This window comes from Bos mutus, chromosome 12, assembly GCF_027580195.1.
Source record: "Bos mutus isolate GX-2022 chromosome 12, NWIPB_WYAK_1.1, whole genome shotgun sequence".
NCBI lineage: Eukaryota > Metazoa > Chordata > Mammalia > Artiodactyla > Bovidae > Bos > Bos mutus.
In genome coordinates, this window is record NC_091628.1 from 83,435,598 (window position 1) to 83,579,776 (window position 144,179).

A 144,179-nucleotide genomic window follows, 5' to 3' on the forward strand; every position below is an offset into this window, starting at 1 on the left:
TTTGTATGGAAATACAAAAACCTCGAATAGCCAAAGCGATCTTGAGAAAGAAGAATGGAACTGGAGGAATCAACCTACCTGACTTCAGGCTCTACTACAAAGCCACAGTTATCAAGACAGTATGGTACTGGCACAAAGACAGAAATATTGATCAATGGAATAAAATAGAAAGCCCAGAGATAAATCCACGCACATATGGACACCTTATCTTTGACAAAGGAGGCAAGAATATACAATGGATTAAAGACAATCTCTTTAACAAGTGGTGCTGGGAAATCTGGTCAACCACTTGTAAAAAGAATGAAACTGGAACACTTTCTAACACCATACACAAAAATAAACTCAAAATGGATTAAAGATCTCAACATAAGACCAGAAACTATAAAACTCCTAGAGGAGAACATAGGCAAAACACTCTCTGACATACATCACAGCAGGATCCTCTATGACCCACCTCCCAGAATATTGGAAATAAAAGCAAAAATAAACAAATGGGACCTAATTAACCTTAAAAGCTTCTGCACATCAAAGGAAACTATTAGCAAGGTGAAAAGACAGCCTTCAGAATGGGAGAAAATAATAGCAAATGAAGCAAACCGACAAACAACTAATCTCAAAAATATACAAGCAACTCCTACAGCTCAACTCCAGAAAAATAAACGACCCAATCAAAAAATGGGCCAAAGAACTAAATAGACATTTCTCCAAAGAAGACATACAGATGGCTAACAAACACATGAAAAGATGCTCAACATCACTCATTATCAGAGAAATGCAAATCAAAACCACTATGAGGTACCATTTCACACCAGTCAGAATGGCTGCGATCCAAAAGTCTACAAATAATAAATGCTGGAGAGGGTGTGGAGAAAAGGGAACCCTCTTACACTGTTGGTGGGAATGCAACCTAGTACAGCCACTATGGAGAACAGTGTGGAGATTCCTTAAAAACTGGAAATAGAACTGCCTTATGATCCAGCAATCCCACTGCTGGGCATACACACTGAGGAAACCAGAAGGGAAAGAGACACGTGTACCCCAATGTTCATCGCAGCACTGTTTATAATAGCCAGGACATGGAAGCAACCTAGATGTCCATCAGCAGATGAATGGATAAGAAAGCTGTGGTACATATACACAATGGAGTATTACTCAGCCATTAAAAAGAATACATTTGAATCAGTTCTAATGAGGTGGATGAAACTGGAGCCTATTATACAGAGTGAAGTAAGCCAGAAGGAAAAACATAAATACAGTATACTAACGCATATATATGGAATTTAGAAAGATGGTAACAATAACTCTGTATACGAGACAGCAAAAGAGACACTGATGTATAGAACAGTCTTATGGACTCTGTGGGAGAGGGAGAGGGTGGGAAGATTTGGGAGAATGGCATTGAAACATGTAAAATACCATGTAGGAAATGAGTTGCCAGTCCAGGTTCGATGCACGATGCTGGATGCTTGGGGCTGGTGCACTGGACGGCCCAGAGGGTTGGTATGGGGAGGGAGGAGGGAGGAGGGTTCGGGATGGGGAACACATGTATACCTGTGGTGGATTCATTTTGATATTTGGCAAAACTAATACAATTATGTAAAGATTAAAAATAAAATAAAATTAGAAAAAAAAAAAAAAGAAATAGAATTAATATAACTATCCAGTAAGTCATCTCAGAGAAAGAAACATAATTTGAACTTTGGGTTAATGGGATTTTTCTTCTGATAGGTGTGCAACCTAAAGGAATACATGGTCAGAGATCCATAGTTTTCCCACACAGTGATCTTTATATTGGGGGGGAAAAAAAGACTAATTTCTAAGAAAGAATGTGAATATGGGCCCATCGTTATAATATTTTCTGCTTCTAAAGCAAGGTTCTTGGGCAGGGTTTGTGTGCATTGGTGTTCACATAGGAATTGTTTAAAGAGTAGCAATGAGTGACAAGGCTTAGAATGAGAGGAAATTAAGCTTTTCCAAATAGGATCACAGATTTTCAGGAAAAGAACCAATGATTTTCTGGGGAACTGGTAATAAAATTTAGCCTTTGATCTAAAATGATATAAAAGAAAGTTCTGCCTTGTTTTAGAAAATGTACCACCACTGGCAATAAATCTTAGCTCTGACCTCCTGTCAATTATGTAGTTTATGGATCAGTGTACAAGAAAACAATGAATTCCCAACAATTATTATGGGATACAGATACCTTCACATACAAGAGCTTTCCTAAGAAAATAAATATATGTTCTATAATATCAACATTTAATACCACTCTTCTTTTCTAGAAATGACTTCTATAAATTTATTTTTCCGTCTACCTTTCATAGGCAGATGGTTTAAAAAATACACTTTAGCAAAATAATAATAAAAAAAACAACCTCAGAACAAAAAAGTCACTTTTTCTCACCAGTATCAACTGTATTTCCATTAATCTACACTATCTGAAAATAATCCTCTCCTAACACTGTTAGCAGAAAAGCTCTGTAGTAAAATTAGGGAAATAAAAATTCCTATTAGAAGCAGATCGCTTGAACAATATGACTGCTTTACCAAGTAAAATTCAGGGCACATATATCAAAAGGTGCCAAGGCCAATAGGAAACCAGTTTCCAGTACATTCTATCTGAAGAGGTGCTGCCCATTTGCAGGATGCCTAAGACGACATGTCCAAACGCACTTCACAGGTGTCACAAGGTCTTAAGACCTTCATGCTTCACCAAAATCTTGTAACCGATTCCTCTAATGGTTGTGTTTATTCTGCTTCTTTTACTTTCAGGTTCACAGCAAGTCTCCACACTCTAAACTAGGAGAAGACCTCGGACATGATTTAGTCCCTTCGCTTGCAAAACATCTTCAGGTGTGATTAACGGAGACCCAGGAAAGTCTCCTGCCGTGTCCAGTGTCTACATGCGGCTGATGAAAGAGCCCAGCTTGATTGAAACCCTCATCACGTGACTCTCTGGCCACCGACATGGCTCTCACTGTGGCACTTGATCAATGATCCTCACGGAGCCCTGACACCTTCTTTGGAATTACATGCTCTCAACAGCGATTTGAGTGCACTGCATTTTGAAGAGCCAGTAAAAAGAGAAGCAGGAATTTGTACATGGAATTCTGAACCAGCTACCCTTTATCTAACCCACAGAACAGAACTAGGATCAACTAATATAACAGAGGTAAAGTGATAAAGTAACAGGCTTTGTTCACCATAAAGCATGATACAAATACGATAAGGAATTTTCAAGATCATAAAACCTAAGATATTGTTCTGAGAAAGTTTTGTACAGGAAAACATAGATGTCTAGCCAAAGATGTAGGGGGTACCACAACATATCTGTGACAAATTGTCCCCCCAAATAAAATGATTGGATGCATTTTAAAGATATATTATAAACAAATGTTAAGAATAATCTTATTATAAAAATGTATCTGAGATGGAAACAAACCCGAAACTCTGCAAAAATTTAACCAGTATTTCTAAAAATTTGATTGCTTTGTAAAACTGTAAAAAACTGTCAGTTCTAAGGGGAAGAAGTTAAAATAAAACCATTAATTCCAGATTTTCATAATTAAAAGGAAATACATTTTCAACTGCCTATAAAATGATAACATTATTTCCTGTCAGCAACTTTCATATATAACACAGTTCTGAGCCTGCAGTAGTCTTAAAACTATTTATAGAGCTCATAAGAAATTGGATTCTCACAAATTAAGAGACTTTTTCCCCGTGAAAGACCAACTTGAACAAAGATTCATAACATAGAAAGTTTCTACTCTTCATGCTGCTTTTTTACTGCTTAGAAAGCAGAAACTCTGGGAGTTGGTGATGGACAGGGAGGCCTGGCGTGCTGCAGTCCATGGGGTTGCGAAGAGTCGGACACGACTGAGCAAATGAACTGAACTGAACTGAAGAAAGCCTGTAACCCACCGCCACCGCCAAAAGCCCCTTCCAGCTTGACTCCCAGCCCCAAGTCAGCCTTGCAAATACTCACTAACCTCTTAAGACACCTAACTGCCTCTCCTCTATCAAGCCTTTCCTGTCATCTCTCTGGCTTTACCCAGTTCTCCAAACACATAGCTCTATGTTCCTGCTGCCCCCCTGGTAATAATCTTTGTACTTACTAGTCTATCTTCGCCTCCTAGACTTTGAACTCCAAAGACGTAGGGGTGCCTTACAGGGCTGTGTACTTGCAGTAAGCATCGTGAATGGCACTTCTGATGATCAAATAATCTCACTCAGTTTGATAAAGCTAAGCTTTCTCATCAAATATCTTTTTATCGGTTACTTCCCGCAGCGCAATTAAAAAGAGGAAGTTTTTGACACAAGCACTCTTTTGATTAATTTGCTCAACTCAGCACATGACCATAAAAAAATCAGTCAAGTATTTAATATTTAGTATTTACTGCTGAGTTTACACTAACAGTGTTTTAATAGAAAATGGCATCATGCAGGCAGATAAAAAAAATTAGAAAGCACAAAGAAGGAAAGCTACGTGATATTGTCAAAAGAAATAGTACGTGGTGATTGAATACAAACAAACTTCCAAAGTAACATGGTCCAAGTTTATTTCTTCACTAAATACTGAACCAGGTCACATCCGAGGGCTGGGGAAGCAACCCAACAATGAACAAAAGTCCCCTGCTTTCAAAAGACAGCACGACTTAGTAGTGGTGAGGAAGACAACCTGGGTTTAGGTTCAAGCTCTACCACATACAAACTGTGACATCTTTTGTAAATTACTTAATCTCTCCGGGTTGCAATTTCCTAGTCTATAAAATGGGAATAATATTACCTATGTCATGGGTTGTTATGAGTATTCACTGAGTCAATACTTGCAAAGTTCTTTAAAGAACACCTGGAACGTATGATATAAATAAATGCTTGATGACATTTCAAGGTGCTTAATTCTACCAAAAAGAGACAGACACAAAACACATCCATAGGTAATTGGTTGTGTGGTGATGACTGCTATCAAGATATTAAGAGCGGCGAGGGAAGAGAGGCTGCTGGGGGTGGTCTTTCTTTCACACAAGGTGGTCTCCCCCAGAATGCCTCTCTGATAATGTGACTTCTGAACAGAAACCTTAATAAGTGAGGAAGGAACTCTGGAAATCTTGGGAGACTGTCACAGGCAGAGGAACCAGGTGAACAGGCTCTGAGGAGGGAGATAGCTTGGCGCGTTGACAGAACCACACGGAGATTAAGGCGAGGTGCTGAAGCAAAGCCAGGGAGGAGGAGAATGGCCAGGGGCCAGGTCAGAGCAGGAACGGAGAGAGGGGTCCCGCAGGGCCTTGCAGCTCACAGGAAGGACTGTGCATTTTAATGAGAAACCACAGGAAGATTTAGAACAGAAGGGTCATGTTACTGGATTTTTGTGATAAAAGAATCACCATGGCTGCTTGTGTGGAGAAGACTCTAAGGGGTGAGCCAAGAGTGAGAATAGGAAGATCAGTGAGGAAACAACAGTCTAGGTGAGAGATGATGTATCTTTGATGAAGACGGAGGGAACACGAGATGTGGCCTAGGTTAGTCCTCAGTTTCCTGACCAAGGGATGGAAGGTGGGCGAGAGGCGTCCAGGATGACTCCAGAGCTTTGGGTCCAAGGTTCTGCAGTGATAAAGCTGCCATCAGTTGAGATGTGCAAACCAAGAGAAAGTTTTATTCATCATAGATCAGGTCATCTTCCTCTCCAGAAACCCTCAGTGAGCCCTGCTTACTTTGCAAAGTAAGTCCAGCCCCTGGGTCTTCCATTCAAGGTCCTATTGACACCACACCCACTTGGTCCAAGCTGTCTCTGCTCCAGCCAAGCCTGACCCTATTGCTGGTCCCCAAGCCTTCACGACTGGATGACTTTTTCATGATGTTCTTTGCCCTGGATGCCTTTCTTCCTCTTGTGTGCTTAGGAAAAGACCACTGAATCCAAGTGATTAACTTGGACTTCCACTTCTCTGATGCAGCCTCTCTGATACTTCTTGGCAGGAGACTTCAGGCTTTGAACTTTTTTCACACATACTCCATTTTACCTTAAATTATTTTACATAGTTGTCTCATCAAACAGACTGAAAGCTCTTAGCAGGTAGAGATCATATCTTATTTATGTCAGTAGTCTATAGTTCTTAACACACTACTTGCATTAAACAAACACATTTCCATCAAAATAAAACTAACATATCTTTTCAAATACCTTTGATATAAAACAACCAAGTGCTCCCTTTAAAACATGTTCATTTTGTTATTTTTCATTCCTTCAAATAAAGGTCTATTTAAAATGTTTCTTCATTTATAAAACGTTGACAGATAAATTGAAACAGAAAAGAAAGTTATAATGAAAGGGAGAATCCCTATATGTAAGATAGCAAAAGAGACAGATGTAAAGAACAGACTTTTGGACTATGTGGGAGAAGGCAGGGATGGGAAGATATGAGAGAACAGCATTGAAACATGTATGTTACCATATGTAAAACAGATGTCCAGTGCAAGTTCGATACATGAAGCAGGGCACTCAAAGTTGGTTCTCTGGAACAATCCAGAGGGATGGGATGGGCTGGGGAGGGAGGTGGGTGGGGGTTCAGGATGAGGGGCCACATGTACATCCCTGGCTGATTCATGCTGATGTATGGCAAAAACCAGCACAATATTGTAAAGTAATTAACCTCCAATTAAAATAAATAAACTAATGTAAAAAAAAGAAAGGGAGAATTGATGTGTCTCAGGTTCTTTGCTTTGTTTTTAAAGCTGACACATTTCTTTGGCTGATTATGAGGGTAATACCCTTGAGTTCTACATGATAAGGTTAAAAATGTCTCTATGATATCTAAGTATATAGTTCAGTCAATATGCCTTAAGATTTTATTTTTTCTTTCTTTCTTTTTTTTTCTTTTTAGCACAGCTACAAGCTTCTCTGGGGAACCGGCTATAACACAAAGATTTGGTACTGTCTGCCTCTTCCATTTCAAAAAACCACAAATTATGCGCTTTGAGACATGAGGAAGGAAAACATTGATTGTGTAGGACATTTCAGTAGAGTAGAAGGTATTCTAATTAACATGATAATCAACACAGGCTTTTTCATTGGAACAGATTGCATAATCGAACATTTTTATGGATTTTGATAAACATACTTTACTCTCAGAGGGATTTCAAGTTTCTGGTGTGATTCTCCTTTCTGGACACCTTGGTACACAATTAAGGCAAAGGAAGAACCCAACATTAACTTAAAAAGCAGCTATTAGTGATTGACTTCATAAGGGAATAATGTCAGTCCCTGATAGTTCTGAGAACTGAATACACTAAATCCTATTGAGGGCACTGGAAACCACTAATGGCCTGAGATTCTCTAGCATTTTTATATTCATGCATGCGCATCATTATCCATCCCCAATTTATGCTTAAAAATAAATAATTCTAGCTGGGGCAGGAAGAGCAGACAATTATCTTTTTTTTTTTTTTTTTTAACCACAAACTCTGCCACACGTGGAACCAAATATTTTATATACAAAAATCTTAATTTTCATAATAACCTGGGAGGTTGTTCATTTTATCCCCAAAAGCACAGATTGAAGCTTGGAGAGACTAAGTCACTTCCCCAAGGCTGCAGATGCCATTAATTGTAGGAGCTGGGGTTTGAACCCAGGGTATCAGATGCCAGCATCCATGCCCAGAGTTACTTCTGTACGTTACTGTCTGTGTCCTGAGATCCACCTTGTGCCTGTGCGGCCTGCACTGTGCTGTCACTACAGATGTGTTGGTGAAGGCGAGCATAAAATCTGCTGTCATGTGGCTTACCTTACAGCTCTGTAACAGGGAAAGGAAAAGGGCTTCTATGCTTTCCTGAAGATGTAAGGAGAAGGCCCTATTTTCCGTGCTAGAATATTTTCCATCAGTGTATTTTATTAGAAACATTGAAGTACTGTCTATTTCAAAGTAAAGTATGTTTGAATGGAATTATTTCTATTAAATTTACGGGAAATTTTCATAGAATATAATGATTTTTCCCGTTCTAGTCCCACTTTTGTTAATTGAAGAACATGTCCCTATGATCTTGAAAATGTAGAACAGTGTCTGACAGGGCCTTCAGAAGAATCTACGAACACACATTGGGAGGCAGTGTCAGCTGAGTGCTGGTCCAGGCAATCACCGTGTGCACTCAGTTCCCAGCTAGCTCTCAGATGCACATCACAGGCATTTGTATTCTAATGGATTGTTGTCAATAAACACCCATCTATTATTTATGCTTTGCAGCTCATAGAAACGTTTTGCGCTGTCATCTCTGTGACCACAGGTTCTCAAATATTCCTATTTTGAAACTAAATTTTACAAGGATGTAGAAAATGAAAAAATAATCCTCCAAGGTATAACCCACAGAGAAATCCTCTCTTTGCAGTTTGGTGCAGTTGAGACATTTTTATGTTCATAGTCATCCAAACAGAAATTTTCTTCTCATTTTGGGCCATTTAAATATTGACTCATTTTATTTTTGCTTCATTTTTGCCCAGTCTTCAAATTTTAATGGAAACTTCTTTTGAATAAAATGTATAATATATATCATTCAGTTTATGCATTGGGGTAGAATCGTTTCAATTTTACTAGATACTCTGGTTAGTATTGGTTGTGGGAGATAACATGAACAATTTATGAGGCTCAAGAGACTTAAGAAAATATAAGTAGGTAATATCTCTTAGACAAACCCTAAGGAGTAAATAAAAAGCTATCACTTTAATTCATTCTGTCCAACAGAAAGAAGTTATAAGTGAAATATGATGGGATCAAAATGTGTGCTTCTAAGATGGTTCATCTACTTCAGACCTGATGATTAGTGAATTGTTATATTTTTCAGAATTTAGTCATTATTTCAAAATAAGATTAATGTAGAAGAGGCTCCTATAATCCACAGGGACATTGTTAACTAATTATTTTCCATTTCTTCTGTACAACATATTCCTTATCTTTAAAGGGAATAATAGATCTCCACTGATAGGAAAGATTACTCCCAGGTCCCAAAACATATAAGAACTGGAGTGGAGGCTTTTAAAAAAATCTGTTGATAAATTATTTAAAACTGAATGAGTTAGGAAACCACCAGAAGAGAAAATATTTACTAAATGAGGTAGAAGTCTTAAAACCCATCAATGCTGGAATACTTTAAAGCCCCTTCCCTGCTCTTCCCACCTCTCCCCTTATCCATCAGTTCTCCAAATGTCAGCTTGAACCCTCTGGCCAAATCCTGTTTCAGGGAATATACTTGTGGGCTTGGCACAGCAGGCATTAAAGATGCCATTAAGCTGACATCTGCTCCTGGACACGTGAACCTTAAATGGCCTGAAAGATAATGTGCCATGCCAACTAAAAAGAAATAAAAAGCCAAAAAAAAAAGAAAGAAAAGAAATGAATTTAAAGTATACTTAAATGAAATTTGAATTTAAAGGTGTGCACTGGTGTGTGCTCATACACACGTATATACACACTCATATGTTCCACTTGCTTTAGATTCATAGCACTGGTACAGAATTGGAATGCCATAAGAGCTGCTCTGATAGTGACATATGTTTCACATTATTTTTAAAGAACTCATCCTTATACTCTTTTTGCCAAAGTGTTATATTATCATTGGTGCCATTTATATCTTTGTGACCTTTGCCCGTACAGAGAAAAGTTCTCTTCATATTCTTTTCAAATAAGCCCAAACATACATAGCTAATACAACAAAGGTATACGTCACCCAACATGATTTGTCATCCCAAAGCACTGAAATTGTTTCCCCAGAACCCTGACTCCAAAGATGCTCTCAGTAGCTCCATCTCTAAAACGCATTGGAAATTAATGGAAAGTTGATTACACCCACTGCCTCTATTTTTAAAAATATTTTTACAAAGCGGCAAATTGTTTCCACTCAGTAAAAATGATGGATTATTGTATAGTTTGAAAAAATTAATGAACAGATGGAATATCAACCCATTATTCATTAAAATATTTCACTGGGTTAATTCAGCAAATAAAAATGGAGAAGAACAGATGGCCATTTATAGTTCTCTTGATTTCTTAAACTACTTCTTTACAGCCAGAACTGCTCCTATATTTAACTTGAAATGCACAGCTCTCACCATATGCACAGTAAGCAAGCATTCATGTGACCTCATAAACTTTTCATATAAGACAGCCATGATTTTTACAATTTACTTAAAGCAATGCTATACACTTACAAAGTAAGTTCTTCCCATAGCCTCAGTATTCTGGGGATAATCTGAATTTCCTGGACTCAGTAGATCCTTGCCATGATTATCTGGTTTGAAGTAGGTTCAAGTAGGCCCACGGGTAAAATTTCACAAAAGGAAGTGATCATCTTTGTTATAAATGCTGAAGTATGCCAAGCATGCATAAAATTATTACAGAGTAGGCAGTGTTTCTCTTAAGGCGATACTTTATTTTTTCATTATATCCTAATCCTATAAGTTACTGCTTTTGAAAAAATTTTATCCTCATGTTGAGCATATGGGACTCTCATATAAGTAAATGGAATTAACCACTTTGGAAAACTGCTTGACTGCATCTATTACAGCGGAACATATACATACTCTATGACCAACAATTCCACTCCGAGGTATAAACCCAACAGAAACGCATACATAGACCCACAAAGACACTGCCATAAACATTCATAGATGCACTATTTGTAACAAGAAAACAACAGATAAAATCAGCAAACAAATTGTGACATATTTATACAATGGCATAATAGACTATGGAAATCAACAAACTTCTGCTATAAAACAACAGGAGTGAATGCTAAAAGCATAAAGCTGAGTGAAAGAAGGCAGACACAAGAGCGGGTACCATGCAGCTCCACTTATGGGAATGTCAAAAGTTGACAAAAATCATTGTGATGACAGAAATCAGCAGAGTGGCTGCATTGGAGGAAATCCCGTTATAGAGGATGGATATGTTTCTCACAAATGCTGAACCTTCCTCCTTCTGAGGAGCATCCTTTCATTTGTGAAAATCCTTTCCCCAGTTCTCCTCCACGTGGCCTGTGTCCCATGACACTCTCCCCAGTTCTACTGGTGAGCCATGGATGGCTCAAGCCAGAGTCTCTCTCATGTACAATGTTCTCAGTGGAGCAGGACAATTCTTTGCTGTGTGGGGCTCACTGATTGACCCAGGCACTCTCACATAGTTAGCTTCCTTGAACCTGAATCCCAGATGCCCATAGCCTGTAGGGTCTATAGTTTTTATAGCATGGAGTTCACGACTGGGCTTCTGAGACAAGAGACCAGGAATAATGTCCTGTTCACTGCTATTCTACCTAACAGTGCCTGTGCATGTTTCCTTTTCGGTAAAGGTCATTTGAAGTTATTAGGCATGTATTCGACAAATGTTCATGAGCACCTTCACGTGTGAGGCATGGTTCTCAACAATAGGGATGGAGTGATGGATAAAGCAAACCAAATCTTGCACACGTTGATTCCCTTCTAGTGAGACAGAAAGAGATGATTAACAAGTAATAAACACAAAGAGAAAAAATAACATAGTGATAAGTGCTAAGAAGTTAGGAAAAATAAGATAATATAGAAACCAATTGAAAGGGGACTGGTTACTTCAGGGGGTCTCAGCCAGGGGTGGTTTTGCCTCTGGGGACATTGGATAAGGTATTTGTAATTGTCACAGCAGAGGAGCTTTAGTGGGCAGAGCTAAGGATGCTACTGAACATCTTATAATACACAGGGCAACCCCTCTCCACAAAGAATTATCCAACCCTAAATGTCAATGGTACCAAGATTGAGAAACTCTACTAGATGGAGATGAGGGAGGTGTCCCTGAGGAGGTCCCATTGGAGTCACTACCTGAATGATGATAGAGAAATCCAGGTAAGCAAAACTTTGAAGAAAAGGCTTTCAAATCAAGGGAACAGTGAGTGCAAAAGCCAGTTGGGGTGTCTTGAAGAAAATAAGGAGTAAAGGGGCTAGCTCAGTTGGTAAAGAATCTGCATGCAATGCAAGAGACCCCGGTTCAATTCCTGGGTCGGAAAGATCTGCTGGAGAAGGGATAGACTACCCACTCCAGTATTCTTGGGCTTCCCTTGTGGCTCAGCTGGCAAAGAATCCACCTGCAATGTGAGAGATCTGGGTTCGATCCCTGGGTTGGGAAGATCCCCTGGAGAAGGGAAAGGCTACCTACTCCAGTATTCTGGACTAGAGAATTCCATGGGCTGTATAGCCCACAGGGTCGCAAAGAGTTGGACACAACTGGGCGACTTTCATTTTCACTTTCCAAGGGTCTCAAATTAGCCCGTGGGAAGAACAGTACCATCAAAAAGAGTTTGGGTAGGTCATGGTACATTCAAAATAACACTGGACAGGAGGCAAGGGCCAAATCATTTAGGGCCTTACGAGTCATGGTAAGGAGTTTGAATTTATTCTAAGTACAAAGGGAAACTCCTAAAATGTTTAAAAGAAGGCCCTGACATAATCAGATTTTAAGAAAATGTCCTGCCTACTGTGTGTAGAATGAACTGTAGAAGGCCAAAGTGAGACGAATGGGATGAGTAAGAAGACTATAGCCCTCATCCAACAGAAATAAGATGACCTGGATGTATGCATGGGGAGAGTTGTCAAATAAAATACAGGCAATCATACTAAATTTGGCTTTCAAATAAACAAAGATTCAATTTTTTTATAAGTACCATGCAATATTTGGGACATAGTTAATCAAAAAAGTATTTATTGTTCATCTGAAATCCAAATTTAACTCAGCATCCTTTATTTTTATTTGTAAAATCTGGAAACTCTATGCATGCATGAAAGGACAAATATCTGCATAGGTAAACACAGAATAATACATACTCAGGAAATGAGCCAACTGGGTATTTTTCTCAAATGGAAAACTACAAGGTTGTGCATGAATGATTTCTGTATGTGAAAGAGGCATGTGTTCAAATATATATTGCTTATACAGGAGATCAATTAAGTGCCTAATCAATCTTGACATTTATATCTCCCATTCATTAGTTTAAAATCTCCAACTAACTTCAGGTTATCCCTCTAGTATCTTACTGAAAGTGAAACCATATGTAATAAATTGATTCTCATTGTTCCCTAAGCTGTTTTCCATCCCCATCAACTGGGAACCCCAAACTTAAAACCCTGGCATAGGATTCTTGCATGACTTTTATTTTCAAATGTGAATTAATAGAATGTATAAGTCCTGTCAATTCTTTTGCATTTCTCTTAAGCTAGACTCCCCTTGTTGTTGTTCAGTCACTCAGTGCTGTCTTACTCTTTGTAACCCCATGGGCTGTAGCACTCCAGGCTTCCCTGTCCTTTACCATCTCCCAGAGCTTGCTCAAACTCACGTCCTTTGGGTAAATGATGCCATCCAATCATCTAATCCTTTGTCTCCTTAGAAGCATCAAAGAAAAGAATGGATTGGAACTGGGCAGAACCCTGTAGGCACCCCGCAAGTATGAAGTCCCCTCCTTCTACCTGCCTTTTGCTTATAGAAAAGCTGAAGTCTCCCAAGCCTCCCTGGATCACAAAAAAGCAAGCTCAAGCAGCTAATGCTTAGATCAATAGAGCCACAGACTCACGCAACAACCTGATTCCCAGTGGCTCAGCAGGAAAAGAACATGCCTGCAATACAGGAGATACAGGTTCAATCCCTGGCTCGGGAAGATCCCCTGGAGAAGGAAATAGCAATCCACTCCAGTATTCTTGCCTAAAAAATCCCACAGACAAAAGAGCCCAGTGGGCTATAGCCCAAAGGGTCACAAAGAGTGGGACATGACTGAGCGACTGAGCAGCAGGCATGCCACAGACTCAGGGTCTGATGCACATTCCTGAGTTGTTTTATAAATACTGTAACTGCCACCAGAGGGAAAATGCTAACTGCATGATGACCAGACTGCAACCATGACATAAGCCGCTCCATCTTGAGCAGTGCTATGGTTAGCACAACTCTAAGAACTGGCCTTAAGAGAATGGGATCAACATGATTACTATTAATCTATATCATTGTGGATATCAAAGTAATTGTGGCTTGCTCATATATGTAAACAGGCAACTACAACTGTCAGCAAAGAAATACAACAGACCCATGTTGTCATCGTCCTTTCTAAGAATACGGTGCACGATGTCAGCATGAAGATGGACCCTTGCCCATTATCCCACAGAAACAGAATGATATTCTGACAAGTGGGGACTTGTAGTATAAGCAGCTTTTGGCAGGAAAGAGCTCTCCTCAGGGGGCCCCTTTTGTCTTGTCAGTAACCTTAAACCAACCCCCACCCCACCCATGATCTCCTCATCTCCAGCCCAGCACACCTTTCACATCCTTTGATCGCACAATACTTTGCCTAACCTGTTGGTTCTTTCCATAGATCAAAGAAGTAGAAATGAAGAATAAGTAATTAATAGAGAACAGATCTCTTCCCCAGACTCCTCTTCTGTAATCTCGCTAACAAACTGTGTGAAGAAGAGAGCATCTAAGGAAAGATCACGGGAAGTCAAGAAGTCCAAACACCATGGAGTAAGGCAGCAACTCTAACCCCCTCTCTCAATGACTAACTGAGATTATTCCCCCTTTTCCCTTTAAAACCTTTCATGGCCAAACAGAATCTTCCTGAGGTGGTTTTGGGGGGATGATGAGTCCACCATCTCTCCAGATTGCTGGCACTCTGATTAAAAGCAACCTACTTTTTCATTAATACCTAAAACTGCCTCTTGGGTATTGATTTTCTACAGGACCTGAGTTCGCTAGCACTCTCAGGTTTAAACCTTCCAGGGTTCTTTATCATTGCAAAGAATTGCAGACTGGTAATTCTTAGGCTGTGTCAGACTAACAGGTATCTTTAATTTGGCTCACACAGTAGTAAAAAAGAGTCAATATTTAAGGTTAAGAGCATTTTCTTTCGATTCTGGATGTCTAAGCTGCATTTGAAGGAGAAGGCAATGGCATCCCACTCCAGTACTCTTGCCTGGAAACTCCCATGGATGGAGGAGCCTGGTAGGCTGCAGTCCCTGGGGTCACTGAGAGTCGGACACGACTGAGCGGTTTTACTTTCACTTTTCACTTTCATGCATTGGAGAAGGAAATGGCAACCCACTCCAGTGTTCTTGCCTGGAGAATCCTAGGGACGGGGGAGCCTGGTGGGCTGCCGTCTATGCAGTTGCACAGAGTCGGACACGACTGAAGTGACTTAGCAGCAGCAGCAGCAAGCTGCATTTGAAAGATCTAAAGATCTGGCCAACTGGATCTGCATTTACTAGGCTGTAACAGTTGGAGTTGAAAAGAAACTTTCTTCTTTACATAGAGTATTTAAGTCCTCACCTGCTTAGGTGACTTGATTGACATCTGATGCTGTGACCAAAACTGGATTATACCCATACGCCTCTATCGCAAGTAGGAGATCTCTCAAAGCTCTTCCCCTGTTCCCCACTTCAGTCCGATAGCCCCAAAATCTCATTTTGTTTCCTGCTCCTTCAGCTCCAATAGCTTTTGTTTCATGCTCCTTCACCACATTTTCTCTTCTTTAATCCAGATTGTTTTTCCTTTGGCTTAACATTTTATTGAAATCACCAACATTGTTCGTCACCTTGATTTCCCCCCTGATAATTGACACACAGATATTCTGTTGGTGTTGTTTAGTTGCGCAGTCCTGTCTGATTCTTTGAAGCCTGCCATAGCTCCTCTGTCCATGGGATTCTCCAGGCAAGAATACTGGAGTGAGTTGCCATTTCCTTCTCCAGGGGATCTTCCCTACCCAGGGATTGAAATCACATCTCCTGCATTGCAGGCAGATTCTTTACTGCTAAGCCCCCGGGGAAGCCCCATGCATATATTGCCTAGGTATTTGTAGGTGCTTGTCTTATCTCATCAAGACTACTCTGTTAGCTCCCTTGATACGTATTTTAGCAGTTCCGGGCATCTCAAAAGCATTAAAACATTAGGGGTTGCACGAAATGACTACTGCCGTCTAATCAATATATATGAAGAAAAATGTACCTGAATACATTCCTTTATTTTGGAGGGTACACCAGTATGCTTTGAAACTGGTTATTTTTTCTAAAATCTACTATTTAAAAAAAATAGCAGGTAAGAAATAGAAACTAAGCAAGAACTTTAAAATTCTCTTTAAAGTAATTTAATAAAGTTCCTTTATTAGACCACACTATCTCATTTTATTCCATAGATATATTTGATTCTATGACCAATAAAAACTAAAAATTTCACTCATTTTGTTCTTACTTCTTATGAGATTATTAAAACTCAAAGACCTAATTTTCCATCGTTTTAAGAAGGCTGATTACTTAAATGTTAAAGGCTTGAAATGAAGGAATAAATTATTCTCTGGGTTTGCATGGATCTATTAAGACTTAAGGAAATAGATGGGAAGCCTGAATTCTAAGAAAAAATTTCTAGTTATATGAGCAGATACCAAAACCTATTTAAATGTCTTTGCAAAAAACAGTGAGTTTTAAATAATTTACTTTAGTCACATACCTTAAAAAGAATAAGACTTAAAGTGAGCCCAAAACCTAATATTTCCTGAATTTAAAAAATTCTTTCCACATGATAATTACCTTTAAAGAAAATTTTAGGAAGGTTAAAAGGAAAAAAAAATAATTAGTAAGAAATCCACTCACAGTAGGAATTAGCAAACAATCTATGTTTTCCTAAATCAGCTCCTCTTGATGTTTTGTCAGGATCACAAGGCATGACAAATTTAAATGGGCTTACTGCCGAGAACTAATCCATAAGGTACAACCATTTCATATGCACACACACACACACTCACACACACATAGACACAGACACAATTTAAAGTGATGAATAAAGTAGCAAACATGGATTAACTGCTTCCATTATAGCCAGTTAATGAAGATGAAAATAATAACATTATAGACAAATCTCTTAGAAAAGGCTCATAGGTTAATATACTTTGTGAAATATGGGTTGCCTTATTCATAAACATATATATAGAGAGAGAGCTTGGAAGATGCTTATGCATTAACAAATAAGAAAAAAAATTCCCAATCAAATTGAATCTTTGGAGGCAGTAAAGAAGAATTTAGAAAGAAAAAATACATTAAGGACATTAATTTCTAATTCTGTTATACCGTATAGTGAATCAAAGTTGGAAAAAAAAAACATGAAAAATCACAAGACAGGGAAAATTCATTATCAACTCAAATGTAAGATAGCAGTCTTCAATTATCCAAAAAAGATTATATTGTTCCTTACCCAGCACCTGACTTACTGACATCAGAATATTTGTATAGCATCATATCACTTTAGCACTTGCAATCTTAATGAGTGTCTAAGACCTGTAGTTAGAAATACCACCAGGGAATCTCCTTATAGTGATTTGTGCAAGGTTGATCAATTTGCTAGTGACAGAGGAAGGGCTAAAATGTGGGCTTCTTGCTTTCGAAAAAATATTAATATTTTTTGAATTAGCTGAGTTAATTATTTGCCTTCCTGAGATCTTGCTTGTTGTTAGACTGTTGGTTTCTTTATTTGTTTATACGAGAGCCTATTCTATCTATTGTAAGAAAGTTCGAGAAAGGTGTAAAAGGCTCTTTGATCAGGGATATGGTCGCTCAGATGGTAAAGAATCTGCCTGCAATGCAGGAGACCCAGGTTCAATCCCTGGGTCAGAAAGATCTCCTGGAGAAGGGAACAGCTACTTGCCTGGAGAATTCCATGGACCTCTAGAGGAGCCTGGTGGGCTACAGTCCATGGAGTCGCAAAGAGTCGGACAGGACTGAGTGACTAACACTTTCACTTTCACCAAGAATAGTCTGGGAGATAAGCCTGGAAAGCGAATCTATGAGAGTCTCACTTTCAACCTTATCTATGAGCAGAGCAAGGTCCAGAGAGGTTATGAGGCTTGCTCTGTGTTATACAGCTAGCTGATGGCATGAAGGGGACGGAACTCAGTACCCACATAGTCTAGGGTTCTTTTCTCTGCAACTTGTCTTTGAGTTGTGTCTTCAGGGTGAGTCTTCACTATAACATTGAAAAGGAATTCTTCTTCAAGCAAGATAATCGTTTTACATGTAAATGCGAACACCACACTCCAAAAGCCATATAAATGACTTTTTGATTATTTGGTGTTGTTCAACATATCTATTATGCTCCTTGTAAATAGAATGGCTAAACAGTTACTGCCTTGGGGTATTACTCACGTGTCTATAATGTTCACCACAGGCAAACAGGACCCAGGCACTACCAACAACTCACAGATTTTAGAATTCAGGGTTGTATCAGGCACTGGCTGAATTAGTGCCTTAAAACTTCATTAAGTCATCCATTTTGTGGGGAGTGGCATACACGGTAGGGGCAAGCAAATCAATAAAAAAACAAAGTCAGAAATTAAATATTTTTGGAGAAGTCCATGACAATTATTTTGAAGTAAGTAAAAGTAACGACTTAAATACTGCCAAATATAAGTCCTGTAAGGCTTATTTTAATAACTGCATAACTTATCTGTAATTAGCAGATAAACTGTCTACATGCAAATGGCATCAGAAAGCATTTGAAAAATATAGCTCATCAAAAAATGTGCCATCAAATCTCATTTATCCCAAATTTCACATAGAAAACGTTTCCCTACAGAGTAGAGAGGTAAATTTTAGTTCAATTCTAGTTAAATGATCAAGAATATTCATAGTGGGATTTTCCTGACAGTCCTGTGGTTAAGACTCCAAGCTTTCAATGCAGGGGGCATGGGTTCAGTCCCTGGTCAGGGAACTAAGATCCTGCAACACACATCATACAGCCCCCTCCCCCCGCAAAAAAAATACTGTGAGTAGCTCATAGTAAATACTATGAAAGAAAAGAAAGTGAAAGTGAAGTCGCTCAGTCGTGTCCGACTCTTTGCGACCCCATGGACTGTAGCCTACCAGGCTCCTCTGTCCATGGGATTTTCCAGGCAGTATTACTGGAGTGGATTGCCATTTCCTTCTCCAGGGGATCTTCCCGACCCAGGGATCGAACCCGGGTCTCCCGCATTGTAGACAGGCACTTTACCGTCTGAGCCACCAGGAAGTAAATACTATAAGTAGCTCTTACTACTATCAGAAGTGATAGTGATAATAATTTATCTCCAGGCCTCAAAGGGAGCCTATATGTAATTTTCTACTTTGTGCTCTGAGGGTGAATAGAGGTGAAGGAACTTTCTCAAGGTAGCATCCAAGTCCTACATCCTGTACCAGCTTCCAGGGGCCCTCTGACCCTGATATGTACTTTTCACTCTTCCACTTGCTCTCCACGAAGAGCACAGAGCTCTGGGTTAAACTCAATGGGCTCTGATGTCATTTTTCTTTCACTCTCTAGGTCTCTATTTCTATGGTTTTATGTGCGCTGTGACCTCAAAGAGAAAGATACACATTACACATATGTGCAATTGGGGCTTCAACTCACTGGGTTCCAGGGATTCTGGAATTCTCTTGCATGGCTTATTTCAGTATTTCATGGATCAGTACCTGAATTCAATAAATCCTTAAATCCTTAATCCTTGATATGAGATGAGCAAAAATATTCAAACTATTTTTGATTCTTCTGATTCTTTCTCCTGAACACTAGGTTTAATTTATAAATGAAACTGAGTCAAATATCTCTAGTCATTCTAATGGCAAAGAAAAATGATAGCTTCTTATCTATCTACCATTAACATTACCAAGACCTAAACTCATGGACAATCTCTTCTCAGGCAACAATTTCTGTGAACCCCACTTTGGCGGGGAAAAAAGAGATGCCAAAAGAAAGAATCTTGGAGATTATTTTGTTAAATAGAGAAATAACATGCATGGTAAATGCTTTTATGCTGCTAAGTTATTAATAAAGAGGAAGCTGAAATAAACATACACGTATGTTCAACTGTAGATTCTTTCACCTTATCCTACATGTATGCCAAAATCATGTCTATTATTGAGTTTGCTAATATTGCTATAAATACTGAGCTGTGTTGACAGCTCAGTTTGGAGATTCTTACTGGTGGATTGTCACCTCTTAGTCTTTGTGTGTGATAAAGGAGAGATAGTGTTTGATTGATGTGTGTGCACACATATAATTGCCCAGTGACAACAGATTAGAATGACCAGTTGACTTGTAACTGATCAACATATAGAGTTGAGCAACATACACGGAGAAGAGGAAAGAAGCCTTGAGATTTAAATAACTCTGTGAACAGATTAAGTGAGCATTCCTGACATCACTCTATCAGTAATTTAGCATCTAGAATATTCAGGTTGATTTCTCACCATGCATATGCTCCGCCCCCAGGCCTCCTAAACTACTTACTCACGGTTGCTTCAACAACAATTTTCTTGCCAGTATTCCTTCGCAAATCCTGTTTTCTTGCCTGAAATAGTCCCTTTCTCCTTTCTCTTCTCCACCTACAGAATTCTACTCATCTTTAAATACCCAGTTTATTTTTCACTTTCTCAGAGAAGCTCTAATTAAGCATACGGTGGTCTCTTGGTATCTGCAGGGACCCCTGAGGAGACCAAAATCCACAGATGCACGAATTCCTTATATAAAACAGCATAGTATTTGCATATTATCTCTGCACATCCTCCTGTATTCTTTAAATTGTCTCTAGATTATTTATAATACCTAATATAATGTAAATGCTCTGTAAATACAATATAAATGCTGTGTAAACAGTTTTCAGCTTGCGGTAAACTTAAATTTTGCTTTTTGGAACTTTCTGAAATTTTTTTCAAATATTTTCAATCTGTAGTTGGTTGAATCCACAGATACAGAACTCATGGATACAGAAAGTCTACTGTATACTCATCTATACCCAAAAGTACTTTGGTCAAGTCATTCCTGTATCACTGACCATAATGTGCCATAATTACTTGATTAGTTATTACCTTACCCATTAGATTGCACATTCTTCAAGGCCAGGATTGTCATATTTCTGCTACTCCTTGGTCACATGCCCCTTACACCTGCCAACAGGCTCCCCAGTGTCTTGCAGGCTGACGGGCATAGAGTAAGTTCTATAAATGTTTATTGTCTGAACTAGAGTGGGAGTAGCCAGTGGATAGTTGGGATCTAATGGGTCGTTAGATTTGTGTGTGATGAAACCCTCCTAAACATAATGTGTTGACCCAAAGTCTCAACTCCTTGACCTTTCATTTAGGTTGTGAACCAGAGTGTATGAATCTTTGTTCATCCTTTTAATGTGCTATCCACTTAGATTTCAGGCTTACATTAATCTGGGATATTAATTCCACCAGCACTTTTGATGGATGTTATAATTTATATCACAGAAAAACCTTTCTGTAGCTTAATATCCAGAGATGTAAGAATGCAAATGACATTAACATTAACTAGGCAAAGAGGTATGAGTGAAGAAACTGTGTTCCGTGAAAGCTCAGGGCCAAAATGAAGGCTACAATATCTCACAATTAAAACAGGATGAAATGAACAAGTGCCACAGGTTCTCCTGCGTTAATCAGAAAGGACATAAACCAAACCAGAGGCACATTTATTGCTTAAAAAATCCTTAAATCCCTGAAGTGCCTATAATTATTAATTATGTATAAACAACACTGGAAGTGTTGACACTGTATATTCCTATAAAATGAAACATAAAATAATAATGCCTCAATTTTATACAGTCCCTTCAACTTGATGGAAAATCAAAAAGGGACTCTGAAGTTTTAGGTGGGCAAGCACTGATGACCACCCAGAAATGGAATCTGTTGTGTTAATACCTCCCTTGTTTACACACACACACACACACTCTCTCTCTCTCTGACACTAACACCATATAGAGACAGTATGAAGTGGTCAATCCAATCCTATAATTGCTGAGTGACCCTGAACAAGGCTTGTATTTCTTTAGGCCTAACACTCTCTATTTAAAGAATGGGCCTAGAATACTGTTTCTTTGTCCTTTCAATTTGAATATTCAATCATTCCTATTTCTAAGGTTTATTTATTGCTGCTCTTACTTTTCTCTTAGAGGAAAATGTTGGTAGTATGATAAAACATATGCAATTTTTAAGCATATTTGGTAGCTGCAGTTTAGCGTATTTTAAAATGTTATCCATTGTGATGCTTCCAGTCTCAAATAATAGAAAGTCTAACTTCACACAAGAGTATTATCTCAAAAGGAAGATATTCAGAGAGTGAATGGGCTCAGGGCAGAGTGAAAGATATTATCAGGGAACCAGGTTCTTCCCCATCTTTCTGCTCCAACTTCCTGGGTGTCAGCTTCCTCTTCAGACTTATAGCAAGGTGCTTGTCCTAGGGTACAGTGGAGAATATGCAGACCAAACTCATAAAGTCAAATCTCCTGGGAAGATGTTGTCATTCTCCTCTAAGCTAAAAACCAAAAGCTCAGCAAAGCATCTTCTTTCTGCCATACTATGAGTTTGAGAAGTAGCTACTGAACATCAGTATGATGCCAGGAGGCTTCCCTGGTGACTTAGATGGGAAAGAATCTGCCTGCAATGCAGAAGACCCAGGTTCGATCTCTGGGTTGGGAAGATCCCCTGGAGAAGGGAATAGCAACCCATTCCAGTACTCTTGCCTGGAGAATTCCATGGATAGAGGAGCCTGGTGGGCTACAGCCCATAGGGTCACAAAGAGTTCGACATGACTAAGTGACTAACACAGACAGATGATGCCAGGATTGTTTATGATACGATTTTAAAAAGTATAAAGGAAAAGCCATTCAGTCTTTCATTGTGGGATCATGACTAGTTCAGATAATGAAGTACAGTTTCTCCTCAGTATCTGTGGGGATTGGTTCTAGGACCCCTACTTGGGTACCAAAATCTGATGATGATCAAGTCCCTTATATAAAATAGCATAGCATTTATGTGCAACCTTTGCACATCCTCCATATACTTTAAATTACTCCTAGATTACTTACAATACCTAATATAACTGATATGTATATAGCTGGCAGCATAGAAAATTCAAATTTTGCTTTTTGGAACTTTCTGGATTTTTTTGTGTGTGTGTGTGCATATTTTCCATCTGAGTTTGGTTGAATTTATGGATGCAGAATCCATGGATACAGCGAATCAACTGTAAATCTGTTTTAGAAATTTAAAGCAGGACAGAGATATTCTTGCCATGAGGTTAACCCTGCCCTAGGTGATGCTCCATATATGGTTAGACAGTGTGACCCAATTCTTACTTTTGAAGAGAATGAATTCCATACTTGTAAACTCTGTACTCAAGGATGATTTTTCAAAAGAATTTATTATCATAGACTACATTGGCGTTACTTTTGAAGTGACCAAAGTTGAGAAATGCAGAACGCACTTCAGATTGCAACCAAGGGTGATGTGAGATGTTTAGAATAAGATTTCAGCAAGAGTAAGCATAGTCAGGTCGTGCTAGTGGTAAAGAACCCACCTGTCAATGAAGGAGAGGTAAGAGACGTGGGTTCAGTCCCCGGGTTGGAAAGATCCCCTGGAGGAGGGCAAGGCAACCCATTTCAGTATGCTTGCCTGGAGAATCCCCAGGAACAGAAGAGCCTGCTTGGTTACAGTCCATGGGGTCATAAAGAGTCAGATATGACTGAAGTGACTTAGTACCCGTGCAAGCATGATCATAGCTGCTCTAGATGAAAATATATGACATATGGTATGTATAGTGCATTTCCAAACCCATTGTCCTCAGCTATATGCTGTTTTGTATTGGTAAATATTATACTATGGTCTAAAGCTGGACTGTGTAATGGAATAGTAATCATAATATCCAGGTCTTAAACGTAGAGATTTGCAGAGTCAAATGGTAGTGTGTGTTTAAAGCACTGTAGTGTGAATATATTATAGAATATCTAATCATGTCCCTATTTTATATTTCCAACAACAGTGTAGCACTGCCTTCTGGAGCATAGGAGTGACAGTTTCCCTGCACTGGAGACCCGGTAGGAGAACTCCTGGGCCATAGAGTATGCACATTTTTCATTTTCATGAATGCTGCCGAATGACTTCCGCAATGGTTGTACTAATTCCCACCAGCTGTATATGAGAGCTTTTGCTTCACTAAATTCTCATAAACACACAATATAAGACACTTTAATTTTTACCAATCTGGTGGGCGAGAAATGGCATCTCATTTTTTTTCCTCATTTGCACTTCTCAGATTCCCAATGAGATTAAACTTAAACATTTTCTTCCATGTTCATTAGCTATGATAAGCCTTTCTTCTTCTGAAAAGTGCCTATTTGTTCTGTTTGCTCATTTTTCTACTGGAATGCTTTCTATTTCATATCGACATTAAGTTTTTCCTATATGTGTTGGTGCTTGTGTGTTAATGCTTCTTTTATTCCTTTGTTTTTATAGTTCATTTACCAAGTCCTGTCCAAGTCCAGTGACCCCATGGACTGCATCACACCAGGCTTCCCTGTCCTTCACTATCTTCTGAAGTTTGCTTAAACTCATGTTCATTGGGTTGAGTCGGTGATGCTATCCAACCATCTCATCCTCTGTCACCCCCTTGTCCTCTGGTCTTCAATCATTCCCAGCATTTTTTCTTTTACTCTCTTTTTATTTGTTTATTCTTGATATGTTTGAGCACTATCCCAGAGGCTAATTGTGTAATTATTTAGGTCCATGAACAATAGCTGTGCATGGGTGATCAGTCACTTCAGTTGTATCTGACTCTTTGCAACCCCATGGACTGTAGCCCATCAGACTCCTCTCTCCATGGAATTCTCCAGGCAAGAATACTGGAGTGGGTTGCCATGCCGTCCTCCAAGAGATCTTCCTGACCTAGGGATCAAACCTGTGTCTCCTGTGTCTAACGCATTGAAGGTGAATACTTTTCCCACTGAGCCAGGAGGGAAGCTCCAAGGAATAGCTAGCTTATTTGAAAACTAAGGATGGGGATGGGGGAAGATTCAGTGTAATGAGATAGTCTTTCATTTCTGTGAATTTAATTAAGAGCTTTTTATTTTAGATTTGCCCAGATCTTCTCATGGAGAGTACATCTCCGCACAAATTCTCCTGGCCTTGTGCTTTCTTTTCCTGTTACTTCCATGTTTATTTGTTATGGTGTTAAAGAGGCCCTCCTAGTTTAATAGGGAATCTGCTCTGGTTTCATGATGCTTAAGCAGTATGCCAATGAGACATTCATTATGCAAGGTGCTAAAGCAAAGCACTCAATGATCTGTGAAGGAAACAGAACTTCATCTTCAGTTTTTTGAAAGGACTATCTAAGACAGATTATGGCAGTTCATCATAAAGGGGGAAAAATAATCTCAAGTAATTTTGTAAGACAAAAGAATAGCAAGGATGTACTTTCTTCACTTAAAAACACATAAACTACATGCAGTCTGAGTTTTTCCCAAACAAAGAATTCCTGAATAGGTAGAAGAAAAGTTCTACAAAATGCATCAACCAGAAGCACTGTGCTAAATTGCCCAATTACTCATGCTGTAAAGAAATTTTCACAATGCAGTTCACACCACTCGCCGAACTTGCTAGTTTATTTTCAACTGCAAGAAACAACAGAGTAGTTTCTTTTCCCTATTTCTGGATGGTGAAAAATGAGAAAGGTCATAAACCAGATATGTATCATTACCATTTATATCTGAAGAGGCCACAGCCAATTAGATTAGTTTTTTGTGTGTTATCTGCAGGGCAATAAATAGAGGTAGGAGAAAAGTCAAGATGTTGCTTGTACACAGGCTGGCCTGTGGAGATGGCACAGACCTCACACTTGGGAACTGAGTGGGTGAGGGGTGCACGCGAAAGATTACTTGCACTTGGGTTTACTTCTCTTACAAAAGCCCAGCCTCTCAGAAGGAGGCTGTATCATAAAGGACAGGGATGAATTTGGGCATCAGGCATGGAGAAGGAAATGGCAACCTACTCCCGTATTCTTGCTTGGGAAATCCCACGGACAGAGGAGCCTGGTGGCTACAGTCCATGGGGTCACAAAGAGTCAGGCACAGGTGCACACATATGCATGCAAGGCTGTCCAAAGCACAACATTAGCAAGTCACTTAAACTTATACGAGAAAAAGGTACAATAATACATACTTGGGAGGGACTCCATGAAGTCTAAGAGATACGATCCATGAACCACGAGCAGCAAAATGTGTTGCACTTAATAGAGGCACAAGAGTTCTTTCAAATCCCTCCTTTCGTATTCTGTAATGGGATGCCGTGCTAAAGATCGGGGCACACTGAGCGACTACATACAGTGACGTGATTCTGTGGGACAGTCAGAGGCCCCTACACTCTACACCCTCCAGCGCAGGGCCCCCACCCTCTGGGACCTAATGTCCAATGATCTCAGGTGGAGCTGATGTAATAACAGTAGAAATAAAGTGCACAATAAATGTAACACACTTGAATCATCCCCAAACCATCCCTCCACCCCTGGTTCATGGAAAAATGGTCTTCCTTAAAGCCGATCCCTGCTGACAGAGGTTGGGGGCCACAGTCCTGGAGCATCTCCCAGTGAGGTCTGTTGATTGTGACCTGCCCTCCTTTCCCTCTCTTAAATACTTCTGATTCCTTCTCCCAAATGTAACTTGAAGTGTTTCTTCCCAGTCTTTTAAGACTTCTTCAAGGATAAAAGTAAATATCTGAAAATGGGACAGCTCAAAAAAAAATTTTTTTTCTAAGACTAATGGGTGTTCATTCTAAAAGAGTAGGGATCAAATATAATACTAATTTTCAAAGCCAAACAAATGCTGTTGGCTCTGTCACCATCTAAGACACCTGGGGTTTGATTTCTTGTTAAGGTTTTTTTTTTCAGTCCTTTATAATACCTGTATGTGTGATAGGTTCAACCTTTCATCAGGAACGGGTCTGAAACAATGTGACAGAAAGAAATGTCTTTGCTAAACCACTGCCAGACCTGTGTCATGGGATCATTTTTTTTTCAAATTAAAATCTCTGTAGATCATTACAAGTTTGATTTATTAGAAAAATTAAACTGAGATCAAAATAAAACATTTTATCGGTTGAGTGGCTGACTAGCTTTCCATCCTGAGGCTCCTTTTTTATTTCTTCTAGTTGAATCCATTGCTCAGCCTAGCTCCTGCTTTCACTTTCTTAACCAGGAAACCTGAGAGTTTCTATCTGGATCCCAGAGCACTGCTTTTGTGGATTTCTCCATGTGCTCCCCTCTTGACCATTTGTGAACCCCAAACAAGGCACTTCTTGGAGCTTCCAGAACACTAAGATCTCTGAAGCCTTCTACCTAATACCTTATACTACATGGAGGGCGTCTAGTTCCTTCCCTCTGGGTGGAAGTCATGCTGTCCTTCTGCCTGTGGCAGGTATGTAATGCAACACAACCCACAAAAGCCCTTGCCTGTAAAACATGTATTTGGAATAACACTGGGAAGAAAGTATATCATTTTTCCAAAATGAATAAAAATTATTTTATTGAAATTCATTCGCAAGGCAAGTTTTTGTTTTTGTTTTTTCTGTTGTAATTCTGAAAGAAAGAAATTCAACTCGCTCGGTCAGATCTTTGACTCTGTATTTTAAAGAATCTGAATGTCAAGAATAATTTGGTTTTCCCAGTGGTCATGTATGGATGTGAGAGTTGGACTATAAAGAAAGCTGAGCACAGAAGAACTGATGCTTTTTAACTGTGGTGTTGGAGAAGACTCTTAGAATCCCTTGGACTGCAAGGAGATCCAACCAGTCCATCCTAAAGGAGATCAGTCCTGGGTGTTCATTGGAAGGACTGATGTTGAAGCTAAAACTCCAATATTTTGGCCACCTGATGCGAAGAGCTGACTCATTGGAAAAGACCCTGATGCTGGCAAAGATAGAGGGCAGGAGAAGGGGACAACAGCGGATGAGATGGTTGGATGGCATTGCCGACTCAATGGACATGGGTTTGGGTGGACTCCAGGAGTTGGTGGTGGACAGGGAGGCCTGGCGTGCTGTGGTTTATGGGGTTGCAAAGAGTTGGACACGACTGAGCAACTGAACTGAACTGAACTGATTTAGAAATTGTGTGGGAAACAAATCTAAATTTACTAGTTACATATGATCTCTAGTGTTCAGCATCTTTTTTAAAGAGATACAATTTATTAGGCACTAGTGAAGAGCTCAATGCTAAGGGTTTACTTAATACAAATCATCGTATTTTATTTTCACAAGGTAACATTATCCTCAGAGGTGATTAAATAACATGTCTAACAGGTAGCCACTAATAAGTTCATTGTACATCTTTGAATTCAACCAAGAACACTCAGCAGCCCACACTCAAACCTCTCACTTCGCCTTCTACAGTGAACAGTGTACCTGTCCTTCATTTAGTAGGTCAGATAAGCTTCAGGGTTGTTTCCAACTATAAGCCTGTGGAGGGCCTGAGCTGAAACTCTCACAGATCTCAACCCGAGAGCATGCACAAAGGCATCTTGAATACATGTTTTTGATTAGGATGATAATAATTAAGAATAAAATTATATGAATGATCATAGGGAATACTGATTAGACCAATTTAATAAAATCTGCATCACCACTCCACTAAAGATACATTTTAGCATCTTGATGATTTAATAGAAAATTGCTATACTGCAATTCCCAGCTGCACAAAACCTATTCTCAAGCATGATCATTATAATCTCGTGCTTTATTAAACATCTGAAAGAAATGGCATAATGGTCCTTCAAGGACAGCTCCATTAGGGGGAAAAAATAGAATAATCTACAGTATAATGTGTTTAAAATGCTTTTTAAAATAGTGTTGTCATTAAGGTGATCAGCACCTGGGTTATTCTCATTGAAACAGCCTAAGGTCTGCTGATTAAAGAGAGAACTACATACCCTTTGCCTGGCCCATTAAATGAACCAAAGATATAATCTATACACGTCTTCCTATGTCTAGTTTCATTAAGATGAAAGTCTTCAAAAACCAGTTAGATATCAGTGCAATAAACTAGGCTGGGGAAAGAGGAACAGAGAGACACATAGCTTTATTGACCAATAAAATTTAATTGACTATCTATATTCTCACTTAGAAATTGGTCAAAATGCCCCTCAAATTCAGTTTGATGCTAATAGAGCTTCCTTTCAAGGTCACAACGTGCTTCTCAAACTGGAGAAGGAAAAGGTTACCCATTCCGATATTCTCGCCTGGAGAATTCCATGGACAGAGGAGCCTGGAGGTCTGGGGTCACAAAAAGTCAGACACAAGTGACGAATAACATTTTCATTTTCAAGCTTTTCAAAAGGCATAAGCCTACCATTGTTCATCTGCTCTTGGCTAAAAGTATATCAGGTGTTCAGAAGGCATCTTGTCCAAGAGTTATACATTATTCCCCAATCTACCTCTTCAGTTACAGGTGGAACCTACTGGTCTGAAAAACGATAATAAGATTAATAAAACTTAACATTTCTATCATGACATAAAATCTACAATTTTCATGTCTGTTTCCATTTATAAATTCTCACATTAACAATAGTGATTTCCATTTTCCAGATGAGGAAATTGAGGCTCCAAAAGATGACATGACTGGCCTGAGATGACATTGATCTTAAATGGCTAAAAGAGAATTCCGAGCCAGAACTTCCAACTGGCCCTGGGCTCTTCATAGGATGTGATCTTTTTTCAGTGAAAAATTTCCCCTTACCTTGCACTTGCCATACAGCCCAAATTCTCCAGAACATTATTACATGCTTTGTAAATGAATCTATAAATGGTTTGTGAAAAATGAACCTCTTTTGCTCAGCAGGCAGCAGGCACTGATAACCGTTATCTGCCTGCTGTGAGGCTTAAGGCAAGTTAGTAAATCTCTCTGAAACTTAACTTTCTGTTCTTAATATCAAAATAATAACATACTTGCCTTTGAGAGAAATCAACAAAATAGCATGTCAGAGGAAGTCTCATAGAACTTGGCACATGGTGAGTTCGCAAAGCCTATTTAATATGCATCTCAGTTTGAGCATTATCAGAACCTACATGATAATTAAAGCTGTGAATGCAGTTTTTTTCCTTTTCAAAAATGGAGCTGTTGTGGGTTAAATAAGTGCAGAGTGGACTGGATGGTTTGCTCATCTGTAAAACAGGAAATAAAAGAGCGTTGGGAAGAGATAGGACAAGAGCGAAAAGATTAAAAAGCTGAGAGAATAAAAAGGATTTCAAGAAAAATGATACCTACACACATGTACATATCAGCCTATGGATGATAACTGCATGACCCAAAGCAGACAGAGTACTTAGATACTTATTACATCCTCCCGTTAACTCTATGAGATAACTGTTATAATTATTGTCCCCATTTTACAGAAGAGTAAATTGAGGAACAGAGAGGTTAGGTATCTTAACCAAGGTCACACAGCTGAGATTCAAACCCTAGTTCTTTGACTCCAAAGACTGTGCTCTTATTCCACGCTGTTCTGCTCCTGGCCTATACGAGGAATCAAAAGCAGCAGAGGGGTAGATTGGATACTGAAAACATTCAAGTAGTCAACCACAGGACATCTGGGTCAACGGCAGAAACCACCTGGGTGTGCCATGGTTTAGACAGACCTGGCCCAAAGCAGCAGGTGCCTAGGAACTTGGGATGATGAGACAAAGCCGACAGTGTTCTTCAAACACTTTCCAAGGTTGTTGAGGGATCACCTACATCGAGTGGATGTGGCTGAAAAATGCTAAATTCTCCCAGCAATCCAATGTTGAGCTTGTGAGGGCTGCCCTTGCACTGAAAGCTCAGGGAGATCTGCACAGTTGGCCAGGCTTCTACCTTGGCGTAACATCCTCAGGGCTGCTCTGAGGCCATTCCCTGCCCTCCTTACTCATAAACACATCAACTTCAGCTCACCTGTCAGCTGCTGCCTATGAGTCCCACTACCTGCCTTTGCCACACAGACCCTCTCAGCTGAAGCCCTTCAGTACCATCTCTGCAGTCAGAACCAGCTCAGGCCAGGCTGCACCATTGCTGGTACAACAGGACATTTAACCTCTTTGACATCTGTGTGACATTTAACCTCCTTGACATTTAACCCCCAGAAGGACATCTCCATCTCCAAAAAGATGTACAACAGGATCTAACACCCAGGGAAGGTGCAAAGGTACAATGAGATGACACCTGTGAAAGCAATCTGGTGTTCCATAAATATTGATTAAATCTGGATGTCAGTAGCAAATATTACTTATGAATGGCTGAACTGTTTCTAGACTCTCACTGTTGGTGAATCCATCTCAACTTTAAAGATGATCTATAAATCACCTGGATTAAGTAGTTTAAGGAATTGGATGTGACATCAGAGACAGGGCACCTCTTTTCCACACACCCCACAGTGGTGCTTTGCTGTGGCCGCTGCTACAGACATAAATGTGTGCAGCTTAAATATCTTGAGCCATGATTATATATCATTAATATCACTTTTAGCATTGGAAAACTGCTCTTCTGTCATTTTATGAGTAGTGACTCACCCATGCCTGGGATGCAGTTACTACTGTTAGCTCTTCTCATAGAAGTGGATGGTTTGGAACACACAAAAGAGTTGGTATCAGAATCAGGATAAAAGCTGCACTTGTATTGCATAGCCCAATCCTCTTAAAATATGCTCATAGTTTCAAAGCAAATAATTTTCTCAATTAGCCCAGAAGGACACCTGAGTAGAATTTTTTTGTTTTTAAACTGGGGTAATTCCAGTTGACAAATTTAGGGACAATGAGTTCTGGCCAAATCTGAGGGTGATATGGAAATTTGAAGATGCCCATTTAGATTTCAATTTCTAGGAATAGATAAGTAAAAATGGCAAAATTTAAATAAAATATTCTTACACTGGAAAGGAACTTTATTTTAAAGCTAACGAAATGGAGGCCATAACTCAAACGACCTAGTTACATACCTAGTTAGTAGAAAAACTGGCATTAAAACCAAAATCTCTTTCCTCCAAGTCCAGTGTCATTTTTAAAAGCATTATAAATATAGGGACATGAAAATCTAAAGCATTCCTATTACTTTATGAGCAACCAGGTCACACCTAGTCTAATATTTGAAATCCCAGATATCTCTCGAAATTTAAGAACAGTCTAGGGAGGGCACATGGTCAGTAGTGATTGATCAAAAATCCATTTCCATTGTACTATTAATAAGAATGGCCTAGATTCAAGGGATAAAGGCATAGAGCCACCTTGACTTTCAGACCCTTCCTGAAATTTTCTACTTCTCTTCAATTTGTATATACAGGAGATCAAAATATAATAATCTATGGTACTAGATTAAGGTGGCTGAGATACTGGGCAAATAAATTGTATGAAGCAATTTTCCTGCTTAAAAATTGAGAATTTATTGTCTCTGTCTGGCATTTATTGCCATTGACATCTGTGAAGATTTTCAGACAAGAATGTATTGTCTCCACATCTCGCTTCAGTTCAGTGCACTGTATTCCATTCAGGACTTTTTTTTTTTTAAGAACCATCTGTTTAAAATTACTTTATTAATTCCTTTTGGTGTATTTTTTGACATGTCTACAAATTAGAGATCATAAATTTTCTAATAACAAATCGTTCATAGAGCTCTAGGCAGAACCTAACATGAGAATCTAAATATATAGAGGTGGTATTTACATATGCACCCAAGTAACTCATACATCATGGAAGCCATGCTTGTTAACACCGAGATCACCGGTGGGCAAGCTCTGATATCAGGGATCACAGTTCAGCTGGACTTTCCCTCAGGTCTAATGAACCCTGCAGAAAGGCTGCAATTTGACTCTCATTCTACATCTCCATCTTATCTCATCGTTTTCTTTAAAAATAACATATTTGAGTTGAAGCTTAAGGCACACGTTTCCCAGGAAGTTTGCTCTCTGACCATTATCTCTTCATTGTCAACCAATGGAACGCTGGCCTGGCTTCTGGTGGTGTTCAGAAGAGCAAAAGGAGAATTAGGTGTAATACTGTTTGTTTACAAATATGCACACAGCATCTCAGTTTATTCTGCAGATCGTAAAACTTTGCAACCGCTATGCACCATCAAATTCCACAGTGCCTTCTCCTAGCTCATGACTGGAAATACCCAAGGGAGGCTGGGGCTTCGATCCCCGGCCACATGCCTGCAGGGGGACATTGGCTGTTGAAAGATGGAGGGCTCATATGCCTAGCAGCAGGTGAGAAAGGGCTTTGCGGCCACCCTACATGGTTCCTTCCTTGACCTGGGGTCCACGTATAAGGAGACTGTGTCCAGACTCTTCCCCAGAGAACCCAAACAAAGAGTAATTTGTGCAGTGAATGCTGGTTTTGTTGTCGCAGAGACAGGGGACTCTGGTCGGATTTTTTTTTTTTTTTAGCTATTTACATCTGAAAGTGGATATTAATGGATATATGTACTTGTTTGGCTACAATACTCTTATTCATCTTAATTGTTGACTTTTACTGTTCTGTCTGTACTCGCACTGTAGTTAATGTACCCAAACATATTTTACAATTCTTTCTATGGAGAGCGAGTTATGATACCTTCTCCATGAAACTCTTTATTTCTTGGCTTCGTGACACTGACATGCTCTTGTTCTCATCCATTCTGAATGTTCCTTTCTCTGTTTCTTTCTCTTCTCCCTCATTTTTCCTCTGTCTTTTAAATGAGTATGAGACGCCAAGGTTCTGACCTCTCCTCTCTCTTAATCCCTAACACATCCCCCGAGTGGTGGTGCTGCATTCTAATTACTGAATGTGATCACATGTATTTCCAGCTAACTGCCTAATCAGGATATTTGTATTTCAGTTCTCAGCATTCATTCCCTAGCCTAGTCAAGTGCACACCACACACACACACACACACGTACACACACAGGACCAACTCCTCCTCCTAATTTCCCTAATGCTATTTATTGCACCAATATTCTGAGCCAGTCAGATTCAGACCTGCACCATTCCTGATTCTTTTCTCTCCATCATGAAATTGCTATCACTGGCACTTCATGACGTGACCACAGTAGCACAAGCTTTCTGACATGGCTTTCTTCTTTGAGTTGCCATTTAATTTACTCTGGATAAAACCAAACACCTCTTTGATTGTATTAATCTTATGCATAAAATACTCTGGGATGACTGCATGAAGCTTCAATGTAATTTAGTGGAATTACATGCAGAATTCACTTTATTGAATCTACTTTATGGCGCTTCACACATACTGAGGTTTACACAAGTTGAAGTTTTGTGGTAACCCTGTGTTGAGAAAGTATATTGGCATTACTTTTCAAATGGTATTTGCTCACTTCCTGTCTCTGAGTCACATTTTCGTAATTCTCATAAGATTTCAAACTTTTTCATTATTATTTGTAATAGTGACCTCTGACTTTACTATTGTAACTGGGGAGAGTATAAGATGGCACACTTAATGTGTGTTTTCTGACTGCTCCACAGATTGGCCACTCACCTGTCTCTCTCCCTCTCCTGGAGCCTCTCTATTCTCTGAGACACAACAATATTGAAATTAGGCCAATTAATAGCCCTACAATGACTTCCACATGTTCCAGTGAAAGGAAGAATCAATCAATCCAGCAAACTTGAATGCCATCTTATTTTAATAAACTGTCACAGCCACCCCAATCTTCAGCAACCACCACCCTGATTAGTCAGCCGCCATCAGGGTTGAGGTCAGACCCTCTGACAACCAAAAGACTACCTCTTGCTGAAGGCTCAGATGATGGTTACCATTTTTTAGCAATATTTTAAATTAAGATATATACATTTTTTAGACATAATGTTACTGTACACTTAACAGACTGTTCAGTTCAGTCATTCAGTTGTGTCTGATTCTTTGTGACCCTATGAATCACAGCATGCCAGGCCTCCCTGTCCATCACCAACTCCCAGAGTTCACTCAAACTCATGTCCATTGAGTCGGTGATGCCATCCAGCCATCTCATCCTCTGTCGTCCCCTTCTCCTCTTGCCTCCAATCCCTCCCAGCATCAGAGTCTTTTCCAATGAGTCAACTCTTCACATGAGGTGGCCAAAGAATTGGAGTTTCAGCTTTAGCATCAGTCCTTCCAATGAATACCCAGGACTGATCTCCTTTAGAATGGACTGGTTGGATGTCCTTGCAGTCCAAGGGACTCTCAAGAGTCTTCTCCAACACCACAGTTCAAAAGCATCAATTCTTCGGTGCTCAGCCTTCTTCACAGTCCAGTTCTCACATCCATACATAACCACTGGAAAAACCATAGCCTTGACTAGATGGACCTTTGTTGGCAAAGTAATGTCTCTGCTTTTCAATATGCTATCTAGGTTGGTCATAACTTTCCTTCTAAGGAGTAAGAGTCTTTTAATTTCATGGCTGCAGTCACCATCTGCAGTGATTTTAGAGCCCCCAAAAATCAAGTCTGACACTGTTTCCACTGTTTCCTCATCTATTTCCCATGAAGTGATGGGACCGGATGCCATGATCTTAGTTTTCTGAATGTTGAGCTTTAAGCCAACTTTTTCACTCCCCTCTTTCACTTTCATCAGAAGGCTTTTTAGTTCTTCTTCACTTTCTGCCATAAGGGTGGTGTCATCTGCATATCTGAGGTTATTGATATTTCTCTCAGCAATCTTGATTCCAGCTTTAGTATAGTATAAATATAACTTTCCAATGCACTAGAAAACCCCAAGATTCCTATTATTCACTTTATGGTCATATTCCCTTCATTGCAATGGTCTGGAACCCACAGTATCTAGTAGATCTGTCTATAATCTGCCATTTAAGACCCTACCAAGGGTAGCCCTGAGACATGTCTGTGCAAGGGTATGTTTCCACTCTAACCTTTCATGTCCTGTTCTAAACACCAACAAGTCTACAGGATGTCTACCTATCAGAACATCCACTCTTTTCTCAGTCTTATTTCCTTCACCTATAGCTACTGAGATGTTACCCTCTTCCTTAGCTCAAAAGAAAGTTCCTCTGAGAAGCCTTCTGCACCTACTCTTGGGCACATCTTTCTCTGTCCCTGAACTGCCGTACTGCAGACCACTCTGACCACATCTACAAGTGGCGCCTTGACTTGTCCTCGTGTGCTTCCTTGTCCTAACTCACCACTGGAATGTCAGCTTCTTGACACTGTGCCTTATTAACCACAGCAGCTCCCAGGGCATCCAACACATGGACTTGATCACAGTAGGGAAGAAAATGTTGAATTTTGAACAAGGGATTTTGAGCTCCCAGGTAGAGGAAAGAGGCGCTATAAACCAAGAAACAGAAGCGTCACTACATAGAAATGACTGGAAATAAGGAAAATAAACCGCATGTGTGGGAGCTGCATGGATCCTTTTGAATGTGCTTTGAGTTTTATGAAGTCTGATACCTTCAGTGACCCCAGTGTCCACATCCATCACTGATCCCTAATGTCAGGAGGTCCTTTCCCAGCCCCTCCCTCACTCCTGTCCTTGTAGCTGAACAACACAAACATCTACCAGACTCCACGGGCCTTCCTTGGAAATTCTGCTCTAAATCTTTTTTCCGGCCATTAAAACTGGGCTTACTGCTCCTTCCACCTAATATGCCAGTCGGGCAGCTGGATTGCTTTGCTTTATGCTATGGCTGTTAAAGTGTTAGTCGATCAGTTGTGTCCGACTCTGCAATCCCATGGACTATAGCTCACCAGGTTTCTCTGTCCATGGGATTCTCCAGGCAAGAACACTGGAGTGGGTAGCCATTCCCTTCTCCAGGGAATCTTCCTGACCCAAGATTGAACCCGAGTCTCCTGCGTTGCAGGCAGATTCTTTACCATCTGAGCCACCAGGGAAGCCCCATGCTATGGCTATCCCTTGCTAATCTTCCTGGTGCCCTGAGTTTTGGATTCTGGTTTGTGTTTCTCAGTACCATCTTCACATCTCCTCCAGCACAAACTCCTAACACTTGAACCTCACCCAGGTGCCACCTATCTGCTTCAAAGAGCTCTTAATACCCAGTGCTTGCCTCCTCCAAGGCCACTGCCACACTCCAGGTACTGGTCCACTTGCCCCCCTGGTCCTTAGTCTGCCCTCTCCCCCTGGCGCTGGCTCTTGCTGGCTTAGATATTTCCCTTTTAGCTCCCCTAGATATGCTCTAAGAACAGGCAACTTGATATTACATCCAGAGGGCCTATAGCACCCAAGTGAGAAGGTCTGAGTTATGTCCCTGGACCCTTGCTCTCAGGGACTTCCAGCTCTAGTTGACCTGGCTCTGACCTCAGATGTGACAGGATGACAGGAGCCAGCAGCAGAGAACCTAGAAACATACAGCAGAAACCCCATGCCACCTTTAGGGCACTTGGGATCAGCTATTGCCTCTAGCTGCGTCTGCTTTTAGGTGACCCTGTAAGGCTGTGGTCAGAAAAACACAAAGGAACCTATTTCAGAAAAGGGAGACATTTTTAACAGGAAAGACATTGAAAATATCATCGCAAGCCGCTCTATTTCCGCAATAGGTATATAGCATGTATTGAAGCAATAAATACAAGCACTTTGAATTACTCCAAAACCCTTGAAATAAACCAAATTTCATTTTTAATGCATGCAATAAACTTTTCCCCTAGGATATCAGTTAAGATGGCTCTAACTTAAAAAAAAATAACTGACTTGTTCTGTATTCCTATGGCTAAGAATAAATAGACCAACTAACTTTAAAGTTGGCAGGTTTACAGTTCTCAAAGAGAAGAGAAATTAAAGCCAAACTGAAGATAAAAAGTAAGTATTTTTTTATATTTATGAAGTCTTAAAATTACAGAGCTGAACATACAAGGTCAATACAGAGCTGGCAGAGAGCTGCAGTTAGACATCTCCTACATTAGCTTTTTTTCCCTAAAGTGAGAAAATGTGATTGAGGGGGTGGAGTTGTGGGCTGAGCCAGAGAGTAGGGATGGGCCTTGGCTCTGGGGCTCTGAGCAAACTCTTCATCCTGAATAAACATTTGCAGGTAAATCCCCAACTTTAGGCTCTGCTAAATCTCTTCCCAAAGATAAGTCAAAATATGAATTGTGAAATATAATGCTCTCTGGAGTATTTGCAAATTATCTTGTCTTTATTTTGCAATTATTTTGTGTTTTTTCTTTAGATATTTGCATTCCGTCACCCACTAGCAGTAAGCTGCACAGGACAAGATTTCTGTGCAGAGAATAAAGCCTGACACGTTTGTTTCTTTATAAAAATCTGTTGAATGGATATATTTTTATTCTTACTGTGGTGGTTTAGTCGCTAAGTTGTGTCCGACTCTTGAAACCCCATGGACTATAGCCCACCAGGCTCCTCTGTCCATGGGATTTCCCAGGCAAGAATACTGGAGGGGGTTGCCATTTCCTTCTACAGGGGATCTTCTGATCCAGGGATCGAAATCACATCTCCTGCATCTCACCAACCTCAGCACCTATTCAATGCCTCCTCAAAAAAAAAAAAAAATTTGCTTGTTCACTAAATATATAAGGACCATACAAGCACTATAATTTAAGGTGTCACTTTCAAAGGTAACATTATATTTTATCACTTTGAGAGCCTGTCACTGAAGCTGAGAAAGAATATTAATCTTCCTTGTATTTATCGCTCTGATCACTAGAAACTTATTAACATTTAATTGTCTTGAATTTGAATTTGGTTTCCAGGAAGCTTCAAAGAATTAGCACACTCTGAGTAAATCCTTGTAAGATATTAGTTTTTGATCTAAAGGATAGTTAATTTAGCTTGTTTACATGACAGACTTGGACAGAGTTAAAGGTTAAATTCTACCTTGGAAGTCTAAATATAACTGACAGTTGATATTAATAATTTTATAATTATGGAAACTATGATTAAAATTGTCTAAATACCTTGTGCTAGTAAAAAGTGTCGTATGATTCTGATTCATCCTCCTGAGAGATGACCTGACTTTTGGGTTTCCATTACCCTTTGAATTATCAGCTTCAAAACAGCATTTATGAAAAGAAATTAACATAAACCTTTAAATGAGTTTTTTTCTGAAAAGCTACTTGCTCATATAAAGTTGAAAGTCAAAAACGAAATTACCTAAATTAATCATTCCTTCACTAACTCAACACATAATTACTGAATGCTTGGTTTGTGTTGTTTACTATGCTAAGTTTTGGCAAATGCAAAACAAACAAAAACAAATCCATAAGACACTGTCCTTATTCTTGAGGAGTCTAGTGGGGGGGTCCGTTTTTATTTGTTGATTTCATAAGCATTGGTATTTACAAAGACAATACGGCTTAAGTTTACATGAGGCTGGAAGCTCCATGAGGGCAGGAGCTAGTCTGTGCTGCTCACCACTGAATCTCTAATGCCAGGAGTATACAAAAGTATGTGCCTCTGTGTGATGTTTTCCAAGGTGTTGGTGCAAACAGAAAGACAGATGTGAAAACAGAACAACATACAATGTGACAAGTGAGATAATAAAAGAATGCACAGGGAGCTTTATTGCCTCAAAATTCTTCCTTAGTTGGCTTGCAGAAGGCAGAGAAATAGACACCGTTGAGCTGAAGCCCAGTTGGCACGCCAAGCATGAGAGGATGCTCCAGGCAGAAAGAACGGCATGGGAACAGGAAAAAAAAAAAAAAACAACACAGCATACTCTAAACCCACAAAGTTTTATTACAGCTAACAAAGAAATGTCAAGAGTGCTATGGACATTATCAGGATTTTTCTCAGGTTTCCTTATAAACTGTTATCTAAGTAAAAACAATGCCTCTGCAAGTAATTGACATGAAAAATTATAAATGGACTAAAGTTGATTTCTTGTAATTATTTAATCAAAGGATAAAGAACCTTTCAGTATACCATTTGCAAAGTTTGAGTTTTCTTTTCAAATATTAGTTTTTTTGATGACTTTCAGAAACATAGTTCAATGGTTTTCATAATGCTTGGAATCAGCTCAGAGCTGTTGTTCCTGATACAACGAGGATTTAATATTCTAGTCTTCTATACTCTGAACAAGCCAGCAGTGAAACCCCAAGCCCCACACTGCCATTTCCCCTAGTCTGATAAACTATCTCAAGTGTGTATTGAAAAACACAAATAAATTAATACATGCATTCAACCAATAATATCACAAATAAATGGTGATTCTTGGAGGCTGAAGGAGTTCTTCATTTTGTGTGCACACCCAGGAATAACTTCTCCTGAGTGCCTTAGGAGAATAAAGCTGAAAAGGTAAGTGAGGTCTGGTCATCCTTGGAGAAATGGAGAAGGAAAAATAGCTCTGTCCTTTGGGATAGGACTGTGGGGATGAGGGAGGGTGGGGCAAGGCATAGCGCAAGTCACAGGAGGGTAACCTGGGAGCTAGTGTATCTGACACTCAGTTGTAAGAGGAATAACTGGAGGTCTAGGGTATTCAGGTTGAAGAATTATACATTGACAGGAATAATGAATGGTCTTCAAATGATGTAGGGGAAGTGTGATGGTTAATTTTAGGTGTTAGCTTCACTGGGCCAGGGAGTGCTCAGAAATTTATTTGCTCAAACATTATTCTGGGTGTTTTTATAAATGTGTTTTGGATGAGATTAGCATTTAAATCAGTAGCATGAGTAAAGCAGATTGCTCTTCCTTGTTTGGGTGGGTCTCATCCAATCAGTTGAAGGTCTGAATAGAACACAATACTGACCATCACCCAATTAAGACAGACTTTGCTGTCTGATATCCTCCCTACTGAATATATGTTATTCCTGAATCTATAACATCTTTCAGCTTTGGACTTAAGCTGATATATCAACTCTGCAGATTTTAGACATGACAGTATCCATAATCATGTGAGCCAATTGCTTATAAATAAATCTACGTAGGTAGATAGATACAGAGAAATAAGGGACTTCCCAGGTGGCACAGCGGTACCTCCTTCCAATGCAGGAGACATAAGAGACACAGGTTCAACTCCTGGGTCAGGAAGATGCCCTGAGAGAAGGAAATAACAACCCACTCCAGTATTTTTTCCTGGAAAATTCCATGGACAGAGGAGCCTGGCTGGCTATAGTCCATGCAGTTGCAAAGAGTCGGACATGACCAAGTGACTAAGCACTTACAGAGAGACAGACATATCTCCCACTGGTTCTGCTTCTCTGGAGAACCCTGACCAGTGTAGGAAGTAGTAGTGAAGGGGGGCTAGCATGAGAAAACAGAAGTTAAGAAAGAATAAGACATTTGCAGGTGACAGTGGATAGGTCAGTTTATGTGAGCAGAGTTCTCATAAAGGCATTGTGGACAAGAAGATGGAACAGTTAAATTGGAGCCATAGGCTTGATTCCTGCAAGTGTCCACATCACTGGATATCTTTTGAGTGGGACAGGGATATAATTAGCACAATGTTTCAGGAAGATGTGTCTGGATACAGGGCATAACCTCCTGAAGGAGGACAAGTCCAGAGGCCTTGTGTCTAGTTACACACTGAGGAAGAGAGAGCTCCTCTACAGAAACCTAGCTTTCAACCAAAAGAACTGAAAAATACTTTCAGTTAAAAATTAGGTTGGTTAGACTGAGAAGGGGAAGCCACCATGCAATTAAAACAAAATCATTGAACAAAATGTAAGAAGTCTGGGTTTGACCTTCTCTAAAAATTACATTTTTGCAACGTTTGCACTTTTCTGCCATTTTTCCTAAATAAAGCTTCACAGTGGAAGAGACTTGTCATGACTTCCTTGGGTGCCTCTGTGACAGCTTCATCTTTCAAACAAATCAATAGGATAAAAAAGGATTCATAGGCCTTAAAGCACCCCCAATCACACTGTAAGTCTTTTAAACCAAAAGTTAACTTTAGACCAAGCAACGTTAAGACCGAAAACTGGAACTGTCCCCGTTGCAACAGGTAAACATAAGTACTCAACTACTCACAGGAAACACTGGACAATTCCCAAACAACCCAAACTACAGAAGAAGATGAGGCAGAAACAATCATGCTGGCAGACCACATGCTGAGGCGCACTAAAGGGTGTGTGCTAAGTCACTTCAGTTGTGTTTGACTCTCTGTGAGCCTATGAACTGCAGCCCGCCAGGCTCCTCTGTCCATGGGATTCTCCAGGCAAGAATACTAGAGTGGGTTGCCATGCCCTCCTCCAGGGGATCTTCCCTACCCAGACATAGAACCGCTTCTCCTGTATTGGCAGGCAGGTTTTTTACCATGAGTGCCATGTGGGAAGCCCATATAAAGGGTAGAATTGATTAAAATTGCCTAAGTTGCATTCTTTCTCCCTCTTCTCTCTTTTTCTCTTTCTCTCTCTGCCTTTCACTTTTTCGACAACAAGGGAGCAACTAAGGTTAATCTTAAGGAAAACTGCTCTACTATATTTAAGTTACAAAAGCAATTCTAAAGAAGTAATAAACATCTCGTTAATATAATACCTTTAGTTTGTCTCAAATGAAAGGTTTCTACTGATGGTACAGCTCTCCCTCCAGTGGCTTTTAAGGAATGAAAAATACTAGACGGATGGGTTGGGCAAACCCCAAAAGGAGGACAGAGACCCTAGAATTGCTGGTGGATTTACTATGAGCTAATTTGGGCATCAAGTTGACATCCTGATGTAAATAGCTTCCTGAATCATACCAGGGGCTTCCCTGGTGACTCAGATGGTAAAGAATCCACCTGCAAAGTGGGAGACCTGGGTTTGATCCCTGGATTGGGAAGATCCCCTGGAGAAGGGAATGGCTACCCACTCCAGTATTCCTTCCTGGAGAATCCCATGGACAGAGGAGCCTGGTGGGCCCCAGTCCATAGGGTCACAAAGAGTTGGACACAACTGAGCAGCTAACACACAGCCTGAAACTTCGTCCATGCTCTGTACCCCCAGTGATTCTCTCCAGGGTTAATTTCTTCTAGAGGATATTTATAGAACCCCTACTGATAGGAGCTCTCCCTAGTATCTCCTCAGTTCTACTCAGCTCCCACTGAGCTTGTTAGTAACAGCAAGCTTTCATCCACCTTACTCCCATCAAGTAGCCCAACTCTTGCCAGAGACAACAATGCAAATCCAGACCATCATACCTTTTCACTCCAGAACTTACCATTTTCCCTCTGGCATCAGCAATGGGATATCCAGATCATATGTTCCTCCTGCTATTACCTATAAATGAATAGGCTGGAATAACTGTGGACATTGCTGGCCCTCTAGGAATTTTCCCTCCCTGGTCCCAGGCCGATGCTGAAATATGTATTCTAGGGTAAATGCCCGTTGTGACTTGGGAGTTTATTTTAAATTGAATCCTTAATATGCAAATGTAAGATTCACCTGGGGCACCATAAGAATGAAATCTATCTTCCATCCTGTCTCGCGCTTTTACATTTAAAGGAAAGAAGAGTAATTTTTAACACACCCCTACGATGGTTTTATGCAAATTCTTCAAGCTAGGCAAATTATTTTTGTGTTAAAATTTTTCAACCCCATAAAAACAGGAGTGAATTTATGTGGCATTTTAAAACGATGTTAGGCACATTGTAAAGCTATTTCATCTCATTTATAAAGAAGAGTGAACATAAAAACAGGCCATGGCATAATTAATAGTGAAATGATTTATGGCACCAACTCTTTCTCCATACATATTTATATATTTTCTGTAGATGGTACAAGTTCCTCCCCTCCAGACCCCAATCCCTGCCCTTGCCATATGAGAGAAATAGTATCAGGCAAAATTCACAATATGATGCTTAAACTCTCTAACATACCTGTACACATGCACACGCATACACACATACACACACATCTGCATGTGCACCATACTCCCATAATGATTTTTCAAACTTGGCTGCATGCTAGAATTTTCCGGTGAGCCCTAAAAAGTACTGAAACCTGGGCTCCACCCCCAAAGGGTCTGCTTTAATTGGCTTGGTGTGTAGCCTGGGGCATCAAGATTTTTAAAAGGTCCCAGGTGAGGCTAATATATAGTCCAGATTGAGATTTACTACATTCAAAAATTTTAAGAATATGAGGCAAAGCTACTACATGGAATTTAAAGCCCCCTGTGAAATGACTTGAGTTAATTTAGAGGCCACACTGTAAGGTTGCTCTATTTCTAATTCACCCTGCAATTGATTATAGTAAGCTCACCAAATATTTCCTGGGCACCTACTATGAGCCAGGCACTGTGGAAGGTCCTGGAGATACAAGAATAAACAAGACAGATGTGCCCTGTCTTCACAGAGCATAGAGTTCAGCAGATGTCTGTGGGCAGCATTTTCTACTTCCTGTATTCCAGCTAATGTTTTACCTGTTATTGCTATTTAAAGTGTATCAGATGATTCTTGAAGTGGGTATTGGATTTTTCCTTACAAAACTTCTGTTTTTAAATTTCTAATGAATACACATGAAAGCTAGTGAACTCGTATATGTTTATAACAGCAATAAGAACACATAAAATAACCTTGAAACTAATCATCTTTTCAGAAATCACCAAAAGACAAATAGGAAACATTATCTCTTTATGATATTTGATCCTCTGTTGTGACATTTATCAGAGAAGCACAAGTGAACTTCCCGCTCTTGATAAGAAGACTGGTTCCCATCAGAAGTCCGGTATTGAACTATATCACTTTTTCTTCCTGTGATTACTGATGTGGGCTTGAACATAATTTTAAATAAATTCTAAAATATTTGCTAAGCTTTTCAAAAGAGTTTTTGAGCTATAAAGGGATCACTGGACAGTAAATATGCCAGCAGCATTAACGGAATGTCATTCAATTTCTCTTGACTATGTTCATCTGAGAATTCTGCTCACAAATGGTTAGATGAGGTGAACTGAAATTATTTCTTCATTTTTAATGGGAGAACAGGAGCACAACGAGGTGAGTTACCAAACTCACAATCCCACAGTCCAACATGGAACAGAATTTTCAGCAGGAATGGATTCAAAAGTAAGACATATTTCAGTCCTGCCTAGAGTCCACTACAAGTATCTACATGTCCGACTCTTAGCGACCCCATGGACTGCCCCCCACCAGGCTCCTCCATCCATGGGATTTTCCAGGCAAGAGTATTGGAGTGGGGTGCCACTGCCTTCTCCGATCAATAATGCTAGCGAGACTGCAACAGCAGTATCCAGAGATATTCTAAAACATTTTTATTACATATTCACCAGGCAAGGAAAGCATTTCCCATTATTTATTTATTTTATAATTTCGTTTATTTTTTATTTATCTGTTTATTTTTATTTTTGGCTGTGCCGCACCTTCGTTGCTGCTCGAGCTTTCCCTGGTTTCAGAGAGCGGAACTCCTCTCCGCTTGCAGCGTGCGGACTTCTCACCGCGGTGGGTTCTCTTGCTGCCAACCACGGGCCCTAGGCACGTGGGCTTCAGCAGTTGCAGCTCATGGACTCAAGATTGTGTCTCCCGGGCTCTAGAGCACAGGCTCAGTAGGTGTGGTGCGCGGGCTTAGCTGCTCCGTGGCATGTGGGATCTTCCTGGATCAGGGATCGAACCGTGTCCCCTGCACTGGCAGGCGGATCCTTCACCACTGAGCCACCAGGGATGCCCCCATTTTTTACTTATCAGAGATTCATTTGACTTTCTCTAAAATACCAATTTTGAAAGAAGTTTCTTCATTGTTATAATTTCCAGATATTCCTCCCAGTACAAGCTTCATTTCAAAGCAATACATGTGTGAATTTTTAACAAGGTTCATTTTTAAATAGTACAATGAGCCCAAGTCGCTCCCTGGTAGATTGCTGAGCCTTTCAGGCCAGTAGGGGCCCACTCATCTATCAGACACCCACGAGCTAAGACTGCACCGCAGAATTTGATATAAACATCATGCATGCACAAAAAGGCAGAGATATGAGGGACTCAAAGCTAGAAAATATTCATATTTTAGATTTTCCCATCTTGTGGGTCAAGGAAAACTAACAGAACATAGTCTTGAAGGTGGAAACCGGAACAAAACAGAGATAACTAAAAGGGACTTACATCTGCTTAAGCCCCTGTTTGAACATTTTCAGGGACAAAGAGCTCACCACTTCCTTAGGGAGCTTGTTCCACTGTTAGACTATTTCAGTGAAGAATTCCATCTATCCATCATCAGGACTCTAGTGCAACACAGTTTCTATCTATTTGTTCTGCCATAAGCCAGCCATGTAAGTATTTAAAGGCACTTGCCATTTTTACTATAAGCCTTTTCTTTCTGAGTTCAATTCCTCAGTTCCCAAAACAGCTCACTACATTATACAGCTTCAGATGTCCTTCCATTGGATTTACACCATTTTGAATGCTCTGTGGTCTGTAATTATTCCTGTCCAGGAGCTGTTGTTCATTGTTCACTTGCTAAGTTGTGTCTGACTCTTTGTGACCCCATGAGCTGCAGCGCAAGTCTTCCTTGTCCTTCACTATCTTCTGGAGTTTGCTCAAACTCACTTCCTTTGAGTTGGTGATGCCATCCACCATCTCATCCTTTGTCGTTCCCTTCTTCTCTTGCCTTCAGTCTTTCCCAGCATCAGAGTCTTTTCTTCACATCAGGTGGCCAAAGTATTGGAGCTTCAGCTTCAGCCTCAGTCCTTCCAATGCATATTCAGGGTTGAGTTCCTTTAGGATTTGATAGGTTTGATCTCCTTACTGTCCAAGGAACTTTCAAGAGTCTTCTCCAACACCACAATTCAAAAGCATCAGTTCTTTGGTGCTCAGGCTTCCTTATGCTCCAATTCTCACATCTGTACATAACTACTGGAAAAATCATAGCTCTGACTATATGGACCTTTGTTGGCAAACTGATGCCCCTGCTTTTTAATACCTTATCTAGTTTGATCATGGTTTTTCTTCCAAGGACCAAGCACCTTGGAAGTGCTTGCTTCTGAGCATTTTTAATTTTGTGGCTACAGTCACTGTCCACAGTGACTTTGGAACCCAACAAAGTAAAATCTGTCATTGTTTTCACTTTTTCTCCATCTATTTGCCATGAAGTGGTGGGGCTGGATGACATGATCTTTGTTTTTTGAATGTTGAGTTTTTTTTTTTAATTTAATTTTATTTTTAAACTTTACAAATTGTATTAGTTTTGCCAAATATCAAAATGAATCCGCCACAGGTATACATGTGTTCCCCATCCTGAACCCTCCTCCCTCCTCCCTCCCCATACCATCCCTCTGGGTCGTCCCAGTGTACTAGCCCCAAGCATCCAGTATCGTGCATGGAACCTGGACTAGCAACTCATTTCATACATGATATTATACATGTTTCAATTAAGCCAGCTTTTTCACCCTCACAAGAGGCTCTTTAGTTCCTCCTCACTTTCTGCCATTAAAGTGGTATCATCTGCATATCAGAGGTTATCAATATTTCTCCCAACAGTCTTAATTACAGCTTGTGACTGGCCATGAGTTACTCTCTGAATTAGGCATAATATTTCAGATTTGAGTTTACCGGGGCTGATGTCTATGGGAATACATCCTCCCCTGTTCTAAACATTTGCCCTTTTGTTGCAATGCCATGCTGTGGGCATCGGGTAAGTTCACAGTCTCCTGAAGCCCTCAGCGTCTATGGTCATGTCCCACCCACCCTGAACTTCTGCAGATAAGGTTTAAAATTGAGTGTTTTATATTTATTCCTGTCATATTTCATATCCAGGTTGAAACACATCATTCCATCCTGTTAAGAAAGCAGTTTGATTCTGTCATCTATTCTTGGCCTTGGCCTGTTCAATGTGTTTTTCTAAATAACTACTATGAACATATGTTTTAAAATGTATTTGCCATCCTTCATATTTTGTGTCTTATACAAAATTCAGAAGTGTGTTTTCTATGTGTAACTGAAGCACAATTTATCCACACTTGTCTGAAATGCTACTTAGAAAAAGAATAGATTCTGAAATTGATTCCTTTTATACAATGATTATAGGAAATGTCCCGGTCAAGAAATTGGCTTGGATCTAGATTTAAGGGAAGCTACATTAATTACAAAGTTTTTGCTCAATGTTTATGTAACTAAGAGTTAAGAGTTGGCCCATAGGGAATAGGTGGGCCGTTCTTTTTAATATCACTACAGATTTCAGTGTAAAGAACAAATATCTGCAAATCAATAATGATCTCTCATGGGCAGAGGCACCTGTGAAAGTTATGCTTCTGTTTTTCAACATGTGTTTTTTCTCATCTCTGAGAACAGTTCTTGAGGTTGGGTGCCATTACGCAATGAATGACTACCAAGATGAGTGGACCATGTGCTGACAAGGAGACCTTAAACCAACCAGACCCAGAGAGGAGAGTAGCTGAAGTCTCCCAGGGAGTTACTCTATCCTGAATAAATCAGATATTGAGTAATGCACTGCTAAGTATGCCAACCCCAGACAGTCTGAAGGGAAGATGGGCAGAGAGAGAGAATCCTGTCTCTCAGTAAGGGTTGCATTCCCCATAAGGAGCCAAATTATGGATGTGTGAAGATATGAACAGGCCATGTAAAGAATTAAAAACCATACTGTCTTTTTTTCATAGTGCTACTTCCTAACTGAAAGCATCTTGTTTATATGATATTTTTTGAGGAGGGTTATCCACCACATTTTTGCACTTGTGTCTGAGCATCTGGAACAGTAACTAGAGAGACTCTCAATGACTATATGAGGCTACAGGGAGGGATATTTTGAAAGACAGACTGCGACCGAGTGGGACCTGAAATTAGCAGAGCAAGGACCTAGACTGTGTCCCTACGTGAAAATCCCCATTAAAGTTTAACCTCATTAGTCCTTTTCCCCTTAGTGCACACCTGAAAAGGTCACGTGAACAGTGAAGGGATAGACTGGCAGAGGTGAATGCATCACCTCTATGTTTACCATTCTGCTAAATTCATGGGAAGATACAGCAAATACAGGGAACTGTGGTCAGGAGGTCAGAAAGGGACCAGGAATGAAGTGAATGCTCTGACTGCATTAGGAATATGAGACCAAGCTCCTCTTTCCCAAATATGCCAAAAGTGGACCCTTGAACGTGTGGGAAGCACTTTGCTTAATTATATGTCTACATAATCATGAATAAAAAGCACCAAATGGGACTAAGATCACCTTGCAGGTGACATGTACCTAATATTTACATACAGGTGTTCAATCAGATTCCATTTGACTCTGTTATCATGATATCCAGTTTATCCCTACTCATCACGAGCATATCCATACCAGTAGAAAAGCAGCTGGATATCACAATAAAAAATGAAGATATACTGTATCTATGGTTTATACTTTTTTCTTCTTTCTGCCCAGTCCAGTAATCCTACCCACAAATGTGAAAAAGTAACTTTGTTGTGTCCTGTTCTTCATGAGCCAGGAACTATCTTTTCCTTATGTAATTATTCAAACGTTATTTGTTAAGTATTTGTCCCAGGGAGTTTTGTGTCCCTGGGGATCCAAATCAAAAAGGTTTTAGATCTATAAATATGCATAACTAATCCACGGGAGGCAAAAATATTTCCATCCAATAAACTGAGAGAAAAAGTGAAAACAAAAAACTCTCAGGAAATGCACACTACATCAAATTGTATTCCTATAGTGTTATACTGGATCTCAATTGACAGAAGAACACTTGGACAACTGTGGAAACACATCTAAATCAAAGAATACAATGAGTTATAGTTTACCAAGAAAATCATTCTCATGGATAATTTAGCAGTGACAACGATACCTTATATGTGGGGCTCTTGGGTGACTATTTTGGGCATCACAGTTACAAGCCATGACTAACAGGCAAACATCCCCAGAGGTTCAATGAGGTCACAGAGCATCAGTTGATTTGAAGAGGCTCCTCCCAGCTGGCCCTGGGCAAACATCATATCATCCCATTTTCAGAGTTTTCTCAGTAAAGTTATCATTCCCATTACATTTTGCATTTTCAGAGCCCCTGTAATCATAGCTCCCAGGCACTATACATTGTTAATTTATTATAGTCATTTCAATTTTGCTAGTTAACTCTCAGGTCTCCTTATGTGCAAAGCCCTAGAATCAGTGAAAAGAACTGAAACTCCTAAGCACTCAAACCAGTGTATGTTCTTAGCAATCAGGAGACCTGGGTTCTAATACCATATTTTCTACTAATCATCTCTGTGACTAAGCAAAGTCACTTCTGATTTCCAGATCTCAGTCTTCCCATGGATAAACTAGAAGGATTGGACTAAATAGCTTCTGATATCCTCTTCAGCTCTAAGATTTTCTGGTTTTGTATATCAGCACTCTAAGGAAGATGTATCTGACATACATCTGTGCATAGATATGGATTAATCTGTTCCTGGGGTCACTCTTACTCGGCACTCTTTAAGTGCATCATCCATCCTGGTACTTGCCAGCTGACAGCTCCCTGTGGAGGACTCTATGTCAAATCTAATTCCTTAAGGCCCTCAGAACCAGAAATAAATAGGAATGCCTAGGGCTAATTTAGATGTCCCAAGCTAAGCAAAGAGAAGTGATTTCTTCACGAGATTTATTTTAGAACAAAAATGGTTTGCAGAACGAAGTGAGGGAATGGCATTTAGTTACAAGAGCATGTTAGTAACTAATGGCATAGCTTAAAATGTCAATTTAAGGGATTATTCTCAGAGAGGAATCCATTAACCAAATTTAAACAATGTTGACGAGGCCCCTTTTGCTGAGGAAGCACTGGAGACACTGGGTTAGATAGTGAGGGTCAGATAATGTCCTTAATGCTGCTTGCCCTTCACATGCTTCGAATTTAGCAGATAAAATTACTCAAACACGTAAGTGAAGGGACACATTATAAAAAAGAAAAAGAGAAATGTAGAGCTGACAGCACATGATAAATAGTTGGGAAATCGTGAACAAGCTTTATACCCAAGTACTGTGACAACCTTAGGATGAGCATTCAGAGAAAGTTAGAATTTGTTTTGGAAAGTGTTTTGAAAGAATACATGGGCTTCCCCAGTGGCTCAGCTGGTAAAGAACCCACCTGCCAATGCAGAAGACACAAGAGTTGTGAGTTTGATCCCTAAGCTGAGAAGATCCCCGGGATAAAGACATGGCTACCCACTCCAGTATTCTTGCCTGGAAAACCGCATGGACAGAGGAGCTGGTGGGCTATAGTCCATGGGGTTGCAAAGTGTTGGAGATGACTGAACATGCACACACATGCTTTTCTGAAGGAATAAATACAAATCATACATTGGAAAGTATCTGCAAAGCAATACAATCAGGTTGAACTCATCAGAGTCCATTGTATTAATTGTACTAAGGTCTACAGCAGTGCTCACCACATAGCAAGACCCAACCTGACGGCAGATTTAACAACTCTGCCTGGATGTCCCAAAGTTAGTTTTCAATGTTATGTCTCCATAAAGGAATTCTGCACAGCCATTGGGTCTGACCCAACAGCCATGGCCCCCTCATCTGGCTCATCAATGACCTATAGTCAATACTCTGCTCTTTTTATCCATGAGAGAATCCTTGGGAGGGAAGGAATAAACAAGATTCTCATATGGAGAAGTTTCAGTGCCTGGAGTATAGGAAAATATCAAGCACATTTATGGTATAAGCCACAAAGGAGAGGTCCTTTGGATGGGTGGGGGATTGGGCAGTGCAAACTCAGAGCACTAGTTAAGGATATTACCCAGGGAACCTGGACAACAAGCAGATGTGTTACGATACAACAGGGAGCCACTGTGGCTTTCTGAACCTCAGAGCAGTTACATGAGGGAACTCAACATCTCTTATTAATCAGACAATGAGCTGAGGGTTTCCCTTTACAATTTCAGTGACATATTAAACTGTGAGGATAACAATGAAGAACCACCAGAAAACAGACTTTCAAATGAGCACTCAAGCCAAGTTGGGCAAATGCCTTCTTCCTTGGACTGCCTTTTCCAGTCTTTATAGTCATGAGACAGATACAAATGTGGTCTCAGATTAAAGTTTGTAGAGAAAACTAGTAAACCAATACAATGAATACTAGGACAGGACATAAACTGATAGGGACGTTTTGAAGTGTATAATTTCCCTATTTCCCAACCCCTTTGCCCAACGTATAAAGCATCTGTGTTGTGTCAACCACTTTTTTTTCCCTAGATGTCCTGGATCATTCTCTGTTGAGAAAGACCTATTGAGAAACCTCAAAGGAAGAAGCCGCTCTCATCCCTTGATGATATTATTACAACATGCTTCCCAGGTGGTGCTAGTGGTAAAGAACCTGGCTGCCAACGCAGGAGACATGAGACCCAGGTTCGATCCCTGGCCCTGGGAGATCCCTTGGAGGAGGGCATGGCCACCCACTCCGGTTTTTTTGCCTGGAGAATCCCGTGGACAGAGGAGCATGGTGGGCTATAGTCTATAGGGTAGCTAAGTGTCGGACACAACTGAAGCGCTTGGCACACACGCAGAGACACTGGTGAAGGCAAGATGTTAAGATCATGCAAAAAACACAGAACAAGAGAACTTCCCAAATGGAATTTATACACCAGCTAAAGATGGAATATCTCCTCTGTCCCAACTTCTCTGTAAGCCACCTTAACCGAGAAACAGTTAACTGGGTTTTAAAAAGTCTACTGAAAATACAGAACTGATAAAACTTAGAGATTTTTTGATAATTTGTCTTCAGCTTTTAAATGCTCCCAACACTGCTGAAATCAATTTCCATACACTCAACTATTTCCCTAGGACATCTCATAATGTTTTAAACCAAAACTATTTTCCTCTCGAATTGTTAATAAACTTATAATGCAAACGATCTCTGTAATTAATATATAAGGCATGGAGAAAGGCATGGCCATTGTGTGTTTTTTTTTCTTTTCCTTCAAAGTGTGATTAGAATTACCTCATAAATTATTCACATGCTGTACTAGAATAATAAAACAGCATCTCTTTCTACATAAATCACCTCACTTATTTGGAGTATGTAGTAAAATTCCCTCAAAATGTTGTTTTGACAGCACGTAAGTCAAGGCACCTCGAGCGATGATTAGTGCTTGGTTCTTCCTATTTTGAAGTCCAGAGTGTGAGCTTCACACTTGAATTAGCATCTGTTTCATCTGCACCTGTTATACCCGGAGCATAAGCTGTTAGGTATGCCAAGCCTTCGGCAGAATTGTGAGGTTGAGGGGAAGAGTCTGTTTATCTCATTCCCTCCCCTTGCTTCTGGTACCCTCTTTCCCATCTGAAAACATCACTACTCCCCCACTCCTCCCACCATGTCATACACGGATCTTAAACTTCTACAATGGAAACAAACCTCTTTCTCTTGCTCCTTTATAAAGTAGATATCTAACATCCAACATCCTATACTATAAAAGGCCTCAGTTTTACCTAGAGATTATCATATTAAGTAAGTCAGAAAGAGAAAGACAAATACCATATGATATCACTTACATGTGGAATCTAAAATATGACAAATTAACTATGAAACATAAAGAAACTCACAGACATAGAGAATAAACTTGTGGTTGCCAAGTGGGTGGGGTAAAGAGGGATAGATTGGGAGTCTGGGATTAGCAAAGGCAAACTATTATATGTAGGATGGATAAACAACTATCCTATATATAGGATAAGTAAACATCCTATATATAATATCAAACTGTTATGTATAAGATGGATAGGACCTATAAATGTTCTACTGCATTATATAGGACTTTTGGGACATACATATTATATATGTCACTGAATCACTTTGCTGTACAGCAGAAACTAATACAACATTATAAATCAACTATACTTCAATGAAATAAATGTTTAAACATGTATCAGTCTTAGCATTGGTTTATTTACTAGTATCCTGGCTTGAGACATATTAATGAAATTAACTGAATCAGGCTAAAATGATTTTTTTTCTGTTGTATTATAGTTAACATTTAATGATGTGAATAGCATCCTACGGGTCATTAGATAAGTTAGGTGCATGAAACACGTCCCCTGTCCTAAGAAAAGCTTATGAACTTATGTCTATAGGGAAAGAAACACATGTGTATAAACAATGGAATGAATGGTTTGAGTGAGGGACCAACACAGAGAGAAATAAATATTCAATACAGGATGAAGATGGAACCGGGGATGGGGGCCTCTTTTCATCATGGTCTTGATAAAGTCTTACTCAAGTCTTGGAGGCAAGAGAGAAGTACTTTAGTCCTACTTCCAGGGTATAAACTTCTCAAAAGAGTCTCACATTATATACAGAGCAAAGGGACTATAAATATTTAGAGAATAATTCTTTAAGTGAGAAGAGGCTACAATGGAGGGACCATCAGGTATAGGTAACTGGAAGAGTCTCTCCCCAAAAGTAGGCTATTGGCATTCTTCTGAAACCACATAACTTAGGTGGCATCCATGTGGGATGGATGTTTTTGCATAAATCATTCATGGAGAAAGTATTGCTCATCACAGAATCTTTTTTTTTTTTTAACTTTTTATTTTGTATTAGAGTATAGCTGCTTCCCCGGTGGTTCAGTGGTAAAGAATCCGCCTGCCAATGCAGGCGATGCAGATTTGATCCCTGGGTCTGGAAGATTCCCTGGAGGAGGAAATGACAACCCTCTCTAGCATTCTTTGACTGGAGAATCGCCTGGCAGGCTACAGTCCATGGGGTCGCAAGAGTCGGACACAACTGAGTGACTGAACGCACACATAGACGATCAGCAATGTTGTGAAAGTTTCAGGTGAACAGCAAAGGGACTCAGACATACATATACACGTGCCATTCTCCCCCAGACTCCCCTCCCATCCACGCTGCCACATAACATTGAGCAGCGTTCCCTGTGTTATACAGGAGGTCTTGTTGGTTATCCATTTTAAATGTAGCAGTCATCACAGACTCTCTGAGAGCCCCAAGGACCATATTTTACCTAGCTGTTTCAGATTTTCCTAAAGGAGGATAGCAAGTACCAATCTGTCCCTTGGAAACCATAGTTTTCCATCTTGTTCGGCCAACCAAAGACAGCACTGCTGCCTTTCCTCCCCCCAAGGACAGATGGAGAAGAGCCACAATTTCCAGCTGTCTAGAAAGAAACTAATGCCCTCAGCTAAGAATGCCCTTTATATTTGATCATTCAAGATATGTCCTGATTTTTTTTCTCAATGCATCCCTGTGTGTATTATGCATGTAGAGAGGGAGCATCTTGTTTTCACGTTGTCTATAATAAATTATAAGTGTAACAGCAGGAGCTTTTTCAATACTATTTGTAAATGCAGCCAGAGGCTATTAAGTGATTGGGGTATCAAATAAATATAATTAGTAAATAGCAAAATAACATGTTTGTAAACTGCCTTTGGAAATATGTGATTAGACCAAAGACAACAATTTCTGCCAAAGCTTCTAAGTGTTTCCAAGAGATACCAGAAAAAATGCTTTAACAATTTCATAACAACTTTGAAAAATTTCTATGTAAATCTGCTAAGAAGGTAGACGGTACATTTACTTAGTCCAAATGCTTTTTGAATGCCTGATGCTGAAAATTTAAGTGCAGGGGTATACTTAAGTGCACCATAATTTTTTCAGGGGAGTTAAGATGTGCTTGATTATTGACTATAAGTCTTTAAATTGGCATTTGATGAGGTTAAAAAGAGTTATAAATATACCTCCATGTGCAAAGTGCTCTCAGGCTCTGAAGTTATTCTCAATTACTAACACTTCAAATTATTCCAGCAAGTCAATCAATTTGGAGTGAGGGGAACTCATCTTGCCCTTCTCTCTTACTGGCTTCATGAAAGGGAGTTTGCTCTGGCAATAGAAAGAGTCACCCAAACCCATCGATTCTTCCTCGAGAACTGCAGAGAGAGGCTCACATTTGTCCCTCACTTGTCTTCTTTTATCTCAACTCTGGTTTCTGCTGCAAACACTACCTCTTGCTCCCAATCCATAGGCATTACTCTTTCCAGAACCTCATTTTTCTAAATGATCTCTGGTAAAGAACCTAAAACAGATCTCTATGCACACCTATTAGGCCACAAGTTTGATCCTATCTCACTCTCAAGGTTCTCCAAAATTTAGCTCCACCCACATCTATATAATTTAACTTTCTACTAATCCCCAGTCAAACCATCTACTCAAGTTAGTCTGGCCTCCTTAATATCCTCCTGGGCCCACCCAGTTCCAGGCACACCCCTGTTCTCCATGTCATTCAGGACTCTCTGCTGCAATGACTTAGCCTCTACGACCTAGATTCTCTCCCACTAATGCAGAGTTCCCCATACCTACACACCTGAGCAGGCCCAACAATGAAATTCTGTGCCTTTTGAGGGTTGTTCTGCATTTCCTTGGTATGTTGTTCTTGTATGTGTTTGTTTTTTTTTTTTTTTTTATTTTTTGTCTTCTCAGACAGTTAGAAATTCCTTCTAAGAAAAGAGAGAATTTAGTAAGTTTCTTACCTCCTCTACAACACAAACACTGGTGCTGAGCAAAGAGCATGTAACTAATTATAAGTGAGGACGACTTTGACTATGATGGCAACTAATATATATTGATTCTTTGTTTACATGGCAGGCCATGTGCTACTCAACCTCAATACATTATTGTATTTAAATCTCATAATAAACACATGGAATAGATATGGTTAAACACACCATTTAAACATGAGCAAACAGAGGCATACAAAGGTCAGCTAGACCTTTAAACAATTAGCTAGATTAGCTAGACAGTTAAACAATTTCAAAGAGATAGGTATACATAATTATTCTTGAGACATTTAACAATACAGTCAATGTATACATCTCCATCAAACTCAGAAATATATGGCTCTTAGAGCCCTCAGCTGACTTCCATAAGCATTTATTTACTATTTACTCATTCATGCAATAGACATTAATCAAGCTACCTCCATGTGCCATATGCTAACTTCTAAATTCTAAGGATAAAAAAACGAAATATAGTCCCTGCCCTCAAACAGCTCACAGTTTTGGGCATTCCACAAAACAACATTTCTAGTCTTATTTTCCATGAGTTGGAGCTGGGGCAAGAATACTGTGAAATGTGGGAGAAGTAACAGTTTAAAAGCAATCAAGGTACAATAGTCATTCTAGGGCTTGGATGATCAATGTCTCATAAGGTAAAGAACAAAGAGAAAGGAAAGAGATGTATAAGGAAAAGACAGACAGAATATGTGGGAGGGAGAGCTGTGATAGTGATTCTGGAAAAGCAAAGGCCAAGCAAAGATTTCTAGAAAAATCATCTCTGGCCCCCTGGGGCTATGCGCTTAAGCCCATATTTATCTGTCCCTTGCAAGGGTGTGAATGTGTGCCAAGACCTCAAGGCCAGATCAAATGAGACTGTGCTTCTTTCTAGTTTGGGGGCCTCTGGGGATTACTTTAATACTGAGCACTTAGTCATCATGTTTGATGGCTTTGGTGGCCTCATTTATCAAGGATCTATAGTTAAATTTAATTTTCCTATGAGTGGAGGACAGACATGGCAGCCAGGCTCCTTGTCGCTGATCTGTCCCGGGTGATGTCTTCTGAAGTGGAAATGATGGATGCCACATGTTCTGGCTGTGATTAAATTTGCTTTGACAAAGCAGCATGGAAATCTGATTTTCAATAGACTTCTGCATTTCACCTAGTGCTGAGTAAACAGATACAGAACATAATGCTTACATGGCTGTCAGACCGACAGCTAATTCATTGTGCCCATCTAATCAGGCTGCCCATTAAATTATTATTTGTCAATAACATGCAGGATCATTTTGGAAACTCTTGAGGAATGGGAAATTTGTTTTTAAGTAAATAAACATGGAGGGCTTGACAGTGTCCAGGGTTTTTTCTGCGTGCGTGCATGCTAAGTAGCTTTAGTCATGTCCAACTCTGTGCGACCCTATGGACTGTAGCCCACCAGGCTCCTCTGGCCATGGGATTCTCCAGGCAAGAATACTGGAGTGGGTTGCCATTTCCTTCTCCAGGGGACTTTCCTAGGAAAGGCCAAATAGCTCATCAGTCTCCGTGGCCCCTCTTCTCTGAAGAATCACAGCACCATTTAAGAAGTTTTTAGTTTCACTTCACTTGGCTCCCATTTCAAATGCAAACAACATCATCCAATTACAATAGAGAATGAAGCTACAAACATTGACACTTTAGCTCCCCAGTTTATCTTTAAAGGAGAATGAAGCAGAAAATCACATTAAGTGTGCATCTTATGTTAGAGCTTTTAACCTCCTGCCTAGCAGCACTGAGTTCAGACCACCTCCTGGAAGAAGCTTCCACTTTAGGGGGTTGTGGGGAGCAGAATGCTGGAGAGGGCTGTCTCATCAGGCCAGCAGAAGTGGCAGAAAGCATGATTAATAATGTTTTTTTTTTCCCAATCAGTGGGGTAAGTATAAAACCTGGGTTCCATGGAATACTCAGGAAGGTCCTCTTAGTTATCCTTCCCCCTCCAGCCTATTTTCATACAGACCTCTGCACTTTCATGGCTTCCCTGGTGGCTCAGATGGTAAAGAATCTGCCTGCAATGTGAGAAGCCTGGGTTCGATCCCTGGTTCAGGAAGATCCCATGGAAAAGAGAATGGCTACCCACTCCAGTATTCTCGCCTGGAGAATCCCATGGCTGAGGAGCTTGGTGGGCTACAGCCCATGGGGTCGCAAAGAGTCAGACATGACTGGGTGACTAACACTTAGAGAATCCTTGTACTTAATCTGCATTTTTGGTACTTTTTAACTTACTGAAATTCCAACCAAGCATTTTCTCACACTTCTGTGAGCCCTTCTTGAACATCTGGGCCTCCATCAACACTCTGCGTTTAAACTGACTCCTTGCTAACCACCCTTCTCCTGAAATACAACCATGTCCTGAAATACATTTGCCGCCAGAACCCAAGGACCTCATACTTTTCATATTACTAAAGCGTTGAAAGCGTGCAGTACACTTGCGGATCCATACTAGCTGAAAGGACTTGGGCAAGTTTCTTAAGCTCTATAACCGTTGCATCTCTCATTGGAAAAATAATATGCATATTAAAGTGCAGTGGCAATAACTGCAGTGCAATTATTAGATGGAATACCGTATGTGTAGAAGAAATCATTTTTTCCCTTGTTAGTTAACCCTTGTGACACATCAAATAGGAATAGGACTTCTCTCTCAGAAGTTCCGGGGAGCCAGCTATCAGCTTTCCCATCATTGTCGCCCTTCCACAGAGACGAGGTGACTGAGTGAGAAGGCTGACTGTTCTTTCAATCCAGCTGGGGCGGGTCCTGTCTCATAGGACTGGGGTTTCTGGAACAGACTGCAGTCACTTTTCTGGCTCATTGGGAGGCTGATATGTTTAATTCAGGAGAGAAGCAGAAAGGATGAAACCTTGGCCTCCTGTCCAAGTTGTATTTTTCCACCCCACTCCACTGCTGATGCTTAGTCACTAAGTCGAGTCCATCTCTTTTTGACACCATGGACTGCAGCCTGCCAGGGTCCTCTGTTCATGGGATTTCCCAGGCAAGAATACTGGAGTGGGTTGCCATTTCCTCCTCCTGGGGAACTTCCTGAGCCAGTAATCAAACCCATGTCTCCTGAATTGTCAGGAGGATTCTCTACCACTGTGCCACCTGGGAAGCCCAAATTCTTGTATGCTGCTAAGCTGCTAAGTCACTTCAGTCGTGTCTGACTCTGTGCGACCCCATAGACGGCAGCCCACTAGGTTCCTCTGTCCCTGGGATTCTCCAGGCAAGAATACTGGAGTGGGTTGAAAATTCATGTATACATAGGATTAAAAAGTAGTAAGGCACATGGGTAAATAAGGATGAGGTGGAGTATTATAAATATCTGAATCATCACTAAATGTCATAGGCTCTAGCTTCAAAATATACTCTGAATTCAATGTTTTCTTACCACATCTACCATCACTACTCTAGTCCAAGAGTTCATCTCTCCCAGTTAGCCTCTATACTCTCTCTTGCAATCTATTCTGATCTCCAGTAGCTACATTAATATTTTACATTAGATCTTGTTATAGTGAAAGTCACTAGGTCATGTTCAACTCTTTGCAACCCCATGGACTATACAGTCCATGGAACTCTCCAGGCCATGGAACTCTCCAAGCCCGAATACTGGAGTGGGTAGCATTTCCCTTCTCCAGGGGATCTTCCCAACCCAGGAATCGAACTTAGGTTTCCCGCACTGCAGATGGATTCTTTACCAGCTGAGCCACCAGGGAAGCCCAAGAATACTGGAGTAGGTAATCTGTCCCTTCTCCAGGGGATCTTCCCGACCCAGGAATTGAACCGGGATCTCCTGCATTGCAGGTGGATTCTTCACCAACTGAGCTATCAGGGAAGCCTTTATCTTACACCTAAATTCTACCTATGATGTTCCATCACACTTTGGATATAATCCAAATTTCTAACTCTGGATCAGCTCTTCTCAAATAAGCCTCAGGAGCTCAAAATATATCACTGCTGCTGCTGCTGCTGCTGCTGCTAAGTTGCTTCAGTCGTGTCCGACTCTGTGCGACCCCAAAGACAGCAGCCCATCAGGCTCCACCGTCCCTGGGATTCTCCAGGCAACAACACTGGATTGGGTTGCCATTTCCTTCTCCAAACATATATATATATATATATATAGCATCAATTAAATTCTTAAAAATTATTCAGTACTTCAAAGAGCTTTTGTTTATGTGGGTTATACCTATTTATCTCTGCTATATTTTATATTAAAACTAAAAATATTAAAATCTTAATATACTAATTTGTTTATAAATATCAATAACAAATCCATTGCATGTTTACATAAATAATGTATTTTTACATAAAAAAGTGATAATAACACCCTCACAAAAAAAATCAGTGAGAAGAAAGCGATTGTTTTCTATTTTGCAAATCTTTTAAATGTCTGGCTTAAAAGATGACAGTTAGACTCATATCTGCTTCTGGATTTTATCTGTTTTGATATCTGATTTTCGTTGAAAGATATGAGAAAATCTGGCTTTCAAAAAATACATAGTTGGACAAGGGAGGAATATTTTAATGTCATTTTCAGATGACTGTGGACATTTATCTTTGGTGCAAACTTGATGAGTGGTAGTGTCTTCAAGTTAGTTACAATGTGGAATCTGAAGCTTTATCAATGAAGATATCATTGTAAAATACATGTGTCTGTCTTGCACTTTGAATGAATCTTACTCAGGCATGTTTTTTGTCATTATGCATTGGTCACTGTAAACTATCAGTTCATCGAGTTATGGAGAACTTCCAAATCTTAATATAATTCATTACATGGTATTTTAAAAAATCACACTTGTTAAAATTATTACTACCAATCTCACCAGTGAAGTCTTGAAAGTCTTTGGAATATTGGGTACCTGCCTTGGAAACTGATACAGATTTTCCAAAACATCTAATTTTCTCTTGAGAGCTCAAAGTTTATCATTAACACCATATAAAGATTTTATTTCTTTTCAAATGATAGCCTCACTTTCAAAGTGATAGGTTCATTCTTGAGAAAATGTCTGCCAGATACCCATGTCAGCATAATTGTTAAGTTGTATGACATTATTTCAAGTAAAAAATGATGATCAGGTCTTTAATGTGATCACTTTCAAATTTAAAAGATCCAGGTGGAAATATTTTAACTATGCTGGTAATAATTGTACAGAATACCTGAATTCTTAACACTGTTGTGTTTCAGTATAAGTGGTGACTTTTTCTTTTTATGTCTTTGATCTGGTTTTGTTCCTGTAATACAGCCACCCGATTTTGTGAGGGGGGGAATAATACGTGGTTTTTGTACCAAAAAAAAAAAAAATTATGTTCCATGAAAAACCTTGCCAGTTCAGCTCACCATCAACAGCACCAGCGCTTTTTCTTGGGACAATCATCATCATTTGGATCCATGGCAGAAGTGTTTAAAGTGTACTTCCCATCTCATGATAAAGAATGTTAAAGAGATGTGTATTCACAGCTCAATGCAATTAATAATTGCACTGCTTTAACAAGGTCATTCTTAAGTGAACTTGACATCATGTGTACTGGTCTTGAATGGCAATGAAGAATACAGTGACTGGTACAGTTTAGTGCTCCTGCCTTGATAGATACTAGGGCATCGCCACTGCCTTTCCATCAGGAGTACAAATATTAACACAGTAAATAGTTTTGACCTTACAGAAGCCCCTGAATGGTCCTTGGATCCCCAGGGGTCTATGAATCACACTTTGAGAACAACCCAGCCTACTTCTCCAAGGTATCTCTTTGTCACTCTCCCACCTCACTCAGCCCCAGCTGCACAGGCTTTCTTACTCTTTCTTGAACACTCAGAGCTTGTTTCTGTCTCAGGGCTTCTACATTTGCTATTTTCTCTGCTGGCGATGCGCCTACCTGTGGTTTATCCAGCTGGTTCCTCCTTCACTTACGGTTTCTGTTTAAGTGACAGTTCCTTCCAAGATGCTTTTCTTGATTTTCCTATCCATGAGCAGCTCCATCTTCCTCAACAGAGCCTCAAGAAGTTATCTTAGCCCCTCACCCTGCTCAAGTTCTTCATATCACTCATCATTAGTTAGAATTCCATCATGCACCTACTTGCTTACTTACTGCTTGTCTGCCTCCCCAACTAAATTATAAGCTCCATGAGAGCAAGGACTTTGTATTATTCACTACAGCCATAATGCCTAGAAAAATGTTGAACATGTCACAAGCAACAAACACTTGCTTGATGAACAAACTAATTTACACTTTAAAAGATCCCTTAAATGTTCTCCCTACATTATTTTTCAGTGAATAAAAGACAGTCTTATAAGTCAATGCTGCCTAACAAAAATATAAGTCACAGATATAATTTTGCACTTTCTGGAAGCCACATTAAAGAGGTAAAAAGAAACAGATGGAAATAATTTAATAATTTTATTTAACCTAATACATTAAAATCTTATGATATAAACATGTAATCAATATAAAATTATTAATATGTTCTACTTTCTTATTTTTCTCACTAAAACTTTGAACTCTGGTGTATGTTGTACATTTACAGAATGTTTCCATTCAGATTAGTTATATTTTAAGAGATAATTAGCCACTTGTCACTACTGACTCTTGTAGAAGAAAGCACTGTCTAAGGAAAGATGGGGAAAAACTAAACAAAAGTATTTTTTTTTCTTCCAAACCTAATGGAATAAAGAAAAGTCAACAGTAGCAGCTAATAATAATAATAATTAGAGAAGCAATCAGGTAAAGGAAGAGTCCTTCATACCATGAATTTTACAAAAATTGTGGCTATGGTTGAGACAAACATTTGGCTAGCTTCCACACTTCTATCCATCCCCACCTCAACTCCCAGAAATGGAGCCAGGCAGAAAAGATGAATTACCAATTTGTTAAGAATTTTCACTAAAACCTCCTGTTTAGGAGAGAATTAGAAGGAAGAGGTGAACAGGCAGCCCAGCCCTTAACTGTCCCTTCCAGATCTCAGCAGAAATAAAATACATTCTCCACAGCACCACACTGATTCGAGGGCAGAATTCTAAGGCTCCACACAGCATCCAGAGTGACCTTTCTAAAATGCAGTCCTGATCACGACACTCACCAATTTTAAATCCTTCAGTTGCACACCTCATCCTCTGGAGAGGTTCCAAGCTTGTCAATGCATCTCACAAGCTCACTCGGCTTGAGCTCCTGTGTCCTCCCCAGCCCTTCATCCCCTTTCATCTTGACCTTCGCATCTGCATCACACACTTTCACTACATCAAACAAATGGCAGGTCTTCAAATCAGGATCCTCTGTGTCTTTTGCTGAGCTACTCTGCTTGCCCAGATTATATTCTGTCTTCCCTTTTCTTGGCGAACTCTAAAACTCCTTCTAATTCAGCTCAACAATTTACCAAAAACCTTTTGTCATCCCCCAGGTTCTCTAATCACGGGTCCCTGTGTTTACATGGTGTCCTGGGAACCCTCGGCATCAGCACACACACAGCGCTATAACTGTGGATCTGCTTGAACACCTTGCTGACTGAAGCACAAAATCCTTGAGCTGAAGAGTGGTACCTTTCATGGCTTTGTCACCGGAGCCTAATACAGAGCCTGATTCATCACTTACACAACACAGAGTTGTAGAACAAGTGAATTAACATGTTTAGACTTGCTGTCATCTACTGGTTCTCACCACACTTATAATAGGTACATGACAGAAGAAAATTGATAATGAAACAAAAAAGTAGGCAGAATAATAATTCCGACTGAAGTTCTTTCAAAGTCACAGATTATATGAAATCATTGACAGTAAAACAGATCATTAAAGATCCAAAATTGAGTTTGGGATGTGTGTGTGTGTGTGTGTGTCTGTGTATGTGTGTGTGTGTGTGTGAGTATATGTGTTTTAGTACTGACACATTAGAAATATGTTTCAAGCTTTTGCACTAGAGTATTTTCAGTAGCTGGTGTGCCCCATTGGCTGTAGAGGCAAGAGCCAACCTTCCTGGTGAAACCCCAGGTTCAGAGTCCACTGATGACCAGGAGGGGTGGGGAGTGAAACAGAAAATGATACACATAATTAACAAAATACATTAATCTCTAATCTCCCATCTCCACCCACACAGGTGCTGACAGTGGGCAGCTCAGAATTCACCTCAAAGCAAAACAATAAAGACCTTATTTTTGGCTGAAAGTAAATAATTTTCCTGTGGAAAACAAGTATGGGTTGAGAAAGGGATTGAGGTTCAATTTGCTTGCCTATTTCACACCCAAACACTCTCTAATTAATGCTCAAGAAACACAATTCAGAAAACAAAAGACATCTTTAAAAAAATGAATATGATTCTCTCATATATTTAAGGAGATGTTGTTATCATAAAATAAAAACAGGATGCTATAAGAATTATATGTGAAAATAAATAGAATATAATTATCTTATTTTATAATTTAATAATTATCACAAAATCCAAATAAAGAGTTAAAAAAATTTTTTAGGAAATCTTCTAGAACAAAGAAGAAATATAACACTTAAGAGAGAAAAAGATTCAATCTAGGAGAGTCAACATTGAGCCCGTGGGAATTCCAAAAAGAGAGAACACATAAAAACAGAGAGAAGGGTACAATCAAACAAATGACAGAAGAAAATATTTAAGACCAGAATAAAAATAAAAAGATTCTTCACCCCAGCACATCCTTATGAAATTTCAGAACAGTCAAAATCAGCAGAAAATCCTGAGTGTCCAGAGGAAAATGCAACATGAAGATGATGTCCAAAGTATTCAGTGTATTTATTCAAAGTATTCAGTGTATTCAAAGTATTTAGACTTCCCACTATCAACACTCGATGCTAAAAGGCAATGGAACAGGGCAACAGAAACACTAGGGGGACATTCCATTATCCAAGAGAGCTAGGCCAACCCAAATCGTCTGTTACAGATGGGGATAAAACCTTCACATTCTTGGGTACTCAAGAACTCAGAAAGCCTCTCTCTCAGGGACCATTTCATAGGAAGTTATTAGTGTACATGCTCCAATAAAGTGACCTGCATTGCATGCTTGATTACAAATTGCAAACTTCCATAAACATAAATGAGTCATCAGTCTACAAAAAGACATAGAGGAACCTTAAATGCATAGTTCTGATGGAAAGGCTACATACTGCATGATTCCAACTATAGAACATTCTAGAAAAGGCAAAACTTCAGAGATGGTAGTCTCTGTGGATTTGGGACAAGCAAGGGAGGATAAATAGGGGAGCACAGGGAATTTTTTACGTAGTGAAACCACATGATACTTGAATGATGAACACAGAACACCATATGTTTATCAAAACCAACTGAATGAAGAGGGAACCTTAATGTAAACTAAGGACTTTAGTTAATAATAATATATAAATACTCATTCATCAACTTAACACTAGTTAATGCAAGATAATAGTAATTAGGGAAACCATAGTGGGAGATGGTATATGGGAACTCTCTCTACTTTCTGCTCAGTTTTTCTACAAACCTAAAAATAAAGTCTGCTAATTAAAACAATAAATGACAAGGCTGCTCTTCACCCACCCTTCTAGTCTCCTTTACCTTGATTTATACTTCCTATTTTCTTTCTATCACACTCATCACCTTTTGCTGTTCTTCAGTTACTCAGTCGAGTCCAACTCTTTGAGACCCTGTGGACTGCAGCACACAGGGCTTCCCTATTCTTCACCATCTCCCAGAGTATGTTCAAACTCACATCCATTGAGTCAGTGATGCCATCCAACCATTTCATCCTCTGTCGTCCCCTTCTCATCCCGCCTTCAATCCTTCCCAGCATCAGGGTCTTTTCCAATGAGGTGGCTCTTCACATCAGGTGGTCAAAGTATTGGAGCTTCAGCTTCAGCATCAGTCCTTCCAATGAATATTCAGGGTTGATTTCCTTTAGGATTGACTGGTTTGATCTCCTTGCAGTCCAAGGGACTCTCAAGTGTCTTCTCCAACACCATACACAGTTCAAAAGCATCAGTTCTTCTGTGCTCAGCCTTTTTCATGGTCCAACTCTCACATCCGTACATGACTACTGAAAAAACCATAGCTTTGATTATATGCACCTTTGTCAGCAATGTAATGTCTCTGTTTAATATGCTGTCTATGAAATTAAAAGACGATTACTCCTTGGAAGGAAAGTTATGACCAACCTAGATAGCATATTCAATAGCAGAGACCTTACTTTGCCAACAAAGGTTTGTCTAGTCAAGGCTATGGTTTTTCCTGTGGTCATGTATGGATATGAGAGTTGGACTGTGAAGAAGGCTGAGCGCCGAAGAATTGATGCTTTGGAACTGTGGTGTTGGAGAAGACTCATGAGAGTCCCTTGGACTGCAAGGAGGTCCAACCAGTCCATTCTGAAGGAGATCAGCCCTGGGATTTCTTTGGAAGGAATGATGCTAAAGCTGAAACTCCAGTACTTTGGCCACCTCATGCGAAGAGTTGACTCATTGGAAAAGACTCTGATGCTGGGAGGGATTGGGGGCAGGAGGAGAAGGGGACGACAGAGGATGAGATGGCTGGATGACATCACTGACTCGATGGACATGAATCTCAGTGAACTCCGGGAGTTGGTGATGGACAGGCAGGCCTGGTGTGCTGTGATTCATGGGGTCGCAAAGAGTCGGACACGACTGAGCGACTGATCTGATCTGATCTGATCTGAGGTTTGCTATAGCAATTCTTCCAAGGATCGTCTTTTAACTTCATGGCTACAGTCACCGTTGGCAGTGATTCTAACATATCTATATAATTTACCTTTTTTAATTGTTTATTTTCCATTTTCCTGGCTACAGTGGATGTTCCACAAAGATAGGGATTTTGTCTATTTACTATACCTGTGCTCAAAAGTACTGTTGAATAAATATAAAAACAAAGTAAAACTCTCAAAAAATGTGAAGTAAAATAATAACAGGGATTCCTGAAAACAGGAGACATTACCCAGCATATCAGTGAAAGAGGCTCTCTGCATGACCCCAGACTGCTGACCTGGAGAGAAGCCCATTCACATGAGTGGGGGTGCAGGGGGCGGGTAGATAGACCTTAGGCGACTGTCTTGAGATATAAAGTAGATTTAGGAAGAGGTTTAAAGTTTCACGGCTAATAACACATAAGTGGGATATAAACTCATTTGGCCAGATTCCAAAGCTATGCCTGTGTCCATTATACCATACTGCCTGCCTCCTAAGCTATATCTTGACAAATCAATGTTGTCTCCCCAAGTTAAGTGTACACTGCCCAAGGGCAGAACTATTTGCTACTCATTTTTATACACCCTTCTGTGGCCAGCTCACTATCGAACCCATTGCTGGAACCCAATAAACCTCCACCTTTCAGACCCTGTCCAGAAATATCCATTCCTTTGCTCCTCTGTCCCCACTGGTAGGTCAGCACAGGTAAGAGTTCAATCTAGACACAATCATTCAAAGCACAGGCACAGGAGCTATCTCAAAACAGCCAATTTCTGTCCTACAATTTATGTGGAGTATATAGGTCACTGAGGGAAGCCACAGTTCTTATCTAGCAAGCAGACTATCAAACATTACCAATTTCCTACCAGCCCACTAGGCATAGTCATTAACACCAACAGTTCAAGGAGAACTGAGGCCACCAGCCATTAACAAAGCAATTCAAATGCAGCATTAAGCACACTTAAGCCCTGGAAGAGTTTCCAGGTTTTCTCTGCCCTGTCCACTAAGATCACATCTTCTAAAAGCCAGGGAGAATGAACTCCATTACCTTGTGCTAAGTAAATAGCTTTTAAACAAGTGTTTTATTACTGTAGACAACTTACCAATAAAAAATAAAACAATGCACGTATTGGGATCATAAACCCTCTATTCTAAAGTCATTTTCAGTCAAGATGTGAAAATAAATGTTTTCTAAAGGCTTGTACATAGGAAGGATAGGAATAATGTTCCAGAACTCAGAAGCCTGTCCTTTTTAGAAATAAGTGAAATGATTTGAGCAGGACTGCCGCTTCATAAAACAACCTGAAAACTGTAAGATGACTTTGAATGAAGGATAGGCATTATAAAATGCAGCCTAATAAGTAAGTTCAAAAATGCTATTAGACATTTCCTTTTCAAAGACAGTTTCTTTTAATAGGAATACAATATAGGTAAATAATTATATTATGCTGCCTTAATGGAGACATTCCAATTTTAACAACTTAAATATCTAGTTAACTCCTCATTTAAGATAAATAGCTACTTACACCAAGAAGTAATAGAAAAGAACATTTGCAGAGTTTACTTTTACCATGTGAGGGGGAGGAGAGGTAGTGGTGACATACACAGGATAAAATTCTTCTGTAATACTTTTTATAAACAATTTCCAAAATTGCTATATAACATACCCAATATATACTACATAGATTAAATAAACAGTACTGCTTTTCTCAATATACTCCAAGCAATTGAGTTAACTAGTAGTATGCTAATTTCTTACCATAAAAGAGGAAATAAGAATTAATTTGCAGTCATGCCCACTGCCTCATATAAGACATTTAATTAATATTTGAATAGTCTTAATCAGAAAGAAATTCATGATGGTCTAGGTCTTATTGCTTTTCCTTCAATAAAAATCTGTTTAGGTGATGGTGTCTCCATTATGGAAAACAAAGCATTTCAAGGAAACCCAAAATGAGCAGAGAAAGCAGAGGCTTTAATAAGGGTGAATGGGTCACACCAATTGTCTAAATTTCTGGAACTTCCCTGGTGGCCCAGTGGTTAAAAATCTGTCTTCCAATTGCAAAGACACAGGTTAGGGGACTAACATCCCACATGCTGTGGGGCAACTAAGCCCATGCATTGCAACCACTGAACCCATGTTTCGAGAGCCTGTGCTCCACAGTAAGAAAATCCTGCACACCACAACTAGAGACAGTCTATGCACTACAATGAAGAGCCCACACACTGCAACAAAACCCCAGTGCAGCCATTTTTTAATATTTAAAAACTAATAAATTTCTACATTAAGGAAAATTTACAAGTCCAATATGGTAGATTTGATTATGGCCCCTCTGTTCGGGTCTGCAACCCCAGCCCCAACTATATACTTCTCTGCCCCCCTGTTGTTGGGCTGGCCATAAGATTGGTTTGATCAGTGGAATGTAGGAGGAAGTGATGATATGCCAGTTCAGAGCAAGACTTCTTGCCCTTCTGGAAAGACTGCTTGCTGCTGCTGCTAAGTCGCTTCAGTTGTGTCCGACTCTGTGCGACCCCATAGACAGCAGCCCACCAGGCTCTGCCGTCCCTGGGATTCTCTAGGCAAGAACACTGGAGTGGGTTGCCATTTCCTTCTCCAATGCATGAAGTGAAAAGTGAAAGTGAAGTCGCTCAGTCATGTCCGACTCTTTGCTAGACTAGAATAAATGCAATTGTTTTCAATGTGTTCATTGAGGTCCTAATACAAATGATTGTACTGAACAAAATAAGGGTTTTTTGATATTTTCCTGGGCATAGAAAAAAATACAAATTAAACCTTTATTCCAAAATATGCAAATTAGAGAATATTTACATTTCATCAAAATATATTAGGGATGGAAAATATTTTGCTATTGGTTAGGTATTATTGAGCGTCTATTAAGTGCTCAACAGACATGAATATACAGGTGAGAAATACAGGTTAAGTAAATACATTATTGACAGTCACATAGTAAGTATGTCATAAATATTAATGCTGTTACTATCTTCATCATCACCATCTAGACAAACAACAGCATATGTTATAATTACAATGCAATACAATAACTGCTAAATAGAACTCTGCACAGCTGAAATACAAGTATAGTGCACAAACAGCTTCTACTGCTTTAAGGGATTTGATAGTCTTGGAGGAGGCAGCACTTAAGGTGAAAGTAGGAAGATGCCTGAGAGTCTGCAAATTCAAAAGCAGTAAAAGGCATTTTAGAACATACAAAGGCACAAAAGAGGGATGTACTCAGCATATGTAGAATGCATAAGGCAGAAGTGACTCTACTATTAAAAGGTAAACAAGGCCATTCCTTCAGGGCTACCATTAGCAAGGACATCACAAGCTCAACGCCTCAGTGATAGTCTGAACCCCACAGTTTGGACTAATGGAACCTTCCTCCTGGGCTGCATACTCATTCAATGAATAGAAATGCCTTTTTCAATTCTTATAGAGGAATAAGAAATTCTACAGATCTTCTTTTTTATTAGAGCTGCATGTTAGTCATTTATTCAAGTTTACCAATATTTGGTATTCATAAACAAACACTCTATTATTTCTAGTTAATAGGAACCCAAGTCAAGAAGTACAGCAAGGAGGCCAGCCGCCACACCAGCTACGGAGCTTCTTCCTCGAAGACTGAAGTGCACATAAAAATAGATAGAATTCTTACTAATTTCAGAAAGAATTCTTTGTTTTTTGTGCACAATCTGTGTTGCCTTGAGGTAGCTCTTTCAATCGCTGTTCTCAGTGTTTTTTTGCTATAAATTACTGTTAGTTTACCTTCATCATTATTAACACTTTTCCCCTGAACTGCTTGCTACTAGACAACATCACTTGCATGTCTAATAGAATCTCAAATTTAACCTGCCAAAATCGAATATTTTGATTAACAACACTACTGCAAAAATGCCTAAGTAAATTAATAAAAAGGACGTCATTCAGAGTTACCTCATTAGTCTACTCTGGCTGCCAAAACAAAAACATCACAGACAGGGTGGCTTAAAAAGCAGAAATTTACTTCTCACATATCTGGGGCCTGAGAGTTCAAAATCTAGGTGTTGCCAGGGTTGATTTCTTCCTGAGGCCTCTTTTCTTGGCTTATCAGTGGCCACCATGTGCTCCTGTGCTCACATGACTTCTTATCTTATGCTCCAGTAGAGTGAGTGAGAGAGACAGAGATCGCTTTCTCTTCCTCCTCTTCTAAAACCACCAATTTTTTCATATTAGGGCCCCACCTTTAAGACTTCCCTTAAGTTTGATAGATCCTAAAGGCCCCAGCTGCAAATACAGTTTGTTGGGGTTAGGGTTTCAACAGATAAATTTTGGGAAGACATAATCTGTCCATTGGGGCAGGAAATGGCAACCCACTCCTGTACTCTTGCCTAGAGAATTTCATGGACAGAGTAGCCTGGAGGGCTACAGTCCACAGGAGTCCAAACAGTCAGACAGGACTGAGCAACTAACATACAGTCTGTCCATAGCAGTCGCTTGTGTGAGTGCCAAGTCACTTTCAGTCATGTCTGACTCTTTGTGACCCTATGGACTGTGGCCTCCCAGGCTGCTCTGTCCATGGGATTCTCCAGGTAAGAATACTAGAGTGGGTTGCCATGCCCTCCTCCAGGAGATCTTCCTGACCCAGGGATTAAACCTGTGTTTCTTACCTCTCCTGCATTGGCAGGCGGGTTCTTTACCACTAGCGCCACTTGGAAAGCCCATAGCAGTTACCTATGGTGGTAAACTGCATCACCCTTCACTCCAGTAACCAGGCCAAGAGAGACCTTGAAAGCGGACTCCTTTCACACTTTTTATATCTCACACTGAATTTATCACCAAATCCTCTGGCTCTACCTTCAATATAAAGCCCAAATCCAGTAAATTCTACCCTGCTCCAGTCTTGTCAATATAGTGAACTAGGTGTCTTCTAGTCTCAAAATTATTACAATTGCTTCTTATATGTGCCCCCCTCCCTTCATTCCACCCCTGCCCTCTCCAAATCTATTCTCTTCACAGCAGCCAGAGTGACCCACTGAAAAACAAGTTATGTCCTATCACCCCTCTATTCAGATGCACACTGGCTTTCCATCCCACTGAAAATAAAATCCAAATCCTAACCAAATCCCATAGGCTTATGAGCAAACTCCTGATCACCATGCCAACCGCATCTCCTCCCCTTGTCTATTTACTCACCTAAATACAAACACACTGTTCTCCTTTCTCTCCCCTGCACACTTTAAGAACATTCCTGTCTCATGGTCTTTGTACTTGCTTGTCCCTCTGCTTGGCAATCTTACCCCTAGATAGTCACGTGGCCCTGTTTCTCATTTTATCTCACTCATTTCAGGTCTCTGCTCAAAGACATTCCTTTAAGAGATCACGTACCTCTTCACCATGTTGAAAATATCTGCATGCCTTAGTTTGCACCACAGTACTTTTTCCATAGTAACTTGATATATATATATATATGTTCATGTATGTGTTTATTATTTATCTAGCCCCATGAGAATGAAAGCTTTATAAGGCCTGAAGTTTCTCCTTCCTCTTTCCCTCTATCCCTATCTCTACTTCCTTCTTTTCCCCACTGTATTCCCTCTACCTAGAAGAGGACTTAGACTATACTATCGATTTAAGTAATATATATTGGATAAGCTAATGGATTTGGTTGTTATGGTTTATTGGTTCATCTTATAATACGTGATGATACATACTGCATCAACATTATTTTAACCTATAATTTTCCAGTGACTAGACTTGAAGATATTTGTGGGCTATGATACAAATGTAAACCATCCACTTCCTCAAACCTACGCTAAAGATGCCAGCTTAACACTACAAACTTGCTTATACCTTATCATTGTATTTTTGTTATGTTGCCACTGGAAAATAAAACCTTGGAGCATGGACCACAGATAAACTGTTTGAGAACCACTGTGTTCACCAGTAATGAACAAACTCTCAGCAAAAATGAATAATCCTTAATAGCTGCACACAAAAATATCCTTATTTACATGTCATTCACGTAAAGTATGCAAGTATTTACATATTTTATGAACACAGCAATAATGTGAAACCCTACCCAAGACGCAGATGCATACCTACCTCCTCAAACCACAGGCAGGACACAGATGTTCTCCAATATGCCTGTACAGTCTTGAAAGGAATATTCAGGGATCCTTGGATTAACGTCATGAGTGAGATTTAGAGTCACAGCCATACACATGAAAGGTGGGTGAAGATTCTTAAATCACCATTGAAGACTTTGCAAAATCAGGGAAAGATTGCTAAAGGAGAAACCATGACATGCATTTGTTTCTATTGTTCATCATCTAGCTTTTCTTCAGAGAGACACTGGTCTACAAAGCAGAGGAGATGAAGAAGAGAAACATGCAAAAGCCACATGACAATAGTAAGACATCGTGACCTTTATAAAGAGTGTTGCTCTGAGCCATGGCGGCCTCTTGAACACCACATCTAAGAGGAGTGCCTAGTGAGACTGAGTGACAAGAGTTTTCAGATTATTTCATCTCCTTAAAACATCCGGCTTTCATGGTCCACATGTGCTTTATACAGTAAATATCAGTCCCTGTTACTACAGAAGCAACCAGTTGAAAGGCTCCAGTAACACAATTACGCATAAAACCTGGGAGAACAGAGGAATAAAGAAACAGGCGTATACATAACAAGAGGCAGTACCCAAGGAAACACAAGCAAAGTTCAGATAGCTCTCTGCTGCCTCAAAGAAAGTATTGACAGTGTGATGGCTCTAAAGAAAAGAGCTCAAGAAAGCGATACAAGAGTTCAAAGAATATTTAAGACAACATAAGAAAATAAAATAAGCTGGCAGAGCTCAGACAAGAAGTGGAAGGGAAAGAAACATAAAAATTCAAACACAAAAATGAGGGTTCCTACACATAAAGTCAGGATCATGGTGAAAACCACAGAAAACAAAATAGACATTAGCAATGATATTTAAATGTTGATAGACATGAAAACAAACTCCAAATGAGTATTCTTAATATTTAGAAAGAACAGAACAGGGCAAAAATAAATGAAAACTGAAGTGTTCTGTGATACATTAGGAAAATAAATTGCTAAAATAAAAACTTGAATATTTAGATCTTATCCAAGAAAAAAAATACAGAAATATCAAGTCCAATATATATTGTGAAAAGTCTTTGTACTTCAAGAATAAGGAGAGATATTATTATATCCAATAAACCATGTTGGGGGGAGAATATATTTGACAGGGGAAAAATACAATTTGATCTTAGATTTATCCAAAGCAACAGGCACTGCTGTGTGATAGCAGTCCACAGAAATTTCAAGGGGAAAAAAGGTTTTACCATAATGTTAGAATCATTCAACTGGAGTAGGAGGTAGATAGTCCAAGCTTACCAGAACAAAGGAAAAACAATTTCCATGAAGCTTTTCCTAAAACCACTGAGTAGTACTATCACTGTTTCTGGTGGAAGATCTACCCACACTCTAAGAAACCAAAAAAAGAAAAGAAATAAAAAGTTAAAGATCAGAAAAATGAGATCAAGAGAAAATGATACATTATTTATAGAGGATGTGATTGCCGATATAGAGCAATCAAACTGCTAGAAGTAATAAGAGGGTTCTGTGAGGTTGACAGAAACAAGATCAGCTTTACAAAATCTGTAGCATTTTTTACAACAACAGTGAACTACTAGAAAATATAGTTAAGAATCAAGATATTCATAATAAAAATAAACTTATGAAGTGTCTAGGAATTTTAAAAGAATTCATAAGTCCTTTATATAGAAAAATGTTAAATATACTGAAGAACTTAGAGAAGGCATAACAGCTAGACAGTTCATACTCTTGAATGGAAAAAGTTAATATTAACAAGGAGTCAGGGACTTTCCTGGTGGCCCAGTGGTTAAAACCTCACCTTCCAATAGAGGGGGTATGAAGTGAGTTCGATCCCTGTTGGGGAAATAAAATCCCACATGCCTCACAGCCAAAAAGGCAAAGAAAAAAAAAAAAAGGAAGCAATATTGTAGCAAATTGAATAAAAACTTTAAAAATTGTCCACATTAAAAAAAACTTTAAAAAAAAAATTTAAAGAAGTCAATCTTTTCTTAATCAATCTAAAATTCAGTGCAATTAAAATAAAAATTTCAGCTGATCTTTTGGAGGATTTTGATAAACTCAATCTAAAATTTTTTTTTGAAAATTTCAATGAAAGGTCCAAGAACTTTCAAGTCAGTTTAACATTGCAAAAGAAAATCAGAGATGGGGACTTGCCATAAGGAGTATTTTTTAAACACACAAAAGTCATAGTAATAAATACAATATGATACTGAGGCAAGAAAAAGAGACTAACTGTATATTCATATATCTTTGTATGAGATAAAGTTGGTGAATGTTAGTCTGCAAAGTCAGTAATGTCGAGAAAATTGAGTCACTATATGAAAAAAAAATTATATTCTCATCTAACAGTGTTTTCAAACCAAAATGTGGGAATTAAAGCAATAAAGTTAATAGTCAATGAAGTGGAAGAGAACTGTTTTAACCTAGGGATGCAGAAAGAATCCTTAAGAAAAAGCCCCAAAGCACTGACATAAAGAAACAGTGATGGGCTTGATTAAATAAAAACTGAGAATTTCTGTTCAACTAAGGACATTGTGTACAAAGTTAACGACAACGAAATGATATACTGGGAGATGAGTGCAATCAAACATCAGTAAGGGAATCATATTGAGAACACCAAACGAATCAAAATCAAACAAAAAAAAACACAATAAAAAATGGGCTGTGCAGATGTGTAGGCAATTCAATGGAGGAAGAAATTCAAAGGCTGAGAAGCTCAAACTCATCTGTATTTAGAGAAATTCAACATAAAGTAACATTGAGCCATTACCTTAAAGCCATCAGATCGATAAAAAGCAGGAAGCTTCGGGATGTCAGCTGTTGGACAGATGTAGGAATCTGAGAATGCTGCACCACTGATAGCTTACACAGCTGCAGTCATTCTGGAGCACACACTGGTGAGTCAGCAACAGCAGTCATACGTAAACCTCTCACCCAGCCACCCTTAGGTGTAATTTCTAAGAAATTCTCATACGGTTGCATGAGGAACGTACATAAGCATATTCATCTCAGCATGGTTTGTGGCGGCAGAAAGCTGGATGGACACAATCTAAGTTTCCATGGACACAACTCTGAAAGTTTAAAATGTGCAGAAGGTCCACTGAGGATAAAGTGACCACGCCTCTCAGGAGCCTGGATCAATCCCACTGTGTGTCTGTTGTCTTGAATAGGGCCCTTTCTCACCTCAGAAGTGTCCCGTTTTGAAAAATAAATTATTCCTAATACTATGCAGAGATGAAAGCAACTAACTGGATTATGCTCACAGAAACATGGATAGAACCTAAAAATATCACAAGTGATGAAGGTAATTCAGTGAGGTTAGCACAATATATGTAAAACACATATATGTAAAATATAAAATACATAAAAGTTAAGTAAAATACATAAAATGTGTAAAATACACATAAAATCGCAAAATATACATAAATAACGAAAAATACAACAGTAAAAGGGGCTTCCCTGATTGCTCAAACAGTAAAGAATCTGCTCACAATGTGGGAAATCTCAGTTTGATCCCTGGGTCAGGAAGATCCTCTGGAGGAGGGCATGGCAACCCACTCCAGTGTTCTTGCCTGGAGAATTCCATGGGTAGAGGAGCCTGGTGGGCTACAGTCCATGGGGTTGCAGAGTTGGACGCTTCTGAGCAACTAACACTATTTTAGTTACTACTACAACAGTGCCTGTTTGATAAGGAAGTAAAAACTTCTATGCATCAGACACATGGGGTATTTATCAAACATATCAGAATGATTATCTATGCGGTAGGGTGAACAGAATGAAATTATCGAATAAAAGAGAATAAATAATAGTGACAACAATAATAAAATAACGATAATAATTTTGAAAAAGAGGGATTGTGTCCCATGAACTTAAAAATGCCGTTAACTCAACCTCAAAATAAAATCCAAAATAACAGCAGTGGGAGGGTGGCTACAGCTTAACAGATTCAGCCAGTTATGGAATGAATCAAAGCAAAAGATTAAAACTCAGTAGTAGAAAGGCTCAAGGTAAGCATTCTATTAATTTAAATATCCCCTTAAAATTATGAAACCATGGGGATTACTATTACCCAGCAAAAGGTAAATGTTACAAACTTCGATAACATAAAACCTAATCATGTAACTAATAAAAATAGTGGGTGGTGGGGATAAAAGGGCAAAAGCAGGCTAATTTCCTTATCGTTCATAGCAGGGAGTATACAGATAAAGTCCAAATTTCACACATGGTCTAATAATCATTGTAATTTCAACTTTAAAAGTTATTCAGTTCTTCATTAACTCTTCTTCTTAACTTTGGATGCCTTCAGGTTCCAATGTTCCTTTCAAAGGATTTGCCTGAATTTCAATTCCTGTAGGTTAATTTAGCTTCTTTTGTTAACTTCACATAAAATTCAACTTCAGAGTTAATATTAAACTTGTATATATGGTAAAATACATTCTAAAGTTATTTCAGTTTTATTCTTTTCAGTCTATCTGCTTAGGAGAGGATCTGCGATGATGCTCATCAAATGTTGGTAATTATTAATTATATCTGAATGTTTATGTTCATTTCGTTGACTTCATTTTTACAGGAATAATAGTTATTATTAATAAAATAGAAAAAAATAGTGAGCAAGTGGTGATAATGACTAGAACCCTTCTTAAAGTGTTGGTTGCTCGGTCATGTCTGACTCTTTGCAACCCCATGGATTACAGCCTGCCAGGCTATTCTGTTCACAGACTTCTCCAGGCAAGAATACTGGAGTGGGTTGCCCTTCCCTTCTCCAAGGGATCTTCCCAACCCAGGGATCGAACCTGAGTCTCCTGCATTGAAGGCAGATTCTTTCACCATCTGAGCCACCAGGAAAGCCCTCTTATTAGCTGTTAGATTATAAAATTATTATATAGATGGAAAGAGAATCACACACTATGTGTCAAGATTTTTTCACCCCATGTATTAATTGCAGAGAATTGAAAGCAAGAATGTTATTTTGCGTGAGATCTTAGTTGTTAAATTCTACTCCCCTTCCAGAGATAAGATCCATCTTAGGATTGCAGAAAGGCATATTATCCCAAACAGAGTCTGATCTTACTCTACTGTTCATGACTAGAGAGGCACAACCACAAAGGAGAGTGAACAGAAATGATGTCAAATTTGTCACTGACAACCAACCACTTTCTATTCTTCTCAGGATACACACCATCACATTTTACATTAGAAGGTTAACCAAAGGATCTCCCAGGACTGGTGCACCAAATTGCCACACAGAATTCTCCAACACAGGCTGCCCTGTAGTCATCCTTAATATCCACAGTTATTTGAGTTAAATGAAGTCTGACATATTCCCACATGGAAATAGTAAGGAGAAACATTTTTTTTTTCAGTCTATTAAATTTAATTCATTGCGTATGTTTTCCTTCCTTATCAGCAGTTCAAATTAATTTTTCTCATTGTCAACTGGCTGACAGTCTCCCACATCTTTAAATCCGAGCACACAATATTTGCTAAGACTATCTGTACCCACGGGTGTGGAAAACAACATGTTCATTCCATTAGGTCTTTGCAAGGCTCTAACAATTACACAAAATAATTTATCCCTCGATGATCAGGTACAGCTGTATCTAACTCCTCCTGTCAATTTCCATTTCAGCAGCAGAAACGGTGATGTTCTCGGGAGAGGAGTGATTGGTTTTTGGTTACACATGGCTACAGGTGAAAACCATCTGAAAATCATAATGCCTGCATGTGGATAAGTTATGTAGCAAGATAATGACATTTGTAAGTCCTTTACAAAGGCTTATCCAGGGCTATAACTATCTGATCAGTTGCACAGGCGGCAGAAATAATATGGATTACTCTATTCACTGACTGCATTGAGCACTGAAAAAATGAACACCATCTAAATGAAAGGGCAGAATTTAACAGGAAAATAAGTGATAAATGCAATGAAAGATACTGATCCTATTGAAATGAATTAATGAAAGACACCACTTGTAGAGACAATCTTTACGGGAAATTTCCCGACTCCTCTAGAGTTTGAGTTGGAAGAGGGTTGGCCATTACAGTACATCCCCTACATAAGAACAAGTCCTGTTCCTAGAGCACATTTGTAAATCCAATTTGTTTCTAAGTTCAACAGAGCTAGCCGAGGTGGGGCTTCTCCAATGGCTCAGTGGCAAATAATCAGCTTGCGATGCAGGAGCTGCAGGAGACATGGGTTCGATCCCTGGGTTGGGAAGATCCCCTGGAGGAGGGCATGGCAACCTGCTCCAGTATCCTTGCCTGGAGAATCCCATGGACAAAGGAGGCTGATGGGCTCCAATGGTCCACAGAGTTGCAAAGAGTTGGACACGACTGAAGCAAGTTAGCATGCAGGAGTGCACACAACTAACACGATTGGCTATATAGTACAGTACGGTAATAAGTTCACAAACACTACATAAAAAAACAAACAAAAAGATCAAAAAAACACATTTTTAATCTTACAGTGCATACGCGCTAAGCCGCTTCAGTCTTGGCTGACTCTTTGTGACCCTATGGACTGTAGCCATAGGTACTGTATACAGTCTATACAGCACAGTGTAGTAAAGTACACAAAAGCACAGCCACTTGCAGAGGGCGATGACTGTGACATTGTATGCCAGACACAAGAACTCACTTACATGATTGGATGTGAGAACGCCTGTTCGCATCTTTGAAAGTTCACAACTTGAGGGTTCACAGGTTGGGGACTTACTGTATACAATCAAGAAAAACTCTTGGAATCAGAAATACTGTTTTTGAAAATTAATACTCATTCCAACATGTCTCTGCTTCATTTTTGCACCTGCAAAGTGTGAAAGCCAGCACTTTTTCATTCTTACCTCTAACGGGTATTTTGAGGACAAATGGAAAAATAATTTCAAAGTGGTTAGAACTTTTGGAAGAAAAGTTCTCTGTTAATCTAAGCTATTACTATTATTATCACCGCCAACTGCAGAGTGGTTTCAAATCCTAAATCTAAAAGCTTTTTCAGACATCTATTATTCAAATCTTATTTTAAAATCCTGCATTATTTATTAATAGCTCCTTATTAGAGGTGGGTAAACTGAGGCCTGAAAAGACTAAGAAACATCCTCAAGGTCACATAATGACAGAGCAGGTAAAGAAAGAAATATTGATTCTGTGCACAACATTGCAAACACAGCGACAAAGGAAACAGAACCATTAATATCAGAAAGAGTTTGAACCAGCAGCTTTTAAATTAAAAAAAAAAAAAATCCAATTAAAAGCACTAGTCCAGCAAAAACCTTATACCTTTGCAAAAGGAATATGCAAAACCACTTTTTTCGGCCTTTCCCAGGTCATATTTCTTGAAGTGACAGATGTTTTACTGAGAGTAAACAAAAGAGGCGTACTTCTATGTATGCAATTTTTCTGTGTCCTTAGGAAAGGATTTTTAAAAGAGTTCCCAAATTTTCTTCACTGAATATACTGGAGGTCTAATCAGGCAAAGTTGTCTTGATTTTGCAATGTATATTTAGAACAGATGAACCCAAGTAAATATTTTCCTGAAAATACATTTTCGTCAATTCATTAAAACCCAATAGTTTCCAGAGAAATCTACATATGCCAGTATTCTCTGGGTGATGGAGAGGGTTGTTGGACAAAAGGCATGTTTAGGCTGACAGCTCCATTTGTTGCTGTTCAGTCCCTAAGTCATGTCCAACTCTTTACAACTCCACTGACTTCAGCACACCATGCTTCCCTGTCCTTCACTATCTGCTGGAGTTTGCTTAAAACTCATGCCCATTGAGTCTCTTATGTTATCCAACCATCTCACCCTCTATTGCCCCCTTCTCCTCCTGATCTCCATCTTTCCAAGCATCAGAGATTTTTCCAGTGAGCAGGCTCTTCACATCAGGTGGCCAAAATATCAGAGCTTCAGCTTCAGCATCAGTCCTTACAATGAATATTCAGGGTTGATTTCCTTTAGGATTGACTGGGTTGATTTCCTTGCAGTCCAAGGGACTCTCAAGAGTCTTCTCCAACACCACAGTTCAAAAGCATCAAATCTTCAGTGCTCAGCCTTCTTTATAGTCCAACTCTCATATCCGTACGTAACTACTGGAAAAACCATACCTTTGATTATATGAACCTTTGTTGGCAAAGTGATGTCTCTGCTTTTTAATATGTCGTCTAGGTTTGTCATAGCTCTTCTTCCAAGGAGCAAACGTCTTTTAATTTCAAGGCTGCAGTCAGCATCTGCAGTGATTTTGGAGCCCAAGAAAATAAAATCTGTCACTGTTTCCACTTTTTCCCCTTTTACTTGCCATAAAGTGATGGCATTGGATGCCATGATCCTAATTTTTGAACCCTGAGCTTTTTTACTCTCCTCTTTCACCCTCATCTAGAGGCTCTTTAGTTCTGCTTCACTTTCTGCCATTAGAGTGGTATCACCAGCATATCTGAGGTTGTTGATATTTCTACTGGTAATCTTGATTCCTGGCTGTGATTCATCCAGCCTGGCATTTCGCATGATGTATTCTGCATATAAGTTAAATAAGCAGGACAGCTCCATGGCACAAACTAAACAACATTCAGTCCTATGCCATGGAACATTGTAACTAGCCTGAGCCACACTGTGAAAAGTCTTAGAAATGTCTTTCAAATACAAAGTTCCACCTGAAAAGGCTTTTTACTGGGAAGAGCAGTCCTACAAAGGGGCCCCCTTTCTTGGTGCACTTGCTGTTCTGACTGTGTTTTTCATTCTAATGGGAGTCAGCCTGCTCATATTTTCTCACATTGTTTTGATAGTTCTAAACTGTAGATTCCCATCTTTGGGGAATTCTCCCACATGATTACATGGGATATAAAGTAGCAGTTACAAAGGAATAAACTTGTCCCATAGTAAAGATATTTTCAGCTGCTTGGAGAAATCATTTAGAAAGTTTTGGAAACGTTTCTATCATGTTGGATAAGCATTATTTACACCCTTATAAGGAGGATGTCACCAAAATTTAGTACTTGAGTATATATTATAATATTTTGTGTCAGAACTTTCTCTTTTGGGGATATATTTTCCCAAAGCATCAGGCAGAGAAGCTAGACTTTCGGTCATTTGTTATTTTGAATTTTATCTGTACATTTCAAAGTTTCAGCTTGAAGTTCTAGTATTATTTTATTGAATTTTCTAGTACTATTTTCACCTTGATATTCTAGTATTACTGTTGCATAAGAGTTAGACTACAGAATTTACACATTCTATACATTTTTGTAAGCCATTCTATCGTAACTGAACTTTGACGTTTTGGTCTGACATTACAACATTCTCCTAAGAAACACATTGAAAGCAAAAACTAAAAATGAACCCCATTTTCTTTTTTTCTCATTTAAGTATAATTGCTGTACAATATTGTATAACTTACAGGTGTACAATAAAGTAATTCAAAGCTTTGAAACTTATATTCCATTTATATCTGTGTGCATGCTCAGTATGTCCAACTCTTTGCAGCCCCATGGACTGTAGCCTGCGAGGTCCTGTCCATAGAATTCTGTCCATGGAATTTTCCAGGCAAGAATACTAGAGTGGGTTGCCATTTCCACCTCCAGGAGATCTTCCCAACCTAGGAATCATACCTGAGTCTCCTGCATTGGCAGGCGATTCTTTATCGTTATTATAAAATATTGTCTATATTTTCCATGTTGTACAACATAGCCTTGTAGCTTATCTTATACCTAATAGTTTGTACCTGTTACTCTGCTACCCCTATAATTGCCCCTCCCTCTATCCCTCTCCCCACTGATAACCACAAGTTTGTTTTCTATATCTGGGAGTCTGTTTCCTTTTTGTTATATTCACTGGTTTGTTGTATTTTTTTTTTATATCCCACCTATAAGTGGAATCATGTAGTATTTGTCTTTCTCTGTCTGACTTATTTCACTTAATACCATTCAAGTCCATCCATGCTGTTGCAAATTGAGCCAATTTTCTAAGGGGGAAAGGTCCTATTTAATTATGTTAGATACTTTTTGACGATGTCAAAGCCACAGAGAACAAGGATGCCACTGACTGTCATTGCGGTGAAGGTGTGCTCCACCCTGTCACTCTGTAGCGTAACCACCCTTTCCCCTCTTTTTCTCTCTGTTGCCGTATTTTCTTTGTGTGCCTCCTTATTTCTGCCTCTGTCTCCTTCTGCCCCTGGGTGTCTCCTTTTCCTGTTTACCTCCTAAGACTTGCTGAACTGTGCTGGCAACATGCATTGCTAAGCAGCTGCTAACACGTGTTCAGAATCCACTTCAGATATCTGAAGTTTCCAAGACTCCCTACAAGTATACCAGTTGTCAACAGCCACTGGCCACCAGAGGGGCAAAATGGGGTGGCCATCACAGGTCTGTTCAGAGTCATGCTGCTTGGGTTCCAAACCCACCTCCACCACTTAGCAGTGATGCGACCTTTGGGCAAGTTACTGAACTTTTCCAGGCCTTAGTTCATGTTCCGTTAAGTGGAAATAACGGTAGCGACTACTTCATAAAGTTTTGGAATCATTAAATGTACTCAGAGATACAGTACTCAGCATGTGGCAGGACACATGAGTGCTCAAGAAATGTGAGCTATTATCATTAGTCCAAACCACCCTACAACCCCTTCCATTTACTTGTTATTGTAGAACACACCATGTTCACATACATGATCACGTCTTCCCCAAGAGTGGACACTCATCTCACAGGGCTGGAATGCCTTCCCACACCTTTCCAATTACAAATGCTACCTTTCCTGATAGGCTCACCTCTGCCATGAGCTGATCTTAGATATCTCAGCGATCTCCACATGCACCTTCTGTATCATTTACACTCAGACCCTTTCATTGTGAATTAGAAACTTTTGCGCATAGTTTCATAGTGTTTTCCATGTATTCTTATTCTCGTCATAACTACGTGCCTACAAAGGCACTGCCCTGACCTGTGTGTGTGTGTGTGTGTGTGTGTGTGCGCGCGTGCGTGCGCGCTTAGTCAATCAGTCATGTCCGACTCTTTGCAACCCCATGGACTGTAGCTTGTCAGGCTCCTCTGTCCATGGAATTCTCCAGGCAAGAACACTGGAGTGGGTAGCCATTCCCTTCTCCAGGGGATCTTCCTAACCCAGGGATTGAACCTGGCTCTCCTGCATTGCAGGCAGATTCTTTACTGTCTGAGCCACCAGGGAAACCAACCCTTACCTAAAGGTAGTTCCGAACAGGTGTCGCTTTGCTCCTTTGTGAACATTCTAGATGAGTTTGCTGTGCATGTAACCACAAAAAAGAAGCTTTCCAAATTTTCTCTTTCATTTCATTCAGTCTTAGCATTTAGAAAACAACCTGTCCATGCAGGAGGAGTTCTAATCATCACACAAAATGAACCTCACTGAAAGCCCATTTACTATAAAAAGCTCTCTTCTCACAGCATAAATAGTAGCTGGATAGAATGGATGCCATCTAGTTACGTCACACTCAGTTGTAACCAACTGCCCTAATCAGGAATTCTCAGCCCGGGGATGATAGCTCACATACTAGTCTCACCACCCTATACAGGAGATTCTGTTATCAGAGCCTGAGTCAATAGCAGAAACTTTGCTAGTTAGTATGACTGTCAGAAATAAGTTTTCACTGGTGAAATTCATGGTTTGGTCATCCACGTTAAGGACGTTAGAACTGTTCTCCTTGGTGTTTAAGATATGGGTTTGTTTAAAATATTTTAGAAATACACTTAACAGCTTGGGGGTTAATCCTCATATAATTTACAGTTAGACCTCCAGTTCCTCCACATTTACAGATTCAATTAAATGTGGACTGTGAAGCATTGTAACATTTTACTGTTGAAAAATATCCATGTATAATTGGACCCACTGGCTTCCCAGGTGGTACAGTGGTAACGAATCCACATGTCAATGCAGAAGATGCCAGTTCGATCCCTGGGTTGGGAAGATCCCCTGGAGAAGGAAATGGCAACCCTTTCCAGTATTCTTGCCTGAAGAAGCCCATGGACACAGGAGGCTGATGGGCTACAGTCCATGGGGTGGCAAAGAGTTGAAAATGACTGAGCATGCATGCCTATTACCTACTGATAAGTGGATCCAGGCAGTTTAAACCCATGTTGTTCAAGGGTGCTCCATGAACCAGAATACGAACCAAGTTCTGCCTAGGACCCTGGGTTCTTTCCACCCAGCTCACATGCTTCCTCTTCCCACACATCAAAGAACAACACATTATGTATGATTTATTGTTTTCCTAATTCATCCGTTACACTCCTGATATGCTAAGAAATCCTGATGAAGGTAGGAATATACAGTCAACAAAACATCAAATAAGTCTCATTGGGTTTGTTGCTTGATGAGCCAGTTTGTGAACTTGACCTTTGACATATACCACAAAACTTTTGTTTTGAACAACATCCTTGACTGAATAAGGTATAAAAAGTATCACAGTATCATTATCTCCGCTGTGAGGACTGGTGTCTGCTCCTGTTTCCAGACCTGGCATCAGAAGACCTCCAGCTGCAAAAAGCCACCTACAGAAATTTCCATGGTATCCTGACTTCAGAACACTGTATATCTGACTCCAGTGACTATTTCTGGCAGGGTCAGAATGTGTATCTGCTTTGTCCCTGTTTGCTAATAAATAGGTTCTTTAATAATATTTAAAAGCTCATTTGTGAGAATATGTAAGGAAGAAATCAGTACTTTGAACTGCTTGCCTGTACATGTTGAAACTTATTCTGACCCATTCCCTCTGAGAGTGTCCAACACTGTCAAATAAAAAAAAGAATGTGATATAAATGTTGACCAACATGGACAATGTAAGATACTCTGGCACTTTCCTAACCAGAAAGGTGTGAAAATCAAATCAATCAATCAATCAACCAATATTTACTGAATGTCTGCTAGGTGCCCAGAACCGTGAAACTGCAAGATATCAGAGACTGGCATTTCAGATCTCTCCTAAAATAAATCTCCAATCTGGTCAGGAATAGGAAGTGAACTGAAGACAGCAGTCTACACAGTGAGGTTAGGGTACCTGAGGGCTGCTAGAACATTGTTATTTATGAGTCCAGCTTTCCTTGAGGGGGAGAAGTTAGGTATCTGTCATGCAGAACCTGAACAAACAGTCCTGATTTACTGCCCATGTGTTTGGTTATAGGTCTAAGGAGAGAAGGGAAGGATTGGACAAATATAAGCAAGAGGATAAGGAGTAGCAAGAATTAAGTCTCATTTTCCTTGAAATGTTGCTTCATTCACCATCACAATTTTATACTAGATTATAAAAGTTTTGTGGAATATGTCAAAGGTCAAGTTCACAAACTGGCTCATCAAGCAACAAATCCAACGAGGCTTATTTGATGCTTTGTAGACTATATATTCCTACCTTCATCAGGACTTCTTAGCAAATCAGGAGTGTAACGGATGAATTAGGAAAGCAATAAATCATACATAATGTGTTGTTCTTCAATGTGTGGGAAGAGGAAGCATGAGAGCTGGGTGGAAAGAACCTAGGCTCCTAGGCAGAACTTGGTTCATATTCTGGTTCATGGAGCACTCACTATGAGCCAGGTCCTACTTTAAGTTTTTTGATCATATTAATCCTCAAAACTGCCCTGTGTGGTAGGTTGTTAGTATTACCAAAAAAGTAGTGGGGCTTCCCTGGTGGCTCAGAGAGTATAGAATCTGCCTGCAATATGGGAGACCCAGGTTCAATCCCTGGGTCAGGAAGAGCCCCTGGAAAAGGAAACGGCTACCCACTCTGGTATTCTCTCCTGGAGAATTTCATGGACAGAGGAGCCTGGTGGGCTATATTCCATGGGGTTGCAAAGAGTCAGGCACAACTGAGTGACTGACACTTTCACTTTCAATAAAGTAGTAAATAAGGAAACAGAGGACAACACAGTTATATAATGTGCCCAAGGACAGCAGCTATTAAGTTGAATTTCAAACTGGGCAGTTTGGCCCCAGAATCCTTTCTCTTAACCACAGCATCTGCTCAGAGGATGCAACGAATGCTAGTGTGGGAAAAGCATATAAATTAGTAGGCACTCAATACATTTTACTCCACTTTACTTATGTAGAAGCCAACTGTATACACTGTGCATGCTCAAAGAATAGACATGCTTCTGCAAAGCAGGTAATTAGGTTGTAAACAGCAGCATGTGCTGTGCTTCATTGCTCAGTCACGTCTGACTCTTTGTGACCCCATGGGCTGCAGCCCACCAGGCTTCTCTGTCCATGATAGCTCTCCAGGCAAGAATACTGGAGTGGGTTGCCATGCCCTCCTTCTGGGGATCTTCCCAATCCAGGAATCGAACCCAGATCTACCACACTGCAGGATCTCCCACGTTGTAGGTGGATTCTTTATCCATTTAGCCATGAGGGAAGCCCAAGAATACTGTGGTGGGTAGCCTATCCCTTCTCCAGGGGATCTTCTCCACCAAGGAATCAAACTAGAGTCTCTTGCATTGCAGGCAGATTATTTACCAGCTGAATACAGCAGCATAGCATACTAAAAACAGCAATATAGCATACTAAAGATCCACCGGGCTCAGGCATCGGAACTCAAGAGATGTGGGTTGTGATCTCTCTCCCCCCTTCTCTCTAATCACCTTCAGAAGACATTTTATCATCAGAAAGATGTGTCAATTTTATTATTTTCCTATATCTCTCTATCTCCTCTCATAATTCCTTCCACTCAAACTTTCAGTTTACTAAAGAAAAATAGACATTGCCCATATGTGTCATAGCTATAATGCATTTCATAGCTGAAGAAGACTACAATTGGCAAAAGCATATAAAAACAGCCAGAAATTTATTCTTTGCAAGCCAACTACAGTTACATTTTATGGTTCTAGTCTTACTGCACAATTGTATTTTAATACATTTCATGTTGGTTCAGTACAGTATCATTGAACAACAACAACAAAAAATCTCTCTAGAAAGCTACAGAGTGTTAGTCCATTAACTATGGGCCTTTTCATGCCATTTCCAGGATGGCAGGCAGACTTGTTGATGTGCTGGGATGACATTCATCCTGAGCAGTGGCTGTCACTAGATGTCCATGGATCACCCTTATCCTAGGACTTGTGGTTTGTTAACAAGTTTATCCTGCAGTCACCATCCTCTTTCATCTGATTACTATGACAACCTTTACCTTTGAATCCCTTTAGTCTATTCTCAACAAAGTAGATACAGTGATATTTTTAAAAGAGAAGTCATTAGGCTCACAGGTGTGTATCGAAGAAAACGAAACATACTTTCATTCAAAAACTTGTACATGGATGTTCACAGAATTATTCATAATAACCAAAAGGTTAACACAACCCAAATATTCATCAACTGATGAATGGTTAAACAAACTACAGTATACCCTTACAATGAAATTACTGTTGCCATTTAGTTGCAAAGTCATGTCTGACTCTTTGTGACCCATAGACTTTGCCCACGAGGCTCCTCTGTCCATGGGTTTGACAATAAAAGAAATGAAGTACTGATATACGCTAAAATGTGGATGGACCCTGAAACTCTGCAACACAGATGCTAAGTGAAAGAATCCAGACACACAGGACTATATGATGTATGATTCCATTTGTTTGGAACATCCAGAATGGCACCCCACTCCAGTACTCTTGCCTGGAAAATCCCATGGACGGAGGAGCCTGGTGGGCTGCAGTCCATGGGGTCGCTAAGAGTCGGACACAACTGAGCAACTTCACTTTTCACTTTCATGCATTGGAGAAGGAAATGGCAACCCACTCCAATGTTCTTGCCTAGAGAATCCCAGGGACAGGGGAGCATGGTGGGCTGCCGTCTATGGGGTCACACAGAGTCAGACAAGACTGAAGCAACTTAGCAGCAGCAGCAGCAGCATTAACACATTCAACACCAGAAGACACCTCATGGAACAGGAAATGCACAACCCAGTTGAGTCCATGCTGGGTTTTTATTCATGTGTCTGGTATCTCACCTGGGAAGTTTAGAAAAGTTGGAGAAGGCTGTGGGAGTTGGCAGAAGAAGAAGAAGTTGGCTGTTGGAGAAGGCATATCTCTTCCTCCATGGCTTTTCCATGAGACTCATTTGAGCATCACAGTCTCAAGTAATCAGATTTCTTACCTGACAGCTAGCTTCCAAGAAGAAAAATACCCAGACTGTCACATCTGCCGTATTCTAGTGGTCAATCAAAGGCCGGCCCTTTCCAGGAAAGGGAGTACAGACCTGCCCCCGACTTTCTGAGGGTAAAGCAGTGTAAGTGTTCAAGGGGGAAGGAGTTGATGGCAGCATCTTCGGACAGAAGCTCCCGAAGCTTCAGGGTAATTTCTAGGAATTTCAAAGGTTCTCTCCCCACAGTCTTCAACTCCATTCCCAGGAAGAATGAAATCTGCCTATAGTCAAAGGTGAAATGAACCACCCAGGGATAAAATGGGGATGATGGAATCCGGGGTCTTACATCTAGGAATAGGATAAAATGGATTTTAGGTGAAATGAGGTTGGAGCCTAACCCTGGCACCTGTCTTTGCAACTTTCTTCAGAAAATTTCCTTCGAACTCATTGTCCTTTCTTGTCACCCTCTTCTTAACCTGGGAGCTTAAGCCAAGGATGTCTTGGACCAGATCAGCCAGCTCACATGTAACCTGTGTCCAGCCTCATGCTGAAGGGAAGAAAGGAACCACTGATGGTTCATGAGAGTAGCAGGAATATGAGAAGTCCAAACTTTAATGAGATTTTTAAATAAAAGTATGCTTTGTTCTGTATGTATATTTTCTACTAATGTAGTATTAGAAATATACAAAGGGTGATATTCAAAATTACTAAGAATTCAGATCTTTACCACAATGTACACAACTAACAATGTGTGACCCTATGAATTCATATAAATAACGCTTCCCCTGCCCTTGGCTGGAGTGATATTCGAGTCTTCCTTAAATGGCTCTTTAAGCAAAGAGGCAATATGTTCTTTTCATTAAGCTATTAATAATGTTAGCTTGAACAGGACTAAAGAAATCACTAGAAGAAGCCATCAACAAAACAAAAATAATCTCTGCACATATTCTCTGACTATTTTCCTCACCCATGGTTCTACCTAAGATGGAAAACCCCAAGTTTTCAGGGTTGAAGGCGCTGTTAAAATTCTAAGCAGGTAATGGTAAAGCCATTTTCTCTTAATAAAGCCTAGTATAAAATATGGGCAATATGGGAACTGCTAACTAGCCAAAAAATAAAAATAAAAACAAGAAGGGATGGGTATTTCTTAGAGGTAGCTATAGCTCTCAAAATGAAAATCCTCATGGTATAGCATCCTCCATGCTAGTACTGAAAGAGAAGGAATGAGAAATGAGAGAATTAACACACTCTGCACCAATAAATTCTTGAATCCATGGAAAACAAGCACTGAGTGTCATAAATGGGATATGGAAAAACATATCCCCCCAAGGTGATTGTGGAAAAGAAAACAATATAACATCAGTAAGGAGGAGAGAAAGAAAGATAAAAACAGAAAAAGAAGAAAAGCAGGAGACTCCCCTGGTGGTCCAGTGGCTAAGACTCTGCACTCCCAATGCAGGGGCACAAGTTCGATCCCTGGCCATGGAACTAGATCCCACATGCAGCAACTAAAGATTCCCTGTGCCACAGCTAAGGCCCAACAGGAGGCCAGCTGGGAAAAGCCAAGAAGGAGAGTGAAAACGTAAGAAGAGGAAAGAAAGAAAGAAAGTGAAGTTGCTCAGTCTGTTCAACTCTTTGCGACCCCATGAACTGCAGATAACCACGCTCTTTCATCAATGGGACTTTCCAGCAGAACACTGGAGTGGGTTGCCATTTCCTTCTCCAGGAGATCTTCCTGATCCAGGGATTGAACCTGGGTCTCCTGCATTGTAGGCAGACGATTTACCATCTGAGCCACCAGAGAAAAGGAAAGGTTAGAGTAAAATAAGATGGAGAAGCTCTATACAGTCAGCAAAAACGACACCTGGAGCTGACTGTGGCTCAGATCATGAACTCCTTATTGACAAATTCAGACTTAAATTGAAGAAAGTAGGGAAAACCACTAGACCATTCAGGTATGACCTAAATAAATTCCCTTATGATTATACAGTAGAAGTGAGAAATAAAGATTCAAGGGATTATATCTGATAGACAAAGTGCCTGAAGAATTATGGACAGAGGTTCAAGACATTCTACAGGAGGCAGGGATCAAGACCATCCTCAAGAAAAAGAAAAGCAAAAAGGCAAAATGGTTGTCTAAGTTCAGTTCAGTTCAGTTCAGTCGCTCAGTCGTGTCTGACTCTGAAACCCCATGACCGCAGCACACCAGGCCTCCCTGTCCATCACCAACTCCCGGAGTCCACCCAACCCCACGTCCACCGAGTCAGTGATGCCATCCAACCATCTCATCCTCTATTGTCCCCTTTTCCTCCTGCCCTCAATCTTTCCCAGCATCAGGGTCTTTTCAAATGAGTCAGCTCGTCACATCAGGTGGCCAAAGTATTGGGGTTTCAGCTTCAACATCAGTCCTTCCAATGAACACTCAGGACTGATTTCTTTTAGGGTGGACTGGTTGGATCTCCTTGCAGTCCAAGGGACTCTCAACAGTCTTCTCCAACACCACAGTTCAAAAGCATCAATTCTTCGGTGCTCAGCTTTCTTTATAGTCCAACTCTCACAGCCATACATGACCACTGGAAAAACCATAGCCTTGACTAGATGGACCTTTGTTGTCTAAGGAGGCCTTACAAATAACTGTGAAAAGAAGAGAAGCAAAAGACAAAGAAGAAAAGGAAAGATGTACCCATTTGAATGCAGAGTTCCAAAGAATAGCAAGGAGAGATAAGAAAGCCTTCCTCAGTGATCAGTGCAAAGAAAGAAGAAAACAATAGAATGGGAAAGACTAGAGATCTCTTCAGGAAAATTAGAGATACCAAGGGGACATTTCATGCAAAGATGGGCACAAAAAGGAAAGAAATGGCATGGATCTAACAGAAGCAGAAGATATTAAGAAGAGGTGGCAAGAATACACAGAAGAACTACACAAAAAAGATCTTCACAACCCAGGTAATCATGATGGTGTGACCACCTAGAGCCAGATATCCTGGAATGTGAAGTCAAGTGGGCCTTAGGAAGCAACACAATGAACAAAGCTAGTGGAGGTGATGGAATTTCAGTTGAGCTATTTCAAATCCTAAAAGATGATGCTGTGAAAGTGATGCACTCGATATGTCAGCAAATTGGGAAAACTCAGCAGTGGCCACAGGACTAGAAAAGGCCAATTTTCATTCCAATCCCAAAGAAAAGCAATGCCAAAGCATGTTCAAATGACCGCACAATTGCACTCATCTCACACACTAGCAAAGTAATGCTCAAAATTCTCCAAGCCAGGCTTCAACAGTACATGAACTGTGAACTTCCAGATGTTCAAGTTGGATTTAGAAAAGGCAGAGGAACCAGAGATCAAATTGCCAACATCCACTGGATCATTGAAAAAGCAAGAGAGTTCCAGAAAAACATCTATTTCTCCTTTATTGACTATGCCAAAGCCTTTGTGTGGATCACAATAAACTGTGGAAAATTCTTTGAGATGGGAATACCAGACCACCTGACCTGCCTCCTGAGAAATCTGTATGCAGGTCAGAAAGCAACAGTTAGAAGAACAATTAGAACTGGACATGGTACAACAGACTGGTTCCAAATTGGGAAAGGAGTACATCAAGGCTGTATACTGTCACCCTTATTATTGAACTTCTATGCAGAGTACATCATGAGAAATGCTGGACTGCATGAAGCACAAGCTGGAATCAAGATTGCTTGGAGAAATATCAATAATCTGAGATATGCAGTTGACACCACAGAAAGTGAAGAACTAAAGAGCTTCTTGATGATAATGAAAGAGGAGAGCAAAAAAGTTGGTTTAAAACTCAATATTCAGAAAACTAAGATAATGGCATCCGGTCCCATCACTTCATGGCAAATAGATGGGGAAACAATGGAAACAGTGAAAGACTTTATTTTGGAGGGCTCCAAAATGACTGCAGATGGTGACCGCAGCCATGAAATTAAAAGACACTTGCTCCTTGGAAGAGAAGTTATAACCAACCTAGACAGCATATTAAAAAGCAGAAACATTACTTTGCCAACAAAGGCCTGTGTAGTCAAGGCTATGGTTTTTCTAGTAGCCATGTATGGATGTGAGAGTTGGATGATAAAGAAATCTGAGTGCTGAAGAATTGATGCTTTTGAACTGTGGTGTTGGAGAAGACTTTTGTGAGTTCCTTGGACTGCAAGATCTAACCAGTCCATCCTAAAAGCAAATCAGTCCTGAATATTCATTGGAAGGACTGATGCTAAAGCTGAAACTCTAATACTTTGGCCACCTGATGCGAAGAACTGACTCATTTGAAGAGACCCTGATGCTGGGAAAAATTGAAGGTGGGAGGAGAAGGGGACGACAGAGGATGAGATGGTTAGATGGCATCACTGACTCAATGGACATGAGCTTGAGTAAACTCCAGGAGTTGGTGATGGACAGGGAGGCCTGGTGTGCTGCGGTCCATGGGGTCGCAAATAGTCAGACATGACTGAGCAGCTGAACTGAAGCAACTTTATCACTAATCCAACAAGACTGGTGCCATAAGAGGAAAATGCCACGTGGGCACAGAGACACAAGAAGCAAAGACAGCCATGAGACAATGAGGCAGAGAATGGAGCGATGCCTTTACAAGACAGGAGGCCTGGCGTGCTGCAGTTCATGGGGTCGCAAGGAGTCGGATACGACTGAGCAACTGCACGGAACTGAGAGTAAAATAACTGGGCCCATTACTGTAAGCAGTCAAACTCTATTTGTTCTTACAGCAAAAATATTCCTAATTATTCTTCATATTGCTACATTCTTTAGCATGCATCAAAGAGAGGGCTCAAAGCAAGGTGTCTGGACAACACTAGTCACAAGGAAGCGTAGGTTACTTGCAGGACCAGTAACAATATAGAAATCAGTCACGTCATTACCCCTTTGTTAAAACCCCACACTAATGGGTTCCTCCAGTATTTGTGCTCAAAGGCACACTTCTCTTCTTCTTAGCCTTTTCTTAGTGGGTGTGTATGTGTTTTGGTGATTTGAAATTTGATACTGCAAAACTTCCAATTGAGTTTGATAACAGTACTAATTCCTAGACTCCACCTTCAGAGATAGTAATTTACTAAATATGTGGCAATTCCTGGCATTTCTAATCATAATAAGCTCCAGAGGTTGTTCTGACACATCAGACTAAAACTTACCAGCATGGTAGAAAGACTTGAACAGAGATTAAGGATATTCTACTTGAGTCCTGACTTTGAACTAACAACTTTTAAGAAACTACCTAAGACCATGAGTTCTTAGGTAATCAATTACTATGCAAGATTTATAATAATATTTAGTCCTTATGTTAAATATATGAGATATTGACATTTCAATAAATCATGCTATTTATCTCATAATTTTTTATGAAAGTGAAAGTGAAAATTGCTCAGTCTCTTTGAGACCCCATGGACTATACAGTCCATAGAATTCTCCATGCCGGAATACTGGAGTGGGTAGCCTTCCCCTTCTCCAGGAGTTCTTCCCAATCCAGGGATCAAACCCAGGTCTCCCGCATTATACATAAATTCTTTACCAGCTGAGCCACAGAGGAAGCCCAAGAACACTGGAGTGGGTAGCCTTTCCCTTCTCCAAGGGATCTTCCCAACCCAGGAATCGAACAGGAGTCTCCTGCATTGCAGGTGGATTCTTAACCAACTGATCTATCAGGGAAGCCCTAATTTTGAATACCTATCTCTTTTTATCATTCTACTTCTCTGTAATTTCTAGCACATGGCATTTGAAGTTTAAAAGACACGACCATAAGAAAAAATAAGCAACAACAACAAAGAGAAAACTCACCCTTTTGTCAGAGGTTTTGACAAAGCAAATCCAGGACGCATGTCATATTTTGCTACTGAGGAAACAATGTTCATATGCTGGCATGCTAACTTTTCCCCCATGATATATAAAAGTCAAGAGGGTAACAATTTTATGTAAACTATAGGCCAAGAGAGAAAAATTACTCCATACTGTGCCACCACCATCACAAAGAAACACCGTAACATTGATTTTGAGAATGGTTATGAAGAATAAAATAACGAGTCATTAATTAATAATGGTAAACCCTGTAAAACATTCTAAAATTTAAGTGATGATCATTATTAGGTATATATGTAGCGAAGTGCTCTACTGTGATTCTTACATATGTATTCTACCAAGAAAATGAATCAAAGAATAATTCTGAATTCTTTGAGGAAAACCTTGAGGAGAGTGACTACAGGGAAATACAGAGTCCTGTACGCAACCTCCCTCAGAATAGTGAACCGACTGGAAAATGGGTATAGACAGACCTTTTGTGTTTTAAGAACAGAAAGAGAAAAGCTGCCCAACTTCCAGGTAGAGGTCTCCAGGGGCAGTAAGAAAATAATCAGTTCTAGTTCTGAAAAGGGATGAAATTAACCGAATAGCAAGAACCATGACCTTGGGAAGCCAAGTAAAGGGCAACCTTGTTGAGTGTGGCTCTGAGAAATTAAAGTTGTCCTCGCTCAAAAGTCAACACTGGCAGAGTGCCCTTGGCCAGTGTAGAGATGTGAATTAGCAGCATCTGTCAGAGCAGGGAGCAGGGTTTTGTCAACAGCCACCCAACTTGGCAGCCGCAAGCAATAGCATTAGCAAACTGAAGAGGATTCAATCTCTCCACTCTTACATTGGAAATTGAGCTGAACTTTCAGTCCCTATTTGAATTGGAAAAGCCCTCAGGTTTCATGGAAATTTTAAGAGAGAGAGGCTCCCCCAATGGGTAACTATTGCACTTCTGATCAATATATCAGAAGACTCAGATTAATTTTAATTTGTGTTGAAAAGTCATGGAGGAGTACTCAGTTATCTACTCACACACACACACACACACACACACACACACACACACACATATATACACATTGGGTCTCAGTAAAGGCCATTCTTCTTTTTTAAAAAAGGAAACGTTAGAAATGGTGCTGATATCTTAGGATTGACCTGTAGATGCTAAGACTAAGACCCTACAAGGAAGAAAAGAGGTACAGAATGCTCAGCAAGGCAAAGTACTCAAGTTACTAAGGAGAATTTGAAGGATATTCCCCCCCAGCGTCAGAGCAGGTCAGGACCAGGGAAGAGATGAACCTCAGACTGAGTAGTCTCACGCAATAGCCCTATGCCCAGCCCCTGGACAGCTGGTGGAGGTTCCATGATAGAACAAGTTTTGAAATAAAACGAGAAGCTAGCCTCTCTAAAGTTGGCCAAGAGAACTGAGATCTTGCCCAGTTACTGTAGAAAGAGTGTCACTGCCTGGGAATGTGTGGATTTAGCAGCAAAGGCAGTGAAAATGAGCCAAGTCCCTGGAGAATGTGGACTAAATAACAAAATGGTAGCATCTGCGATGCAGCAGTTTGGGTGTCATGGTGGGAGTGGGCAGAACACCACCATCAAAAGCAACCTGACCCATGCACGATTCACAGGAGGAGAAAAAACAGGTGGTTTATCCTCTAGAATATAGATACCCCCTTGAAGAGGATAAATGTATAGGATTGGCCAAAAACTTTGGGTTTATAACATCTTACAGCAAACCCAAATGAAATTTCTTGCCAATCCAAATAGAAGCCCCAGAGTTATTAAGGAAAACACTCTCATAATGGGAGCCAGAACTGAAGTACTAGTAACAAAATATGGGTTGAGATTAGATCTTCCCACTCATTCTTCCACCAGCTTTTAATTTTTATTTGATATTTGTTGTTCCTCAGTCACTAAGCCGTGTCCGACTCTTTCCGACCCCATGGACTGTATCACAGCACGCTTCTCTGTCCTTCACTATCTCCAGGAGTTTGCGCAAACTCATGTCCATTGAGTCAGTGATTCCATCCAACCATTTTATTCTCTGTCGCCCCCTTCTCCTTCTGCCTTCAATCTTTCCCAGCATCAGGGTCTTTTCCAAAGCAGTCCATTTGGTATAGACTTAGGAAATCAGAGTTTCATAATAAAGGTGCCTTACCTGAGAGAGATAAATCACTGGTGATGATAACATCTACTGAGCTATTGTGAAGATTAACATAAATGGACCCGACGAGACAGTACCCTTCATTTCCAAGGCCAGGCCTTCACAGTATCAGGTAGCCAGACTGATATAACAAGATACATACTAAATATAGCAATGGACAGTCAAGTCTCTATGGATTACACACAAACTCACAAACTATCAAGAAAGTAGAAGAGTAGTACAAGCGTATCTAATTACAGTTATCAAGAGGGGTGAGATTTCTAGTGCTGGACAAGAAAATGTGTGAGATTTTTCAATTCAGTTGAACACCTTCGGGAGTCAATTCATTTTTATGTGCCAGGCATACAAAACTAATCATGGACCACGTACTTCCACAGGAGGCATAGACAAGGAAGAAAGTCAAGGGGAGACTGTAACTCAGGTGAATGTTGAACCAAATAGCCAATTATTGGGTAGAAGTTAGAATGAGGCATGATTAAGGAAATGTAAGATGTGTATTTGTTTATATTGATTACCTGGGTAAGGAGGCTAGTTGGGGGAGTGGCATGGAAGGGTTTATTAACAAACATTAATTATGACTCATATTGTACAATAAATTAATTCTCTGGGCGTGGGGAAATGATAAACAAATGATAACAAAGTGGTCTTTGAGACACATCTACCAGCAAAAGTGGCTGGCTGGAACTGAAAGATCTGAAAGTGAGGGCAAAAGTGAGCACAGGCTCCATGACCGTGGTCTCACTGAAGGGTTTATGATGAGTCCAGAAGAGACCGTATGTGTATAGGTTGGCTAATAGGAAATAACACTGACAGCCAAGGTATAACATTGTCAGAACAGCCCCAGATGGGCTCACATACATACTAGTATCCAAGCAGACAGTGGCAGAGTATCCATTTACAAATGATGTCACATTCCAGGGCAGACAGCTGGGAACTCCTAGTTTCACTACATTCTTTTCAGAGTCTCATAACCACACAGCTGCACTGTTCTGGGGGTCTTATGCACAAGAACACTACAATTACACAGTTAGTGATAACTCTATACTAGGACAATTCCCTTCCTCCCTTTGAAAACACAGTGTTTCTCTATGTTTCCTGATCTTTCATTAATTATATTGAGAAATGCATCCCTGAGTCCCTCCAGCCCGCACAGAGTACTGAAGCAATAACCATGAGAAGAAATACCAAATGTTATGCATATGGCTTTGGGAACAAATTTCAGCATAGTTACTTTGGTTTCTTTTTTGTTTTGATTTTTGTTTTAGCTTTTCAAAATGTGTTTAGCAAAAAATAATAATTCCCTCAAATAAATGAAATCTCTCCCTTGAACTTCACTAGTTACAGCATAACACTCCAATTAATGTGGGTCTTCTTCAGAACTGGCCCAAGAAAGTAAATTACGCTAAGAACTGGCTGATACCTTATGGTCCCCTAGCCTGATTATGAAGAAAGTCCTTATGGAAGTACTCAGGATGGCTAGCAGTCACCAGTTACACACTCGTGTCCTAAGTACATAGTAGCAACAAGAGCCCTTGTGTGGCTCAGCATATGTGGATCCCCCCGGCTGTCCAGATGTGACTCAACACTGGCTGCTAGGACAACAAATAGCACAACATGCTGTAAGACTGGAAGCAGCACAGCCGGGCTGTGCAGTACAATAATAGAAACGGAGCGTGGGGCGATCAACGAGCTTGCCTACCAACTCTGCGGATGCTCTGAGAAGATCTATATTTAATAATTTACCACTCCGTAGACATTCTGGGGAGTTCTATTTATAGACCAGATGATTCAGAAGAGCCAATAAAATATGTCTCTCAAGTGACATCATGACCATGAAATGCAATTGTTTGGTATTTGAAAAGACCATGTCATTTAAATATCCTCAGCACTTTCAGCTGTATTACATGTATTAATATTTTAGATGAGTTTGTAGTCTGGTCAATGCAAACTAGTCCTTTCATAAATCTTTCAGCATTATAAGACTGCTTTCATTTGAATCATGCTAATACCCTTAAAATTCTGCCCTGCATTTTTGTTTTTACTTATGACCCTCAAAAATACATTAAACATATTTGTTCATGGTTGAACAACTTATGACAATTCTGACTTCAGTTCATTCTCTGAGATTTACACTCATGTACACACGTTTCTACTTTCCTTTTTAGGATGCTACCATGCAAAGATGCCCTTCTTCTGTTGTATACCATAAACATGCAACAGTTCTAGAATTAGGATTCTGGGTCTAAACTAATTATGGATGTTTTCCTCTTGAATTAAGCTCAGCTGCAGCTAAATCCAAATATGTTTTAAAGGCTCTAATTCCATGAAATTGTACGATTGATTATAATTATTGCCTATATAACTAAAAGACCTACTTCTAGAAATTTAATATATTTGCCCCTATATGAAACGATTGAATGCATCACTAGGTTTCTTTAACATGCAAAGGAAGGCTCAGAGCTGAGAGTGAGGGGAAGAACAGGATGGAATCAATTTGCTGTATACAAGAAAACATAATGAAATGTATTTCTGTTTATGTGAAGAAAGGAGCAGAAGGGAGAAGACAGAAAAATGACTGGTCGAGCTGCATGGAGGATGCAATTTTAAGTAAAGTATTATTTGACATTCCATGATATAAATGTATTCTTCCTCCTAAACATTAACAGAATCTGCTCCAAACATATAAGAAGTATTGGAGTATGTGCGTGTAGGTACAATTTAAACAAGTTGACACATGTCTGGCACTTGGGAAACTCTTAAAGAACATTAGTTCTTATGATTCATATTAAAGTCATCTACCACTTACAATGTTGCCTAAAGATAGCAACACAAATACTACAGTACACATAAGCAGTGCTGTTGAAGAATGATTTTTTTTTTTTTAGAAAACATGGGAAAATATTCGGGATTAAAAAAAAAAAATCTCACCAGCAACTGCAATCAGCTAGTTACTATAATTAAGAATAAAATTTAATTCTATGTTTCTTAGTTGGTAGTTGAAAATAGAAACACAATGTTTTGTTTGTATCTTTTACTAATTTGAGAAATAATATATATGTTTATATATTCAGAAAAAAAATTCCTGGCACAAAATCTTGTGAGTTTATTGTGTGTCTTGATGAATTAAGAGTCATTGAGTAATACGAAGTGCTATTTACTAACTTTAGCTTGTTCTCTAAGTAGTCATTTTGCAACACACACACAAAAAATCTGGCTGGATAAAGGCTGAAAGTGTAACATTAAATCATAACTTCAAAGGCAGTTCTTTGGGGACAAAAAGCTAATAGAGGCTAGAAACACTATTTCCTTTACATTGATAATATAAAGATATATCTTAAAGCACGTAAAGGAATGGTTTGGTTAACATACCTACTGTAATATAATTTACTATTTTTCATGAATGTTTCTGAGTATCATAAACTTTGTTAAGTATGTGCCTCCTTAGTAAATAAACCACACGCCCCTCAGAGAGCACACATACTGTATTACACATATGTCCATTACACATATTCTCTTGAAATCTTTTTGTATGTATTTTCCCCAAGAAGTAAAGAAAAACATGCTTTTTTAATATTCCAAAATTTAGGGGGGAGTGGTGTGAAATATATTCACATGTATCTAAAGTAAGACTGATATGGAAGCATTCAAAATAACCAAGAATATTATTTTAATAACATGTGTGTTCTACTTGAAAAAGGAAAGCAACTATACAGATGGTGGGGATTATTCACTGTATCAAAGATGATCTGATGAACACAACTTTTTATGGTCACATTCTTACTCACCAAATGCCCTTTTTCTGCTGTTTATAAGTAGCCATTACTTGATGAAGATAAAGCTAGAGAACAAAGAAGCTCAGCTTTGAAAACATAAGTAAGCATGGCCAATGGGCATTCAGTCAGACACGACAGTAGAAGTCAAAGGGAATGATGAATCAACTCCCAGTCTAATTTTCAGGAATCCATCCCTCTTACTAAAAACACCTTAATGTACAAATACCAACATATGACCTAATAACACTGGATAGTATATAGCATCAATAATTGAAAGATTTCATCTTAGAGGCATCCTCAGAGTCATCAGCTTTCAAGCGTAGGAAGATATTCTCACCACATTAAAATACAGCAAATGGAAGGGATACATCATCTTTTGCACTAAAATTAACTGAAGCACAGAAGAAAATATAAGCAGACAAATTGTCCTTCTTACCTGTTACAGGACAGAAGAAGTCAAGTTTGTAGGGTCCATCCAGATGTGTACATCCAGAGAGAAAGTCGAAGAGGGAAGAAAAAAAGAGAAAAGAAGAAAAAGATCATTTGGGGTAACATTAAAGTGTGGGGTAACAATAAAAATGAAACATTTTGCAAAGAAAACCATTCTCCTTCAATGGCATCTGATTGCATGGATTTGTCCAGTTAAATTATTTTTTTCTGCCAAGTAATTTGTCTGTAATGTGGCTGATCTCTTACTCCAGACACTCCCAGCTGTGCCTACTCACAGGGAGAAAAGTACAGGGCCGGTGTCACATTTGGAACATCATTCTACAATACAGAAAAGTCTAGCAAAAACACTAATGATATCAATGTCATATATCAGCTGCAGAAACTCTGCAGTCATGTTCAAAATCACAATGAAAATGGATTCTGAATCTGATGTGAATACAGCCATACATCAGAGACCTGGCATGTTAGGTTCCAGACCACAGCATAAAGCAAATATCGCAATAAAGTGAGTCAAACATTTTTTGTTTATTTGTTTCCCAGTGCATAGAAAAGCCATGTTTATTTCCATGGACAGAGGAGCCTGGCTGCTACAGTCCATAAGGTCGCAAAGAGTCAGACACGACTGAAGCGACTTAGCACACACACAGTCTATTAAGTGTGCAATAACACTACGTCTAAAAAACAATGTGCTTATCTTAATTAAAAATACCTTATTGATTAAAAACACTAACCATCATCTGAGCCATCAGTGAGCCATGATCATTTTGCAACAGTACCATCCAAGATCACTGATCATAAATCATAACAAATACGATAATTAAAAAGTTAGAAATATTGGGAGAATTACCAAAATCTGACACAGGCAAAATGAGCCAATGCTGTTGGGAAATTTGGTGCTTTGATTCACCTAATATTCTACATGAACATGACTTTCATATCATATAAATAGTAGTAACTGGAGACCATCCATGAGTTCTGGATTTGACATCACTGAAAAGGTTCCCTGATACCAGCCCTGCCAATAAGCATTAGTCCCTGTTAAGATTCATTTTTCACCTTGCAAGGATAGCATATTTGGAACTGAAATTTAAGCATGGAGATATTCCAAGATTATTTAGTGGTCACTGATCAACCTCTTAGGCACTGAGGCACCACTCACAATCCCAAACCAACATCATCTCAACAGTGCTCAAGGAAATCTCAAGCATCCCATCAGTTTTACCTTTAAACATAGTTCTACTAGAATTTTCTACTTTTGTCCTTAACTATTTTATGTTATTTGGGAAGGGTCAAAAAGGAAAATCCACATGAAAAAAGTCAGCTCTTCCTTTAAGAACAAACTGGATGCAACTCCATTGGGTTTAAAATACTTCACAACAAACTGATCTTAATCAACAGGGTTCAAACGTATCCATCTTATCCTTATCCATCTTGTATGGAACCTTTCCAAGTAATGTTTCACCTCTTAAGTTCCCCGTCACCCTGTCCCTTTACTCAACTTTTGCCAGAATTTGCATTCCCTAAACTAGAAATTCTGTCTACCTGTGGAGTCTGATCCAGTGGCATCTTTGCTACTGAAAAACACCAGCTATCCCAGTTTATTGCCTGTATATTTGCAATGTCATTTATCAGGTGAGGGCTGCTCTAAGTCCAGGCTCGCAGTCACTGATTTCAATCACTCTGTATATCTAATGTATCTATTCAAGGGCTCCTACTAAATAATAGAGAATTCACAAGGAAGTTCATATACTTCTGAAAGGAATTTGAGAGCTATAAAGTATCTTAGACTATCTGATCTGGCCAAACAATTCCATACCTGTTCATAACACTAAGGTTCATTCATTCATTCAAATCTCTCCCTCATCCATTCAAATCTCTCCCTCATCCATTCATGTACTCAACAATTTAATAATCCCCCAATGTGTTCTAGGCATTGTGTGTTAAGTGCTAATGTATAAAAAGATGTGAAGATAAAAAATCCTTCTCTCTCGATGTTCATCTGTTGAGTGAAAGTCACAAAGATACATGATAACATAATGTGATAAACGATTAAGAATGGTGAGCCAAAGAACCATATGCTGCAAATTTCTCAAAATGAATATAATTCCTAATTCTGAGAGCATACTCTATACTTCTTTCACTATGAATGTTTCTTTTAAAATTAAAAATCGGATTGTGTCATAGTCCTATTTAAAGTGCTTTAGACAATTCCCATGATCCCTCTCCATGGATAGTCCACCTGTCCTCAGATTCCTAGCTTTATCCATCTCTCTCACCTCATCCCAAACCACTGCCTGCCTTGTTCTCTGAGCTCTAATCACAATGTCCTGCTTTCAGTTCCTCAAAGATGCACCTCAAAGGCTCACCACTGGGCCTTTGCACTTGCTGTCCTCTCTCAGAGGAATTCTCTCCTCACAAGCTACAGCTTCCATCTGGGTAATTCTTATTCACCTTTCACATCTCTAGGATCACTTCTGTGATTGCCATACCCTCAAAAATCTGGTCATTGCCATGGTTAAATGCGTTCATAAAACCAGATTCCTTTCCTTCAGATCTCTGTTTGCTTTCATAGTTTCATGAGCACGATTAACTCCTTAATGACTGTAAGGTCTGTAAAATGGAGATTACATCTGCTTTGGCTCATTAATCTTATCTTCAATGCTAGTATCTGGCACAATATAAGTGCTCAGAAAACACTCCTTATTATCAAATCTGTTGATAAATTAAGACATTAATTAGTCTATGGCATACTTAAAGTAGACTTCCCAGGTGGCTCAGTGGTAAAGAACCTGCCTGCAACGTAAGAGACACCAAAAACGCAGGTTCGATCCTGGGTCAGGATGATTCCCTGCAGGAGAAAACAGCAATCCATTCCAGTATTCGTGCCTGGAGAATCACATAGGTACAGGACCCTGGTGGGCTACAGTCCATAGGGTCATAAAGAGTCAGACACGACTGAGCACACACACATACTTAAAGCAAAACTACAGGGAAAAAACAACATTTGTTGGGACACATAGAAGTCAGGAAAAAAAAAAAACAACTCAGCATTTAAGGCATGGCCATATCTGTAAATTATCTTTTCTATTTAACAATTTTGCTTAGGGTCTCCTTTTTTTTTTTTTTTTTAATTTTATTTTATTTTTAAACTTTACGTAATTGTATTAGTTTTGCCAAACATCAAAATGAATCCATCACAGGTATACATGTGCTCCCCCTCCTGAACCCTCCTCCCTCCTCCCTCCCCATACCATCCCTCCAGGTCGTCCCAGTGCACCAGCCCCAAGCATCCAGTATCGTGCATTGAACCTGGACTGGCATCTCGTTTCATACGTGATATTTTACATGTTTCAATGCCATTCTCCCAAATCTTCCCACCCTCTCCCTCTCCCACAGAGTCCATAAGACTGTTCCATACATCAGCGTCACTTTTGCTGTCTCGTACACAGGGTTATTGTTATCATCTTTCTAAATTCCATATATATGCGTTAGTATACTGTATTGGTGTTTTTCCTTCTGGCTTACTTCACTCTGTATAATAGGCTCCAGTTTCATCCACCTCATTAGAACTGATTCAAATGTATTCTTTTTAATGGCTGAGTAATACTCCATTGTGTATATGTACCACAGCTTTCTTATCCATTCATCTGCTGATGGTCATCTAGGTTGCTTCCATGTCCTGGCTATTAGGTATCAACAACCAAAAGGAACATGTGCATGTGGACTAATCTGTCTAGTTTTATACTTTCCTACAGATTTCTATTTCAGCTACTTCCATATATGCAATGTCTGATTGCACTTGAAGTGGGGCAAGACAAGTGCTATCTAGGATTGAAGGAAAGTCATTTTGAAAGCTGCTCAGGATCTAGACAGCCTAAGCTGTCTCAGCCCAGGAAATGACCTTAATCAAGTCACTGGATGTTACTGGCTTCTAACAGTGCCAGCGAGGAGACCAAATAAAAAGTTAGTCTCCATAGGATAGACAGTATTATATCCAAGCTGAGCTTTATGGAAAATAAAAAAAAAAAGCAGGAATGTGAATCTTATGATATTGAAAAATATTGTCGCAAGAGCAGAAAATACATTCTGTTTGGTTTCAAGGAGTCAGATTTGAAAGCTAATGACTCAGTATCATAACCTCCCAAGCAACCTCAGCCTCCAATCAGTCTCCACTGGGAAGTACAGGAAAGAAAGCAGATTAACAGAGCACCATAATGAGCTTGCATTTGCCCCAGGAGAAAAGCCCCTGAAGATCAGTGATATAGGTAACTAGTAAATACCATCGCTGATACAGAAATAGATCACTCTCTGGGTTATTATGAATAGGAATATTTATAAAGCCTCTACAGTGTATGAGAAGCCCTGTGAATAATATACTTGAGGACAAGAAGGAGAAAATAGGAAAGAGCATTGTGCTGAAACTTTCAACAGTAGTAACAGATCTTTTCCCCCATTCGTATTCTTTCAGTTGGGGAGTTGATGAAGCACACAGGGTGAGGATCTAAGAGCAAGGAAGTGAGCTTGTTGTGAAGAGAACAGAGGTGAGTAGGACACAGAACAGAGAAAGGAAGGAAGAAACAAAGGTGAGCAGGGTGAGAGCACAGGCAGAGAAAGAGAAATTTGACAAATAATTAGTTTCTCTTTAGAGCTTGTTGCAGAGTGCTTTCCAGTTTCCAAAGCACTTCATACACACCACTTTATCCTGCCTCATGTTAAGTCTGTGAGACAGACTGGGCAGGGATCACCACCCCGGTTCTTTTTCAGCTGATTACCTGAGGCTCGGAGAGGATGTAAGTTACCTGAAGTCTCAGAACCAGCGAGTGGAGGAGTGGGATGGATCTGCTCTGTTTCTGACAGTAGAACTCATCTCTGAGGGTGGGGGGACAAAGAAACTCCACATTTTGAGGTTGTCAGAGCATGAACCTGGGCTTCCCTGGTGGCTTAATAGTAAAGAATCTGCCTGCAATACAGGAGACCAGGGTCCAATCCCTGGGTCAGGAACCTGAAGGGCTACAGTCCATGGGGTCACAAAGAGTCAGACATGACTGAGCAACTAACACTTTCAGAGGAGGAGCCTGGGTAACTGCTGGTACTATACTAGTCTGGGGGTTAAGCAAAGATGCCTCTAGAAAAGAAGAAATCCTTTAAATCTCATTTTTCTACCTTTAACTGATTCTACCAACGTTTACTCCAAACCTACTCTAGAGAAAAATGGATCCTGAATCTTCCCTGAAAGGAACACACCACTTTCTTCTCTGCTTACACAAGAGGAAAAGCAAGAAACACAGTTCTTGTCATGATTGCCTTTTGTAATCAACAGACACATTTAGATTCTCGCTTTCCATCCTCAGCTTTTCTTCAGAGCCTTGACAAGAATCCTAGATCATGTGCTCTCGGATTTCAGAAAGTTCATCTGACTTCAACTTAACCAGTATCTAAGCATAGGACTGAGATGTGCGTGATATATTTGGATGACGCAGATCTTGAAATGCTTTATGCAAAGGAAATAAAGAAATTCTAATTCCTACTAAAACCCTAAATCATGTTTTAAAGTAGAAAATGAGAGTTTTTAGGTGGAGAAGATATTGGTATGATTAATCGATCTTCTTTATGGTTTAGAATGAATCTAAACAAAAAAGTGTCTAAATCATTTAGTTTTTCTACAGTACGATGCCCTTTTCAAGTGCAATTAAACATTTCTCAAGCATAGGGCACTGCGGGCTCCTAAGCAGACTGTGACCACACTCGAATCCACAGTCTGGGGTAGTTCACACAAAGGCTGAGAAGCGAAGATGATCCAGTATTACATTAAACTTCCCCATAAATCATTTTTAAGGAACACTTACACCAAGATGGCAGCTGGGCGGGAGTGGATTTGTGGAGTAGCGAGGTGGAGACCAGAGCCCCCGAAGCCTCAAGGATACAGTAATGGGCCCTCAAATAAATATCAATCATCATCAAAACAAAGCAGCCAAATTTGTGAAAGCTGCCAAAATCTACACGCTGGATCACTGGGTATGTGTGACAACTACCTGAATAGTCGCCTAGACCTACAACGGACTCTGTATGAAAAAGAGATAAGCTTTTGTTATGCTAAGGAGACCTTGGTGCTGCTTTTTATAGCAATGTAACTTAGTTTAACATAACTAATTCAGTCCACTTTTCCAAATTATCAATCACCAAGTTCTCTTAATTTCATCTCATCAGTATTTCTCAAATCCACCCACTAACTGTAACCACTGTCACTACCTTACATCAGGTTATCATTTCTTGGCTATCTTAACAGAACAGGTCTCCCTACTCTCATCTGGATCCTTTCTAATCCATTTTCTATATAGCCAGAGTCATCATTCTAAAGTGCTCAGACTTTATCTAAAACCAAACAATGGTTCCCCATTGTTCCCAGTGGAACAAGAGTTCCTTAATATAAGTGTTCCTTCAAAGCTCTCAGTAATCAGACCTCTGTTTACTTCAGTTCCATAACCATCTGACCTCCCTGGAACTACCAACATGTAGGATCATCGTTTCTTCTTCCTAGAACACGGTTGTCCACCATGCCCAACTTTCTCAGTTAATCTCTTAGAAACCTATTCAGGTAACACCTCCTTTCTTGTGGTCTTAAGGCTGGATTGAATGTTCCAGAGTCAACCTCTGCTCAGCCCTATTAGTGATCATTTCTTTGGGACATATAATTGTCTCTCTGCTTGACACTTCTCTGCTAGAGTAGGGGAACCTTGACATAGGGACCGTTTTCTAGTTGTTATTCCATCCTCAGGGTTAGCACACAGTAAACCTTTAAGGAGTATTTGTCAAATGACGAATGAATGAAGACTTAAATCTAAGAAGCCTCTCTCCCAGCTTTCCTTCCCAGTTATTTCAGGCATTTAAAAAAAAAAAAAAAGGAAAGAGAAAAGACTTCAAGTCTGATCAATCTGGCTTCAAATTCTTCTTCTACCACTTGCAAACTGTGTGACCCCAGGCAAACAACTTAATCTTTCTTAGCCCCCAAATCTCCATTTGGGAAATGTAATCACATTTCCATGGAGTAATCACATTCCATTATGGAGTTGTAAAACTTGGAGTCATGAACATAGAACAGCCACAGAGTGACAGGCGCAAAGTAAATGTTAACTATAAAAGGTAGAGATAATATTATTCTTGTTATTATTGATCACATAAAAACTAGTCCAATGGCAGCAGCGGAAATGCACTTACTTGGAAATGAGATGAACTTTTATTTCAAGCAGGAACAAAGAATAAACAATTAGACTGGAAATGAATCCAGGGAACTATATGGGAGATAATGGACCTCTTCTCAGCAACCCTGCCAGCCTCCTCTGTCCTCCTCATCCTTTATAGTTTTCTAAATACATTAGTTTTTTAAGCTACTCCCAATGTTCTTTCCTTTCTTGCCTCTTAGGATTCCTGTCATTAGCCCCTGCATTCTCCATGTTCTTGTCCCCTGTCATCTTTAAAACTCCTCTCTGCAAATTTCCTTTTTGATAGCCCTGACCAAGAGGAAGCAGACTGTCAATGAGCATAAGTAAGACTGACCAATCCATCCTGACTTAAAATACTACGTCTTAATCCCAGGTCTTCTAAAGTCCGTATCAGTCATTTTGCACACGTTGCTTGAATACCTACAGAGCGAGGCCTGGGGCACTGAGCTAGGTGCTTCTTTCTTCTCTAAACAAACATTAATTAGTTACAGACTACTGGCCACATCTAATTGGAATAAAATTTCTTGGAGAAAAGCCAGTCCCCTTCCACACTGAGGCTTCATTCATACCCAGACAGAGGGGGTTTATTTTGTTATTGTTGTTGTTTTGAGTAAATCACATAGCAAATGGTAGTACACACGATATTTCATTTTTATATACGTGAAAATAGGCAACTATTCGTGAAAATTAGGCATTTGTTTGGTTGAACCAAAGGCATAAGGACTTGCATGCATGTCCGGCTCTTTGCAACGCCAAGCACTGCAGCCCGCCAGGCTCCTCTGTATGTGGGACTTTCCAGGCAAGAACACTGGAGTGGGTTGCCATTTCCTTCTCCAGGGGATCCTCCCAACCTAGAGACTGATCAAGATTATGTGTCCTGCAAGTCTGTACTGTGGGAAGATTCTTTACCATTGATCTACCAGGGAGAGAAGTATAGAACACGGTCATATATTAAAGCCCATGATAATATTTTTAGGGATTATATTGCTTTGTATATTTTGAAATAATATTTGGGTATATTGGGTAAAATGTATTATTTAAAATTAATTTCATTTACTTTTTAAATTATTTTAATTGAAGAATGAAAGTGAAAGTGAAGTCGCTCAGTCATGTCCGACTCTTTTCAACCCCATGGACTGTAGCCCACCAGGCTCCTCTGTCCATGGGATTCTCCAGGCAAGAATACTGGAGTGGGTTGCCATTCCCTTCTCCAGGGGATCTTCCCAACCCAGGGATCAAACCCAGGTCTCCCTCATTGCAGGCAGAGGCTTTAACCTCTGAGCCACCAGGGAAGCCCAACTGAAGCATAGTTCCTACGATTTAGTAATTAATTTAGGGGTGTGTGTGTGTATGTGTGTGTATGCTACCACATATTCTTATTAAAATTTTCAAATGTAAAAGTCTGATTTTTCCAATAGTGGCCTCTGGTTAACTTAGTCAATGAAGTTTTAAAATTTATGGTTGGCCCGCTTAATTAAACAGAGGTGAACGTCTATTTCCTAATTTGTTGTTTGACCCTATGGAAACTACTTAATTTCTTATCTTTTCTATTTAAATAACTATGTGCCTGCAATTCAGGAGATGCAAGTTGGATCCCTGGGTCGGGAAGAACCCTTGGAGAAGGAAATAGCAACCCACTCCAGTATTCTTGCCTGGAAAGTCCCATGGACAGAGGAGCCCGGCAGGCTGCAGCCCATGGCATTGCAAAGAGTTAGACATAACTTAGCAACTAAACAACAGCAACAACAAAATAGTTGATTTACAATGCTGTGTTAGCTTTAGAACTTCAGCAGTGATACAGTTATACACATACATTAGTTTTACAATTATTTGTCATTATAGGGTATCACTAGATACTGTGCTTTACAGTTCTATTCAGTAGGTCCTTGTTGTTTATCTATTTTGTATGTTGTTGTTCAGTCGCTCAGTCGTGTCTGACTCTTTGCAGCACCATGGACCGCAGCATGCCAGGCTTCCATGTCCTTCACCATCTCCTGGAGCTTGCTCAAACTCATGTTCCTCGAACTGGTGATGCATCTCATCCTCTGTCATCCCCTTCTTTTCCTGCATTCTATCTTACTCAGCATCAGGGTCTTTTCTAGCAGTGTAATTCTGTGAATCTCAAACTCCTAATTTATCCTTCCCACTCCCCTTTCCCCTTTGGTAACTCTAAGTTTGTTTTCTATGTCTATGAGTCTATTTCTCTTTTTAAAGTAAGTTCATTTGTACCATTTTATTTTTAGATTTCACATATAAGTGATATCATATGATATTTATCTTTGTCTGACTTGCTTCACTCAGTATGATAATCACTAAGTAGGGACCTGATAATTTTTTTTAACTTCTCACTTTGTGGAACTTGAGACTGTCACTTGAGGTCTGATGACTAAAATAAAAAGTCAGGTTATACTGCTCTCTTCTTCCCCATGTATTCCTCTCCTCTCCCCCGGTCCCCCATCACACTGCCTTCTGTGCAAACTAAATGAAGCAATAGCATCCTGGAGAGTATGCTGGTCCAGAATTCCAAAGGTTTACCTTCCTGTACCGCTAATTAGAGCATGATAGGTGGGGGAAAAAATAGGCCTCTGTTAGTCTCAGGGTCCTCATGAAGAAAATGAAAAGAAATGCCACATGATCAAAGTTTTACCAAAACTGGTTGATTTAAAGCAACAACAACAACCCACAAAGGAAGTTGATGAGTTACCAACCTTTCTTAGTAACTCATGTCCAATATGGAATTCATGAAATTCCTCCTTACAACTTCTTCCAACCCTCAGTATGTGTGAAATACTCTAAATTATTCAGGGGGACTCAAAGACACTATCAAAGCAAGCTGTTGTCAATGTAATCTCCAATCCACCATCCTTTGAAATGAACTCTTGCTTAAATACTGGTTTCCCATCACCTTCTGCACAAATATATTTCTCTTCCTATGAATGAAGATACTTCACCACAAATAGACCCCATCCTAGTGAACCACATTTGGCAACATCCACAAGATCTAATGTCACCACAGGTAGTAAATACTTTCAAGGAATGATTCACGTCTTAGTTCTCTGCCTCCTTAGGCAACCCATCCATCAGATTTATCTAGGGATTCTGAGTAGCTGTGGAAGAAAATTAGCCTAATTATCTGTGTTCTTGGAGTATTATGGCTCCAGCAAAGATGAAGACAGACTCTTCTTATCATGTCCATGTCAGAGTTACTCCTTACATTTAAGAGTTTTCACTAGTTATGACAAAGCACCACTCATTCCTTTCAACAAAAGGATAGTTCTAGCTGTTTTCAGATGGTGGTTGCTCAAGTAAAAATCTACCAGCTGCCTAGATCACTGTGCATCTCTGCAGGTGAAATTATGTTCTTCTAAAGCAGTTCAAATATTAGGGCTGAGAAGACCAGAGTGAGGTTTCTTTGTTCATTTCATGATTCTTCGTTCCTTTTGTGGATGAGGAAATTTAGATGAGGTTAATCTAATTGTCATTAAGGGCCATTTTCGACTTCTGTATTCCTCATTTTGCAATATGACCACAGATGTCTTTGTGCCTTACCAGGTTTACTGAGGGACAAAGTTAGAATGATTTTAGGTGATTTTCTTCCCCCTGTGACTATAGTTGGATGAGTAAAGTCCCTCATTAACTAGTGCATACCATTAGCAAAACAAATTCAGGAGGTTTTTTATTTTTTCTGTGTAATACTTGCTGATGGGTAATGCCACTATTTTCTCAAGGCAATATTCTAGCCAAATCACTTCTGCTCATACGTGCCTTAACAGACTGCTGATGGTCAAGGAGAGGATAGAGGTTTCCAGGGAAATAAAAGGAAACTTGTGAAAACCCACCTGAAGAACACATTACACATTTATTATCAAGCAACTGAACTATTAGGTTGTATTAGTGTCCCAGGTCTTAAAAAACGTGGAACCTATTTTAACAACTGCTATCAACCTCCCGTCATCCCTGTGTCGTGTGTCCAGAGCTACGTAAGCACAGACTGTCCTGTGGAAAGGCACTGCTGAGACCCAGGAGCCGACCTTTAAGTCACCTCCCACCGCTTATGTCCAAAAGCAAAATGTATAACACTGAAGAGGAACAAGAGCTCAGAGAATTAAACATGTTCTAAACCCAAGAATATTCATGACACTTTGGTCCTAGTTATCAGAGCAAGAGTTTCCTAATGAAAGACAGAGGATGAGATGGCTGGATGGCGTCACTGACTCGATGGACATGAGTTTGAGTGAACTCCGGGAGTTGGTGATGGACAGGGAGGCCTGGCGTGCTGCGATTCATGGGGTTGCTAAGAGTCAGACATGGCTGAGCGACTGAACTGAACTGATAGAAACAAAATAAATAGCCTCGTTGGTGAGAAGAGAGTTGCATTTTAGCTTTTTGAATCTTGCTTTTCTCAACTTGGGAAAATTCCAATAACTGTCGACTGTGCCCCTAGAAGGTAATGTGTTTCAATAGCCAAACAATACATAAAATGTTTAGGGTTTTGAGTTCTTCTCTAAGAAGTTCTTGCATTTAGCTTCCATTTGATATAGTATGTGATTAAAAAAACAAAATCCTGTGCCTCAGTTTCTCATCTGAGAGTTAAAAATAGGGAGAGCAATATAATGATTATTCAAAAGAAATAACTAAAACAAGTTTTAGCTAGAGACAATACTTGCTGTACTTACTACAATGTTTATTTTTTTTTTATTTTATTTTTTTTTTTACTACAATGTTTATTTTATCCTGTTTGTATTAATTTGAACAAACCTCCCTTGGGCAAACACTCCAAGAGATCGTGATTTCTGAGCTTCTAATTTCTCTTCATTATGAGAAGTTGATTCTTCCCCATAGTACGGTGATGAAAAACATGCCAATAACTCCAAATAAATAACTTAATATATTAAATTTATACTACTGTAGACTAAATGCTTTTTTTTTTTTTTTGCATTCTCACAAAACCATCAATGCAGTAACATTGTGTTAAGCCAAAGATGCATTCTAAGTCCTATGCATGCGTGCATGCTAAGTCGCTTCAGTCATGTCCCACTCTTTGTGACCCCATGGACTGTATAGCCTGCCAGGCTTCTCTGTCTATGGGATTCTCCAAGCACGAATACTGGAGTGGGTTGCCATGCCCTCCTCCAGCGGATCTTCCCAACCCAGGGACTGAACCGTATCTCATGTCTCCTGCATGGACAGGTGGATTCTTCGCCACTAGTGCCACCTGGGAAGCCTTGTAGGTCCAACAACCGGCCCCATATGGATTTGACATTACTCACTTCCCTGGGCCCTATACTCATTCTGTTCTTCATCTATAGGACCTGTTACCAGTGTCCTTGATTTTGTTTGTTTTAAATGCTTCCTATCCATGTGAACATGATCCATCCAGTCTCAAAGCTAACCTAACGAATCCTAATACCATGGTCCCCGTCCGTCCATTGTATCAGATGTTCTCTAATGAGAAAGCAAGCATCACCGTATCCAAGCCTCAGCTTCATCTCACTGTGCTCCTCAGCAGACTGAGCATGTTGCATCCCTAACAACTTCCTGTGGCCCAAGAAACTGGCAGTCTCAGTACCATGCTTGATGCAGGACAGTGACATTAAGATGTGTCCCCAAGAGGGAAAAAGTATTGAAGGGGGGGGTGTATATAAAATGAAGAGGATTCATTGACTAGCAAAAATCGATGAAGCAAAAATGGACCGTTTTCCTCTCATTGATTTTCACCGCTCATTGTGTGTTGACAGCCATCTCTGCAACTTTTCATTCATCTTGGAGTTTCCGGGGAGGCCACGCAAGGCTATGGGAACATTCACAACACTTGGCCAGGCCCTTCCCATTCCACTGAGGTATAACACCACACCGGAAAGAAAATTCTCACTGAGGAACAACTACAGTTTCTTACTGAAGAGTAAACTGCAGCCAACGCGTTAGTGAGCAGCGCTGTCCTCGCTGGATTCTGATGAAATCACATCAGGACCTTCGCTCGGTGGCCTCTTGACTTTATCTGGCCATGTTCTCAGTTAGGCTTTCCTGTGAGAGCAGAGACCTACCCTCTTCCGGACTCAAGCTCCCAGCAGTCCAGAGAAATCGCACTCTACAAAAAGGGTCATCCATCATCTGTGAAAGCCAAGCAGCTTAAGATCCTGCCAAGAGCAGGGGCAGGGATTCTGAGTAATTGGACGTTGCCTGTGTGAGCCAAGTGCCGCCAGCAGTTGAAGACAAGAGGTGAGGTGAGGAGAAAGCGTCCCCCTTTCTTCCGGAAGAGGCTGCAAGGTCAGACCTCAGCTGCCATCTCCGAGGCCCTCAGGTGTGTGTCAAATTCCCTACCTATTTTTAAATAGCACATGCATTCGAAAATAAGTCAGCATGTACTTTTTGAAGGAGTTATCTACCATGAGTTGGCATGCAGTCACTTAGGCTCTAGAGAAGTTCAGATAAAGATTAAACTCCTTTTGATACAAGCCAAGAATACGGAGGAACCCAGCCCTGGCTACATTCTTCCCCTTTTGTTTATCCAATAAAGAAAATGATCTAAGACCAACTAAATCCCCATTTCCTTATTACCATTCCACATACCACCAGGGGTACTCAAGACCATGCATGTAACTACCTGTCAGTCAATAACAAAGCAAGAGCACTCTGTGTTAGTCCACTCACCCATGTTCATGCAGACAAGGTGGGAGTCACAAAATACTTACAGGAAAGTGAGAAGGGCACAAACTTGGCTTTGGGAAGAGACTGGTGGTTTAGCCATGTACTTGGAGAACTACTCCTCTGTTCATGGGATTCTCCAGGCAAGAATACTGGGATGGGTTGTTACTTCCTCTTCCAGGGGATCTTCCTAATCCAGGGATCGAAAGCTCAGCCCCTACCTCCCCTGTAATGGCAAGTGGATTGAGCTGCCTGGGAAGACCACTAAATGTCTAGATATTCTCAATGGGAGAACAGTGCCTGCTAAATTGAGCTTACCATGCTACATTGGTTAAGATCCAGCATCTCTCAACTATAAAAATTAAGGTATTCCTACATAAGCTCCCCAGATGAACCCAATGAATGAGCAATACTACAAGTAACCAGCCACCATCTTCCCTTCCCCTATCTTTCCGCTCCCCGCTCCACCATCTGGCCTTTTCATTCTTCTCCTGTCCTTTCACAATGCTGACCGGATGCCTGTTTCAGGCACTGTGTTAGTCCCTAGGGATTCAAGCTGATTAGGCGTTACTATAGTCCTTGAGAAACTTTCAGTTCTGTCCGGAGAACAGAGTTACAGCAATGATATGGCACACGGGGTAAATACAATGAAAGAGGGAAACGCCAGACACTAAGAAGCACAGAGGAAGGGCATCAGGGCCAGCTTAAGGCAATCATGGCTGGCTTCCAGGAGGAAGTGTTTCCTTGACCTTAGTTTTAAATGGGAGTTTGTTCATATAGAAAGGGAGGAAAGCCCAAAAGAACAGCCTGAGACTGTGAAACATGGCAGGTTCAACAGTGATCCTAAATGGCCTCAGTCACACTGTTCACACATGAGGACAAACGAGAGGGAAACCAGGCTCACGACATCAGCCCAAGGCAGTTACAGACTTAGCAGCTTAGCATACAGAGCTAAGAAATTGGAACTTACCCTTAAAAACTGAAAATCCACTGAAATCTTTTAAGTGATTGAGGACTATGATCATCGACTGCTGTGTCTCTGACTTTATAAACAATAGGACAGTTGCCAAGTCTGAACCCAAGTCTGCAGAAGCAACCCCTATTTCCACTCAGGATTCTGCCCAGGAGGAGCAAACCCCACAGAGCCCCTGGCCCTTCAGCCCAGGTCCTGAAATGATGGGACCCACATCTGGCTGCATCACGTTCAGTCAGAATCAGCCAGACCTCAGCTCCTGCAGATCCCAGAGCAAGAAAAACATATGCCTGTGCTGTCAGCCCCAAGATTTGGGTCACTGTTCATCACACTGCATTCCCGTAGCAATAACTGACTCATAGAAGTACTGAATCCATTTCTCCCACTTTTCTTTTTAACCAAAATAAGAAGACGATGGTCTACTCAGACTCCAGAAGGAACTCATTTCAGATAAAAATAGCTCTTTTGATAAGGACAATATATCCCACTGTGGGACTAAGGGGAGTGGAGAGGAAGGTTGAAGCTCTGCTGGCTAAAATCACTTTCTTGTCAGTGAGAAATATTAGTGTTTTGAGAGTTTAGATTGCTTAAGGAAATGAGAGAAGATGGGAGAGAGATGCTCAGTCATTCACCAGATTTTTAAGAGCCTGCTGAAATGGTCATGTTGGCCTGCCTCCCCCTCTCCTGTGAGCAGACCACAGACCTTCTGGGGGTCTCTGTCATTCGTCCCTGATCCCCTGGCACAGACAATGGGCACTGAGGACGTGTAAACCCAGGGGAGCAAAAGGGAAGCTGATAAGCAGGGAAAGCTGGTCTGTAGAAAGAAAAAAAAAAAATGGGGGCGAAACAGACAAGGAAGCAGGAGTTCATAGTTCTTTGGCTCCAGAGGGCAGAGTACATCTAAGATCAACTGTCTTGGTTCCCAGACATGCCTCTTCCTGTTTTCAGTCCCCACAAGGCCTGGCAGTACTTCCTGCTTTTTTGATCTGAGATGTAACACTGAATCACAGTAATAAATCCTCCATTTGCCTAGTCAAGTAGTGTTATCGCTCAGTCGTGTCTGACTCTTTGTGACCCCATGGACAGTCCGCCAGGCTCCTCTGTCCATGGGATTCTCCCAGGCCAAAATACTGGAGTGGGTTGCCATTGCTTTCTCCAGGGGATCTTCCCACCCCAGGGATCGAACCGAGGTCTCCTTCATCTCAGGAAAATTCTTTACTGTCTGAGCTACCAGGGCAACACCTTCATTTGCTTAAGCTCAAGAAAAGAGGTGCTACTCAAAATTGAAAGAAATGTGAGGAAAATAGTCATATATGTGCTAGGCATGAGGAGTACAAGAGAGGCAGGACAGATAAATGAACAGATTTTGGCCAACAGTTCAAAGTTGTGATATAAACACAGATGCTCTGGAATAACCTCCCCAGACTTGGACGAGTCCAGAAGCTGGCTATCGGTCTAACAGTTTATCAGAGAGGGTATAATAAAACAAGATCGAATGCCATCTAGATGACCAGGAAGAGTCTGAGGAATGGGCTCTTGGTTGAGCAAAAATCAGTTCAGTTCAGTTGCTCAGTCATGTCCAATTCTTTTCGACCCCATGAAATGCAGCGCGCGAGGCCTCCCTGTCCATCACCAACTCCCGGAGTTTACTCAAACTCATATCCATTGAGTCAGTGATGCCATCCAACCATCTCATCCTCTGTTGTCTCCTTCTCCTCCTGCCCTCAATCTTTCCCAGCATTAGGGTCTTTTCAAATGAGTCACTCTTTGTATCAGGTGGCCAAAGTATTGGAGTTTCAGCTTCAGCATCAGTACTTCCAATGAATATTCAGGACGGATTTCCTTTAGAATGGACTGGTTGAATCTCCTTGCAGTCCCAGGGACTCTCAAGAGTTTTCATCAACATCACAGTTCAAAAGCATCAATTCTTCGGCACTCAGCTTTCTTTATAGTCCAACTCTGACATCCATACATGACTACTGGAAAAACCAGAGCTTTGATTAGACAGGCCTTTGTTGGCAAAGTAATGTCTCTGCCTTTTAATATGCTGAGTTTGTCACACGCTAGTAAAGTAATTCTCAAAATCCTCCAAGCAAGGCTTCAACAATTTGTGAACCGGAAATATCTATTTCTGTTTTACTGACTATGCCAAAGCCTTTGACTGTGTGGATCACAATAAACTGTGGAAAATTCTGAAAGAGATGAGAGCACCAGACCACCTGACCTGCTTCTTGAGAAACCTGTATGCAGGTCAGGAAGCAACAGTTAGAACTGGACATGGAACAACAGACTGGTTCCAAATAGGAAAAGCAGTACGTCAAGGCTGTATATTGTCACCCTGCTTATTTAACTTAAAGGCGGAGTACATCATGAGAAACGCTGGGCTGGATGAAGCACGAGCTGGAATCAAGATTGCCGGGAGAAATATCAATAACCTCAGATAACCGCAGATGACACCACGCTTATGGCAGAAAGTGAAGAAGAACTCAAGAGTCTCTTGATGAAAGTGAAAGAGGAGAGTGAAAAAGTTGGCTTCAAGTTCAACATTTAGAAAACTAAGATCATGGCATCTGGTCCCATCACTTCATGGCAAATAAATGGGGAAACAGTAGAAACAGTGGCTGACTTTATTTTAGGGGGGCTCCAAAATCACTGCAGATGGTGACTGCAGCCATGAAATTAAAAGACGCTTCCTCCTTGGAAGAAAAGTTATGAGCAAAAACGGTCCTTGGCTAATGTTGAGGGGAAATTTGCAGAGTGATCAGGACAGAATCCAGACTGCAGCAGGCTGAAGAGAAGATGAGAAAGTATAAACAAGGGGAGACAACTCTTCAAACACTTCTGAGAACCAGGACAGTGGAAGAGGCAGGGCTTCAGGTGGAGGGGACATGGGCTGGGTTGAAAAATTATTTTTTCCTGTTGTTGTCTAACAGGAAAGATGTGAGGAATAGGTGTTACAGGTCACCTCTCTAGAAGAGGAAATCTTTTGTGGGAAACAATGAACAGAAGGAACAATACAGTGAGATTGGAAAATGATGTGTCAAGAAGATAAAGACAGCCCACTCTGAATATGCGAGTTTAGTCAAACTAAACTCTTCTTATTATAAACCAACTGCTTGGGAGGAGATTATTTTGGGTGGAAAAATGCATAGCCATACTCAAATGGAGTGTCTGAAAACTAATTACTGTTCGTAACTTATTCATCCCCAATACCTTACCAACATGATCCTTCTGTAATAGATTCATATTTCAAAGTGCGGAATGGAAAAAAAATGTGCCAGCTAGCAATGACACAGAGACCATAATCCCAGGTATAAACTCAGTGGGAAACGTGAATATGGGGAGATTTTTAACACGACTTCATTTACAGGGTTAATTTTCTTTTTATAACTCTCATTCCCCAAGGGTACTGAATGTGTGCCCAACAAATCACTGAAAATGTGTTTTGCTGACTTTGAAGTATCTTCTAAATGTATGTAGCATGTTTGATAAAGACTTCCCTTGTGAAATTAATTGTATTTTTAAATACAGAAAAATATTACTATAGAAAGAGGACCACCTGTTGTAAATTGAGCAGTACAGAGAGAAAGTGTTGCACCAACCATATTTCCTAGAACCTCAACTGATTTTGATGTTTTTTAAGTCATTGCCATACCCCTTGTACCGCCACCATCACCGCCATTACTTAGCAACACCACCACCATCATCACCATCACTAACACCAGCTCACCACCACCGCCACCACTACAATCACCATCACCACCTCCTCTGTCACCATCGCTACCATCAACCGTCTCGACTACTGTTCCTACGACCGCCTCCATCACCCTTACCATCATCACCTCTACCAATAAATCATCACCATTAGCTGGTTTCCCACTATAATTTCTGAACCATGAGTTGCTCTTTGGATCAGTAATTTCTGATAGGGCTCATCCAGTTGCAAAACATTTCTGTGCCACTTTGTCTCCCGAAGCTCCTTTCATTCTCTGATGGTGGTGGTTTAGTCGCTAAGTCGAGCCTGACTCTTGCAACCCCATGGACTGTAGCCTCCCAGGCTCCTCTGTCCATGGGATTCTCCAGGCGAGAATACAGGAGTGAGTTGCCGCTTCCTTCTCCTTTCCTTCTCTATTTGTATAATAAACGATAATCAATAGACAAATGTAGGCCAGCACCCAGGGCAGAAGTGCAGAATGAAGGCTCGGGGCAAGGGGTGGAGGAGCAAGTACCAAGTAACAAGGCTGCAACAATGACCTGGTTTTCAACACACACTGATGGATTTGTGATAGGAACTTATAAAAGTAGCATGTGCAGCCAGGGCTTTATTTTTAATGTCCCAGCATTGATCAAAAAAAAAAAAAAAAAAGTGGGGGGGAGGGGAATTCAACTAAGCCAATGATGGAGAAAACTAATTTCATGGTAAAATAATTCCAAAATGTATTTAAGGTGCACTGGCAAGACCATTTTCAAAGAAATCTGCATTACAAAACATGCACAGGAATTGAAGACTCCATTCAGATAACCTCCAGCTGCTAAGGAAACACTGTTTTCTTTTGCTCTTTCCCACTGTTTCCTGTAAACAATTTTATGAAGGGGAAAAGCTTCCTTACCACATCTGCCCTTGTCAAAAGAAAGGCACAGCATGGTGCAAATATGTTGTTTTGTTTCTTCCATTAGCAAATATTTCTTTTCTCTCCTAAAAGACATGAATAAACAAGAAGAAAACAGTGGTGCTGAAATTACTCACTAGTCTCCTTGAAGGAGATCAATATGGAACAGTAATCGAAAATGGACGTTTTTAGGTCTTGTCAAAGAGAGGAGCTTGGTGAAGGCAGCTCTTCTTGTGAATTACTGTATTTTACATTCACTGCCCCAAGATCCAGGATAAATATTTTATGTCTTAAAAACATCTAAAATTCTAAATGATCACTTCATAGCCTCTATAAACAGAGCTCCATAATATATGCACAGTAGATTTGTCTTTTTGTTTAAATGGTGACACCTTGACTCAGCATAAGTGTGTTGGGTAGACTTAAACTTTCAGTGGGAAAAAATCACTCAAACACAGTTATGGATTAGCATGGATTTTACTTTCAGATGGCTTAGCATGGATTTTACTTTCAGCATCCCTATTTTCCTTGCAGAAAAAAGACATCTGATTAACCACATGATGGGGGTGGGGTGGGGTGGTGTAGTCTATTAAAATTCAAATGACCACGCAAAATATATTCAGCCAAATGACCACAAAACCAAATAAATTCTTCATCAGTTCAATTTCTATGTTCTTACTCACACTTTTTTCAATTTAAAGATGCAGTTTCTTGCTTTCTGTGCTTTCTCATAATTCATGAGGGAACCCATTCAAGATGCCTAGGGCATCACATCGTACATTGTTTGCATGCTTGCTTCTAAGTCTGATTTGTCGTTTTCTTAAACTTAAGGCACGAAGTTTTCCTTTAGGATGGTGTGTAGCAATTTCTGACATTTTGAAGTATAAACAGTCTCTGAGAAAAGTCAACATTTAGATATACGTAAAGAAAACAGAAGTTTTAATCATTAGGAAGACACAGACCTTGAATGTCAATATAAAAAAGCACAGCACTGACCAACAGTGACTACACCATGCCAGGAATGGGTCTTTAATGAAGTCAGTTTCAAATTCCCGGGTTTCATTTGGTGTCTTGACCCTGACGAGTACTACTCTCAGTCCATACCTAATCCTTGCACCAACCTTATTTTCAGCTTTATTCTGCGGTGAACTTGAACACCATATATGTAGTGGGTTCTAACAGTGGGTCTAAGTCAGGCTACCTAACCACGAAACTAAATAAGTGTTCCATCCGTTCAATTTCTATGTTCTTACCCTTTTCTCAGTACATCCAATTTCTTGCTTTCCATGCTTTCTTATAATTTATGAGAAATGCATATTCAAGATGCTGACTGTACCTTTCAGTGGTTTTAAATTCTGACTGTGCCCTTCAGTAGAACTATAACTTGGGGCACATGATGTGATGTCTCAGTCTCAATTCCCTCATCTGCAAAATGGTATCAAATAACAGCCATGTGATGCAGTTGTATGAATATTAGATGACTTAATATATAAAGGCTGCTTATATAGAAAATGCTGAATTAATTCTTTGGTTATTATTACCATCACTTATAATAATAATTATCATTACTTTAAATATTGTATATGTTTGAAGTGTCTAGCATGATGTTTTGATAAACATACACAGAATATAGTCATAATAACTTTGGCTATTGTGACGAATGCTGTAATAGTACTAAAAGCTCAGGCAAAAAAAGCAAAAATAAACAATCAGGACTACGTCAAACTAAAAAAACTTCTGCCCAGCAAAGGAAACAATCAATGAAGTAAAAACAAATGGATGAATTGGGAGAAAATATTTGCAAACCTAATATCTGATAAAAAAAAAAGGTTAATTCAAAATATGTATCCAAATATATAAGGAACCCCTATAACTCAACAGCCAAAAAAACACCTCAAATTTAAAAATTGGCAAAGGTCTTGATTAAACATTTTTCCAAAGAAGATATACAAATGGCCAACAGGTACATGCAAATAAAAACCACAATGAGATACCACCTCACACCTCTGAAAATGGCTATTATCAAAAAGAGTTCAGTTCAGTTCAGTCGCTCAGTCATGTCCAACTCTTTGTGACCCCATGAACTGCAGCATGCCAGGCCTCCCTGTCCATCACCAACTTCCAGAGTCCATCCAAACCCACGTCCATTGAGTCAGTGATGCCATCCAACCATCTCATCCTCTGTCGTTCCCTTCTCCTCCTGCCCTCAATCTTTCCCAGTATCAGGGTCTTTTCTGATGAGTCAGCTCTTAGCATCAGGTGGCCAAAGTACTGGAGTTTCAGCTTCAACATCAGTCCTTCCAATGAATACCCATGGCTGATCTCCTTTAGGATGGACTGGTTGGGTCTTCTTACAGTCCAAGGGACTCTCAAGAGTCTTCTCCAACACCACAGTTCAAAAGCATCAACTCTTCAGCACTCAGCTTTCTTTATAGTCCAAATCTCACAGGTGACAAACGCTGGCTCTACCAAGGTTATGAAGAAGAGGGAACCACTGGGCACTGTTGGTGGGAATGTAAACTGGGGTAGTTACTATGAGAAACAGTGTGGAATTTCCTCAAAAAAATAAAATTAGAACCACCAAATGATCCAGGAACCCCACTTCTGGGTATATACCCAAAGGAAATGACGTCAATACCTCAAAGAGAGATCTTGTGCTCCCAAGTTCATTGCAGAATTATTCACATGAAGTACTATTATTAGCATGGTTGTCTGTCCCTTTTGATCATAAGGGAAAAGAGCAGGCCCTGTATATTTGTACAGCTTGAACAATGCCTTGTATAAGGTGGGTGCTCCATAACCTATCCAGTCTCTGGTTTTTGCAATGGCAGCCCACTCCAGTACTCTTGCCTGGGAAATCCCATGGACGGAGGAGCCTGGTGGGCTGCAGTCCATGGGGTCGCTAAGAGTCGGACAGGACTGAGCGACTTCACTTTTCACTTTCATGCATTGGAGAAGGACATGGCAACCTACTCCAGTGTTCTTGCCTGGAGAATCCCAGGGACAGGGGAGCTTGGTGGGCTGCCGTCTATGGGGTCGCACAGAGTTGGACACGACCAAAGCGACTTAGCAGCAGCAGCAGCAGCTACTGAGGTAAAGATAAAAATGACTAGAGGCACAATTATAAAAGAATAATGAGAATTCCAAAAATATCCCATTTTGCAGCATGATCTTGCTTCTCTTTTCCCATAAGACTAATTAAAAGGAAACGGGACTAAGGACAGATTTAAGCAGATGATGGTGCCAACTGCTATGATGGCTCTCCTGCATGTAATCCTGCCATCATTTTTCCTCACATCGTATTAGATAACCATGCTTGAGAAAGACCTCTCCGCTGAAATGCAAATAAGTACACAAGGAGAGTTGGAAGCGCTTTCACGTTTTGAAACCCTGTACACAATGAGATCCATATATGCGATGCATTGAATTATAGCCAGCATGGAGGACTCAGAATTAGAAGGCAAGTTGGTAAGTATAACCACTAATGTGCGAAGGATTCCTTAGACAGACTACTTAATGCCCACCCATCCAAAATGAAAAGCAGTTCATGATGTCACGTTGAGGGAGAAAAAGCAAAAAACCAAAAAAAAAAAAAACGATCTCCCTCTCAGTTCAATAAGCATGTCTTCCACTTAACTTGCAAATGGGAGGAAGAAAGAAGAAACTAGAAACATACATGTAAAGGCAAAACAATTGAAGTCAAGGAAACTAGCTTCAAGTGACACTGCATATTTTTTCTAACCTTTTCCCCTTACAGGTCTTGCTAAGAAAAATAAAATTCTCAGGGGCACCAATCATTTTAATCTATGACCAAGGATTTTTCATGAGTGATGCATGTGTCTCCTCTCATTAAAGAAATTTTTTCCAATTTAAAAATGCTAACATGCATGTTTGCCAAGTTGTTTCAGTCGTGTCCGACTCTTTGCAACCCTATGGACCTTAGCCCGCCAGGCTCCTCTGTCCACGGGGATTCTCCAGGCAGAATGCTGGAGTGGGTTGCCATGGCCTCCTCCAGGGGATCTTCCCAACCCAGGGACAGAACCTGCATCTCTTATGTCTCCTACATTGGCAGGGAGGTTCTTTACCACTAGCGCCTCCTGGGAAGCCGTGTCATTTCTTTTCGACTATCATTTTCACTTGAAAAATATTAAGAAAAAGAAACAAATCAAAATTATCTGTAATTCAATGGCTCAAAGAGAGAGTTATCCTCATAGTATGGTTTCATATTTCATTTTTACATTTTTATTATTGTAAAATTGACCATGGTATGATCACATGGAGAAAACATATGAAGATTTTTAAAAATTATAACAAAGTAAGCACCCGTATCCATCCAGTCCATCCTAAAGGAAATCAGTCCTGAATATTCATTGGAAGGACTGATGTTGAAGCTGAAAGTCCAATACTTTGGCCACCTGATGCAAAGAACTGACTCATTGGAAAAGACCCTGATGCTGGGAAAGATTGAAGGCAGGAGGAGAAGGGGACGATAGAGGATGAGATGGTTGGATGGCATCACGGACTCAATGGACATGAGTTTGAGTCAACTTCGGGATCTAGTGATGGACAGGGAGCCCTGGTGTGCTGCAGTCCATGGGGTCACAGTCAGACACGACTGAGTGACTGAAGTGAACTGAATTGAAGCACCCGTGTAAGCACCACCCAGATTCAAAAGTATAAAACTGCACCATCCTTTAGAAGTTCCTTATTGCTCCAACCCCAGTCACCCCACCCTACCTCATCACTCCCATCCTCTCTTCCTGAGCCTAACACTTCTTTTGACACCTGTGGGTTGCATCTCTAAATAATGTGTTAAAAGTTTCATTTGTTAAAGATAAATTGTACAACAGAGTGAATCATAGCCATTAACTTGTAGTAATATGTGATGGTAATCTGTAAAAATACTGAATCACTACACATACTCTGTATGCCAGAAACTAATGTAATATTGTGAATCAATTATATTTAAATAAAAATAAAAAGCAAAGTAAAACTTTTGTTTCTTAACTTGACAGAAGTGAAATTATACACTGTGTATTATTAGAGGCTTGCTTCTTTTCATTCATCATTATGTCTGTGCAAAACTCATCCAAATTAAAGCACAAGCTACATTTCAGTTATTTTTATAGCTGTGTAGTAGTCCACAGAGTAAGACCTCATGTAGATTTTGATTCTAATACTGATGGTCATTTGGGTTGTTTCTATGTTTTGATGCTAAGGTTATTTTTATGCATGTGTCCCAGTGAAAATTTGCAAGCATTCAGGAGAGTTCCCACTTAATAACAAGTACGCAGGGTTTAAAGGTTATATGCAGGTTCAGATTTCCTCAGTAATACCAAAATGTTTTCCCAAGTAGTTATACCAATTTCTACTCCCAAAGAAGTGGATGAGAGTCCCCATCTACAACCTAACACTTAGTCTCATCCAACTTCTTAGCTTTTAACAGTCTGGAGGGTACATGTCATTTAAATACTCCAACTTATTGAGTTGGAGCCTCTTTTCCTATCAGCTTTGCCATTTTGAGTTTCTCTCTGAGTGTTTCTGTGAGTGTGCATAAGTGTGTGAAATGTCTTGCCAATATCATAATATGGTTATAATGGATACTACAGATGTGCTGTTTTCAAATTAAGAGAGATAGGAAGTACTTCTCTGGTCTTTTTTGGCTTTAAAGCTTAAAATAAATACAGAAATGATTAGAGAAACTATCATGGTCAATAGCACCACTATTGACATAATTGTTCAAACTAGTAGTGGAAATCACTCTACCTCTTTTTTCCATTACCCTATCTTCCTTCCAGAAGGTAGAGTCTCTACTATCTTCCAGTAGGTGATCAAATTCTATTGAGACTACATCTAAATTGCATAGTTAGTTCCAAGAAACCTATGGTTCCTCTCTTTCCATGATATAAATATATGCTGCTGCTGCTGCTAAGTCACTTCAGTCGTGTCCGACTCTGTGCGACCCCATAGACGGCAGCCCACCAGGCTCCCCCGTCCCTGGGATTCTCCAGGCAAGAACGCTGGAGTGGGTTGCCATTTCCTTCTCCAATGCATGAAAGTGAAAAGTGAAAGTGAAGTCACTCAGTCGTGCCCGACTCTTAATATATAAGCATACTTATTTTGGGGGCTTTCCAGGTGGCGCTAATGGTAAAGAACCCCCCGCCAATGCAGGAGACAGAAGAGACTTGGGTTCAATCCCTGGGTTGGGAAGATCCGCTGGAGGAGGGCATGGCAACCGACTCCAGTATTTTTGCCTGGTAAATCCCATGGACAGTGGAGCTTGGTGAGCTAAAGTCCATAGGGTCACAAAGAGTTGGACATGACTGAAGTGACCTAGCATGCAGACATACTTATTTATAAGCTCCACTCTTGTCTCCAGAATAGCTGTTATGATCTACAGTGTTAGAAACATTTTTGTACAATGTGTATAAGCATTTCTCTATGATGTATATTAAAGTGGTGTTTAGGAATATGGGAGTGTGTGAATGTTTTAATTACTAAGAAATTCCAAAAGTGAATGAGGGTTCTCCACTGCTATTCCAACCTCATAAAACTCTTTTCTTGGTAGCTTTAGTGAGTCGGTAGGGCTTCCCTGATAACTCAGTTTGTAAAGAATCCACCTGCAATGCAGGAGACCCCGGTTCAATTCCTGGGTCGGGAAAATCCCCTGGAATTGAACTAGGCTACCCACTCCAGTACTCTTGGGCTCCCCTTGTGGCTTAGCTGGTAAAGAATCCGCCTGCAATGCCGGTGACCTGGGTTCAATCCCTGGATTGGGAAGATCTCCTGGAGAAAGGAAAGGCTACCCACTCTAGTATTCTGGCCTGGAGTTAGAAACGACTCTTGTGAGTCTTTTGGACTGCAAAGAGATCAAACCAGTCAATCCTCAAGGAAATCAGTCCTGAATATTGATTGGAAGGACAGATGCTGAAGCTGAAGCTCCAGTGCTTTGGCTACCTGATTCAAATAACTCATTGGAAAAGACCCTGATGCTGGGAAAGATTGAAGGCAGGAGGAGAAGGGGATGACAGAAGATGATGAGATTGTTGGATGGCATCACCAACTCGATGGAAGAATTGATGCTTTGAAACTGTGGTGTTGGAGAAGACTCTTGAGAGTCCCTTGGACTGCAAGTAGATACAACCAGTTCATCCTAAAGGAGATCAGTCCTGAGTGTTCATTGGAAGGACTGATGCTGAAGCTGAAACTCCAATACTTTGACCACCTGATGCGAAGAGTTGACTCATTGGAAAAGACCCTGATGCTGGGAGGGATTGGGGGCAGGAGGAAAAGGGGACGACAGAGGATGAGATGGCTGGATGGCATCAGTGACTTGATGGACATGAGTTTGAGTTGGTGATGGACAGGGAAGCCTAGCATGCTGCAGTCCATGGGATCACAAAGAGTCGGACATGATTGAGTGACTGAACTTAACTGAGAGAGTGGGTAATGGTATTTCATTGTGTGTTTAATTTTCATTTCTCTGAATAATGTTATTTAACACATTGTCATGTGTCTGTGAATCTTATAATTTTCCCTTTCTTTTTTAAATCTTGGGGATTTTTTTAATTTTGTATTGGATTGTCTTTTTCTCACCAAATTGAGGAGGTTCGATTTGTTATGCGGGTACTAGTTGTTTGCCAGTTGTATGTGTTGCCAGTTTGTGGACTGTATTTTCACTCTGTTTACCAGTGCCTTTTGATAAAGAATATCTTAATTTTAATATGATGAAATTAAATCCTCCCTTAATGATTTGCATTTTGGGGTCTTGCATGATTTGTGTCTTTGTTGAAGAAATCTCTTTCTATCCTGTGATCGTGAAAACATACTCCTATATTTTCTTCTAAATGTTTCATAATTTTCTCTTTCACTTGCAAAATTTTAGTCACTTTAACTTACTTTTTATAAGGATATAAGGATATAATGAGAGTTGGACTGCGAAGAAAGCTGAGCGCCGAATAATTGATGCTTTTGAACTGTGGTGTTGGAGAAGACTCTTGAGAGTCCCTTAGACTGCAAGGAGATCCAACCAGTCCATTCTAAAGGAGATCAGTCCTGAATATTCATTGGAAGGACTGATGCTAAAGCTGAAACTCTAATATTTTGGCCACCTGATGCAAAGAACTGACTCATTTGAAAAGACCCTGATGCTGGGAGGGATTGGGGGCAAGAGGAGAAGGGGATGACAGAGGATGAGATGGCTGGCTGGCATCACCAACTCAATGGATGTGAGTCTGGGTGACCTCCGGGAGTTGGTGATGGACAGGGAGGCCTGGCGTGCTGTGATTCATGGGGTCGCAAGAGTCAGACACAACTGAGCGACTGAACTGAACTGAACTGAATAGGCACCAAACTTCAATCTTACCATACAATTAACTAATCACTTGTCCATTACTGTTTATATTTACCCCCATTCTGTAATGCTATCTTTATAAAGTTTTCATATATACCTCTCTGCATTTTACTCCAGAGTTCTACACATTCAACTCTGTACATTGTCTAAATATGGACAATGAAATATAGACTTAAATACAGATTTAAAAGAATATGCCTCATCTATTCTTCTTCATGGGTGTCCTGGATATTCCTTGGACTTTGTTTATTCAAGTAATTTTTTTTTTGAGTTTTTTTTTTTTTAATAAGAAAAAAAACTTTATTTGAAGTGTTCACAAGAATTTTAACATAGTAAACCTCAACTCAAACATTGACACACAAACAATAAAAAATATTAAAGAGTATCATCATACATCATTTTGGCAAAACAAGATGGTCCAAGTTCTTGTCACAAAACATTGCATAGTGACATTTTTCCTGTCAAATGACTAACTAGATGAAAATACCACATTTCTTTTGTGTCCTTAAGAATATGTAGGTCATTTATCGATTATTGAGTTTTGAGAAGATTCATCTACAATATATTCCTCTGAAAGCTCATAACCTGACCAATTTTGCCATCATTAACAGAGTCTAAGAGTGCTGCTACCTGCCTCTTTCCATTTATCCTCTGATTCATCTAATAACTTGGAAACATCTTCCTCTATCAATTTCCTTTTATTTGCCACTATGAATGGAAAATGAAAAATTCTAAATTCTCAACTTGTATGAAATCTTGAAGCAAACCATAAAGATAGTCCTTCAAGTCTTATTTTATTCCTTCTTGAAAATGAAAGCAGTACTTTGGGCACTATGATAGGAAAACTGCAGGATAATATATTTTTTAAAGACAGTGCATCATCTTTTAGGGGATTTCATCATTTTCCATGTTTTGTATATCTTAATTCTTTTTACTTTTTTTTTTAAATTTTTTATTCCTTTATTTCTCATGTGTTCCCCATCCTGAACCCTCCTCCCTCCTCCCTCCCCATACCATCCCTCTGGGTCGTCCCAGTGCACCAGCCCCAAGCATCCAGCATCGTGCATTGAACCTGGACTGGCATCTCGTTTCATACATGACATTTCACATGTTTCAATGCCATTCTCCCAAATTTTTTTAAAGCATATCTAGTTATACAAATACCTACCATAATGTTGAGCTTTTTACTGAATTGGCATTGAATTTATAAATCAACTAGGAAAAGAATAACATCTGATCAAGACTCTGACATATGGCTCCCCATTTTTTGAGATTTTCTTTAATTTCTTTGCAATAAAATTTATAATCTTCTACATTTTTTCCTGCATTACATTTGCCTAACTGTACACATTGTTTAAATAGGAATATAGTATTATAAAACTTCTATCAGATTTATTCATTATTTCTTACTACTTTCAGATGTTGTTACACTAACTTCTCAGGGTTAGCCTATAGAAATGAAACTCACTTTTAGACATTGATTTTATATCCAGCTACCTGCTAAACTGTCTTATTAATTCTAGTAACATATTTACATATCTTTTCATAGTTCCTACATAGATAAGTTTTGAACAATAACAGTTTTGCTTCTTCTTGCCAATTCTTAGTTTTTGTTTTTTGTCTTATTACTTCAGCACAAACCTCCAGTATAATATTGAACAGAAGTAGTGACAGCTCTTGGCCTTAAAAAGCTTTTAGTATGTCACCATTAAGTGAATGTTTGCTGTAATCTTTGGTATAGATTCCTTTCATCAGACTTTCATACTTTTTTGAAGTCATAAATAGATGCTGAATTTTATAAAATTCTTTTTCTCCTGAATCCATTGGAAGTTTAAAAAGATTATTGTGTTTTGTGTGATAGATTACTGCTAAGTCACTTCAGTCATGTCCGACTCTGTGCGACCCCATAGACGGCAGCCCACCAGGCTCCTCCGTCCCTGGGATTCTCCAGGCAAGAACACTGGAGTGGGTTGCCATTTTCTTCTCCAATGCATGAAAGTGAAAAGTGAAAGTGAAGCCGATCAGTTGTGTCCTACTCCTAGCAACCCCATGGACTACAAGGCTCCTCCATCCATGGGATTTTCCAGAGGTTAATCAATTTAACATTAAATAAACTTTGTATTCCTGGGATAACACTATATACTATCTTTTTTGATGTTATCTGGATTCCGTTTGCTACAACTTTATACATTTGCACCTAATTTCATGAGGAGAATAGCTAAAATTTTTCTTCTAACCTACTTGCCTTTTTGCCAGGTGTCTGCGTCAAGGATCTGCTTGCCCCATATAAGAGGTTTCAGACTGCCCTCTTTCTTCCTTCTTCTCGGAAAGAGTTCATGTAACATTGATATTACCTGTACCCTGACTATCTGAAAATACTTGGCCCTGATGAGAAATTTCAAGGTCTCATGGACTTGGCAGAAACCCCTGAAGTGGAAGCTAGCTTTGGAGCTCACCCAACTTCCAGAATTCCAGATCTCACTTGAGTTTGGGTCTCTTAAGATTTGTTCAGATTGTATTAGCTCGGTGATGCATTTGTAAAAGATTTTTAAATTATTTTTCACTAGCTTGTGATTATTTTAATCAAGTGATCTTTGATAACATCAGAAATGGAAACACTAATGATCTTCTAATAGGATTTGACCTGTCCTTACTTCTCAGACCAGATATACTCAGGCCCACCTACTATACGCCATGTCTACTCTTACATATAGTAGAGGTTCAGGTAATATTTATTAAATGAGCAAATGAATATTTTAACTGCATTCTACGTATTTTGTTATTGCCCTTTTCTCAGCACATTATAATTTTTACTTACATGTTTATCACCCAAGCAGAACTGTCAGTTTTTGAATAATATGAAGCTGTTTATATCTGTTTATATGTCTTCTTATCCCCAGTGTCTAGCACATAAATTTACTGAATAAACGAGTGAATAAGTATACAGACAAATCAATCACTGTAGTTAATTTGAATATATGTAGGTTAAATTTTACCCAGATGCTTTTTAATATGCTAACAAATAGGTAATTAATGCAATGCAGGGAAACCAAGATATAAATCATCGATTTCTGCAGCAAAGTAAATGTACTGTCATTTAATTGGGTGTATCTCCCATTTCATGGAGTGGCTCATGTAAATTTCAGATAATTAAAAGCCTACAGTGAGCTGTTCAATAGCACTCAGGATGCTTTTTGTTTTTTGCCCCCAGGCAGCTTGCTTTTGGCAGAAGATGTCCAGTCTAGATGCATTATATGAACATAAGTTATACTTCTTGACAAGATGCTCTGAACCTCATCACTGAAAGAGAAGGGATACAAGAAGATGGTGCAACGCAGGCATGCTGCCAGACCTATTTCCTTAACTGAAAACTACCTGCAAATAAAATTTAGAGTCATATGAGCTGTCTAATTCTTAAAGCCTCTGTTATGTGAAGTAATGGCCTCCTACAGTTTACCCCCAAGTATAGATACATGAAAAATCAATACCAATGCACAGACAGTTCTCTGAAGAAGAGCCAATGTTCCTGCAATAACTAACAGTATTCAGTCTCAAAGAGTGTAGAGACCAGGTCAATGGCTGATCGACTCTGCTGCATTCAAAGCTGGAAGACAGCAGCCCGTTTCCTAACCTGAAGTTCAGAGAATATAAAATAACTAAATATACGTTTACAAAACATTATGGAGTCTTACAGAAAAGCCTATGAGCACTGAGAAGGAAAGTGCTTTAGGATGACGCTTAGTTACCAAATTCAAAGAAACTTGTTTCCTGTATATAAAACAATCAACAACTTAAATAACGAGTGGAAGAATTCCAAACAAATCAATTCACTTTCATAGTTAAACTCCTTTAACTTGTTTAAGTTCCTGGTAAATGTCTGATCATTGAAAGCCAGACTTCTCTGTTCATTGTTGGGTTTGCTTTCCACTCCCACAGACTAATAATGGCACAGTGACCTGGTTAAAAACCCACAGAAGAATGGTTCAATCCCGGGGAAAACAGCATCCTTTCACAGAAATTATTTCTTTGGCTGTGGTGTCATATACAAAACCTTGAACTCCAAGTGAAAGAATCTACTGAAACTCTTGCCTTTCATAATTGCAATATAGTGAATTTAGCTACTCAAAAGTAGTTAAAATAAGCCAATTTGCTCATTAATCATCATTATAGTTACAAAGAGAATCAAGCAAATAACCTTTCAAAATGTTTCTAGGGCCAAACTTCAAATCACTCCAGCAATTTTCAAACATTGAACTGTAGAGGGTTCTTTACAAATATATGCACAGACTACTACCAGCTAGTTAAAGCAGATCTTAATGATGACATTATCAATGTAGCATTTTTAAGTTACAAAAGCAAATGTGAACACCGATCAATCCCTTTACAGCTGGCAGGGCATCCTTCTCCAGAAAGAATTTATTGTCATTCGTGTGCCTAAAGCCAGGGAAAGAACAGGCTATGTGGTCCTATCAAGAACTGTTGAAAACAGGAAGACAATTAAAATCACCCGTTTAGCCCAGTTAATAAGCAAGAAGGAACACAGTGCAACACTACAACCATGGACACATCAGAATTCATCTTTATTCCAAAACTACATGCCTAGTCCTGATATCAGAGAAGGCAATGGCACCCCACTCCAGTACTCTTGCCTGGAAAATCCCATGGATGGAGGAACCTGGAAGGCTGCACTCCATGGGGTCGCTGAGGGTCGGACACGACTGAGCGACTTCACTTTCACTTTTCACTTTCATGCTTTGGAGAAGGAAATGGCAACCCACTCCAGTGTTCTTGCTTGGAGAATCCCAGGGACGGGGGAGCCTGGTGGGCTCCCGTCTATGGGGTCGCACAGAGTCGGACACGACTGAAGTGACTTAGCTTAGCTTAGTCCTGATATCAGGGATATAAACTGACCTACTTAGAACTGTAAGGGTTGCACTATTTAGAACTGTAGACTTTGCTTGTGGCTCAGATGGTGAAGAATCTGTCTGCAATACAGGAGACCTGGGTTCGATCCCTGGAGAAGGAAATGGCAACCCACTCCAGTACTCTTGCCTGAAGAATTCCATGGACAGAGGAACCTGGCGGGCTACAATCCATGGGGTTGCAAAGAGTCAGACATAACTGAGTGAGTTTCACTCACTTTCAGATATAACCAGGGTTTATCCTTTATATGCTACCCTGAAACCAGTATGACTTCCACAGTTTGTTCAACATCTCCAATGCAATGACCAAGACTGTCTTCATTATCAGCAACTGGATGATGATCTTGACATCCTTTTTTTTTTAAATAATCCATGTCTGTCAGGCTCAGAACAAGATAACATGTATATGTCTTTCTTCCTTTGCCTGATGACTACTAGAGAAATCCATTTGGGTTTTTTTCTTCAATATTTATGATAAAATTCATAAAAACTGAATGGGTATGAATTATAATCTCGAAGAGCACTGACTGCAAGGATTCCAGTGTCCCTCCTGTCAAGACATTGGAGTAGACACACTGTGTCTACTGCAGTCTCCACTTCCCTGATGATTTTAATAATGTCACAGCTCCTTCAGGATACGTAGAGGAGGAAATAGAAATATGATCTGGGAATTTTAACTCTCAAGCTACAGTTCAAAAATCATCTTTTTTTTTTTGTCTTGAGAACCTGGCGAATGTAACAGATTGGGGAGAACAGTCTCTTAGAATCTATTTCAAATGTTAAAAAAGGAAGTCAAATCAGAACCAGAGCACCCTGAGTCTGAAACACAGCTGTTTGCCAAGGCTTTGTCCCTTTTGATTACTCCCTACTCCTTTGAGTGAGCCTATCTCAGCACTTAGAGAAATGGTTCCATTAGAAGAACTGAGCAGACAACATCTAGGAAAACTTCTTTGGGTGTTTTCTTAAAAGATGAAAGTATCATAAATCAGAGCCAATCCATAAACCTTATATAATTTTGTTACTACAATTTTATGAATAAACGTGTAAAATAGAAAAATATAATTTGGCAATCCTAATGTGCTATGTTGGAGAAGGCAATGGCAACCCACTCCAGTACTCTTGCCTGGAAAATCCCATGGGCGGAGGAGCCTGGTAGGCTGCAGTTCATGGGGTCGCTAAGAGTAGAAAACCACTGACTGACTTCACCTTCACTTTTCACTTTCATGCATTGGCAAAGGAAATGGCAACCCACTCCAGTGTTCTTGCCTGGAGAATCCCAGGGACGGGGGAGCCTGGTAGGCTGCCGTCTATGGGGTCGCACAGAGTCAGACACGACTGAAGCGACTTAGCAGCAGCAGCAGCAATGTGCTATGTATTCCATTTAAAAAAAAAAAGATTTTTTTTTAATGTGGACCATTTTTAAAATCTTTATTGTATTTGTTACAATGCAGCTTCTGTTTCATGCTTTGGTTTTCTGGCCAAGAAGTATGTGGGGTCTTAGCTCCCTAAACAGGGATTGAACCTTCAACCCCTGCATTGGAAGGCGAAGTCTTAACCCCTGGACCACCCGGGAAGTCCCACAATGTATTCTTGATTCCAAGTTATCAACCAGGTACCCCTGAGCATAGCAAAATTCAGTAAATGGGTTTTGAATGCATAAGGGTAAGATGGCAGTGCAGGAATACAGAATACAAAACAGAAGTGGATTAGCTGAACTACAATAAAAGAAAAAATCACTACCTTGCTATTGGTCAAATAGTTCTTTTCTTTCAAAATTCTATGTTTTCCCAGTTCCTAAAACTACATGCAATACTATGGAAAAAATGTTTCCACTGTAGCAGCATAGAGTAGAGCAGGGGTATGGTACACTAGCTAAGGCCCTCTTACCATTTTTATTCAGAAAAAAATAATCCTCAAAGAAACACCTGACATGTCAAAAACAAAAAAGATAAAAAATTTACTGTTAAAAATGCCTACCTGGAATTTATATGTTAACTAAAACGTGTGAAATCTTCTTACTCAAGAGTATCTAATGATGAGATTTCCAGGCCTAAATTAACAGAGCTACTTCTCCCTGATACAGAAATAGGTTCCTATTGATCAAATTCAGCAGAGGGCAAACTAAGCAGTCTTGTCTGCCCATCTGTATGTGTTTTGCCAGCTCAGAATATCCCTAAAGAGGAACAGAAGTGCTTGGAATCAATACTGTCCAATTCAATTTTTTTTCATGGCTATCAAAAAGAGTTTGGTAATTAAGAAGCAATCCCATTAAAATGTCCAGCACCTATACTATGATCAACAGAGTCTTAGATGGTTCTCTGTTTCTGAAATACGTGTTCACTTTGTACATCACATTTATAGAACTGCCACATTGTCACCAAGCAAATAACTATTTTCTGTCTGTACCACCTATGCTGCCAGAAGTTGCAAGTTAAGGGAAATCATTTTATATGGTTTGCAGTTTGAGATTCTTTTAAAGAGACCCAACCTGGGATTATCAAGCTTGTGATGTTAGGCATTTTTGCAACTTAAGCTAAGTGTTTCCATCAAGTGTTTTAAAGATAAATCTCAATCTTGCCACATTCAAATGACAGAAGTTTTCCATTAAAAGGATAAATATGTGTTTGACCCTTGAAGTATACATCCGAACAAGGACAAAATAAGAGGAGAGATTCTAACCAGGGCCATTAAACTAATTGTATTCAGTCTCCATGAAATTGTTAGAGTTTAAACATATCAACATTTTTTGCCTATTATTTTGCTACTTTATTAAAATATTGCATCCATAAATACTAAAGATGAGAAATTATTTGCATACACTACGGGTAGCTATGGTAATAATTCAAAAAGATTAATTTATTTCATAAATATGCAAACATTATAATTATATACAGTAGCTACATTTTCCAAAGAGAAAACTCTAGACAGCATCCTAGTACTTGACCTCAGACTGAAAAATAATATTAAAATCAGGACTGTACAGTAAAATCTATGATTTATACCAAAAAATTAGTTGCAAATATAAGTAACTGAGCAACTTCCCTTTCACTTTTCACTTTCATGCATTGGAGAAGGAAATGGCAACCCACTCCAGTGTTCTTGCCTGGAGAATCCCAGGGACGGGGGAGCCTGGTGGGCTTCTGTCTACGGGGTTGCACAGAGTCGGACACGACTGAAGTGACTTAGCAGCAGCAGCAGCAGCATAAGTAAATTTTACAATTTTATATAAACTAAGTTATAGGGAACTTAATCTAGGAAAGATTAATTCAGATTAATCTAAGAAAGTGTTAGTCTGTCAGTCATGTACGGCTCTGCGACCCTATGGACTGTAGCCCACCAGGCTCCTCTGTCCGTGGGATTCTCCATGCAAGAATACTAGAGTGGATTGCCATTCCCTTCTCCCTAACCTAAGAAAACCTCAGTTTAAATACCATCACTAAGGCAAAAAGAAGCCTTTCTAAGCCTCTAATTGTCACTTTCTCAGATGACTTTAAGATAAATGAGACAGAAGTGAAAGTTTCTCGTAGGAACTTAGAATCTAAATTCATCATAGCATACAAAATTAAGGACATGTATAGCAGATATATAAAATAAATATATACAGAATATATAAATAAGATTACATGTTGTATAACTCATTACCAAGAACAATACACTCACTACTTACAAAAATGTATTTACATATCAATAATGTGTATAACTGAAGTAGAGGGTTGTTGGACACTCAAATCTGGATATAGTGGGCCACTTGCCTCATCTGCAAACTGACTACAAATGGATAATGCATGTTCTGATTAATCTACTCATTTCTAGTTTTTCACAGCAGAAACAATTTATAACAAAGGGTCAAAATGGTGATTATATAACTACATCAATCCTAGTATCTTCAGTCTCACAATGGTAGTAATCATAACCAAAAGGTTAAAAATACTGATTATATAGTTACTATATACATGTTATCTTTACCACATTTATCCCAACACATCCAGATAATTAGGAAGAAAATGAATTTGTTCTTTCAAAAATTTACCTAGAACAACCAAGGCTCAGAATCCAACTGAACATACACATAATAAAAAGCATTCAATGAAGTTGACACTTCCACAAAAGATAACACAGTCTCATTACTCTGGCTGGAACAACTCAGAGGCTATACCTAACTCAAGAGGCCAAAGTTAAGCTAGCAGTTTTTAAAAAGGTACTTTTCTACAGTAATTCCACTGGCCTGGTTACTTCTGTTTCACAGAAGTACAGGATTTCTGTTTCCACTATAAAATCACCCTTAAAGAGTTTTAAACTAACCTAAAACCAAGGGATAACTTGACCATGGATAAACAGTTCACACTGTTTTTTTTTTTCTCTCTTTTTTTTTTAATTTTATTTTATTTTTAAACTTTACAATATTGTATTAGTTTCGCCAAATATCGAAATGAGTCCGCCACAGGTATACCTGTGTTCCCCATCCTGTACCCTCCTCCCTCCTCCCTCCCCATACCCTCCCTCTGGGTCGTCCCAGTGCACCTGTCCTAAGCATCCAGTATCGTGCATCGAACCTGGACTGGCGACTCGTTTCATACATGATATTATACATGTTTTAATGCCATTCTCCCCAATCTCCCCACCCTCTCCCTCTCCCACAGAGTCCATAAGATTGATCTATACATCAGTGTCTCTTTTGCTGTCTCATACACAGAGTTATTGTTACCATCTTTCTAAATTCCATATATATGTGTTAGTATACTGTATTGGTGTTTTAAGACAAAGTTCAAAACGACCTAACCACTAAAATCTTATTTCAAAACTATACTAAAAGTACCAAAAGGAGACAGTGATTTGAGTTCCATCTCCACAAACACCTGATTTCTTTCCATCTTGTTTCCTCTATCAAGTTCTGGGGAATGAAATGGGTGGCCTGCACATTCAACACTCAGTAATTAAGAGACTGATGCTCAGTCATCCCTTCCAGTGGTGAAAACACTATTCTTTGGAGAAAATACCTAATGGGACCCCTCTTACTGTATTAAGACACCTTACTGTGTTTCTCTTCATTCTAACTTGATGGCACACTAATAAACTTTAAAGCAAAGTGGTCTTGGGTGATACACATTGCTAAAATTAGTAGTCAGACTGAAAAATATAAAGGGGAAGGCTAAGTCCTGACTCAGAAAGCAGGAAAAAGAGGACTTTATAGCGCTCATCCTCCCCCACTCAGTTAATTCCTTGAACTTCCATTTATTTCAGCATATCAAGGATATTGTATATCCTCTGCCTGGGTGGCCTGAGGTACACATCATATTTTCTAGGGTTCAGTAATATCATGCCTTGGTAAGAATAGAAGGGGCAGAGATAAGAGGTATGCGTACTAAGTCACTTCAGTTGTGTCCAACTCTTTGCAACCCCATGGGCTTTTTGCCTGGCTCCTCTGTCTATGGGATTCTCCAGGCAAGAATACTGGACTGGGTTGCCATGCCCTCCTCCAGGGGATCATCCCAACCCAGGGATCGAACCCAGGTATCCTGAGTATTGGCAAGCAGGAACTTTAGCACTAGCACCAACTGGGAAGCCCCCAAACAAGAGGAGGATTAGGTAACTAGCCATTAGGCTTAAAGTCTTAAAATGACAGCTTTCCTACTATTCCTAACCATTCTCCAGGTGGCACCGTGGTAAAGAATCTGCCTGCCAACAGAGGACATGCTGGAGACAAGGGTTCGATCTCTGGTCGGGAAGATCCCCTGGAGTAGGACATGGCAACCCACTAGTCTTGCCTGGAAAATTCCTTGGACAGAGGGGCCTGGTGGGCTACTGTCCATGGCATCTCAAAGAGTCAGGCACGATTAAGCGACTGAGCACGCATGCATTCCTCAAGATGCAAGGATTCTACTGTTCATAGTGACCCACAGTCAGCCTGCCTACAAATTTATCTTTTGCAATGCAAATGAATCTCTCCATCCATGAAAAAACCCAAAACATATTAGGCTGTAAGCAGAAAGCCCTGCTACTTTAGCAGATGCCCATCCAAATGAAGATGAAGCATCGCGCAGGGCAGATTTTAGTGTAATCATCAATGCAACTTAAAAACATTGATCTGACACATATTTAGTATTATGAATAATCATTGTGCTGCCTGGTAATTAGGGATAAATGTTAAGTTGTTCACATAAACTACTAAAATTAATATTAGGTTTACACAGCAAAATCAAATTTTCATGGTACTACACTTTTCATTGAATTACACCCAAAATCAATGACTGCTATTATATATAGTGGGGCCTCTCAGGTGGTCCCTGGAGAAGGAATGGCAACCCACTCCAGTATTCTTGCTTGGAGAATTCCATGGACAGAGGAGCCTGGTGAGCTATAGTCCACAGGATCACAAAGAGTTGGACACGACTGAGTGACTAACGCTTTCCCAGGTGGTGCTGTTGGTAAAGAGTCTGCCTACCAATGCAGGACATGGAGGAGATGCAGGTTTGATCCCTGGGTCGGGAATATTCCCTGGAGGAGGAAATGGTAACCCACTCCACAATACCTGCCTGAAGAATCCCATGGACAGAAGAGCCTGGTGGGCTACAGTCCATGGGGTGGCAAAGAGTTAGACAGGACTGAGCAGAAGCAGCAGTAGCATCTATGGGGACATCTCCACTCTGCATTAACACAGACTCCACTATGATATCTTTCATGGCCCACAGCTGAGTCCCTAAGATACGCCCTAATCTCCAGACCCTTGATTCTCCTTGAAAGCACCTAGTGGAATATAGTCAACTTTTGACATCACTACTGGCCAAACACCCCGGCATATCCATCTACAGCCACTCAGGTTGGAAATTTCACCAGCTCTGAGGAACCAGGGCAAAAAGCCTGAGTTCAGAAGGTCAAAAGCAAGCTGGCTGAAGGTCAGAGGTTAGAGGTTAGACTAAAGATGAGAGTCTTCTCCTTTCCTATCACCACATTTTCAAATATCTCATACAATTCTTTCCAATAATAACCAACAGGGTAAGATAAAGAGAATAACATACAGGGGAGGAGGCCCAGAAATGGAAGTGCAGTTATCTTTAAGACACTCATTTCTCTATTAACATTTTGATCAAACCTGACTCAACAATAGTCAGCAAAAGTTGGCCAGGAAATATTCAAAATTACCAGACTATTCAGAGGTGGGGGTGGAAAGGAGTTTCAGGTGTTAGGAGGTGCTATGGCAAATTGTAGTTTCCTGTGGCTGATTTCCAGGTGTGCGATGACTTTTGCATGATCAAAGGAACCAGGCACCATCGATGAACTTGTGACTGTAATAAAAATAGTATACTAGAACCAGTTTAGCTCTACTTCCATGTGCCACTGAAAGAGCACCCGATACACTATTTGTGGAGAAGTGGATGCAGGCAGAGTCCAGATACTTTCACTTAGCAGTTCAGTTCAGTTCAGTCACTCAGTCGTGTCCGACTCTTTGTGACCCCCTAGACTGCAGCACGCCAGGCCTCCCTGTCCATCAACAACTCCCGGAGCTTGCTTAAGCTCATGTCCGTTGAGTTGGTGATGTCATCCAACCATCTCACCCTCTATTGTCCCCTTCTCCTCCTGCCTTCAATCTTTCCCAGCGTCAGGGTCTTTTTCAATGAGTCAGTTCTTCACATCAGATAGCCAAAGTATTGGAGTTTCAGCTTCAGCATCAGTCCTTCCAATGAATATTCAGGACTGATTTCCTTTAGGATTGACTGGTTGGATCTCCTTGCAGTCCACGGGACTCTCAAGAGTCTTCTTCAACACCACAGTTCAAAAGCATCAATTGTTCAGTGCTCAGCTTTATTTATAGTCCAACTCTCACATCCATACATGACACAATTCTCCAAGGTGTTTCTCCACAGCTTTTGTTTGGCCTATCTTTTCAAGGGTATTTGGATGGCAAATATCCTTAGAAGATAAAAATAGTGTTTCCTTCCAAGGTAAAGGTTGGTCTGGTTTACACACAGTCCATCATAAAACATTGGATCTCCTATACTCAGAGGTCCTCAGCTGTGCCACAAATCCACTGTGTAACCAGCACCCCACCTCCATGGGGTGACTTGGGGCAGGAGAGGTGGGTGGGGGCAAAGGCAAGCAAGGGGGAAACAGAGAAGAGAACCAAAGCAACCATGATGCTCACGCTGCTTGTTGTGCTGTGAGTGATAAAGTCCTTTGTCTCTGAGCCAAGGGTCTCATATCTTTGGCCAGCATCCCTGAAACTGTGGGAGGCTTGAGTGATAGCTTACAAGCAGGGTAAAATCTCTTCCCTACAAGGAGTAAAATCTTACCCCTGGGAAAATAGGATCATCCTCCCAGGTATCAAGGTAGGAAATTGCTATGGATTCTCCAATCCCCCTGGGAAAAAAATACAGGCGTGTGTCTTGTCCCAGCATAGGCAGTTCTGGTAGTAAAGGGAGAATAAAAAGCCAGGTTAAGAACTTCTCCAAGACCTGAGAGACAGTCACATTGCCTGCTTCAAATACTCTAACAATTCCCTTTATTGCTTATTAGAAAAAAAAAAAAGATCACTTTTTAAGACACAAGGCTTAATTTTTGATTCCTAATAGAATTAGAATAGTAGGGAATTCAAAGAAAATTAAGACACATTCAGAAAACAAAATCTTCTTAATACTCATTTTTAAAAATAAAACTTCAATAGCATTGAAATCAGACTTTTTATGGCCCTATATATTAAGGCAGCCTTCCCACAAAATATTAACCTTAAGTTCAGTCATTTTTCTGTCTCTATTTTTGGTCAATATTTTGAGATGAAAAAGGGAAACTTACAATTCCCTGGAATATGAAAAAATGTCTCCTTCAACACTTGGGTCTCTTCTGCTCAACTGTGTCATTTGGTTGCAGCGCAAACTCAATGATACTGTTTCAAAACATGGCTATTTTACTCTCAAGTTCTGAGCCTCTACGAATTTCACAGGTTTCCTATATAGATTCTGTTGATGATTATAGTTCTCCTTGGTTAATTAATGCTCTGCAACATTTAATTTTGCATTACACAAATACCAGTAAAGAGATTGAAAAATAAAACTAGATGCAAATTTTATGCTCATTGCAATGCACAAATTAGGGCATACAAAAATCCCTGGCTGGATTCAGAGTTTTCTCATGCCAGCTAGAGCCTCAAAAAAAAAAAAAAAAAAAAAGTTAAATTATTTTTCACCAAATCAACAGAGGTAAAAACAATCACATAAAAACCAGACTAAACAAAAACAAGTCAATGAGGCTGCTACACATAGCGCTTTATACAAATGAAGTACTGTCAAAATACTCCCAAATGTCAGAAATTAATTTAGAAATGTATCTTAAAAAAAAAACTGTCTTAGTGTAAATCTGTTTTCTATAAATTTAGTCCCAGCCTCTCATTATCACAAAAATATCTGTCTTCTCAATTTCTAGAACTGCTTCTATAATGTTACTTTGAAGAGTACATGTAGTCTGCCAGTGTTATCTCTCAAAGGTGGCCTCCTTGATCAGAGTGTTTGAAGAAGATAGCCTCGCAGGACAAAATCGTACACAAGAACAATCAACCCTGAACAAGATGGCTTTTCAGAATCGTTTTTAGACATGCATAAATCAGAGATGCATTTGTGTTACCTAATTACCACTAATGAAGCATGAGCAGAGAATTCTAACTTCAATATTTAGCTAAAATTTCAAAGTGCAGCATCTGAATTAAAGTAATATCATTGCTTGGAAAGCTAAGATAAGGTGTTTCCACATTTTCTAGACAAACACTCAGGGCTGGATAACAGGACCATGTTTGTTACATTTTAAACTAGAACAAAATTAAAATGCAAACAGATGTAAAACCATCTTGATTAATTTGGAAATTGAAAAATTTAAAAGGTATTTTGCCTTTTAAAATAAGGGTCAGTTCAGTTCAGTTGCTCAGTTGTGTCCAGATTTTTGCAACCCCATGGACTTCAGCACGCCAGGCTTCCCCGTCCATCGCCAACTCCCAGAGCTTGCTCATACTCATGTCCATTGAGTCAGTGATGCCATCCAACCATCTTATCCTCTATCGTCCCCTTCTCCTCTTGCCTTCAACCTTTCCCCGCATTAGAGTCTTTTCCAAGGAGTCAGTTTTTGCTTCAGATGGCCAAAGTATTGCAGTTTCAGCTTCAGCATCAGTCCTTCGAATGAATATTCAGGATTGATTTCCTTTAGGATTGACTGGTTGGA